The sequence below is a fragment of the Arvicanthis niloticus genome, chromosome 4 (genome assembly GCF_011762505.2).
Source record: "Arvicanthis niloticus isolate mArvNil1 chromosome 4, mArvNil1.pat.X, whole genome shotgun sequence".
NCBI classification, from domain to species: Eukaryota; Metazoa; Chordata; class Mammalia; order Rodentia; family Muridae; genus Arvicanthis; species Arvicanthis niloticus.
The window spans coordinates 103276426-103420604 of record NC_047661.1 but is presented as its reverse complement, the minus strand read 5'-3'; the positions used below and the strand labels follow the sequence as shown (position 1 = coordinate 103420604).

Below are 144179 nucleotides of genomic sequence, written 5' to 3'. Positions count from 1 at the left end.
ATGGGTTGATGTCCCCCTCCCTCCAGTGGAAATCCTGTCTGGCTATGGGAGGTAGCCACTTCAAACTTTGTTTTTGGAGACAGTTTCAATATGTAAGTCAGGCTGGTCTTGAACTCTTAAATTCTCTTGCTTCTGCTACCAAAGTACTAATGATTACAGATATGTGCCAGTTCAGAAAATTGAATAAACATTTTATAAAGATGGGGGGGGAAAGGAAAGAAAATTTCTTCCTGGTATCTGCAGATGGGCTCCATGCAGGGTAACTCAAGGTTGGAGAAACATTGTGTATAGTTCTACTTCAGTCTGACTTTACTGATGTTGCTAAGGGCAAAACTCTGCCATGACTACAAGCTTAACCCAGTCTTACTTCTCCTGTGCAGATGCATCTTAACCCCATTGTGTATGGCTGTCTTTTGTCTTAATTATCTTTTAAATTATATGTATAATGTTTGCATCTGAGCCTAGATTTGTGTATGCATGTTCAGTGACCACGGGGTCCAGAAAGACAGTGTTAGATACCCTAGAATTGGAATTATAGAGAGTTGTGAGAAAAGCTGCCCGATACAAGTGTTGAGAAGCTAAAGTAAGTCCTCTGTAGGGGTAGTTTGTGCGTTTAACCAATGAGCTATCTCTCTAGCCATGTGTCTGCAGCTTTCTAAATTTCCTTGTGCATATGAAGGATTTTCCATGCTCTAAATGCCTAACAGAACATGCTGCTCTGCTTTCTTCCCAGGTGATCAGTATATTATTCTGTTAATGTGATACTTTGCTCCATGCAGCAGGATATTTGCCTTGTTAACAGTTTCTATAAACGTCTTCTCAGAAGGCATTTTTCTATTTTGACAACTCTGAACTGTTTGCCAAGCACTATTGGTTAATTATGATGGTTTATCTGTAGGTTGTTTTGTTTTGTGTAGATTTGCTTGTTGTTGTTGTTTTGTTTTGTCTTCTGGTTTATTGTCATTTTGTTTTGTTTGGATTCTTTGGCAGGGGATGGGGCTTGCTGTTGTGGAGGGAAGAACTGTTATTGTTACGACTTTCACTTTATTTCGGGCTTGTTCTATTGAAACTGAGTGACCATGGGTTATGCTAGCTATCTTGGAGGAATGGCTTGATTCAAGTGCAGTCTACATTTCAGTGCACCAGTCAGGTGTGAAAACTGGAGGAAGTGAAACCAATGTGCCAGACATGGAGGAAATGTGTTGTTTTCATACTTAAAATAACTTACAACATGGACACAGCAGAAGTAAGCCTTGGGGCCATATGGAGCCCAGCCTACCACAGAGAGTGTGATGAAGATAGGGAGGGACATGGGAGACTGTTTCTTTACTGCAGTCTGTGGAGAGCATCCCTGAGGCTTTCTGAAGAGACTGTGGATTGGCTCATTCAAAGAAAACATTCAGAAAATGGGGACCATTTATCTGACTTTGGTATTGAGTGTTGGTGCACATCAGGGCCAGCAGCTACAAACTGTAATAAAGGTTACAGATGTGAGGGAAGGATCGTGGGAAGTGTTACTCAAGTGTTTGGGGAAGGTCAGATTCTTTTTTTTTTTTTTTTAAGATTTATTTTATTTATATGAGTACACTATCACTGTCTTCAAACACACCAGAAGAAGGCATCAGATTCCAATACAGATGGTTGTGAGCCACCATGTGGTTGCTGGGAATTGAACTCAGGACCTTTGGAAGAGCAGTCAGTGAGTCAGTGAGTGCTCTTAACTGCTGAGACATCTCTCCAGCCCGAAGGTCAGATTCTTAAAAAGCCAAGGTGTTAGAATCTGCCTGGGTTCAAATACTTTTGGCCAGGCTTAAAAATTTATGCTGAGGCTTCAACTGTGTTATATTCAAGACAAAGGACATCTCAGTTACCTACACAGTGTGGTGGATTATAGGTAAAACTTCTTTTTTAAAATGTTCAGGTTTTTGTGTATTTTAGACCCCATTTCAGCCATGGTTTGGGCCTTGTGGCCAAACCAAAGCCTGGCTCAAGTTTTGAGACCTATCTCAATCACTTTATTACTGAGGTGACTCAGCAAGACCTGTTTGGCCCTGCCTCTGCCCTGCCATTGTTAATGTAGAGCTCTGCAATTGCCCTTGTCAGTCACTACATACCTTCTGTCACACTTCCCTGCCTCCTATGTCATTTCACCCACCAAAATCCCCCTCCCTATGCTCTGAGTCTATGTAAGTGAGAGGCTGATGCAATAAAGTTGAATTCCCAATTCAACAAGATTCCCAGCCTGGTATCTCTCACCATCCCACTCAGCCCTGGAGAGACCACTCTCCTCTCTCCTAGACCTGCTGGCAAGGAGCCTACATGTGTGGACATAGGTTTCCACTCCTTTGTGAAGGTACCAAGTACTACAATTTTGAGATTACATAATTAGTGTGTATGTGTGTATGTGTGTGAAATAGGCACACTGACTCAAAAAGTAGATTTGCTATTCTGTAATCCCCAACCAGTGAACAGTAGTTCTTCTAATGTCACATCTTTCCCTGTGTTTAATGTTACTTTGGTTTTTGCTATTTTAATAAGCATGAAGAAGTACTTGTATGCTCACAGTAGTTTGAATTTATCAGCACTTTTGCCAAACTACACTACTATGAGTATTCAGAGTGTAGTAATTCTTGATTTTGCAGTGTCAATATTCTGACTACAAACTTGTTCTACTTCAAAATTTTATTGGCTATTTTGGTTCTTCTGCCTCTGCTGATGAACCTTAGAATAGATTAATTAATACCTACAAGACTATCTTGTACCTCAGTGGTACAAATAGGCATAATTATGCTCTAATTGTGCTTTAAGAGAAAAGTTTTATTTTAACAGGAAGGGTGATATGTAGGAGCAGCTAAGGGGGAAGGAGTACTGAGAGGAAGAGATGGAGTAAGGAGAGGAGAAGATGGAGAGGAGAAGCTAGGTGATGAGAGAGAGAAAGAGAGGAGGGGCATGAAGGCAGATGTTCACGTGTTTCCACCAGTCAAAGATAGTTTATATATCTAGGTTGGGTATTGGGTTATACTTCTGATTGAGCATTACAAAACTTATAAAGCCTTTGATTAACATTTAAAAAATTGTATAAAAGCAAAAAGGAAAAGGGGGCATGGGATGGGGGTTTTCTAGGGAGGGGAAATGGAGAAAGGGGATGGCATCTGAAATGTAAATAAAATATCCAATAAAAAATATTAATACCTACAAAATGACACTGAGAATGTTGCTTTGATTGTATGTAACCCATAGATGAAGTTGAAAAGAAGTTAGATTAAGACAGTAATCAATCTTTTGATCCATGAGGTGGGTAGGGTTTGCCTGGTGGAGTAGTTGGGCAGGTATTTCCAAAGTGAAGTAATGTCATACCAAAGCAGAGAGGCAGAGAGAACAACCAGAGTTATCAGATGTAGAAAGATGAGTTCAATATAGGTTTTGTTTTATCTTGCCTTCCTGTTGCCATACTAAACACCATGACCTAAAATGACTTAGGCAGGAAACAGGTTCTTTTACCTTACATCTTACAGTCAGTCCATCATCTGGCAAAGCCAGGGAAACAGCTCAGGGCTGAACCCCAGAGATGGAATCTGAAACAGAAGCTACAGAGGAATGCTGATTATTGGATTCTTTCCCCTTCCTGTTTCCTACTTTTCTTATTCAGCCCAGATCCACCTGTTAGGGGTGGTATTGCCAACATTGGGCCGAGCCTCATGACATCAAATAGCAATTAAGAAAATATCCCACAAATATGTTCCCAACCAAATCTGATAAAGGTAATTTCTAAATTGAGGATTCCTCTTTGCAGATGGCTCTAGTTTGTGTCAAGTTGACCAAAACTAACCACTACAGGCCCTTTGATGTATATTCACAATTTCTTTACTCTTCTAGAGTTATCAAGGTTAACATACTGTGGAAGGAGCATTAGCTCTTGCTCATGAAGTCTTTTTATCATGGACTAGACTCTCTCTCTCTCTCATGACAATAGGATTGTATTTCTTTATCTTCATTGGGAATGCATAGAATAAATAAGATAATGATATGTGACAGTTTCAATTTTCAATAAAATGAATAAACATCATATTTCTTTGGCAGAAAGAGGAGTTTGTAATGAGGTAAGGGTATAAGGACTGTTAATGTTGTCTTGAAAACATATTGATAAATTAACCCGTACATGTAAAGGCAAATACTGCATAATCCCACTCATGTGAGCTCTAAGAAAAATTGAACTTATAAACAACAACAACAAAAGATATCTAAGTGAGAGGGAGAGGGAAAGGGAGGACTAGACAGGTGTTGTTCAAAAGACTTAAAATTTCAATTATATACAAGGAATAAGTTCAAGAGATTTGTTCCTCAACATGGTGGCTATCAAAAATAAGTTCCACGGGCTTTAAATATTCTTATTACAAAACAGGATGTAAGGCGACTCATGTTAACAAGCTTTGCTGACCTACTTCCTGCATGTATAATTCATTGGTAGAGGAAAAGACTTTCTGAATAGGACTCTGGTTGCACAGACATTAAGACTGACAATAAATGGGACCTCATGACTAAAACGCTCTGTATAGCAAAGACACTATATTCCAGTGAAGAAGCAGCCCACAAATCGGAAAAATCTTTATCAGCCATAGAGCTGACAGACAGTATCTAAAATATATCAAGAACACACACACACACACACACACACACACACACACACACAGAGAGAGAGAGAGAGAGAGAGAGAGAGAGAGAGAGAGAGAGAAAGAGAGAGAGAGAGAGAGAGAAAGAGAGAGAGAGAGAACTATCCAATTATAAAATTATAAATTTATAAATTTTATAATTTATAATTATAAAATTGGGGCAGGGAACTAGTTTTCAAAGGATGAAAAAACACATTGTTGAGAAGCATTTTTTAAAGTCCAGCATCATTAGCCCTTAAAAAAAAAAGAGGGCAACTTTCTGATTGTTTTTAGTGTTGCTCATATGTATATCATTTTAGTCCTTTTAAAATCAAACATAACATTCAGTACTAGATAATCAATTAGGAGGCCCTATCTCAGGAAAGACTACTCAGAATCCTTTAGTTGCCTGTAATTCATTATCTACCAGGCTCAGTGAGTTCCCCCATCACGAATTAGCATGTCTCTTGATGTGTTGTTTAGATATCTCTGTTGCTGAGATCTCATGGGTGAAGCATCACCAGTATATGTTTTTGGCATCTTTGTCAGATCTCAGATAGCTACAGTTATGTGTACTCATGTGTTGGTCTCTTTCATTTTGTTCCATCAGTCAATAGGTCTATTTTTGTGTCAGCATCATATTGTGTTTGTTACATTGGCTGTGTAACATGTCTAAAACCCTGCAATGTTAAACTCTCAGGGTTGTTTTGTTTATCTAGGTTCTTTTGTGGTTCCAAATTAATTTTAGTTTATTTTTGTTTCTATTTCTATAAAGAATGAGATAAGAGATTTTGATTCTGTTGAATTGATTTTGTTAATAACTTATGATAGAATGGTCATCTTCACAACATTGAGTCTAGCAATCCTTAAGCATTTTCATTTTCTAGAGTCTCTCTAAGCACTTCTTTAGAAATACAATTTTTTATTATAGCGGTCTTTTTTCTCTTTCAATAGGTTCAGTCCTAGATAATTGTTTTTAGGCTGCCACAAACAAGACTGTGTCCATGAACTCTTTCTCTGTTTGGATTTTATTGGTGTGTAAAAAATTGTTGTACCAATATTTTATAAATCAATGTGGTATTGTGTTACTTTGCTGAAATTCTTGATCATTTTTAGACATTTTCTGGTGTAATTTTAAGGATATCATTGTATAAAATATCATTTGCAAATAAGAATGGTTTGACTACTTTGTCTATTTGTATACTTTTAATTTTCTTCTTTTGCCTATTGATCCAAATAGAATTTTTAGAACTTTAATGAAATGGAGTTGGGCTATGGACAGCTATGTCTCCAATCATATTATAATAGGATTTATTCAGGTTTTTCTCTTTTCAGAATGATGTTTGTTGTGGGCTTGTCATATATAGTCTTTATTGATGCTTTATATTTAGCTTTCATTAATACTTTTATGTTACCTTAATAAGACTTTATATGAAGCGTTGATTGATGGTTTATATGTAACATGTATTAATACCGAGGTAGGTTTCATCCATTCCTGTTCACTCAACCACTTTTTTTCCTTTTTTTTTTCCCAAAACACTTTATTTATCAGTATTTGTATATACATACATACTTATACATGTATACATACATATATGAACAATAATTAAATAAGATGTATTTGAACAGTATTAGGGTTAGAAAGAGTGGGAGGAAGGAGAGAAAGAAAAAATTATGTAAATACAGTGCTCATATATTAAATTCTCAAAGGAATCCATTTTTTAAAAAATGTTCAACAAATTAACTTGATTTTTACAATATGAAAATAAATATGACCTATAATTATGGTGAAGAACATTTTAACTCACTACAAACTTTGAAATTTAAAATGAAATCAATAAAAATTATTTTACCCAGCATACTAACAAAAAACACAATAACATTTTATAATTCAAAGTATTTCTGATAACAAGAAAATGGATTGTCAGAAGCTAAGTCAGCAGAGCCAGGGGGACACTGTGTGTCATTTCTTTTCTTTTCATTTCTTTTTTTCTTTTTTTTTTTTGTCTTTTTTATTATTATCAAATCATAATTTTTACTTTTTAACACAGGGGTTATAAACACGAAAATGCAGGATGTGGGGAAGGAGATGACACAGGAGCATAGATGTTCAGGGGGAGTACAGATATCTTTCAGAACAGGGTATCAGCTGGGTGAAGGTTCAGGGGTCAGGTCACTATGACTCTGCCTATGCGTCACCTGTCCTTATCTAAGTTGGTACTATCTGCCAAGGCTGCCTATTTACAAGGTCTATAACTACTCAAGCTGGTAGATTTCCACAAAAGCATCCTGTTTACAATAATTTATAGACATCTGTTTCAGTGTTTTTCCATTGAGCCACAAGACTTTGTATTAGCAGGCATGTATGTCAGGCCTATTGCTGATTTTAGGCTTATGGCTGATTTTAGGCCTTCAGTGTATAAGCAGGGCTGCCCCTGACATCTCCTCCCTTCTCTAATTATAGAAGGGCTATGGTGATTCTAATCTTGCCAAGGCGGGGATACAGGCCTGACCTCCAGTAATTAAAGGGGACCTTGTAATGACTCCAGTCCTCCTGTCGTTGTCCAGTGAGGCATGAGGTCTCGACCACTTTTATGAAAAACTTTTAGTAATGAGTTGTTTTCTCTTCATGAGTTGTGCAGTTAGTAGAGATTTGGTTTTTGTGAGTTTCAGGTTTTATTTCATTATGGTCAGATAGGATTCATAGAATTATTTCAGTAACTCAGGAATTCTTAAGAATTGTTTTGTGTCTCTGGATATGGCCTATTTAGAAAAGTGGGGAAGAAAATATGTATTCTTTGGTGTTTATGTGAAAGATTCTATAGATATTTTCTATTAAGTATATCTGATCTATGGTCTTATTCAATTTTGATATTTCTTTGTTCATATGATGTGTTTATTGGGAAATAAACTGACTTTTAAAATCTTTTAATATTAATAGGTTGATGTTTATCTGTTTTCTTCATACCGATAGGCTTTTTTTTTTTTTTTTTTTAATTTAAAAATTGGGTACAACAGAGTTTTGTGCATATATTTTTGTGTAATGTCTTGCTGTTGATATTTCCTCCTTATTATTAGAATGAATTGTCTCTTGCTCTTCTGACTAGTTTCAGTTGAAAGTCTGTATGTCAGATATTAGGATATTCACACATCCTTGCTTCCCCTTTGATTGGAATAATTTTTTTCTGTATCTTCATTCTAAAGTGTGTCTTAAATTTGAGAAAGTTTTCCTTTATTATCTTATTGAAGATATGGTCCATCCCATTGTCCCAGGATTTTATCCTTCATCTAAGGCTATAATGTGAAGGTTTTGTCTTTTTTGCTGTCCCACATTTCTTTCATGATCCTTTCTGTGATTTCAAAAGTTTTTATATTCTTATATTTATATGCTTTTTGGTCTAGTTCCTTTGCCTTATCTTTGAGTCCTTATAATGAACTTGATATACTTGTATACTTGTAAGTATTTCTTCTGAGTTTTCTAGCTGTGTTACTGAGTTTTTCAATTCAATCTTTTTTTTCAGTCTGAATATTTTTAAATATTTTTATTTGTTAAATTTAGTTCTCAAGCTCTGCATTTTTTTTTTTGTTCCATTCAGCAATGTATTTCTTGGACATCTCTCTGGCATTTATTCTCTTAGAATTCATCCTCTTTAAGCTATTCAGCTCTCCATGTGGGCATTCTGTCTTATCTTTTATTTTGTTTTTATGATGAAATTTGAGCATGAGGACTTCTTACATTAGTTATGTGTCTAAAGTGCACATAGCAGAGTTGTCTGATAAATAAGATATTCCACTTGGCTTGATCCTGAAGGTTAAGAATCGTGGAGATTTTGGCTACTAGCTTGGGTTGGGCCATGTTTTTAAGGGCAGGTGTAAGTGTGAGAATTGGGGAGAATGCATTTAGCATAAGGTCAGATGTGTATGGGAACTGGGAAAGATGCTGTTAGGGTTGGTCAGATGGACTCACAAGCTGGACCAGAGCACATGGTGTGTAGATCTAACTGGCCCTAAAGAATGGACCTGATACAAACAAGCTGTATTGAAAGCAACATTATATTATATGTGTCCTGCAACACGTGGTTGAGCTAGAGAGTCTAGGAAATATTCATGGTTTTTTTGTTTGCTTTGTTTTGTTTGGTTGACCACTTGTCACTGGACAATCAATTAAGGGCTTGTCCTTGAAAATGACAGATTCTTCCTCTTTGTATTTATAATTGTGGATTCCGGGGATTGAATGCAGAGTGTCAGGCTTGGATACCAGGTGCTTTTGTCTGCTGCATCAGCTCTTCATTCTAGAGCATGATTTTTTGTGTGAAGACATTACCATTGTTGCCCACTTGCAAATTTACTAATACAATCTCTTGGGTTTTTTCTTTCACATCTTTATTCAAAAGCCACAAAACAAGGATATCAAGTGTATCACACTAATACCTGTGTAAAGACTAACAAACCATTAACAGCCTTTTGACAGTGGTACTCAACAACCATTGAGAGGTATAACATTTAGAGGCCTAGTGGACTGGTGAATTCACCATGTAATATTCTAGCCATTTAAGACAAATTTCTTCCATTAATAGAAAAATTCCAGTTACGTACAGAAAGAAGTGAGCTGGTATGGACATGAGCCCAGGTCATCCACTTCTTCCTATTGGAGTGAATGAGGCACAGATGGTCAGGTATAGGTTTGGTGTGAATGTTTTTTTGACTAGGAAAAAACTTGGGAACGCACCAGGCCCTACTTCCTTTTTCTCTGGGATTTTAGGTATGTGCTTTCATACCTGGCTTATTTTTTAATCTTTATGTGTGTGTACACATGCACAATCAAGTTGGTATGGGTATTGTGGAGGCTAGAAGTGGGGCATCAAATCTCATGGAGCTGAAATTAAAGGCAGTGTTGAGCTGTCACCTATGGGTTTTGAGCTCTGAACTCTGGATTTCTATAAGAACAGCAAACGCTCTTAACTGCTGAGTCATCTTTTCAAGACTTGGAAATAGATTTAAATTCAGTCTTATATCTATTCATTAGTCATGTGATGCATATTAAATACTGATTCAAAATATGTAAGATACCTTTGTGACCATTATTTCTGTGTATAACTTGCTAAATATATACCAAAAAAAAAAAAAATAATAGTGCGTAGGCCATATATAGCACTCAGTAAATTCTAGCAAACAAGAGCTAGCAACCATAATAGTAGCAAAAGAACATTCCATTTATGTTTCTGTATCTATTTATATTAGGGAAGTCATTAATACCTTCACCAATACTAGTTTTACTCATTTGTATTACAGATCTTTATGGAAATTATTAACTTACTTATACTGACTTCTATAAAAAAATTATTCTTCAAACATTTATCAGCTCAGCCCCAAAATAACTTCAGACAATGAGTTTGAGACAGAAATGTTTGTCAAGGTGCATTTGCTGAGCATGTTGAAAGTGTTTAAATGTTGAAGTGTCTAAATGCAGCTCCACCAGCTAAATTCTAATGATAACTAGGTAAGAAAAGCGAAGAAAACCCAGAGGCATATAGAGACATTTATGTGGAAATTCACACTAACCCAGTGAAAATAAAAGCTAAATATTAACAGAAAATATGGGCAAGGATTATAGCTTTCAAATGTAGAGATTGCAAAAAGCTTTAACACATCCCATTTAAATATCCATCTCAATATGTAAAATGCTCCTTGTAAAACTACATCTGTTTTACTGATTGCTGCATAATATATCACAATAATAAGTCCCATCATACATCCGATAAGTCAACTACAATTACGTAGTCAAAAAACATTGTTGAATACAAAAGAAGCCTCATTGCACTGGTTAAGATTTCTACTTGTCTTATATGTTATGTAAAGAAATGTAAAGATAAAATGCCATGTGCTAAGCTAATCTGAATTTTTATCTTAATCAAGTTTTAAAACAATAAATATAAATTTATATCCTTTCCAGCAGGGCATTAAACAGGGGTCTGGGGAGGTCATCTGAAAGAGAGCGGGGGAAACAGGCAAAGAAGCAAAGAATGGCGATCTGTCTATAGTCTGATCAAATCATAATTTTTACTTTTTCACACAGGGGTTATATACACAAAAAGGCAGGATGTGGGGGAAGGGGATGACACAGGAACGTAAGTGTTCAGGGGGAGTACAGATATCTTCCAGAACAGAGTATCAGCTGGGTGAAGCTTCAGGGGACAAGTCACTATGACTCTGCCTATGATTTACTTGTTCTTATCTAAGTTGGTACTATCCATCAAGGTTACTTATTTACAAGGTCTATGACTAAGACTTGACAACTTTTCACCAAAGCTGCTTGTTAAAGTTACCTATCTACAAGGTCTATGATGACTTAGGCTGGCAAATTTCCACCAAAGCTGCTTGTTTACAATGTCTTATAGCTATCCATTTCAGTGTTTTTCCACAGAAACCAAGGCTTTGTGTTAGCAGGCTGACTTAGGCCTATGGCTGATTTCAGGCCTTCAGTGTTTAAGCAAAGCTGCCCCTGACAAATTTATATTTTGCAAACATTAGTAAAACTAATATGTCTATACCTTGTTCTAGATCTAATATCATTGATCTTTATGTATATATTTATGTAGCTCTCACATATATATGCATATATATTTTCTACATGTTAATAAGTAAAACATTAAGAGCACAATAAAATATTAAAGCACATATAGAAAAATATAATTGATAAATAAAAATAACTTTTACTCTTTCTTTCTTTCTTTCTTTCTTTCTTTCTTCTTTTCTTTATTTTTCTTGGTTTTTTGAGACAGGGTTTCTCTGTATAGCCTTGGCTGTCCTGGAACTCACTCTGTAGACCAGGCTAGCCTCAAACTCAGAAACCCGCCTGCCTCTGCCTCCCAAGTGCTGTGTTAAAGGCGTGAGCCACCACTGCCTGGCTTCCACTTTTCTAACAAAGATTTTTCTAACAAAGAATCTGAGAATAAGGTAGTGTCTGCTTATTAAAAATGACATAAGCTTCTATTATAAACATGGTAGCTTTGGAGATTACAAATTAATTAAGCTTTGTTCGATTTAAGTCCTGAGCCTTTCAATTATATGTGGTTCTTATATAAACAATTAGCCTTCCTCAGCCTATTTTTGCAAGCCTAGCCATGAAAATTTTCTTTCTAGGATTATGATAAGAAGTTCACAAGCTACGTTTTGTCTTTTCTTATTAGTAACTGCCAGTATTTGGCACATAACCAGCACTCACACATTATGCTTCTTAAATGAATAGTAAATGGATGTCATATTTATTGAATCTGAGTCCACTCAAAGACATTATATTAGAAGTTATCTTTCTGTAAACTAACCAATCTATACTCCTGTCAGTCCTCACCAAACAGCTGAGTCTCCTGATATTTCTAAATTCCCTATGGGGGCTCCACCTAGTATCCCTAACATATGTGAGGGAGACATGCTTAATACATTTCTCCTTGCCTCATGATTTATTTCTTCCTTGTGAGTGACCTTGGCCACATTTGTCTCTGTGAAGACTTTCCTATAAAATGAATGCCTATCTTGGTTTATTGCCACTTTCAAAGCCAAATTAAAACAGAGAAAGCATATTAAAAGTTACAGCATCTGCTTTGGTGAGTGTTTCTGAGTAAGAAACTTTGTTCAAGCATATGTTCATATACATAGGGTAAATTCCTAAGATGAGAGGTTAATGGATAAAGACAGTTCCTACCCAGCCTGTGGACCGGTGTCCAACCCCTGGGACCCACAGGCAAAAAGGAAAATTGACTCCTTCAAGTTGTCCTCTGATATTCACATATACGCCATGTATGGAATACATGAACATACAAAAGCATAAATAAACAACAAATAAGCCCTGGGACTGGTGGCGCATGCCTTTAATCCCAGCATTTGGGAGGCAGAGACAGGCAGATTTCTGAGTTCGATGCCAGCCTGGTCTACAGAGTGAGTTCCAGGACAGCCAGGACACAGAGAAACCCTGCCTCGAAAAACAAAAACAAAAAACAAAAACAAAAAACCAAAAACAAACAAAAAACAACAAATAAATGTAGTAAAATTATCTTAATTATAAATTTTTTTATAATTTTTTATAAGTATTTTGTTGCAGCAGCCTGACTGGAACCAGCCTGATTATAAATGTATCCAACAATCATGACAAATATAAGATTAGTAAGCAAAAACATATTTCACAAGGAGCAATCCATTTAATTTATTTAATATTGCAAAATAAAACATTGTTGAAAATGTATACCATAATTTCTGAACTGTTTTAATTTTGTATTAAAAAGGTTTCAAATTCAGCAATATCTCCTTTTAAAACTTTGACTTAAATTTTATACTAAATAGATAGTTCTTTATATAAAAGCATGTTCAATATAGAACTAAGTAGCACAGAGAAAAATTTAGGCAACATACACATACATCAGCTGAGAACTTACTAAGTACAGTTATATGCAACCACTTGAACTTTTTGTAGCAAATTTGAAAGATATGCAAGAATCGAATATATATATATATATATATATATATATATATATATATATATACACACACACATACACACATACACACAAACACACAATGTTTAGGTTTATTCTTATTTGTCCACTTTGCTAGAATTTTGGGCAGCTTATTACAAACCAGTTTTAGTTGTAAAATACAAAAAAAAAAGTAAAACCCAGATGTGGACGTAGCCAACCAATAAACATAAAATTATAAAATGTGAAATTGATTACCTCTTCACTGCCATACATACCACCTGCCCTCAAGGGTTAACAGCTTGAGAAGTTGGTAGGAATCACTGGAGTACAATATTACTCCAGGGTCATGTTTAAATACAGGACAGTTGACAGAGCTTTGCGTGCATGTACAGGCATATTAAAATGAACCAAACCTTTGGAATGACTTAGATTATGATGACTACCAAACTTTCTTCAATAAAAGTTACAATGGATCCATGAAAGATGCATAGTACACAAAGAAGAAATGGCCATGCAAATTTAGATTAAAGTTGATAAAGTAAATAAAATAATATCAAATAATTCAGAATGTCTTTATAATTGTTAAAAAAACTAAAATAAAATAAAACTTGCTAAACTTTTTGTTATTGTATTCTTTGACAAATTCATACATATATTCATATATGTGTAGTAACTGGTGATAAAAGAGTTAGTCTTATCTCTATAGAAAATTTATACTACTCCAGGTAATCCTCACATTTAAATTTTATAACTCAGCCTCTTCTTATCAGATATAAGGGTGTGATAAATCATTATTGATATGAATGTTAAGACAGGCACAAGAACATTGAATCACATAAACCTGCCCGGGTAATACAGTTTACATAGTATGATAAACTTATATGACACGAGGTCATCTTTTCTCTTGTATGGACTTGAATAATTTTAACTGAGATACAATGTTCCAAGAGAGGTAACATCTGGCTGTAGAAGATAGGGGAAGACAGATAAAATAAAACATCATCATCATCACCACCATCATCATCATCATTATCATTAGGGGTTTATCACTCAGAATGTCAGACAATGCACATAAAATTGGTATGTCAAGCCAACAAACACTATGAACCCAACTCTTAGAAACTTTGTTATGTGTCCTAGCATGTAAACTGTTGATCATCACATTTCACATTATTAGCCCACACGTTCATGCCAGCTATATTTATGAATAACAGTAGCAACTGAAGATATTAAGATACATGTTTGTTCACAGTGAGTGTAAGAAAAAGTTCCTTTTAATTCTTCTCACTCCACTGAGAGTACTTGGATCAAGACTCTGAATGTTCCCAATGCCTCTGTCTGATAAAAACACTAAAAGTTGTAGTGGGATTAGTATGAGAAGTCCTGGCCCTGCTTCTGGCACTTTCTATAGGGTACTTATGTAATATAGCTGAGATATCAGGGGAGAGAAGAGAATGGGCTTTGTTTAGTGAACACGCTTGTTACAATATCTTCAACATGAAAAGTTTATGCAGTAATGTCAATGGACACATGAGGGGAATAAAGAGTTCCGTCCAAAGGTCAATTTCTAGTTGTATAGTTTATTGTCAGAAGCTGTTTCCAGGGAGTACATGCTTTAAATAGCTTAAATCTCTGATCATAAATCAGGACTTCTAGGTGAAAACCTCAGAGGTACAGTGAGAACACTGTGAGCAGCTTTCTAATCTAAGCTACCTTTAGCCTCTTTCTGTGGTTCCTGAACACTTTCAGTGAGCAAAATTCTCCATCTGATCTGAACATGCTCAAACTTAAGTGATTAATGTAGGGGTTGGTCTGGTACTGTTATGTAATAACATGCTATATACTAGCCCCAAAGATCTAGTTGCCCCTGATGAGAAGATCCTTAGGAATGAGATACTCATGTATACCAGCTTTTGTTGTGTAAACCTACCCTACCTTAAGTTATCCACGATTGATTAATAAAAATGCTTACATTCTGGGATAAGCAGAAGAGATGGGGCAGAGTGAGGGTTCCTGGGCTTAGGGTCAGAAGGACTAGTCTAGACATGGCCTGCTTGCATCCCATCATGAGAATTCAGTCATGTGTTTACTAATGGCCTAAGCGGGTAAGAAAGAACACCCTGTGACCAAGTCACCCACTTTGGTTTTAAGTTTTTATTTCTGTGTAGAAAGGGCAGAACCCATTTCAAAGGACACTTCCAGACATCCTCCTTATAAACACTGACATTTCAAATTTAATTTTACAGATCTGTGTAATATATTCACTTACATGAATACGTAAGTTTGAGAAAAAATATTATAGATTCAACAATAAAGTATTGCTGAATTTACAACCAGTTTTTCTTTTTCTTTTCTTTTTTGTTTTGTTTTGTTTTTCCTGACAGGGTTTCTCTGTATAGCCTAAGCTGTCCTGGAACTCACTCTGTAGACCAGGCTGGCCTCGAACTCAGAAATTGGCCTGCCTCTGCCTCCCAAATGCTGGGATTAAAGGCATGCACCACCACTGCTCAGCGACAAACAGTTTTTCTTAGATGTGATAACACTCACATGGATAAGAGCTAAGAAAAGTTTGATGGCTACTGTTTATTTTCAACTTACAGAATTCCTAATCACTTAGGAACCAAACCTCTTGGCATGTCGGTGGTGGAGCTTCTAGATTGAGATCTTTGAAATTCTAGACTTGCCCAATATGCACATGACACTCTTGCATTGACTAGGGTCCCAGACTTCATACATAGAACTGATTTTGAAGTCATTTATGTTCCAGTCTGACAAAGAATCTGGTTGTATTCATGCCACCATCTAAAAAACGTGTATGATACTGATTATAAGTCACTTTAAAAGTAATTGACTTATTTGTTTGGTGGAAGTTTTCAGACAGGGTAGCATCTGGGCTGTGTCATATTTGACTATTGCTTTCTGGCTTTATCAGGAAACCTAGAGAGAAAAAAAGTAGAACAAAATAATTTTCAACATGCAAAGGAAAGAAGTTTAACTGTACATACATGTCATGTAATGATAAATAAGTTCTTTGTCAATGAAGTTAGCTTTGTTAAAGAGAAACCCCAATACCTACACTGGGACAATAGGAAAGGCTTTCTGAGAGCCAGATCCCTTTATCCTACCTTGTGAAAAATACTAATTCATTAGAAAGGAAATAAGTAAATTAAGAAATGGACTCTTGTTCTTTATTTTATGTTTTTCTTTTATTATCCATAACCATTTCTTTCATCTACATATCAAATGATATTCCACTTCCCAGTTACCTCCTCCATCAACCCTCCATCTCATGATACCCCACTTCCTGGTTATCCCTCCATCAACCCCATCCCACATCTGCCCCCCTTCTCCATTTTGCCTGTGTGAGGGTGCTCCCCACCCACCCACACTCTCACACCCCACCACTCCAGCATCTCCCTACTCTAGGGATCCTTGCTCTTATACAAAGATCCAGGGAAGTCTGCATGGGAACACAGAAGCCCAATACAATCGGTGTCTAATGAGTACATCTATATCTCAATCAGGCAGTAGTAATGTCCATATGATATAGATTTTATACACATGATTCGTGAAAGAATGAGGAGATGTAGTCAGGGAAGCTCCTGCTAGAGTTTTGGAAGGCCACTGTGGTCAACAAATATGTAGTAGAACCAGATTCAACACAAAGGCTTGGAGGAACCACTGGATTAAACTGCAAAGGGGAAAGAAATGTTTAAATGGATGCCCTACCCAGGATGTTGGAAATGCCAGAACCATAAGACATCTCACAATCAAAGCTGGAGGAAGAGTGGAATTGGCTGTGTGTGCTGTGGTTGGCAGAGCTGGAGGCATAGACTTAATTAACTCTAGACCTTTGACGCCATATGATTCCATCATGAGCCCCAGATGACTGACATAGAGCTATAAGATTTAATGTTTCACCTGCTGAGCTACAGTCTTGCATTGCTTCATTCCTCCTATGCTTTGCTGCCACTCCTCCCTTAGAACTGGAAATGTTTACTCTGTACCATGGTAGGTGGAAGTTATGCAATCTTGTTTTGATATCACAGGACCTTATACTACAGAGATAACCTGAGTTTCAAAAGAGAATATGCATTTAGTTGAGCAGTATTAGATCTGTTAAAGTATTAGAATTAGAATAGTTAAAGACGATAGAAACTTTAAAGTTGGCTGAATACATTCTGAACTATGACCCTTCCATTATGACTTATGACACCATGACTATGACTTATGACTTAAAAGTGACATATTTGTTTGTGAATTTCAAAAGTAGTAGATTTGTGACAGTTAATATTGTTAACTTGGTTGGATTGGGACTTAACTAACAGACAGGTGCCTGGGGGCATTTGGGGGAATAATTAACTGAAGAAAGATCAACCTTTCCTAAGAGAGGGTGGCATCTACCTCTGGTAGCCCAGGTATAAAGAAGTTCAAGGAGAAAAGCAGACCTTCATATATTCTTTCACTTCTTTGTTGTGAGTGTACTTGTCTCCCCTGCTACTGCCACCTTTTTCACCAACATTGGTATCTAGCTTCTCTGGGTTTCAATGTGGATCAAAGACTACCAACTCTCCAGAAATGCTCCAGGACTCAGCAACATATTTAGAATAATGAAGCATCCAGTTTTGTTGACTAAGTAGTGTCTCCAACCTTCAAAAGATCATCAATTTTTAGAATACCCAGCCCCTATCAATTATAGGCCATACTGGTAAATATTTCATATCTATCTATCTATCTATCTATCTATCTATCTATCTATCTATCTATCTATCTATGTCTTTATCTATATATCACCTATTGGTTTTGTTATTCTTTTTTTAATAATTTTACTTATTTATGTTTCAAATGATATCCCTCTTCCTGGTTACCCCTCCACAACCACCTCATCCCATCCCCCTCCTACTCTCCTTTGCCTTTGTGAGGGTGTTTTTGTTATTGTTTAAAAACATTCCATTACTCTAGGCTAGGTCTACACAATGCTTGTTTGTGTCTCCAGTGTAACCAGTTGTACATGCAGTTTTTCTGATGTCCAGTGTGTATCACCTGAGTGGGACTTGTGGGCTCTCTGTGTGACTTTCTCAGCATACCCCAATGGTTTTATTAAACAATATTAATACTTCCAGTAAAGGGACATCTGGCAAAACCAAAACCACTCCATTATCACAGAAAAATTGTTATCTTGTACAAAAAAATATTGCAAAATGTCTATTATGTTTAAAAAAATGAACACACCCTACATGGTAAACCATCTAACTACTTAATTAATTAGCCACTATCATTCCCATCATGAGCCTGGATTCAGTCAGCCATGGTAACAGCTTCAAGGCAAATATTTCAGAAGCACAAACCATTTAAAATTTTCTGTTTCTCCCAACTTGGCTTATTTTGCAAAAACGTATTCCTCTCCTGTAATTTTATGTAGAAACTTATATTATTATATCTATGAAAAAACATCTTATTTAATCTGTAACTGAAAAGTAAAACTGGAGTAGTTTTCCCTCCACAAAAAGTTGGGGTGTGAAAAAAGATGAAATAATAAGGAAAGTATGGTTGAGTGGGAAATAGTGATGAAACTTTCCTCTTGGGTCACATTTGGTTGATGCCTGCAAATGGGAATGGCTGGAGGCAAATAGGATGTCAAAGCCAGTCAAAGAGAACTAAAGAACATAAATTTGGGTAAGTAGGGTGATGAGGGAGAACCTCACCTATGTGATAAAGCAGGGAGAAGCCAAGCCTCAATAGAAGCTTCGCCCCTACTAAGTAGCAGTCCTGGCACCAGAAAGCATTAGACACAACACCATAGAAGAAAATTAATCATTATTCTCACCCATCTGCAAACCCTGAATCTGCAACAGAGACCTGCCTGTAAGAAACAGAGTGCAATAGTGACACAGATATTAGGAGAATCACAAACCACTTTTTTAAACATTGGATTTATGGCCCATTCTGTGAGATGGAACCCCCATCTGGAACTGATAGTAAAACTAAGAACCTAAGACTAGATAGACCCTACTACTATTCTGATGAATGAACATAGCAAGAAAATACTTCCTAATGAAGTATTTCTATATCCATAAATTAATGCATCATTTAATCTTCATTGAAGATGCTTCTTACTTCAGCATACAGAAATTAACAAAAAGACCCACAACTGGGCAGCATACAGATAGTGAAAAATCTTAGAGCACTCAATCATAAATAGAATGTCTGTGTTGAAGCCCAAGGCTCAGATATCTTATGTGGAAGAGGAGGGCATAAGGTAATGAGAGCTAGAGGTAACTAGCAACTCCAAGAAATGATGGGCAACTCCAAGAAAACTATATCTTTTAGACACAACAAGGTTGATGCACATTTAAACTCACAGAGACTGTGTCAACATACACAAGTCCTGAACAGGAAAGTGGATGCAGAGTACTACCTCTAACTGAGAAGTTATTTACAGCTGATAGCTGCTGGACGGCGAGCAGAAGAAGCTCTCAGTGAATTGTGCAATGACATGGGTATATCAACACCAAGGTCCCCATCATGACAGACCAGAGAGAAATATTACCTTTACCTTGAAGTAAAGCTCAGAGGGAAATGGGAAAGTCCTTATGGTATACATGTCAGTGTTGACAGTATGTGCAGAAAATGTCTACTACAACTCTCTTCCTCTAATAGTTATGTCTTGAATACCATGCCCCTATAGAATCTGATCCAACTGAAATTAGCTAAGCTTCCTTGAGTCTTCTCTATACCATATACCCTGTTTCATAATTTATCTATTACCCTGACTCCTTGCTCAGCTATATGTAACAACCTGTCTCTATTTAATTCTCTATAATAAACATGCTGAGCTTCTGAGGAGCAAGAGTTTTTCTAGTTTCTCCATTCAAGAGTCCAGACCATCTAATTCAAAATATCTGTTAGTTTTTCATTCTCTCACCACCCCTAAGTAGGTTCATCTCCAGAGCCATACAGGAGTAAGTGGACATGACGGAGGGGGAAATAAATCAGTTTTATGTAATGGAGTGACTGGGTATATTAGCAATACTACAGGCAGGCCTCTTGTTTGGGAGTAATTAGGAAATAGAAAATTGACCCTATTGTGTCTGTGTGTGTGTGCTTTTCTTTGGTTTTCTTTGGTATAGTTTGCTTATTTTGTTTTTATTTGTTGGTTTCTTTTGTTTTTTTTTTCTGTTAGAGAGAAAGAGAGAGAGAGAGAGAGAGAGAGAGAGAGAGAGAGAGAGAGAGAGAGGTTGAACATGAAGTAGGTGGGTAGGAATGTGGTGAGGAATCTGGGAGAACTTGGGGTAAGAAAAATATTATAAAATATATTGTATTAAATAAGGCTTAAGGGAGGGAGAAGAAAGACTTAAGAGTCAGACCAGTGAGTTTGTTGTGAGATTGTGTCTCATAGTAATGTCAGAAGATACACCCATGGAATCTCATATTTCATTGCCTAATCATAAACTGAGCAAGGAAAACATGCCAAAATGGACAGGGACAAGCCCATGAGAGTTCAACCCTACACAAAGAACTACCTGCAACTAAGGTAGGATGACAAGTGGGAGGAGTAGTCTTCCCCAATGTACATACCAACTTGTTATTCAATACCAAATAGCTCTAAAAATATACATATTATTACATATCTGTAACATTATACAGGCTGAGACAGTTATATTTGGATATATATGTATATATGTGTATACATATATGCATGTATTAACAATTAGTGACAAAAGAGATTTTAAATTTGAAAAAGAGAAAAGACAGTGATGAGAAGGTTTGGTGGAAAGAAAGGGGATGGAGAAATATAACCATAATATAACTTAAAAAGTAAAAATAATTAAAAATTTTAAAACAAGCAGGAAACAAAACAAAACAAACAAATCAGCTTCCTTTGGGGAATCTGTTTCTGTCATGGCTGCTTATTTCTCTTTTTTAAGTGTGTGTAGGTCAAAGGATAAGTTCCAGGAATTGTATCTTTCCTTCCACTGTGACAACTGAAGATCAAACCACAGGTCAATAGGGTTCACAGGTATTACTTGTATCCACTGAATAATCTCTCCTGTCCCTTGCTGTTCTCTTTGTAGTATGCCTAGGAAATTTGTTTCCTTTTTCAAAATTGCCTTATTACATTTATTTATTTATTTATTTATTTATTTATTTATTTATTTATTTATTTATTTATTTATTTTTTACTTACTTATGATTTATTTACTGTATGTGTAGAGTTAGGAGGACAACTTAGAAAGTCAGTTCTCTAGTCCTACCATGTAGTTCCCAGATACTGAACTCAGATCACCAAGTTTGGAAGCAACATTTGCATTCACTGAGCCATCACACTGGCCCAAAATTTATTCTCCTTAAAAACTAGTTAATAGTCTACTCGTCTAGAGTAAAATAATTTAACAATGTTCTTGAGTTTCTTTTTTATGCTAAATCCTTAAGGAAAGAAAAATACATTCACACATTGAATCTTTCTATTACAAGTACCATATACACAGTGATTGGTAGACATATTTCATGTTAGTAACAACCCTCCTTTGCTTGATTTTACTGTTTGTGAGCTCAGGTGGCTTTCTCAGAACTAAACAATCTCCTTTCACTGAATCATGTCTTGCTGTGAGTGATTGTCTTCTTAGCCAAGCAATCACTAGCTATGCCCTCTTGCAAAAGGATCATTCCAGGTAGATTTTTTTTTAACTTTTTCCATCCCCTCATGGAGGGAAGAGGAGAGCCATAAGAACCTCACTTGAGTGTACAGGCACTCCCTATCACTAAGAGTACACAATTTTGCCTTAATTGTATGTGGTCTGGAGGATGGGTATATTATATAGGCCAGGGAAGTAGTGGAGGGGGCTTCCACCTATGTGGCTACATGAGAACCCTCACCCTACTAGGCAAAGAGTTTCCAAGTTTAGTCCATAAATGAAGTTAATTCATAGTACATAGCCCCCCCCCCCACCTATGTTCTAAACTTTTCGTTCTTGTGAGTAACCTTTAAACAGAATTATACCTCAGTTTGTCATGGACACCTTAGAAGGATGGTTAGACATTGCTTATATCTTCTCCTGGAAAGAAATTTTAGCAATGCATGATTATTGCCTAGCTAATTTAAATGATATTTTTTAAGTCTTTGAGAATATCACACAATATCTTAATCATATTCACCCTGTGTCTCCCAGCTCCTTCCATATCTGTTCTCTACTCTTCCCTCTCCTCTCACCCAACGTTGTCTTTCTATATACCCTCCACCTCAATCCATATGGTTTGTGTTGACTAACTAGTCTTGGGTATGGAGCCTGACCTGGAGTGGGCTCAATCTACCAGATGGTCAGATCATTAAAGAACATTGATTCTTCTTCTTACTGCAGTTATCAAGTGCCAATAGATTGTCAGCTGGTACTGCTGTTCTATCTTATCTTCAGCCTTCAGTGCTGGGGCATTTTCTGTCTTGAGCTTGGACTTTTATATGTTGTCACAATTGCTTTCAGTATCTCTGTGTAACAGGCCTTTCCTGTTGTGTCTGGAAAACATCTTTTCCTCAATGTTCCCAAGCATGTTCTGGATCTTATAATTTTTCTGCTTCCTCTTTCACAAACATAGTCTGAGCCTTGGGAGAAAGTGTGCGATGTGGCAAAATCTCTTCTCTTCAAGGGTCTCTGTTAATTTAAATCTGCTGGAGAAGCTTCACTGATGAGAGTTGGAACACACAGTGATGAACCCAAAGCATTCCTTTAAATTTTTTTCTTTCAAATAGTATAAAATATTTTTTCATTATTTAAATCATGTTCTAGCTCTCTTTGGACAGCTTACATTCCTGTGAACATCGGGGCCAGATTTTGCCTCATCTGAATGACTTCTGAAAATTCAGAATATTTGTGATTGGAAATGTGTATTATATGTACAAGAACGTGCACATAGACAGATTTCAAGTTCAGCAGGATGTTTTGAATGTTTGTCCAGATACTCCACAAACCTTGGGAAATATTCTAAGTAAAATTTCATGGAGAGAAGAGAATGATCTGGACATTTTTCAACCCCTCCTTTTCCTGTATACTTTTTATCACGTTGGTCTCATACTGAATTACCTGATAGAGGCTACACTGAACTATTATGATGAAAAAGGATTCCCAAACAAAAGATAGCTCATTTTAAAAGTTGCATCATTTGTTATTATGGGCTTTAAAGGCTTTAAAAGTCACAAATGAAGATTGATTGTTTAGTTCAAAATAACAATAGTTACAAGCACGATTTTAGACAGGCAGGGTTGGCTGGATTTACAAGTTAGGAAGGAAACATTTGAGTGGGTATTCCTTTCCTTATCCCTTAATTCTAGCCTCATAGACTAATGTTTCATTTAGAATTCTATTGGGCTTCTCTTCTGGGAGAGCCACCTGACTTCTTAAGGTGTGTCTGATTACCAGCACTCATTTTAAACAAGCCCCAAGAGAGTTGAACCCCACTAGTTCCCAAGATATCCCAAAGCTCTGGACAGAAAGAAGAGCCTGTTGCTGAAGAGTTCTTTCAGTAAGTCTATGGGAAGTCTGGCTCAGGGTCATATTGGAATATGAAGTTGAAAATATCAAGAAAGGGAACTCATTTATGAGTTTATAATTCAAGAAACTACATGGATCCATTTAGGGACCAGAATGGGCAGAGAAAAATTAGTTATTTGTGGAAAAACTATTTTCTTTTGACATTACAGGGAAGCTATTCACTGATTAAAATCAGAAATAACAGTTAAAGAAAAGATTTTTTAACATGTCTCTGTCCCTTTTAAATGCATATATTATATCACTAAATGGGGGTTTATATCAAACAAGATACATTAATTATTAAAACAGCTCATTTTTCAATGTTGGAGTCCTGAGAGGCAGAAAAGCCCATACATGAAATGAGTTATGTAGGCAGCTCTGCGAAAGGAAACAGAGTATCTGTTGAGTCTGTTCTCCAGAGGTCTAAGAAGTTGCCTCGAGCATGTGCATTGGCATCTTTAGCTGGGAGATCCTTGGATGGAGACCCATAAGCCTGCCATGTTTTTGTTTGTTTGTAGGTTTGTTTGTTTGTTTTTTAAATACTAGAGTCATAGTGCATTCTGGGTGAAAATGTTGAAGAACCACCCTGTTCTTGGTGGGAAGGGGACAGTAAGTAAGTTCATCCATTTCTCAGATTGTTGCATTTTTAGCACATGCTACAGTTATTCTTGAGATTTACAAATGGTAAACAGGAGGAAAGTCCATCAGTCAAAGGATACTCAGAGAGCTAACCTGAAGCTACTACTGTTTAAATTAAGATTTAGGTAGTTCAGAACTACTGGTAACTCCAGTTCCTGGGAATCTGATGCCCTATTCTGACTTCCATCAATATAGACACACATGAGTACATACATACACACAGACATTTACATATAAATAAAAGTAAATTAAATTTTAAAAGATTAAATTTGGGTGAGTTCAGAAGATGAGTATACAGCTGGTCATCAGGTTTAGACTAGAGCTCTCTGAAAGGGTCTGAAGTAGTATTCATTAACATCAAAGGATACAGGGCTCTTACTGTAGGACATAACGGGACAGATGAAAGGTGACTGCCGGAGAGCTGCATTTTGACAGAGAGCTGCATTTTTAAAGTCCCATGCAGATATCTGACAATTGGATGGATTAATAGAATTGTTATCATTGCTTCTATTTCTGTTTTTACTTTTCTTTGTCAAAATTTCAGAATGAATTATAACCTAATGTCTGCAAGTGAAAATGGGTAACTTCAAATTGTATACATATTATAAGTTATAATCTGGATCTTAGACTTCAGATCAGCATACTTAAGGACCTTTCTCTTGAGGGACATGGCTTCAGGAAGAGCACCTGTGTACCATGCATGTAATTTTGCTTTGCATTTACAGTACTGCAAACAAACAAGCAAACAACATATCTTCCCAGTTCTTAAGCCCTGTTAGTTTATGCATATGATTTATACAAAATTTTTCTATGATGTGATGCCATAACTATGGAATATTAATGAGTGTCTTTTTATGCATTTATTTTTCAGAGACCAATAGTGTATCTTAACCTAATGTCCTATTCAATATGGGGCTAACTTATTAATAATATGGGGCTAATTAATAAATACATTATACACTGAGCCAAGAATATGTTTAAAACTATGGCATATATGACACAAAATATCAAGTAGTCCTTTCCACACATTCCTTCCATTAAATATCACTCTCACTGTTTCAAGCTCGGTGCTCTGTTAGGGGTTGATGCCATATAAAGGATTAAAGATAAAATTTTCTAATGATGTAATTTAGATAGAAAAACAGAAATACTACAAAAAAATCCAAATTTTAAACAAAGTAGGAATATACATAAATACATGTTACAATAAAGGTTAGAATATGCCTTCTGAATAGGTGAATGGTTAGCTGGGAATTGAAAATGGTTATGGATCTACCAAAACAAGAAGAGGAAGAGAATTATAGGTAAAGAAACAGGTTGGAAAAAAAAAACATAAAATCAGGCAGAGGTGGTACATGTGACTATGCAAGTTGAGAATTGTCTAAATATTTCCATCATAGTCATTAGAGATTTTAGTATTCATAGGAACAATTTTAGAAAGACAGAAACTTATAATAGAATTTTTCATAATTTATGCATTATTACTGTCAGAGTGAGTGGGGATTCTGTTGAAAGTCTCTTGTCTTTTTTTTTTTTTAATGAGTGATGTAACGAATTGGTATTTTAAATGTGCTTTTTATGGTATTTTTTTCAGGAAGTAAGTTTCTAATAACTAGAGACTTTTCTTGAAATGTAAATGTTCCATCTTTTATCAAAACCAAACCAAATATAGCTTGTTAAAAAGCTCAGAAAGTATTGACCGGGTATGTGAGATGACCCGAGTGTCAGTCCATCCAGGGGGCCCACTTAGACAGTTCTGCAAATGACTGGAGAGCCTCTGTCAAGAAGACTGGAGGACACAGAGAAATACAGATTTGTCCGTATCAGCTTTTTACATTAAGTTACCAGTTCTACTGGGATGGGGATGAACATGGCTTAATACTTCATTAGATCACCATGGCCCTGCAGCATGGAAGCAGATGGAGACAACACTCCCATGCACGGTTGCTTTTAGTGCCAATGAAGAGGACTGGTGAATATTTCCTCTGGGAACAGGATTGTTTCAGACTTGAAACAAAATTTTTCCAAGATTTCCAAGATCTTCATTACAAAAACAATGAGTAAATCTCTTCCCATTCTTTCTTTCTGTCTTTCTGTCTTTCTGTCTCTGTGTGTATGTGTGTGAATGCGTGCGCACACGTGTGTGTGTGTGTGTGTGTGTGTGTGTGTGTGTGTGTGCATGGATGTGCCTATTAAAACACAGTTTTAGGGATATGACATAAGATAATGGATATGGAATTAAGCCTCATTTGAAACAAAGCTGCCTGGTTTAAATTTTGCTTCATTTGCTGTGGACAGGTTGTTTAATCCCAGTGGATATCAGTTTCCCTTTTAGTAAAATGTCAGGCATAGGTGGGAGACGAGATCCTTGGTCCCATGAAGGCTGAACACCGAGTGGGGGGGGGGAACTCGAGGGTGGGGAGGTGGGAGTTTGGGGGTAGGTGGGGGCACATAGTCTTATAAACAGGAGGAGGGTGGATGTGATAGGGGGTTCCTGGGTGGTGGAGCGAATGGGGTAAGGGGATAAAATCTGACATGTAAACATACTATCCAATAAAAAAAATTAAAAAAAAAATAGCCTTGTAATTAAAAAAAAACACCGATGAAAATAAATTGTACCTCATAGGGAGGTGATGAGGATAAAATGATTACTAAGTGAGTGCCTATCAGCAGAGTGATATTTACTGTTTATAACTGTTATTACATTTTTATAAAACCAACTATTGGTGTACATGTCTGTAACTAAACCCCCCAAATCTGGTGTGTTTGTAAAGCCTGAAAATTAGTGTCTGTTCTCTTCCATATTCCCTGGAGTTATTACAATCACAGATGTTAGACCTCAAACCCTATTCCAAAAGTCTTTTAGGATTCTGATTCCAATGTGACACTCTTCTGTGCTTGTCATTCAGTTTTTTTCTAAGTTTCTATTTTCTGTTTTTTCAGTTTTAAGCAGATTTGCAAAATGAATGAAGTTGGCAGATATTAAACCTTACTCTACCATTGCATACATGTTATCAGTTTTAAATGTCTCCTTTGCCTGTCTTAGTTCCTTACTGAACCATCTCATCAAGGATCTTCTGAGTGTATGCTGTGAGGTGCTTATTCTATTCTCTAAATTACTGCAAAAATTACCTGGTTAAATAGTTCTGAAAAACATGAAACTATATAGTTTAAAATTTGAATCATTTTATATAGAGATGAAATTCTGGAACCTCCAAAGATTTGGGACTCTTCCTGTACATCTATCAAGAATCTTCTAAGTAGTACTACTTTCAGATAAACTAAAGATTCTGTGGTTTTGTTAAAGTTTGTTTTTTTATTATATAATCTGTCTTATCTCTTTCTATTAATACATTCATAGAGAGCAGTCACTAGAAATATTTTCCTGGTTTTTGTAATAAGAGATAATATCTTTGTGTTATCTCTTCTGCTCTAGCAACAGAAGACTGCTCTGAATGAGAGGCAGAACTATTATCTCATCAAGAAAGTACTAACAAAGGATAATGATTTTTAAGTAACTTAGAGAGTGATTTAGGAATTTCTTGACAAATAGTTAAATTTAATGTTTAACAGATAAGCCAACAACACAAGTGGGAGAAAGATAAAAAGAGATAAATAGAGAGTAAATTCTATCCAGGGACAGCATGTATTTAAGTTCTGATGAAGTATGATCATGGATAGAGAATGCAATATGCCATAAAATGGTTTTAATACATTTAGTAAGATTAAAATTATATCAAGTGTCTTTCAATTACAGTGGTATACAATCAATAATAGAAGAAAATTTCACAAAATTGTCATCACACAGTACTTTGCCAACAACCAATGGGTCAAAGAAGAGTTATTTACAATCTAGAGACAAGGGTGATTCATAGCTAAGCAACACAAGACTTATTTCAAGCAATAGATATTCTACAGAAATACAAAAGGCAATATCTTAAACAACTAGAAGGTAAAGATATTAATCTCAAAATTAGAAGAAAAAAATGAAATAACTAAGACAAGAGCAGAATTAAATTAAAGAGAAACTAAAAATAATTTAAAATGTGTATTTAAACCTATACATAATTTCTTTGAGAAGGTGAAAAGCTGACAAACCTTTAGCTAAACCAAGGACAAAAGATGAAAATACAAATAAAATCAGAGACAAAAGTCCTGATAAAAAGAGATAATAAAATAGTTCTAAGTGGGACTGGAAAGATGGCTCAATAGTTAAAAAACACTGGCTTCTCTTCAAGAAATCTCTTGTTAGATTCTGAGGACCCATATGGAAGTTGGGAGCTGTTTGTAGATCTAGCTCCAAGCAATTCAGGATTCTGATTTCCTTGGCCAGTGCATACATATTGTGCAGGCAAAATACCATATATGCAAACTTTAAATGATTATTATGGCTAATGATACATCATCAAATTAGATAATCTAGAAGAAAAAGACAATTCATGAATGCCTAAGAGTCAACTGACATCCATAAGAAATAGAACATCTAACAAACTGACCATGGAGAAGACTCATAAATTTCCCATTAGAAAAGAAAATTTAATTAAAAAACAAAGGACTGATGATTTTAGTAGCAAATTTTAAGTAACTCATATTCAAACAATAGTTGCTAATCCTCTCTGAACATTAAAAAGAAGTAAACATTTCCAAATTCATTTTGCAATCTCAGAAGCACTTTGATGCCAGTATCAAAGAGGCCACTAACAAAAACTAATCAAAGGTAAAATTTCTAATAAAACACATATGTGAATAAATCCAACATAATATCAGGAAACCAAATATAGCATCAGATAAAGGATCATAGATCTTAATCATGTAATATTTGTTTCTGATATATGAAAATTGTTCAACGTAAACACAAGGTAAGTAACTATATAAACAGGAAGGCAGAAGGGAAAGAGTGAGACAACTCCTGAAAGTTGCCCTCTGACTTACTTATGTGTTCTGTGATGTGAGGACCACACATTTATCACATGTATGTTATACAGACACACACACACACACACATACACATGCATGCACACATACTCATATGCATACACACATAATCGCATTAATATTAATAATAAATAATTACATTTAAAAATGTGCAAAGGCTCTGAATATATACCTTATAAAGGAAATATGCCAATGACCAACAACTTTATAAATAGTATTGCATACCACTAAACACAAAGAGAATATAAATAAAAATACCAGTAAGATATCAACTTAGACCTGTAAGGATAGCTGTGATAAATATGTAAACTATAATAACAACTTCTGTTTGGGATATAGAGAATAATGAGCCCTTGTATACTATTGATAAGAATGCAAATTTTTATCACAAGCATAGCAAACAACCTATGTTTTACTATATTTTGGGATGGTGAAAGATACTAAAACCTGGGTATTTATTCTAAGAAAATAAAATCTCTACTTTGGAAATCCTGGCTACTTGGGTACCTGAGGCAGGAGAATTACTGCAAGCTGGAGACCAACAAGATCTCATGACAGGAGTAGAGGGTGGGTGAAATAAGAAGCTATTGTCCACAAACTTGAAATTATGATAGGGATGAATTCTGAACACCTATTTTACAGCACAGTGACTATAACTAATAGCCTGTTCTTGAGATACGCTAAGATGACACATTGGTTACTTTACTTATGCTGTGGCAAGATGCCTAACAAGATGCCTTAAGGAAGTACAGGTTTATTTCGGCCTATAATTTAAAAGGACATAGTTTATCACAGTGGGAAGTTTTGGGAGTAGAGACATGAGGAAACTGGTCTCATTGCACCTGTAATCAGGAAGCAGGGATAAATACATGCTGATGTTTAATGTGTCCTATATTTTTCATTCTGTTTGCGTCCCTAGCACATGGGGTGGTGCTGCCCATTTTCAGGGTGGAACTTCCTCAGGTAAATCTTTCTAAAAATGCCCTCACAGACAGGCCCAGAACTTTGTGTCTAAGGCGATTCTACTTAATTATCAAGATTGAATATCATAGAAAATAACTTCAAATCTTCTCATCTCATCCATAAAGGGCAACCGCTTATTTCAATCAGAATATAACTTATACCTCACTAAACCCAAAACAAAATTCACATAACAATCATGTAAGATAAAAGAATTTGCAACATACTATAGGAATTCAAACAGGGAAGATTTAATTTAGACTCTGGTGCCTAAGGTATTTTTTTTTTCCAGAATAGGTGACCTTTGTAGATCTCTAAATTGGGATCTTTGGAGTCTCAGTGAAGAAGAGTTGGAATTAGTTAGGCAGAAAAAGCTGGATCTTAGTCTGGAAACAAGAAATTAGAATCTTGGTAAATAACTGCATTGTTCATGAATTGAAGCAGAAATAGGCCCAGTGGTTCCAGCATCCCATCACACAGTGCAGTGTGGTTTACAGATGTGTAACATGAGATAATGAAGAGAAGAGACTCATTGGTTGTCCATCAATCTCCCGATTGGCCATGTACTACTACTAAAAAAAAAAAAAGATATCACTAGAGCTGTGGCCCTTTTCTCAGTGCCTCATCAGTTCCTTCTCCCAGTATGTTATTTCCTTACGTCCTGTTACAGAGACTTCAGATCCACAGTGCTCTGTACACATAACACCCTTGGCAATGTTTCTCTTCAGCATTCTTGGTGAACCAGAGACAAATTATAGAGTTTTTATGTTGATTTAATTTTCTGTGCTACATGGATGCTTTATATACTCATGGTCCTTTCTTGCCAGGTTGGACATATGAGTTCATTAAATACATGTTCATTATGTATCCAACCTTATGTTGGTTCTCCCCAAATGTTAAATATTAATGAAAGAAGATGATGTGGCCAAAGAACAAGATGACAGTTGTAAGGCTGGACCTCAACGGATTTAGCTGCATTGCAAATATCAGCTAAAGGACATGGATACTTGTCATCAAAATATAACACTAAAATGTTTCTAGGTGGGAAGGAGATGTTAAAAAGCAACAGAGCATTTTCAATCTAAATTATTTAAGAATACACAAGAAAGTAGCTTTCATGTGGCCTTTACCCTCCCACTGAGAATGTAATTTGGATTTCCATCAGTGTTTTGATTATATTAAACTGAAGTTTTGTTATATTAGTGGAAATATTTGTTTCAACAGGTAATGAATAGCACATGGAGATTATATATATATATATATATATATATATATATATATATATATATATTCATTCTTGATTTTAGCTTTTCTGAAGCCCCATTGTTCATTTCACTGATTCCTTAACTAAACGCCTCTGTTTGCATTCCACTTCACACAAAGGCATGTTTTAGGGACGTACCCCTCACAAAGAAGTATTGATGGGCAAGGAATCAGACTTTGGACAAATGAACATTTTATGATAACACAGCCTAATTGTTAAAGGCTTTCTTTCTGAAAGGAATAAAAATGTCATTAGTCATCACTGTAGCTCAGCTCAAAGTCCCCCTCCACTTCCTTACAATGCACAGAAAGAACCAGAAAGAATGGCAGTTTTAAAGTTCAGCACAGAAATTTTAGAGGCTGCGGTTCTTTCTTCTGGTCTATGTGCACCTGAATATGTTTTAGTAACAACAGCACCTTGACTGTAATTATCATCTTAAATATAATTTAAACGATTGTAGTGCTTTAACAGTTTTAGATACATACGTGCAACTCATCTTAGAAGCAGCCTGGAGATCCAGTTGATGAAGGTTCTTGACCTTAGCTTTCTTCTTTGAAAAGTTAAGAGATTTATAGTTCCAACTCAGGTTATAAAAATTTAAAGAAATATAATTTTCATTGGTAACAATTATTGCCATAGACATTTTGATTTTAATGTTTTTCTGCATGTAACAAAGCTATATACTGATCACTTGATTAAATGAAAAAAAGTGAAGGGGAGAATCTTACAGGCTCCACCTACAGACAAAAAACTGCCAATCAAGCAATGACTCCTGGGAGAATAGATGAGCCTCATAATTTATTTTTCAAAATCAAGTAGTCAGCTTTGAAATTATATATACATGCAACCCTGAATGAATACAACTCAACACACACACACACACACACACACACACACACACACAAAACGATAACAAAGAACGAGGCGCCATGAATTTGAGAGGAAGTGAGGCTGGGAATAAATAAAAGGAGTTGGAGGGAGGAAAAGAAAGAAAGGAAACGATATAGTTATATTTTGATTTAAAAAAGGAAATGTGTTTAAAGAAAACAATAGAGAAAAGATACAGCAAGTGACTAATCAAGATGAAAAGTCTTGATGTTAATTAGGTAAAGATGTTAAATCCATTGTGAAACTGAATTGCATAAACTACTGCGTCCCATTAGTAAACTGATGAAGAAAGAATAGATAAGGCTGGTGAACACATGCCAACCTTCAGCATTGCATTTAGGCAGGCATGCTAATTGATCCAAGAATTATGTGAAAGAGACAGCACACAACTCCAGGTTCCAGATGGCTCTTAGGCCCATTTAACAGGATAACCTTTTAAGCTTTGTCTTCCAACAACAAGAAGCTTAAGCTGTTTTCACTGATTCTAGATAAATCTCCTAATCAAAATTATCTAGCTCACCATCTTATTCTGGAAAACAGCACACTGTCAGTTCTAAATAGTGTTTGTTTCCCAAGTCCTTTGCAAATTTAGCCTCCTCCATTGACTTGATCCACAGTCTGTTCCTCAACCACAAGCATGCCACTGTCTCTTACTCTTGCAATTATGAACCCCTCTACTTAGGATGCTGTGCTCTAGAATTCTATATGCTCACTCTGTTTTGGATGATTACATATTGATGACCTACAAAGCAGTTGACAAGCCATGAGCAAATCTGGACCCATTGCACGGTACTGCATAATTCCCATGCAAAAATAGTGTTTATGATTTTAACTGAAAAAAAGAAAAATCCAAGGGAGAATCACATTCTGGGACACATGAAACTCAAGCTTCAGTATTCATAAATAGAATTTTATTGGAACATATCTGTATGTATTTTCCTTGATTTTTTTCTAGCATTAAGATAAACCTTAGCTTGGATAATTTATAAGCAATATAAATCTATTTCTTATAGCTCTGGAGGCTGGAAAACATGCCTCACAGATGATGACTTGTTACTGCAATTAAACCTGGGAGAAAAGGTGAAAGGATCATGAAGCTTCTACTATAAAGACAGAAACATCTCTAAGGATGGAACCATTATGATCCAACCACCACGGTTCTACCTCTACATGTGTGCCATCACTTTGAAGTTTTGGGTAAACATCTTAGTTTTGGCACAGAGGATACTTACATCCCAACTATATCACCATTTTTTTTTTTTTTTGGAAGAACAGAATCCTGGGCTGGGCTGGGAAGAACTAGCACAAGTAAACTCAAAAGGGATCAGACGTGGCTAGCTCAAGGAGCAGCACTTTATAGTTGGAGAAATGGGAAGAGAAGGTGGCTACGAAATCATCGAAACATTTAAATTATAAATTAAATTTCTAGCTCCTTAGTGAAATAAAGCTCCAACTAATATTATCCTTTCAAAATTAAAGAGCTTAATGTCCCAAAAATTTGCAGCTATCTAGTCTACTTACTTATATAATTCATTTATTTACTCACTCAATAGATATTTGGGATCAATTTAAAGAGTCAATCACTCAAGAAATCCAGCCCTTATAATCGTGTGCTTTATAGGGTCTACTGCAAGCAGGGAAAGCTCTTATCTGTCGGAATAAGCACAAAGGAACTTCTGTGGTGGGATAGACAGTAGAGCTAAGGAATGTAGATGGGATTTACATACATACAGTGAAATGATATTGAGGGAATTCAACAGACACTCCAAGAATCAGCATGAGTATAATCCTTCAGACAATATGTGCTCTTTGTAATTCTCATCTTTAGGTTAAAGAGATCATTCCCAAAGCTAAGTTCTGCTTTCTCACACCATGTGGATTTTCATTTCCTTGGAAGAAATTCTAGTAGAATTATACAAGATACATCGTAGACCTTGCCCATGCCCTGAGAAGGAAGGAATATGGTTTGCATGAGGCTTACCGTGCAGCTGAGTCTTCTTCTTGGGGAGTAGAATGTGGTAGAGGAGGAGTAACAGTACTGGGATGGGAGCATCTCCAGAACTCCAAGGGTTCTAAGAGATGTTAGGGATATGGGTATTGCCGTGGCTTGGTACCCACATAGACTTAGTAAAGCAAGAAGTAATGCAAAAGCAATGAAAACAGGCTGGTTTGTATTAATTTGTTTAAATGGATGTCAGTGGGTAACATAATTTGCATCAGATGGCCTACTTGTGACACACCTGGATTCAAAAATAAAATCACTTGAATTATGAACTTCACCTATTTCCTTTTACATAATTGACTTCACCTGCTGATTCATTTTTGACAGATCACACTTAAATTTTTCTTTAATGTTTTTTTAAGATACTGTCTCAGTACATAGGCCTAGCTGGCCTGAAACTCATTACTTGAGATCTGCTTGCCTTTGTCTCAAGAATGTTAGGGTTAAGGAGGTATATCACCATGTCTAGAGTGGTTCATAAGTCTTAACTCTAGTCTCCATAAAGCCTCCTACTTAGAAGTATTTTGCAAAGTGGGGTCCTTTATGATTATGACAGGTTTGTTTTAGAGTTATTGTACTCTTCAGATTTATGAATTCCCTCAGACCAAGGAAATTATAAGGACATAAAGCTTGGGTCCTTCATGTGTGAGTGGGACTGAGATGTCTACCACTGGATGCCAATACCAGATACCTACTGCCTCATATTGTCAATCACTTTGCGAGTCTGACTCAGAAGAGATGCATGGGTTTTCAGGCTAGCCATAATTAACCAAATGATTAACGCATACTGGACTGAGACATGAATACTGTTCAATAAGAAAGAGATTTTAAGGTTTAAGCCTCTGGTTCTGTCTCTGGTAGCAGCATTTTTTTTCTTTATTGGTCAAGGACTGATGACTGTTGGTCTGCTCTGTTACATCAGCTGTGCTGGAAGTCAGGGAGAAAGAAGAGTCCTGTATCTCTGAACCATAGAAAAGTAACCAAGAACTACAATGACAAGGACATTGCATGGGCTGAAAAATACCAAGCCCAGATTTTGGGTATCAGAGATGGGCTTCCTAGAAGAAATGCTACATACCCTGAGCCACAAATATGCTTGTATGAGCTGATAGACAAAGATAAGATGCGTAGGCATGAAAATATAGATATTTTTAGGAATACCATACTCCAATAATGAGAGTGGTGATCCAGCCAAAATAATCTTTCAGAATATCTTCTACCCTTTCTATCTAGCACTTAAGATAACATGAGGCTCTGTATATGCTTCTACATGTGGTATTTAAAATGTTTCACCTTACCTACTTCCTCCTATATTCACACCATTTGACATAAAATAAACCTTTAGTGTTTGTTAAATTGAGGGAAAAATAAATGGCAGGAAGGTGAGGCAGAAAGTAGAAAAAAGGAGACTCCATTAGCCAGAAGACAACTAGATGAAGTGTTCTTGGCCATAGGAAGGTGTTTCTAACTTCATCAGACAAGATTCAGGCAGCAGAGAGATTACAGTTTGCATCTTGGAAAGAGCATACATAATGCATTATGAAGACTAGGTTTGGAAAGCCTAGAGTTAAGCTGGGAGCTTACCACCGGGTGTATTCTTGTGGTAGATAGGAAAAGAAATGTGTAAGAACTAGTCATCAGTTACATAAGGAGACAGAGAAAGTTGAAGCCCTGAAGGATGATCAGCAGATCTCTTTGCACTGGGCAGCTAGATCATATATATATATATATATATATATATATATATATATATATATATATATAACCAATCTCTTTGTTTCTGGCAAGGCAAGAAGAAATGGCAGGTTTGATTTCAAGAATATTAAATTTATAATGGCTATAGGCCATGACGGGTACATTTCTGAGAAAATTCTCATTAAGAGATAAAGGTCTGTGATTCATTAGAATACACCTACGGAAAGTATACCTACAAAGCCAGCTTACACCAAGTCTCAAAGGCTTCTCTTGTAAGCCAGTTCTAATCAGCTTATAAACTGAGAAAATCATTGAGGGATAAGTTAAAGCTCTGAAGAATTATATTTTCTTCAAAGATTGTTAACGACAAAAGGATGGGGAAAGGACCTAATAAGAAGACAACTCTACAGGCCTCTACATCCTGAGTTCATTTTCAGCTAATTGCTAAAATAGGAAAAACTTTGTGTTGCTTGGTTTTTTTTTTTTTTTTTTTTTGAGTCTTTTAGAGTAAGAACCACACATAGCAGATAACATGATGTAAAAAGACTGAATTCATCGTGTCATAAGGTTTTACATAGACAATTGCCTTCCCCTTTCAATTTAAGTTGGTTCACTGTAATAACAGATCCTTCTTTCCTTGTGAAAGATCCTAACATGTCCAAATAATCACCCAGTGACCTATAGACAGAGCAGCTCCTGTTCCAATAATCACCCAGTGACCTATAGACAGAGCAGCTCCTGCTCCTTGGGTGTATTTTCTTTGGCTACATTAATATTCAAACAATGTTTTAAAAAGAAGTTTAATGACAAGTGCTTCTTTGAGTTACAGTATAACCTTTGGCATGAATTGCCTTTCATTGTATCTATTTCTGGCATTTTTGTTAAAGTGCAGAGCCTTTCTGCAAGTATTTGGTAAGTTGCTTTTACTCTCTAGTGTTACGATTAACACACACTGGGTAGAGAAGGAGAAAACTGGAAAAATAAAAGAACTTTTTACAAAACACTTTAAACATTAGAAGGATGAATATTTTTCTCAACTTTTGAAAAATGATTTGATAATAGAAAATCAATTCCCTATTTTGCCAGGTGACAGAGAGAACTACATGATCAAATGAAAAATATGAATAAGTTAAACAGTTTTAGGAATGTATGGTAGTATTGGACTAACAACATTTTCCAGGAAGAGTGGAAAGCTTCCATGTGCTGTGGTAAGGGTTTTTACATATCTGAGACAGCAGGGATTCGAAGGAATGATACCACAGAAAAATATCTCAACATTCAGAATGTCTTGGTCACAGTAACATCGTACAATTGAAATAAACTAGGTCAAAAATAAAAATTATGTCATTTTGATGTCAGCAATATTTTACCCCCATTCAGAACCTGCAATGCCATTGAAACCTTCAGTTATTGTACTTTTGAACAATGCTCCCCGATTCTGCGAATCTCTTAGTACGTGCAACCCTCACTCTTTGTAGCAGCCTTCTTGCTCAGTCTTTTTTTTTTTTTTTTTTTTTTTTTTGTCTAAGGTAATCCTTTGACAACAGATCCAAACCAGCAAAATAGTCAACTCCAACAAAAATGCAACTGACGAAACAATATATTACCATGTAGTTTTTTTACTTAGTTATCATCCTGTTGTTACTTACTGCATCTACTATAAATCCTTTCTTCCTCCTAAAGTAAGAGGTATCAGCTCAGGACCCCCAAGACCAAGTTCTCAGCACAAAGAAGATTTATTTGCCCAGAAGGACAGAGGGCAGGGAATAAGAGACAAAGACAGGAGATAGAGGATAAGGGAGAAGAAGAAGGAAACAAGGGAGAGGGGAAGGGACATTTGTCACAGGGTACTTCCTCTAGACAAAGAGGAGACAGACATGGGCCCACAGGAAAATGGTGGTTTATAAGGGACAAAAGGATACCTGTGCTAGGATGAAGTGTTTCTTTTTAATTGAGCATGTTAACTGGATGAGCCAAACGCAGCTTCTGATTGTTAGACTTCAATACTTTCATAGCTGGCCCTTGGTGGTCAGCCTCAGAAGGAGGAATTGGTTAAATAAGGGAGTAGACCTTGGGACTCAGCTTCAGGAATGTAATATAATGGTTTTTAACAAGGCAAGGGAATAGGGTAGAAGAACAAGGCATGCCAGAGCCATGTTCACCATGTTCAGGCTGACTTAATTCCATTCACCTCCAACATATTGTCTTATGTGGGGATGAAACACTCCTGTGAAGAAATATGGACTGAAACTGGGCAGTGGGCTTAGACTGCTGTTCAAATAGTATAGAATGGATAAAAATTGTCTTGGATAACAAAGGATACATATTATTTGGAAGTTTTCTGGCTTAGATGAAAGAGTAACAGTCCAAGGATCATAAACCATCTTTATGAAGTTTCAACATCACTAGGGCAGGGCCAGAAATAAGACAAGCAGATAATAATAATAAAATATATGTTAAATGAATGGAAATTTCCTTTATAGTTAAAGAACATTCATGCTTTCATTTTTGAGACTTGAGTCATGTACTGGCTAGCTTTATGTCAACTTGACACAAGGAGAGTCATCAGAGAGAAGGGAGACACAGTTGAGAAAAATGCCTCCATAAGGCATTTTGTTAGTTAGTGATCAATGTGGGAGGGAATAGCCCATTGTGAATAATATTATCTCTGGGCTGGTGGTTCTGCATTCTTTAAGAAAGAAGCCTGAAGAAGCCACAAGGAGCAAGCCAGTAAACAGCACTCCTTCAGGCCTCTTCATCAACTTTTGCCTCTAGGTTCTAGCCCGACATGAGTTTCTGTCCTCACTGCTTCTGATAATGAACTGCTATATGGAACTGTGAATAAAATAAATCCTTCCTCTATAAGCTGCTTCTGGTCATGGTGTTCATGCCAACACTAATAACCCTAACACAGGCTTCAGTCTTACTCTCAAAAGCCAAAGACTGGACAGATGGAAAACTCATTCAAGGAGCACAATGCAAAGACATTTACTCTTCAGACAAACAGCAAAACTTCATCTCCTAGGTAGTATTGTATGTGAATTTACACACATCTCAGGAGTCATTTCCCCAAAGGTGAATACATAGAGGCATTAAATTGTTCCAAATTGCTTGAGCCTCCAGTTTTTAATAGCAACTAGACTAAATGTGATTTAGGAAAATGACACGAAGAGAAAGGGAATATAGTCAGTGGGGTAAAATTCAGAAGGTATCAAAACTAGCCCTTACCTAGTTAAGTGACTTAACTTAGATCAGTGATGTGTCCTGTGAGCAGTTTCCTCCTCTCTCAAAAGCAGCACCTGAATCACCTCAAAAAAGCACCTCAGTTAGGAGATAAAGGGATTTGCAATAACAATATCAACCAACCTGACCCCTCAGAACTCCCAGGGACTAAACCACTAACCAAAGAGTACACATGGTGGGACCCATGGCTCCAGCTACTTAGATAGCAGAAGATTAAAGGGATTTGCAATAACAATATCAACCAACCTGACCCCTCAGAACTCCCAGGGACTAAACCACTAACCAAAGAGTACACATGGTGGGACCCATGGCTCCAGCTACTTAGATAGCAGAAGATTACACATATGGATATATATATATATATATATATATATATATATATATATATATATATATATGACAACTAGGTAATGAAATTACATATTTTTTACTAATTCATCATTTTATTATATTTCATGTCCCTACTAATACAAAGTATCCATGCTCTTTATTGGCCTAGAGGTTAGCATCCAGTGTTCTCATACAGAACATACAATTTAGATGAAGATATAGACAACACAAAATTCTAATAAAGTAGTATGTAAGGGCTATCAGAGGGGAAGCCTAGAATCGTAATAGAAATGGCTTGTCTCAGCAATGGCTTTTACATTTTTTTTTTTATTTTCACAAAAGAGAACCTTAAGATCATAATAGGTACTCATGTAAAAATTTCGGTGAAGAGAGACAAACATTATCCTATGTGTGCATATGTGTACAAATATGTCTATGGTATATGGGCACAACTGTTTGTGTGAATGTGCCCATACACGTCTGTGAAGAGCCCAGCAGAAACTACTTTGTGTCCTGTTCTGTCGCATACTTATTTGTTTGACACAAGATCTCCCACTTAACCTGAAGCCAGGCTGGCAGCCACATGCTCCACCTATCCTCCTGTTGTGGTTTTCCCTTGCACTGGGGTTAGAAGCTTCTAAGTATCTATGCCAGGATTTCTTCATGGATACTGAGGATTTTAAATTTAAGACCTCATGTTTGCTAATGCTCTTGTCCACTGAGCCATGTCCTCAGGTTTCCATAGACTTTTAAAAACTTAAAACTAAAAGATTTATAGGTTAGGTGATATCAGTGACCATGGAAAAGCCACAGGGTTCGGTGGTAAGATTTAGTCACATGCTTCCTTTCCAGCTTTGCAGGGAACTGAATGGGGTGCTGAGTTAAAGCAAAGTACAAATTTGTTGGAGAGTGCCTTTCTGAGATTTTTCATCATCATGGTACAGGGTATGTCTGTGTAATGTACAGTATAGGAATAAATTGTCGTGTGTTGTTTGCGCTCATTAAGACACTGGCACTGAAAGTCGGATGGCCCTGGGCCCCTTCTGATCCAGGCATGTTTGTGTCAAGAGTCCCTGAGACATTTTGACTCAGGATGGACTGTTTGTTCATCCTAATTGTGAGACAGGGAAGAAAAAGAAGTGCAAAACAATCCAAGAATAAAACATTGAGCCCCTGAAAATGGCTAAACTGTTTCCAGTAGTGCTTATCTTAGGATATAAAAATGTCTACCACGGGAAACAGAAGTAGGAAGTTCTCCCATAGCAAACTCATCCATGGACAGAAAGCTGAACTTCAGCTGACTGCCTCAACTTCCCCAGTTGGTTTCTGTTGAATGTTGGTGAGGCCATGATTTGAAAATGTTACCTTTATGTTGTTATTTGTTTTTGTTCTCTCTCTCTCTCTCTCTCTCTCTCTCTCTCTCTCTCTCTCTCTCTCTCTCTCTCTCTCTCTGAAGCTTCACCTAATGCTGTTCTGCTTGTGCAGAACTCTAATGACTGGAAACTTCACCCGACAGCTTCAATTGCTCATGTATAACATACTATGGTGTGCTTTCAGAATTCTGCAATCTGTCACATATACGCATGCCATGTGCATTATTTATAGCAGATTAGTTAACAGCTGTACGTTACTACATCAGTAGCAGCGGGATAAGGCTTCAAACCAGGCTGTACCCAATTTTACCCCTTTTGATTTTTAGCTATAATTATTCATCTTATGTGGCAAAGATGAAAGAACTATTGATATGAATATCTCTGCAGAGAAACACTTCAATATTAGATAGCTCAAGCATTTTGCTTTTGTTTTTGCTTCTTTCTCAATTGAAGTAACTTAATTTTGTGTTTTACTTTACATACAATATCACATATATTATAAGCTATTTCATATCACTGGCAGGGGACCTAGCATCTTTGCTCAATTCCAATCCCACACTTATCTCTTATTTTGAGCCATTAAACCATGCCGTGACCTAAACCATCACTATTGTTTCTTAGTAAAATACATGTATTATTTGACACCACGCTACCTTCAGAGATCCTGAAAATTAGTGCGATATTGTTTTCAAAGCTGTCTAGGTTTCATTGAGGACTAGTTTATTAAATACGAGACTATCTCCATATAAAATGATAGTTAATGACAATGGTTTTTTTATACCTTGAGCACTCTTAAACTCTCACAAGAAAGCATAGACATAGTTTATATTATTTTCGGTGAAGAGGGAAATATATCAATATATAAATGTAGATGCACATATGTGTTGAGTCACCTGCTGAGCAGAAAACAGTGTGGAACAGATAACGTTAAAACAGAGATTAAGCATCTCTTAAATTTAGTAAAGACTTTATAAAACTGCAAAAAATAACTAATCATGATAGTCTCAGAATACACATAATTTATTTAGTAATTAAATAAATACTCAGAAAGCTGAGGCCATTCTTTTCCAAATTCACTTAATTAGACAGATGGCAGAAAGACGCTCATCTCCTAGCCGAGAAAAACCAAAAAATACTCAGCATGTGTCAAACATTCTTTTTATGAATGTAGTGCATGTTCTAGTTCCTTGAGAATGTATAATTTAGTATAGTTTCCAACTTTTCATAGTTTTCCACTGTATTATGTGTCCTTGTAACTAAGTTACACCATTCTGAGATAGCCAGACTGATGTGTTATAGAAAGATTATAGTATGCCCTAATATAAACAGAAAAGCTAAAATAACGATGTGGGATACTAATTAATAATACAATGTAAAGTAAAAGAAGGAACAGCTAATAAATGAGAAGAACTTTTAAAGATGTATTATAGAAAAATGTTGTGTTAGAATAGAAAACCATCACATTAGCATAAGTAATGCATCCAAATACTGCATCCTTAGACTTGGTTCCAAAATATCAGATTCCCTTTAACTATTTTACATTTGTCTTATAAATTAGTTAAAGATAGGAATAGCTTCACATTCTAGGAGGGATACTCAAAGATAGTACTGTTCCTGTCTTTGTAACTGAGTCTACTTTCTAATAGATGTAGCTACAATTAAATAGGACAAGGTTCTTAGATACAGAACACTCACTGTTCCCTGGTAAGTAAACATATCTGGTGAGACTTGCAAGTGGACACTTAAACTTTTAAGTAGTCATGGACTTCTAATCACTTACTACAGTAATTATAACATCTACAGTTCAGAGCGATGGATGAATGTTCTTAACTACTGAGGTCTCTGCTGAGTAAGGCTGTGATTAAATATTCTATGACCTGTTCACTGTTATACTACTTCTGCATGCCAGCTTCATGAACATAAATGTAATTAGGGATATCAATGACCTACATTGCTTATAAAAACTCATGAATCTTCCCACAGAGAAATGAGACTTGGAAAATTACAGCAGCATGCGATATAACATAGGTTTATTGTAAGTAGACAATATTTCCTTGGCTGAGTTTCCAAATACCCTTGTTAGTAAGAAGAGTTCATCTTCTGTCAAAAGATACACATTTCTACTTCCAAATAAATACTCTTTAATCTATTGTTTGTTTGAGATTGATCATATCATGTAATTACTCAGCAGCCTTTCTCAACCACATATTATGTCTCAAACATTTACAATAAATGTCTTTAATAAAAATGTATCTCTCTTCAAGTTTCTATTTAAAAATACAAGTTTTCTGTTTTGTACAAAGCTTATATATAGCAGTAAAAAGAGGTTCTGTTTGAATACATATATGGTTTTATATTTTTAAGATTAATTATTATTATTATTACTTATGTGTCTCTCTGTGTGATATATGTTACATATGTAGAGGAGCCTGTGGGTGAAAAAAATGTGCTGGATCTTCTGGAGTTGTGGTTTCAGGTAGTTGTGAAGCACCTGACATGTATGCTGGGAACAGAACTTGGGTCCCCTGGTAGAGGAACATACACGTTGATCTGCTGAGACAACTCTGGAGGCTTGGAAGGTCCCATTTAGGACACTTTCTAAAACATACCAGTACACAGCTTATGCTAGGGCATAAGATCTTCCCAGTAGTCATTACATTTTGGCAAAATTACAGACTTATTCAGTATAATAATATAATGTAAATATATTTATTGAGGCTCTTTAAAAAATTGCTCATAATGGCATCAATTGCTAATAACCAATTTCACAGACAGAAAGCAGACTTCTTAGAACAGAGAAATATAAGAATCACACCACAGGCTCTGATGGACAAGCTTCTCCAAGATTAGATTTGATTTTTCTATTTAATGTTAAATATTAAAATAATTAAGTATTTTCGGGCACTTTCACTAATTAATGAAATCAAGTCCAACAAATACCTACTGTCTTTATTACAATTATTATAGACACTCTTATTTTTATCACTTCAAGGACTTCTGTCCAAGTTATTTATTTTTCAACATTCTCAACAGAATCTTGATTCTGTTTACTGTGAAATGTCCAGTCTATGGATAGATTTCAACTGATAAAAGCACATAGCGACAGTAGCTTTCCTCAACTTCACTGACTGATTTCTTGAGCTCATTTGGCCACTGAAAAATAAAAAGAAATCTACTGGGAAACTTCTAATACAGGTATTTCTGTATTAGAACGAATAAAAAAAATAAAATGTTGGTTTACATCTGCCTCTTGTATTCTTATTGTTACTATGTATGCAGGGAAGGCAAACATACTGAAACCATGAAAGCAGAAGACATAAATCCCACAATACAGATGGCTTCTGTGAGTCCATGCACAAAGCTACAAACCTCCAGGTGTCTTTTTATAAGAGATAAAATTCCTATTGATTCTGTTATTATTTAATGGTAATACAATAACTGTAGATGAAAAAATCCTTACTGCTATAAGAGACAGGTCATATGTTTCATCTTTCAGGAGATCATAATATGTATTTTGATAATCTTCAATGATACTGACTTCATAGTTATCAAAAGTAGATTTACTACATTTGACTAAACATACTTCTCCTGGTGTCAGAGATTGTTGTTAATATTGTGTTATGACTTACCTAACTAAATTTTAGTATTCGTTGTGTATTTTTCTAGTTTGCTTTAAACATTTTACATTGTTATAAAGAGTCAAATATTCATAATATTGTATGCATTATACACTACTTTGGAAATGTTAAAAATTCTGCTTTTCATCTAAGAGATTATACTATTAATTCACCATCCTCTTAATAGAATCTTATGTCCTCCTGTATATGTATGCAAGGATAAGAGATGCTGTTATTGGTGTTCACGAGGAATTCATATTCAAATTACAAGTAATTAATTTAGAAGAAATATCTAGTCAAAGAGTTATCAGTACATGAAGAAAGAAAGGGTGCTACAGGAAGGCCATCAAAACAGCAAACATTTCAATGACAGAATTTTAAAAATGGAAACAAAAGTACATTTTAAAGTTTTATTTTATTTCTATCATCCAGCACATGGTCAAGCTTAGACACTCATCTGGGCTGCACAGAACAGTGAACCTTGGGAGACAGTCAGTTCTGGAGAAAACTTGGGGAAATTTAACCAAACCCTAATGAGCTTTTATTTTGTTCTTTGTCTTTCTGTCTAACTGATAGGGAAAAATGATAGTGAATGAATTTTACCCTCACTGCAAGGCCTGCAAACACATTTGTGGGGGATTTGGTGGCAGGAGTGGGTCTACTTGCCTTTTCCTCAGTTTTGGTGGTCACTACTATATGGTACCTGTTCTTATCATCATATACTTTTTATTCCTTACAATTTGTCATGGACACCATGGAGCATGCAAATGTCTAAGGTTGAAAACAACCTTCTTCATCCCCCTAACTCTGGCTGCACTTGAAGTCATGTGAGGTTTGTCCTGTGTCAGGAAGATGTTACTCTCTAGGAAGTAAATAGGCCAGATGCATTTCAGTTTTTCATCCATTTCTTCCATGTTTTAACAGACTATGAACCAGATGGTGTTCTAGGCACTAAAGGTATAACAACAAACAGGACCAAATAATTTGTGGATACACTGCCATCTTTTCTTTAAAGGGAGTTTATAAGAGAGTGAATGCAGAGAGTATTTTTTACTGAATTAATTTGTAAAATCTAGAGGCCCTTGACGCTACAAAAGTGTAGTACTGTATAAATCTCCAAGGATACAAACCAAACGAGACTCTATAGCATGTCACAGACATATGATAGCAGATTTTTAATTAATATTACATGTTATCAAGCTCTTGAAATAGAATTGTAGGGAGATGTAGCAAAAGGTTCCAAATGTTTTAGAAGGCACACTCAGTACCTGGAGAATTTTAACAACTTACATGTTCATAATTCTAACAGAAAATAACAGCAATCTTTTCTGATTATATTGCATCATACTGTTTTATTTTTTTTTAATTGAGCTTGGAGTCAAAGTATATGCGATGTACATCAAGGTAGTAGTTTTCTGAGAATGGAATTAAAATTGAGTTAGAGAAGAAATAGCAGTCCACTTTCACTCATAAATATATTGAGGCAGAATAACATCTATGTTCAAAATAACTTCCCCAATGACTCCAGGTTAAGTATATCCAAAGTTATATACCATATATGGATCTAGACATCACAATTCCTGCTTTTTCTTTCATGTGTTTTGTTAGTGGGCCTGTCTGTGTTATTTCTACTTGAAAACTGGAAAAGAGTGATTTTCTCAGAGAATACAAAGGAATCAGTGGGACACTATGTGTAATAATGGATGGGCTTAATTAAGGAGAAAATCTAGAAGAGTGATTCTAGTGAAAATTGTCCTCTATGTTTGACCTAGATGTCTCAGTAGTTTAAGAGCACCAACTGCTCTTCCAAAGGTCCTGGTTTCAATACTCAACACCCACATGGCAGGCCATAACTCCCTGTTGCTCCAATTCTAATCTGTCCTTTAATCTGTAAAAATCCTCAGGACACAGAGAAGCCCCATCTTAAAACCCCATCACCAAACTATCTTTGAAATAAAAACTGCTGGAGAGGTGGCACAGCAGTTAAGAATGTGTCTTCATCATGTACAACAGCCCAACTAACTGGCAAGTGCTTGCAAAATCTTCCTGGACATTTCCCCCCAATTCTAGCCTTTTTTTTTTTTTTTTTTTTTTTTTTTTTTAAACAGAAGATTGTACTATATTTACATTTGAGTAGGAATTCAGGCTCTGCACCTATGGACATTCATTTGTTCATTAGGACCAAAAGGGAAAAAGTACATTGGAAAAAAGAAATAGGTTTCAATTTTGAGATATACAAGTTAACATTTTATTTTTAGTTCTAAGTACTTTAAGATAGGAGATTTAAAGCAGTAGATTATTCTGCTATTCCAACAAAGTTCTCTTCAGTTCTTGACAAACTCTCTGTTCTTGCCTTGAGAAAGAATCTCTTCCAAGATTGCTTATAACAAATCTAGCTCATGCTAATATCGTTCCCCTTTCTTTGTTTTTGTGATTCGCCTCATACTTAATTACACTTAGATAATCTATGCCTATACAATCAAGTATTTTCTTAAGTTTTTGTAAGCTCTTTATCCCTCTAAATAAGAGCAGGATCCAGGAAACACCTTGCCATAGTTTAAGAAGCTAAATTGTGTACAGTTCTTAACAAACTTTACATAAGTTCGTCTATTAACCAATACTAGATAAATAAAACAAATCTAAAGATTGGCTTCAAGACATGCTTGGGTGTGGGCTAAAGGAAGACTTAGCTTAAGAGTAACTCAGACTTATTTTAAAGAACCTAAAAGCACATAGTCTGCTCTAGTGTTCTGTTTCCAGGACTTGAAAAAAATTTTTTTAAATTTGATCTATAGGCTGGTGTTGTAGCTCAATGGTAGAACACTTACCTAGCATGTGTGAGGTCCTAGATGCAATCTCCAGTACTATTAAGGTAAAAGGATGTCCTACAAAGGTGATTAATGCTCCAACTGTTGAAATTATAGAGAGATAGCACCAGATTAATATTTACTAAATGCCCAGGGCTAGGAGCTCTGTTCTGTCTTGTTCATGGTTTATTTTTGGTACTTCTCACAATTACTTTATGAAGTTGTTATTGCCACACTCATTTTTATATTACGTTTCGGAGGGGTTGGGGCAAGTGCACATAAGAACAAGTCCTCATGGAGCTCTGAGAGATCAGATCTCCCTAAAGCTGGCAATCAAACTTAGGTCCTCTTAAGAGCAGGACACACTCTGAACTTCTGAGCCCTCTCTCCAGCCCAATGTCAGAGCCATTTTATGGGTAGAGAAATCAAGGCACACAGTAGTTGGCAAATACTGCTAACAAACAGTGAAACTCAGTTCTGTTCTAGGTAGTTGTGTTAAAAAGTTAATAGTTAATGATTACCAGCTAAGATAATATTTCTCACAAGCATTGATATTTTCCATAGAAATAATGTGATTCCAACTCTAGAATTATAACAAGCCCTTGAAATTAATAGTTGAATGAGCTGACTAATGTACTATGTGCTAGGCTAGAACCCCTGCTCATCCCATACACAAGCCAGAAAACCCTTCCTTCCCCCAACACTGCCCCCACATAGAACCTTCCTCTCTTTTCTCCTGTAGACTTGGAGATTACACCAGTCTAACTTGTCATCATCCCTCTTCTTGTTTCTGGCAACCAAGACTTCCTGCCCAAGGACTCAGTTTTTGACCACATATGGACACAACCCCAACTACTAGCTGGCATGACATCACTCCTCTCCTAAACTCTATAAAACCCCCTTGCTTTAGTCTGGATATGACTTAACCAGTGAGATGGGTGAAGCCACCTGAGAGCCACCTTCTAGCAAACCTGCCTTTACCTACTTTTAATCTGGTCTAATTTGGTTTATATTTGAGTCACTGAAGGAGAGAACATGCCTATCAGTATGCAGTAGTAACAAGGCAATTTTAATTTACTCTGGCTGAAACTTCCTTCACAAACATATTTTCCAGTGTAACATTTTGTAACCTGAACTGTATGGACGCTTCTTGTTAATCAGAATGGGAATTTAAAGGATGGATTGAACACAAAAACAATGCTTTCTCTGAAAAGAAATATCAAACATCATTCATTTTATCTAACCATCCTGTTGACAATATTAAGTGCCAATTGGTAGAGTATTTAAAAATAAAGTGAGATTTACTCATAATTTCTTTGTTTCAATAGCCAAAAGCATAATTCAATTTTAATTTATGAAAAGGCATACTAAACTTAAGTTGCAGAATGCCCTCTCAGCACTGAGCTGTGATAAATAAGGTAACTAATAGCCATATCATAGATACAAAAAATATGATCATAACTACATAAAATATTCTTGAATGGATTTTTTAATATCTGCACATTTTGTGAAAATTTTACAGTATGATCAGTTCATATGATTTTATTAGGCACATGGTTGTGAAACAAATTATAGAAAAATCAAAATTAGTTATTCATTAAATTTCTAATCTCAATTTTTATCAATAAGTTATATACACTTTATTAGAACAATTATTTGAAACTGGAGCATATTTTAGAAAATAAAGTTTTAAAGAAAAAGCTTATATTCTCTATTGATTATCAGTTATGTTTGATACTTTTTTCCACTTTTTCTAGTGCAGTTTAAACAAATAAACTATATTATTCTCCTTAGTTCATCTAAGGAGATTTCTAATTTACAAAGGAAGAGAAGTGCACTATCTCCTTTAAAATAGGTATGACCTTTGGGTACTGTAATTGTTAAATAGACTTAATAAGGACAACAATAAGGAGTATATTTTTTCCTTTATCATTACAGAAATTTCCAGTTTTTGAGGGCCAAGTCCCAAACCAGACTCTCAAGTTGAAGCAAGGAAATAACATTAACGGCACACTGTTTTCATCTCTGAACATTTACACACAAAATTTGCACCATGCCTTTTAGGCTTGACCTGAATGGTGCTTTTCAGAAAGTTAGACCATATTCTGCTCAGTTCATGTATGTACATGTATATATGTACATTTATGTATATTGTGTGTGTGTGTGTGTGTGTGTGTGTGTGTGTGTGTGTAGAAAAGATTGCCTAACATGTCCCGAATTAAAGCAAAGGAACTCTTCCTGTTTTCTGAAGCTGTAACCCTACAGTTGACACTTACAGGGACTGGCCTTCCATGTCTGGAATACCAGAGGCCTCTTTGGGCAAAGTTGTTTCTTGACCTGGACACCAACTTGAGTAGTAAGTAAGTAAGTGCTGAGTAAGTAAGTAAGTAAGTAAGAAGCTAGGACCCAAGCCGACAAAACCTTAAAAGGCCCATTCATAAGAAGCTCTGGCTGGCTTTTCCTGGTGCCCTTGGGCAACGTTTCCTGAGCTCTCCACGTGTGCACAAGCGTGCGCACAGTCCAGCCACTCTCCTCACGGAGCGGCTCTCTCCGGCCAACAGACAGGAAGTGGAAGAGAGGAAACCTGGCGCTCCACAGGCCCTACACCTTTCCAGCGCCTGAGTGGGGGAAAAAATTTAAAAAAAAAAAAAGCGGCAGCATCCGAGGAGGAGACTGGGCGCAGGCGCGTCTGGAGCGGCAGACCTTGTCCGCAGGTGCAGCCTCGCAGCATCTCCGCTCGCCGTCGAGGCGCGTGCGCATCGGGGTCCCGGCCGAGGCAGCGCGCGGCCGGCAGGTTTGAGTGACGTCTGGGAAGGGAGAGCCGGGGGCGCGCGTGGGCCTGGGCGCGCTCCCGCTCAGTAGCGGCGCGCTGAGGGGGAGAGGGGGCGGGGCGCACGGGCCCCCGCGGAGGAGCAGGCGCGCTGCGGCCCCGAGGGAGGGCACCGTGGAGCATCGCCTGCCCTAGAGCGCCCGTCTTAAGCCGGCAGGCGCGCCGCAGCTTCCCTCACGCCCAGCCTCCGAGGGCGACGACGCGCGCTCCACAGACTCCGTCCCGCGGCCAAGGCGCTCTCCAACTCCCGCGCGGCAGCCGCAGGACCGCGGTAAGCGGCGGGGGGGTCGGCAGGGACACGGGGACAGAGGGCTCGGGACACGGAGTTGTTCCCCGCCCGAGGTTTGGGGAGCGCCCGCGTTCTCTGAGGCGGCCGGCCTGGGGGGTGGGGGGGGGGCTGTGGAGAGTTCCGTCTTGTCACCCTGCAGGGTGGCCCGGGCGGCGGGAGCGAATCAAGGGGACGCGCCCGCCAATCGGGACTCGGGACCTTGCACTTGACTGAGGCCGGGATGGCCGGCCGCGTTCCGGCTGCAGGTGCCTGAGGGGTGTGCGCTGGGGAAAGGGACGGTCCCCGGCCGCGCGCGCACGCGGGACCTTTCGGTGACCGCAGTAGTGGACAGAAGACAGCGCGGTGGCTCGTGGCGGACGGGAGTGCGGGGCCGGGTGAGAAGGGGACAGGTTGCGGGCCGGCGGGCCGTGGGGGTGGGGGAGGCGCCGCGTGTGCGGGACGCTCGCCGGCTGCTGAGGAGCCGAGCGGCCCCCGGGATGAGCGCTGCGGGGCTGCGGGCGGAGAGCGCGGCGCAGAGCGCTCCGAGGGTGCAGTGCGTCCGGGCAAAAGGACGCTCCGAGGTGTCTCCTGGTCAGCATCTGACCTGTGCGCTCCGGGGCACTGGCTTTGAGGGCTTCCAAAGTTGGGTACCGAGAACGTGCCACTCCGCAGCACTTAGCGAGAGGATCCCTGCTTCACCTGAACCAAGATGCTGTCTGTACAAGAGTTCTGAAGGGCACGAGAGGACGGAGAGCTCTGAGTCTCAGAAACTCAAGAGAAGGTGGAAAGTCCTCTGTTGCAGGGAGGACTTATCACAGGCGTGACTTTCTCAATCCTGACCTGTGTCGAGCCTCCACTGTTGTGACAGTGTTAGGACAGGGCACAGGCTTCTATTTCATAAGGCTGCCCTATTAAAAATTTCCAAGTAAAACACTGTTTTTTTGGGAGGGGGTGGGAGGAGGCAAGGGGAGTGGTCCTCTTAGGCTGTCTAGTTGTATAGCTTTAAATTAATGACAGGAATGTGTTGCAGTTTGCCTAGGTGCCAAATATGCCCTTGTTTCAGTCTTTAATGCCACATTCCCCCCACCCCAAACAAATACCCAACTGAATGCAGGCTTCCTAAGCCATGAGCCTAGATAAAAAAGATGTTTGTTAGAGAAAGTCTAGAAAGTCTTCCTTAACCAGCATTCTGATAACATTAAGGGTCATCATACCTTGTCCCTAGACTTTTTTTAATTAATTAAAAAACTCAGAACTTGTGTTAATCAAATTAACTGTGAGTCTGTAGTTTAATTTTTCCTGAAGAAACGGTTTCTTGTGAGCTTGAGGTCCTGTGACCTTGTCTTCTCAGCAACTCTTAACTCTCCTAGATGGTGAATAGATCAGTATTGTGTGATTTACCTGTCACTGGCAAGGTTAAATGCAAGTCTAATGTTGTCTGATCCATCGCTATAGGAACATTTTTAAACTGTAGGGAAACAGTGTTTGAAATTTAGAACCATGGCTCAGCTTTGTTTGGCTCATCTAAACAACTGCACACACACACCACTGGCTGTTTTCTCCTGTAGATGAATGAACTCTTTGAGTCCAAACGTTACAGTTTTGTGTTTATACTGATACTTAGAATACCTATTATAGTAAATAAATTTAGTAAATATATTTTAAGAGAAGATTTTGTAAGAGCTGATCTTGATAAGAGTTGTTTTATAAGTAAGATTTCTAGTTATTTAAATTGGGACATTTCAAGCTACCCATGAGTAGCCCTGAGGTTAGTTATCATTTAAATATTACTGTGAATCTTACCATCAATTCTCAGATGCCATTTCAAAAATAATTTATAGACCTGCATATCAAATAATGCAAGTTTATTGATTAAATAATTCACAATTTCCAGAGCACACCTGAAAATTGCTAAGACACATAGCAGTGGGTACTATTGTTTGCTTATGCAATATATATATTGTTTTGACAATATATGAGTTAGTGCTTATTTTCATACAAAAATTTTCTGAGTTACCTTACAATATTAATAACCAGAACTTCAAAACAGCCAGCAACTGAAATAAATAATAACTAAAATAAGCATTTTGCAAACCTTGCTCTGACTTCAGAAGTTATTGGATACTTTATTTATTTATTTATTTATTTATTTATTATGTGGTGGCTGGGTGTCTTTCTAAGTGTGAATCCATAGAGGAGCCAACAATACCATTTGTTGATGTATACAGAACTATTTTGTTTGCTGTTCCTGGTCTTTGCCTGCTGTTCTGAAGTACTAGAATGGAGATAGAGGTACCATTCTTCTTTATATGCTTTGTCTGGGTCCCCTTTCTGTTATCAGCTATCACTTTCTGCTGCTGCCAGGCTGGGAGTGAGTCCTGATGCTGTATTATCCATTGCCTTTTTTTTTTTTTTTTTTTTTTTTTTTTTTTTTTTTTTTTTTTTTTTTGTCCTCTTGAAATGGTGTATCTATTGCCAAGTACAAAGCCCACAGATTCTGTGACAGATAATTTTTGTTCATGTGCTCTTTGCTGTACTATGGGCTGAGTGATTGATATTCTCAGAAAAGTGACCTGTGTATGAAAGATTTTAATGTGTTTATATACAGAAAATTTTGTACAAGAGATCTTTGGAAGAAGAGTATCTTCACTCTAGACAATTTGTCTGGTTTTGTTTTACATTGAGTCAGAACTTTAAATTCTTTTTTTGTTTTACTTATTTTAAAATGTGGGCTTGGGTTATTTTTCTTTTATGTACTTCTTTCTGCCATTAAAACTCATTAACTTGGTTTAGTGTTAATAGTTCCCTATCTTGGAACCTAAGTAAAAGTGTAATTTGATAATCTTGCTAACCATACTGGATGCTTGTTAAATTATTTAAATGTTACTTTGCATATCTGCCTACATAACCAAAGCAGTTTGAAAAGAAAAGTCTATTAGTCTTGAAAACAGTGGTAGTCATATGTTTTTATTGTGAAGCATTTTGTGAACATATATTCTTTCCTCCGTCAAGTATTTATTAATAGTATTACAATCTGTGCACTGAGATTATTCAGATTACTCAAACTGAAGTAGTTACTGGTCTAAGGGGGAATCTAGTGGTACATGACAAAAGGCTATAGGAACTTTTTTTTTTTTTATTTTTTTTAGTTATGGGGAAGTACAGTGTCTTGACTTTGAACAACAGTTTAATTCACTATAACATGTTTTACACATCTGAGACAAAGTAGGAAACTAATATTAATAAAATTGAAGAGTACTGTCATTTAAGTGCTGTGGTAGAAGTGTGATCAGAGTGCCTGAGTAGGGATTTGGGAATGGCTAGTTACCAATTCAGGAAGACTTGAAAGGATTCCTGGAAGGGGACATGAAGTCTAGAGTAGCACAGATAAGATCCTGTATATTTGTTTGATGCCCTGAGGGGTTTGTTCTCTCTATGAAGAATTGCTTTTAAGCCGGGCAGTGGTGGCACACGCCTTTAATCCCAGCATTTGGGAGGCAGAGGCAGGAGGATTTCTGAGTTCGAGGTCAGCCTGGTCTACAGAGTGAGTTCCAGGACAGCAGGGGCTACACAGAGAATCCCTGTCTCCAAAAACTAAAAAAAAAAAAAAAAAAAAAAAAAAAAAAAAAGAATTGCTTTTAAAAGATGATGTTATGAGAGGTGAACTTTATAGTACTCTAGAGTGATGGATCTCAGACATCTGAGACAGGAACAGCTGTTAAGTATTGGGATGACCTTGATTAGAGGACCTAACTTTGGAAGTATTACTTGAATGAAGAAGAGAGAGTACCAGTACCAAGGTAATTACATGCTAGACTCTAGAAGAGTCGGTGGTGGATGTGATGTTGGAATATGGAAGAAGGCTGGGATAAGAAACAGATTTGAGAAGCAAAGGTGTCAGGTTCAGCTTGGGCCATGTGGAGTCTGAAGTGCTTTATGTCCATTATAGATGTACACTCAGTGAGTTATGTAACAAAGTTTTGAGAAGACAGTTTCTAGGTTAGATAGTAAGTAGGTAGGTTAATGAATGGATACATGAATAACAGATGTAGTATAATTGTAAACATTGGTAGACATACCAGTTGGTAGACATACCAGGGAAGGTACCAAGATTTTAGAGGAAAATAGACAACTAGGGAGAACCTAAAGTTTGACAACTGCTTTAAGAAACCAGTTTATAAGGTGATCAATTTGTAGTATTTTACTTGAGAAGCCAATGGATTAGCCAACATTGAAAAATTTGAAGGGAACAAAGAAGTGAGATCATCTAGATCCAAGAAGAGGGGTTAGGAGTTGGTTCCAGAGTTCTAGGGGTCTGCTAAGTTTCCAGAAAAGCTTCTGTTCCAGCTGTACTGTGTTTAAACACCAACTGTCTCCCAAACCAAGGTTCTTGGTATTTGACATATACCTTGGATGATTTCACAATGTATTGGTTGTTCATTTTAATAAGCCTATAAGCAGAAACCAAAATGAACATAGATAGAAAAAGTTAACAAACAGTAATGTTGTATCAAATGATTCAGAAGGTATTTTCCAGTTATCCAGGGCTTTAAACTCAACATTGTGAACAAGTAATGATTAACCTGTATGACCATGGAAGGATGACCATTGAGTTTGTTTTTTTTCCCCTCTTCCCCTGAAATTTATTATAGTAATATATAAATACACTTGTTTTCTATCTTAGTTTTTTCTGTACTTGGATGAAGTAGTTATGTTTTCATATCCATGATAAACACATAAAATTAAATTTACATTATATATACATAATATCTCGCTTTGTAACTAGTGAACATTTTAGGAGTAAAATGTTTACATATATGAATTTGTTTGCTGAACGCAATACATGTTGTTTATACATTAATTGGAAGGCATAATAATGATTATTTGTTATATGTAATTATATTTAGCTCAAATTAGTAAATCTTAGTCCATTCTATCTATGGTTAATTCACATTTTTTGTGTAGCACTCTCAGTAGTATGTGGCTTTAGAACAAATACAAATTTAATGAAATTTAATATTTATTGTTGTAAAGGTAAAATGCAATTAGTTATGCTGATGGCTTGGCTCTACTGCTTTGGAGGTCTGTAGCCATATTTTCTGCTATCAATACCTTTTTTTTTTTTTTTTGGCAGAGTTGACATCCTATGACTTTTTTCCCCCACTCTGCTTACCATACAGTACACAGTCCTATTAATTGCAAATAGTAGAGAACTGTGGGATTTCAGTTTAAGATTTTTTTTTCTATTCCATAGTTTTCACACATCTATTTTTTCTCACTTCATACTTATGGTCTTTCTTATTACTCCCTTAGAGAGACAACAAATTCAAGTTGAAGTTTGCTTAGGGACAAGTGTTACATGCAGGTAGGCATTAAGCCAAGTTGAAATTTGCTTAGAGAGGAGTGTTAAATATAGATAGGCTTTAATTATTGTATAGTAGACAGAACAAAAATGCTAATTTTGAATTGATGAGTTGTATGGTATCTAGGATAGCATATGTTAGTGGCTGGTTTTAGGCTTGGCAGTTGCCTAAGTTTTAAAATATTTTAGTAGTTGGGAAGACTGTAGTCTTAGCAGTAGGGACATTTTGGAGATCTTTGCTATGGACTTAGACTATTTATGTGAATTTTTAATGCATAAAATATTTTAAAGATTCTATCATATTTTAACTATTACATTGAGTATGACATGTTTTAATGAGGGGAAACTATGGGACTAATATTTCTCTAAGTGAAAAAAATTCAAGTCTGTGCCCAAGTATTAAAGAGTAAAATTATGTATACAAATTTGCTACACCTTCTGTAAGATTTTCTTTATTGAAAAAATTGAATTACATGGATTTTAAAAGACCTGAAGGATATAGGGCAAATATTTAACATTTGTAAAAATACATTTAAGGGCTAGGGAGATAGTTCAGTAGGGTAAGCATTTAATCACAAGCTTCAGCTTAAATTCAGCTTGAGTTCATATCTTTAAAATGCACCTATACCCAGAAATGAGAGAGTAATTCCTGTGGTGAGATGGGAAGGAGAGACAAGAGAACCCCTGGATACTCACAGGCTACCAAGCCTGATATACACAGTTAAAAATAACAAAACCCAAATCAAAAGACCTTATCTCAGAAAAGGTGGAAAGAGAGGGTTGAAATCTAAGGTTGTCTTCTGACCTCTACACATGTGCCAGGAAAACAGGCACACATACACTATACTACATATATACACAATGCACAGATTTTTAAAATAATATAGTTGATATTTTTTCTATATTAGTTACACACCTTTTGAATCATATAAATACTGTTTTCAGGAAAAAATGTAGCTGATGATTTAAAAGCACCTCATATTTTAAATAAATAAACTAAAGGACATTGCTATTCAAAGCAGCAACAACAAAGAATATCCAAGGGAAGAATCCTCTCTGAATAACCTATTTGAAATTCAAAGCTTTTTATTCTGCTTAAGTACACACATAAGAACAAAAACACTTGGGCACACCTCTATAATTGATTGTAATTCAACCATCAGATTTTTTTTACAGTCTTTTTGTATAGCACACAAATATCAGATTTGTAGTCCTCTAGTCTCAGCTTCTAGAATACTGTGTGTCCTCACACTTAGCTCCATTATAAAATTTAAACACCATTTCAAATATTCTTACTGTTATTCTACACCATTGCCATAACAATATGATAATGTAGAAGAATAGCAAGAGGACTTTTTTTTTCTTCTGGCAATGACATAAATGGGTATGTGCTGAGGTCTTAGTATTCTGAAAGACCTGCTCAACACTGCAGGTTTTGTGAACCTTTCCCTGAGAAAAATGGCCTGTGTGCTTTCCATAGCTTTATCTATTGTCCACTTGGTCTTTCTACTGAGTAGGGCTTAAGAGCAAACTAGTCAAACAGGTTTGCCTGTTTATTTGACAGGGATGGAGGAAGCAGGGAAAGGATATGCTTTTATGGATAAGGGCAACGCTGAAGCTGTTTTAAGGAAATTAATGCTAATCACTAACTCTGTTTTCTCCTGACTTTGAAAATATTTAAGAATATGTCTTAGAGACAGACGTGAATAGGGTAAGGGGATCTAGAAGGAGAAATAAGAAGCAGTGAATAAGATCTAAGTGAGAATGACAGAGAAAGTGAAACTGTATTGAACAAGAAAACATTCAAAGAGAAGCAGTTAAACTCTCTGTTATGCTTTCTTTGAGCTAGCTGTGCCACACAAAGAAACCAGAGTATTGATCTGGGGATGAATGCAATTAAAGCGAAGGCTTGCCTGTGGTATTGTCATCCTATGTGGGCATCTGTCATCCCAGGTCAAGCTATACTAGGGATATTTGTGAATGGGATGTAGATCTGACTCTAGCTTTATCTTTGATATGATAATTATAGTTTAGAAAATAATAAAATACTATATTGTACAGACTTTTGCTTTGTTTTTGAAACAAGGTTTCATGTAGCCCAGGCTGTTTGAAACTCACTAAATAGTAGAGGATGACCTTGAACTGCTACTGATCTCCAATCTCCATTTCCCAGAGAGCTAGGATTGAAGGAATATGTGTAACTATCCAAACTACCGTATTTGTCTTTCTGTAGTTTATTAAACTGTTACATGTATGTTCTATCATTGTGTTCTTGACCTGCTTCAGGTATCTTGCCAAGAGGTAGTAGAATTTTACTGTATGCATGATGTGAGGGCTCAGAGTTTTTAAATTACTTTTAGAGAGTAACCAGTAAAGTCTTTTGCTGAGAGCTATGTCCTGGAGCTATGCCAAACACCTTGTTTTCCAAAATCCTTTCATAGTACTGTGGAAATTACATAATAAAGTATCCTTTAGGCCCCACCATCATGTCTATTCTTTTCTCTCTTGCTGAAGGCTCCCACCCCTACTCTGTGACAATGTTCTTCATCTGTTTTTCAGGGTATTCCTCTGTATTTTCTGGGCATTTTTCAGACCTTAAAAAAAAAATTCTCAAACCTTAATTGGCAAGGGTTATTCATGCTTAGAGACTAACTTTCTCTTTATGAATACATGATCTGGAATTCCAGCTATGACATCTTTTCATCTCCTATCTGAAAAACTTAAGTGTTCAAACTCAATTTGCAAACTATGACTGGCATGGCTGTCTGCATTGCATTAGCCAAGTGACAGATTTTGGAGTTACCTCTTCATTGTCTCACTTGTTTAGTTTGACTCACTATTCTATTTTATCTTCTTTATAAAGCCCTGCCTTGACATTGCTGAAACTTTCATTCAACTTGTGCTGTCTTCATGTAGTCTCCTCGCTTCTCGGCTGTAACACAGCATTGTCTTTCTCCCACCTTTCCCTTGATTCCCATGTCATCACTATCTGCTTACTTGCTGCATAAACCTTTACTTTCTTTCAGGGCCATATGACTATGGCCCTTATTTTCCTCTGAAAACACCAAGTCTTTAGTCAACATTCACGCCTACACATTGTTTAGCTGTACTCTGAATACCCTTATGAGACTTACAGCATCTGTCCTTTCAGGGATTTGCTTTGGGATATTTCAGTTCTAAAGTGCCCTAGCTTTCTATGGAAAGGTAGGTTATAAGGAGAAGAATGAAGTGAGAACTGGGAAGTAAAGAGTAGGAGAGAGACAGAGAGAGAGATTTTGGGACTATAAACTTTGTGCCAGACACATTTTACCACTGAACTATATCCCCAGTCTTTCCTCTATAATTTCAATATTCATCTAACAAGCTTTTGACCTTCAAGTCACACTTCAGATTATTGGCTCATTGTATCTTTAAACTTATTTTTTTAAACTTTACTCTGCATATGTTGATGAGAATTTAACATTTACTTCTGTCTACCTTCTCCCTCTTAAGATAACACAGGTCCATATACCACCTTGGATAAACAGTTCTCACCAAAGATACAATATTCGTACATCATTGAATGTTAAATTAGCTCCAAACAAGGTACTGAAGGAAGAGAGTTGTCCTAGTTTCCTGTGTATATGTTGATCCTTTTGCTGTTTTCTCCCAGACTAGATCATTCAGACTTGAAATGTTTCTTTCTTTGGATTTGAGGACTTTCTGTGAAGAACTCTTAAGTATTTTGAAGACCTCTGTTCTACATAGTCAGTCACAGTGGGAAGGTCTTATCCATAGAAAATCATGTCACAGAAGTCTTTATAAAGTTCACAGTCATGTATGGGTATTTTTCTTTGAATTTATGTGGTACTTCTTGTAGATCAGTGTGTATTTCCAAATAATTCTGAGTGATGCTAGTAACAAGAAATAATTAGCAGTAGTTAAACTGACTTGGTTTTTGTTTCATATTTATGTTTGAGAGTAATTGTGCCCAGTGTCATAAAATAGTAGTTGGGGGTATATTACATAGATCAGAAAGAAGACTTGGAAGCCTTCTGATTCCCTCACTTGGACTTTTATAATTGCTACCGATGTTGAAAAGGTTATCCAGCTGGGGTGTTTTGTTTTTTTACCCTCTTTCTTTTTTCTAAGTTTCTTCCTTGGTAATTATCAAAATTCTTGATTAAAATAACTCCTCTTCCATCTCTTTCTGGGCAGGGCAGTAGGAGAAGGGATAAGATTAAAGATATAGTTTAAGATTAAGATAAAATTTTAATATATTTTAGTCTAGAATAAAAAGGAATCAAAAGAAAGAAAAATACATGAAATAAGAAGACTATTAATATGTTTACACAAGTTACCTGTCTATGAATCAGGAAAGTCCCATAGGACCTGAAAACAATCTAGGTTATTGGTACTGCTCTTAGTTGCCTACTATAGATAGACGACAGAGCACTATCGCTAAAGATAGCACAGAGTTTGATTGTGGGACATAGAGAAATCAAGCTGGAAGTAACTAGGGAATTCTTTCCCTCCAGACTAGCTTCTATAATTCTAGAAGTTAGTACTCAGGTTATTAAGAGAGAGAAGACATCAGTGGTTCCATACTGCTCCCTGTGCACTGATACAGTAGTGAGAGTCCTGTAACTGGACTAACCAAGAGCTTTCTTAACTGAATTTGAGGTCAGTTCCACAGGAGGCAATTCATACTTGTTACTGTAAACATACTCAAAACCTATGGTTAGTGAGGTTATAGGCTTCAGAAGGAATCTACTATTGCAGTTTTGATCAATGGTTATTTTTGTCATACTGCTTTCTAAATACTTTAGGCCCAGAAATTTGTGCTACTCTCAACCTTGGTCAGAGAAGCTTCTTACTGAAGTGGGAAATGGTTAATGCAGAGATTAAAAGCTATCCAAAGTACTGAGAATAATGACTGCAAATTCTCAGGCATAGTTGGGGCATCTATATGAATTCCTTATCCCTAGGGCTCAGGGAGCAGGGTAGAAGAGGTAACAGAGGTAGAGAATGAGAAATATTGCTATGTCTTTGATCATGATATGGCTGTAGCTTATGTGAACTTATCTGTTTACCTGTCTAAGATCTGCTCAAGATAAAGCTAGACAAAATTCCAAAATGAATGGAGGAGGGCCTGCCAAGACCCCGGCTGTAGCTCAGGAGCTCTTTGAAGTTGATGGCTATTGGATGGAGAGTAACTTTTCTTTGGGGAAAGGGAGTAGCCATTGGTAGGTTGTTCATGCCCCAGTGGATTGTACATATAGCCAATACTATTTGGACTAAATGATTTTAAACAATAACAAAAGCAAAGAGTGTTACATGTCATTACGATCATCCTTAAAGGCCCGAGGGGTATGTATTTAAGACATTTCCAGTGTTTTAAACTGTGCACGATACATACAAACAAGCTCTTCTGGATATCAGTGCTTTGGTCCTTTTTAAAAATCTGTGTATTATCCTTTTGGAGATAAAGGTCTTCTCTTTCTTAGGGAGTCCTTATGCCAGATCCTTCTGATGAGTTTACAGCTGGATGGTAGGGCCAAGAACATGGCCTGATACCTGTTGTTGGATCCTTTGTAGTAGTTATGCAGCCTTTATGGACCCTGAACACTTTATGCTTCCTAAATACATACATACATATAGTGAATACACACACATGTAATATATGTATTATATATATGTAAGTACTTTTTAGAGACATTGCTCTTTTTTGTATGAAGGCCAGAATCTGGACTCATTCATATTTAGTACTTAAATTGGAACTCCATTTGATTTTTATATGAAAATACTTTTAAATGGAATTCTAATCACTTTACAGAAAATATTTTAATTACTGGGCTTAAGAATGTTTACATTAGTTTTGCAAAACCAGTAGTCACAGCAGTGGTATACAAAAGACTGCTCAGCAAATGTTCATGGTGGATATATTTGTATTATCTTGGATGCATAAAAGACACAAAAACTGTACATGTATCCCTGGTTTGTAAAGGAGCATCAGAGAAGTGCATGTGTCTTTTGAATAACCTGCCCAAGTCTTAGACCCCTGGGGAATCATAACAAATTTGCCATTTTTCAATCAATTTAAGAAGTGTATAAGGAATTTCTCACACTGCCTGAGTTGGGATTTTATGAAAATAAGCAAGTTTGTTATTCGTTTACTAATAAGACTTTCATGGAATAAAATACAGAAATACCTAGAATTCAGGTTTTAGGCTAATAAAAACCTATTTAGTAATATTAAATAAAGGATATTTTTGAGAAGTAGAAGAAAAGGTTCCATGCATTCCAATACATTTCTCTAACATTAAGAATTTCCAAGTAATTGCTAATTGGAAAGACTTTACATGTGTAGAGCTGCATTGTGGAAGATTAAAGTTTGACATAGATTTTCTTCATATTTACCTGCTGTAGACCACTAAAAATAAATAAATAAATAAATAAACAAACAAACAAACAGAGAGGTACTAATATATAGAATTCCAGATAGACTGGGCTAATATGTGAAAACTTGTCTCAAAACAAAAATTATTGTGGGCTATTAGATTGAAAAAGAGCAAAGTTATATTAATCCCCAGTGTGCAAGGACTTGAATAGGTTCTTCAGAAGACCCAATGCATTTCTCTGATTTTCATTTATTTACAGGGAATAATTTTGTGACTTTTATGCATCTGATTATATCAACAAAATCCTAATTACAGAACTGTAAAATGTTACATCACAGCATTTTAAAACATAAAGTATGCTTTTAAAAATTATAAATACTTGTTAGAAGTTTAAACCTAAGTCTCAGTTAAGTTGGGACTTTGCTATTTGCTTAAAAATGGAGTCAGACTCAAAATAAAGAATTTCTGTGTTTGCTGAATGTTGATCACATGCAGAGGCATGGAGATAATTAACACAAAGCTGGTCCGGTCTTAGAAATTTGTTGTAAAAAAACCTAAGTCTTTAGGATATGTGTGTGGGGGTGGGGAGTGAGTTATAACTAGGACATGATAAGCATTCAAAGTGATTTAATTACATCCTTTTAAAAAAAAAAAAACAAAGAAACATTACTTTGCACTGTGTTTTTATCATTACCACTGATTGTCAGAAAATGGTTCTTGAGTCAGTACCTTCAGCATCTCCTGTGAACTTGCTAAAAACAGAATCTGTGGCTCATCCCAATCTATGAAGTTATACCTTGTGAGGGCAAACCTGGCATCTGTTTTTGCATAAGCCTTCCTGTTTCTTTTGATGCTGGCTACTTTTGAGGCTCACTAATACCAGATGCCTAGTTGATTCATATTGTCAAGTGGTGAAAATTGGTGTTCATTTTGAGATGAACTGCTTGGCTCAGGTTTTAAGACTGTATTGATCAACAGTTCCCTGTTTATTTTTATAACTTAAACTTATGATATAATACTTTCACGTATTAATTGGTTGTGTAGTTTTAGTTCAGTTAATACATGCATACTTATTATTTTGTCTAAAACCTGAGATTTGTTGTCATTTTGTAGACTTTGCTCTTGTAGTTACCCAGTAGAGCTAGTTATTCTCAATTTCATCACAGGAGAACAGGAGCAGAACAAAATGTTAAATCCTGGACCTCAGATGGGTATGATGGCCCCTGTCTTTAATCTCAGGACTTGGGAGGCAGAGGCAGGAATATCTTTGTGTGTTCATAGCCAGCCTGATCTACAAAACTATTCCAGGACAGCCAGGGATCCCTATCAAGGAAAAACAAATAAACAAAACTTAACAAAATAGTAACAAACTCTAGGGGGGACCTGGTCTCCAGAATTTCTGTGAACTTGATTGTGGCAACAGTCAAGTTTTTAGCTATCTTTAGCTTTTAAAAGCGTCCCAGTGTACACTTAGAGCTGAACTGTAGCCACATGCTTAAAGATCAGGTATTTATCAAGCCAGTTAAAACATTACATATTAAGACCATTAGATACTTACATTATTTTAAGCAAATTGTCCTCTGTATTTGTAATTGAAAATAATCTGCTTCCTTGTAGGTTTGCATTGCTGACTGCTTGACTATGATCTTGCCTTGACTGTTTCAGTACTGTTAACATGTTAAGTAGATCCTAGCCTATGTCGACAGTATATTTACTTTATATATAAGTTATCAGCAGTCCCATGTCCCTAGAGAGCTTATTTCAGAACTACATAGATTGGGACTCCCACTCCTGATCTGTTAAAAGCATAATTTGTCTTTTAACATGTCTTATAAAGTGTGTGTTCATACTGAAGCGTCTAACTTAAATTTGAAGTCAACTTGAATTCATTTCTCATTTGTAAATGTAATATTCCATTGATTTGATATTAACTGTTTTATGAACCAAATGATAGCATATCAATTTTGTTAAACTTACACTTTTTCCTTTCTTTCCTTTTTTTTAATACCCCCTGAAACCTAATGCATGTAAGTTATTTTCCTATATCTTTCTAAATTTACTCATAAGTCCAGGTTTGGGCAAGTTTTATAATAGTAAAGTATGTTCTAGATCTTCCAATTTGATAGTGTCACTTGTTTGGATAGATAATTAGGCTCAAAGAAATAAAATACTTAGTTTAGTTTAAAAGATTGCTAATGGCAGGATTTATAGGTACATGATATCTTTATTTTTTTATTTTATAATAAATGATTAGAAAACTATTTCTATACTTCAAATATGAACTAACTAAAAAGGAATCTTGGGTTCTAGAATATTCTTCCATACCAAAATCTGTAGTCATTTACAACTATTTTAATTACATTTCTAAATGGGTATTGATGTATTTTATTAAGAAATTTCATTTTAGTACTGCACTAACAACATTAGTTAATATGAATGAATTAGATGAGATCGAGTAAAACTCAGTCTAAAAGAATGACAATGACAGGATGGCCAACTGTTGTAGCAGTACTAAAAACATTATTCATGTATCCTTGGAGACTTCAAGAAGAAACTCGTAAATGTTTTGTGATTGGTCAACTGCTTATTCTGTATTCGTTAAGATCCAAGATGTACATTGTGCTTTTCTGAATTCCTCAAGAGCTATGCTTTAACTCAGGCCTTGCTAGTTTACACCTACAGTTTCTTCAGTTGTGTCACTTGCATAACTGCACTGCAGCGTTAGGAGCTAGATTCTTACCAGTCAGTCTGATAGAGAATGGCAATGAAGTCTTCAGCTGCTTATTTAAAATAGGCCACAGCTTATCTGCTGAAGAGACCTTGGAATCTGTGTTTTTAGTTAGCCCTTGAGGTGGGTCTTTTGAGCCCTAAAATTTGCGGATAATTTCACCTAGGTAATTCAAATTTGATTTTTAAGTAGCTAAATTTACTATGATCTGTCATAAGTGGATATGAGGTCTCAAGTACAGTGTTTGTTGATATTCATATTGTTTTGTCTTCCTGTTCTCTCCATAGCCTTGCTTTTATTTTTCTTTCTACCTGTTGGTTGAGGAAAAACTGTCCATGTGAACAGGAGCCAGCTATTACTGATAAAGGAAAAGGGTTGAGTTTCTCATTACAGCTTTGCCACCTGTACTGTAGATGTTAGGAAAGAGATAGCTGTGGGTAGTTATAGTGAGGAGTGGTGAGTAGATCTAGCTTGGGTTGTTACAAAGGCAATAGTAATACTGCATTCCTTACAACCTTTTAAAAAGGTACTAATAATGTTTAATATTTTTTTTGTTTTTGGTATTTCATTTTGTATAAAACAAGATGCCAGTTTGTAGTACTTCCAAACAGCTATGTCATTCTGACTTTCTATAATTTAATGTTAGCATAAAGAATAATACAATATGAATATAATATTTTCATTATGATCTTCAAATTAGTTCTTAATCACATATAAGTATTTTTAAGTGACTGTGTTAGAAATTTTGACCAGAAACTTCTGTCAGGGAACCTCAAAATTATTTATTTTTTACATTTGTGAAATACACTACATTCTTTCTTTTTATCCAGAGTTTTTGTCTCATATCTGTAGGTAAACTGTGCATACATACAAATTATATGCACACAAGCATACAAATGTTCTGTTGTTGTTTTGTTTTCTGAGTAAATAAAAACAAAAAACTTAGAAAAGCGGTACATTTTGAAAATCTAGTTATCTAGTTACCTACTGATGGTCAACCTGAGTTTTGTCAGTATATGACTATTGCCCAGATTGCAGTTCAGTTATTTCAGAGTTTCCAGCATACATTTTTTATTTTAATTTAATTTTTATATGTGTGGGTGCTTTGCTTTCATGTTTGTCTAAAATCTATATTACATTCATGGTGCTATAGAAATGTAGAAGAGGTTGTCAGATCTCCTGGGACTGGAGTTACAGACAGTTGTGAGCTGCCACATGGATGCTGGGAATCAGACTTGGGTCCTTTGGAAGTACAAGCCGTGCTACTAACCGCTGAGCAATCTTTCCAGATCTCCCTCCCCACCTCTTTTCTTTAAGGTGGGAGCTAACTATAGTACAGACAATACCTTTCTAAATGGTGTGTTCTCTTCCACCCCAAGCTCAGAAGCTGCTATTCTGTGACAGGATATTTACTTCCAGTGGCTTATTTGCAGACAGCTACCCATAATTTACCTTAGAACACCAGGTATTATTTTCATGTGAAAGTAATAACCATAGAAATACAGCTGGGTGTTATGCACTATGTGAGTAGTGTGTGTGTGTGTGTGTGTGTGTGTGTGTGTGTGTGTGTGTCTGTGAGTGTATGAATTGGATGCATTTATGCATGTGTGTGAGCCTTTATCCTCTCTTTATGTAGCAGGATAAAGTGGATTCATTTACTAGGTGTTAGCCTTTGTCAGGTTCTTACCTTCTCAGACTTATTTCATAAAACCAGAGCAACTGTCTTAGTGTAAGTAAAGTAATGCACATATATATGAACTACAAGGTCAGAGCTATGAGGTGAGCCGCTTGCTTGATTTGCTCTGAAATATCCATCCCTTGGGGACTCCCTTAATTCTGGGAAAACCTTGATGATTCATCACCCTGGTGCTATAGACAGAGACAGAACAGTGGCTTGAAGAGGGCAGTTTAGTTCCTCATAGACAGTAACCTGGCATAACCAGAAAGGAATGGCATTTTTGGCCCTAAGCATCATTGTAGTTACACTTTCCCAGGTTTACTCTTTGGAGTGCATTTGTCTGGAGTGTTAATAATTACCACAATCTAATTCAACATAGGAATTAGAGTGATAACTATTAAGGCAAAAATTGGAAATAGCACACAGTATTTATTCTCCTATAACCATAGCTTTTAGGGAAGAAACCTGGATGCTAAAAGCCCCAACATGCTGGACTCAGCCAATGGTCTTTATTCACTAGTGACAGACACAGAAATTTAAAGCAGAGATATGCTCGATGTAGTTATGTTGAGAAGAGAAACTAGTAAGAGGGTACAGTGACCATCTTTTTTGAAGAAACTCACAGGAGCATTAGATTTAGAGAACAAGGTTCCTGCCCAGCATTATCTCTGATCAGGTCTTGAAAGGTGATCTCAGAAAGAAGCCCTATTACCAGAGAGGCTGAAGGGATTCAGGTAATAATTACTTCCATTTTGGGCTGAGGCTGTCAGTCCTAGACCATTGCTCCCACTTTTTGGGGGAACGGGCCTTTATTTTATACAGGAATAAAGTGACCAAAAGATAGCACTTTAAGCCAAAATAAGAGAAACAGACAAAACAATGGCAATAATATTAGTTTTTCATCTGGTTTCACTACTTGTGGGCTCCAGTGAGGAGTCAATGATTTTTAGCAAAAGAGGTTCTATACCCTTGCTTCACTATATCTCCTGTAGGAAAACTTATTTATATGACTGAAACTAGATGCTGAGAAATACTTGCTTTCATTTTTGTGTTCATGAGCCAAGTGTTCATAAGAAAAGTAGAGCCTCCAAACTCAAGGAAAAGCTCTTAATTGTCAACAACAATGCTACAACCACAGCTCTATACTGCTTTGCTGGAGTAGTCTTAGGGGTTGTCTTCAGAAATATTTAGTTGGGTGAAGCTCCAGCTGTTTGACTTTGCCACAGAAAATAAATTTAAGACCAGTCAATATGAAGTAGGATTGGAGTTTATTAGAAGGAGATTTTAATATGACTTAAGCACAAGATTTAATAGGTGCCAGAGAAAGGGTAAGACAAACCCAAGTATGGGTATGGGCTTTTGGGGGGATGTTTAAATGCCTTTACAATAACCATATATATGATTTGAGTGGCTTCTTAAGTAATCGATTCTGCTTTACAGCTCCATTCAAACATGGTCTGGTATAATTGTTTGCTTGCTGTTTTGCCTTGTGTAAAACGAATCACTATTCTTTTCAATATAAAATGTCAAGGGCTGTCATGTGTCATACATTAGATTTGTTGTATCATAGTTAATCTATATCCATGGTAATTCTAAAATCCTCTAACAATGATCTGGAATCATCAATTCTAATGCATGAATCAACCAATATGTAACTCAAGGTGTTTTGAGAAACATGAAATTTGTAAACACCTATAGATAAGGGATTTAGTACCACATCATGTTTTGTAAATAAAACTCCCACCTATAAAGTTTTATTAAAAATGAACTTTAAATTATTATTATTTATTCCTGTCTCTTATATCTGAGATGGGGCCGTGGTAGATGAAGGGAATGGGAGGGGGGTAATTGGTTTCCCTCACTAAGGCACTGAGTGGGAAAGGCACAAGTAGAGAGAGTAGAGGCCATATTGTCCCCACTCTCTGGGACTAAGCCTCAGAGTTCTTCAACCCTGAGGTCCCCTATCACCTGAAGTCCCTAAGATGAGGCCTAGGGCACCTTACCTTCCTCCTAATATATTATATCATCACTTTTAAAATAGATATAGGGTCTTGTCCTGCCATCCCTTCTTGTTTGGCCCTTCCCGACACTGTTGAAAGTACCTGGGCAGTTGTGCAAATGGTCATTGGAGGTGCATGGGGTGAGGAGAGCACTGGGCCCCTGAACCTGCCTGTTTTAAGGAAGAGGAGGAGTCCAGGCCAAGAGGGGAAAGTAGTGCAAGGCAGAGCCCAAGCTGTACTGGGGGTTTAACACCCAGCAAGGAAGGAGTGAGAGGTAAAGATTCTTCCCCACCTCAGGAGTGACTGTGTACATAATGGGGGTGGATTCAGTCCTAGGCAAGGTTGGAGGCAACTCCTTTTCCCCAGCGGTGAGTTGCCTAGCCAGGTTACCATGATGGCTGAGCACACATAATGAGCACATTATTTCTCACTAATGTGGAGTAAGACTTTGTACTTGCCCTGTTAACCAGAAAGGGTAGGAGAAATGTCTGCCTTAAAGTGTACATCCATCTGACTTGAGGTTGACACTCTGGTTGAAGATGGCACATACACAGTATGGTCTGGGACATACTCACTCACCAAACCCTTCTTCAGTGTGCCTTGGACTTTTCTTTTGAGAGCCATTCATTTGGATGATGCCCTGAATTAACACAATGCATAACAAATAAGATGTTATGTAAATACAGACCATCAGACTATTTAGTGTACTTAGAAATAAAAAAGAAAAAAAAATACCGAAGGTCATTTTACCTGTGAGGTAAAATTCTACAGAATTTTTGAACTACTACTTAATATTTTTTGAAGTGTGACCTCTATGGAAGCCTTTAATCACAATTGGGAATATTACCATTAAATTAAAATTATTTAAGTAACAATTGTGTACTGATACACTTGAAAGTTAAAAACTGCCACTCTTCCTGGAATTATCATGACATTTATTAATAATAAGAATTTATTAGTAGTATTTTATAGGTAGTATTCAGAGAAGTAATATCAGGTGTCTTTAGGCTTTCCAGAGTTATTGTCTGAGTAAAAATTTTTACTTTACCGATAAAGTTATGTATTTTCAGATTGGTCTTAATATGTATTATGTTTCAATTTCTTCCAATTCTGTACATAATAATATTGTTATTTTAAGTGAAGGCTTCTTTGAAACACACATTAGGCTAATTTTTGAAAAGAATTAGATCATTAGATATTTTGGAAACTAAAGTATTTGTGATTGTTTTGAATGGCAAGCCTCTATATGATGTTTTAAGTCATTTTCTGGTTGTCTTTGCAGCTATGAAGTCTTACACACCATATTTCATGCTCCTGTGGAGTGCTGTTGGAATAGCAAGGGCTGCTAAAATCATCATTGTGCCGCCAATTATGTTTGAAAGTCATTTGTACATTTTCAAGACGCTAGCATCAGCCTTGCACGAGAGAGGCCATCACACTGTGTTCCTCCTCTCAGAAGGCAGAGACATTGCCCCATCTAATCACTACAGCCTCCAGCGATACCCAGGGATCTTCAACAGTACCACCTCAGATGCTTTCTTGCAGTCTAAAATGCGGAATATTTTCTCTGGGAGATTGACAGCAGTTGAACTGGTTGACATACTGGATCACTATACTAAGAATTGTGACATGATGGTTGGCAACCAAGTCCTAATCCAGGGTTTGAAAAAAGAAAAGTTTGACCTACTACTGGTTGACCCCAATGATATGTGTGGATTTGTGATCGCTCATCTTTTAGGCGTTAAGTATGCTGTATTTTCTACTGGCCTTTGGTATCCTGCTGAAGTAGGAGCACCTGCTCCTTTAGCTTATGTCCCAGAATTTAACTCACTTCTCACAGACCGCATGAACTTCCTGGAAAGGATGAAAAATACTGGCGTTTACCTCATATCCAGAATGGGGGTCAGCTTTCTGGTTCTTCCAAAATATGAGAGAATAATGCAGAAGTACAACCTGCTGCCTGCAAAGTCCATGTATGACTTGGTTCATGGATCCAGCCTATGGATGTTGTGTACTGACATAGCACTGGAGTTTCCAAGACCCACCCTGCCTAACGTTGTATACGTTGGAGGAATCTTAACAAAGCCGGCCAGCCCATTGCCAGAAGTAAGGTTTGCTGAACTCCTTGGTAATTTTTTTTTTAACTACAGGGGTCAATTTTTATTCTGATAGAAAAGTATTGGCTAGTATCACATTAAGAGCCCATAGCCGATCAGCTCTCTTTATCTGTGGATCCTTCACTCTCTAGAATTCATATGCTTTGGGTGAGTGTATCTGTAATATCAAGAGACTCTCTGTCCTGTGGAGTCAACATATTGAATAGAACTAGATTTTTAAGTAATAACTATAGTCGATGAGTTGAATATACTTAGCTGTGTAGTTTTAACAAGCATAATTTATTTTGCTTTTAATTAAACACTCTGTTCTTCCCAGATAGTATGCTGAACTCTGTGTCTACTAAAGTCAGGAAAAATTGAAAGAATAAAGGTACTTCTCTGGCATTCAGAATTACTGATTATTGTACAGCTTTAAAGAGAGCAATAAAACATATTTATAATATTTTTTTACCTTTCATCTAGATGGTAGTTAGTAAAAGTTTTCATTGTAGTTTTTAAGATAAACAAGTCAGAGCAAGCTAAAATATATTTTCTCTGAAAAGCACATATTGGGAATGTATGACTAGAACATTTCCATCCTATAATAGACTATTAATTTCAAAGTAGGAAAACAACTAATTTAAATTAATAACAAATGTAACATGCCCTAATGCAGTTTAATTTTAAAGACAAAATTAATGGTACTTTAAAAGCATCCATCTGCTCAGGCCTGCATTCTTTTTGCTAGTCAAACCCTCAACAAATTAATTGTTTAGAATTTTTTTCCATCCTACTTTGTTTTAATTAGCTACTTAAACTAGCAGAGGTCACTGACATATGAATTAAAAACTTTTCTAACTTCAGGGTAGCTCAGTGATTGCTACCAATTATAACAGAATTAGAGATTATATAAGTTTTTGCTCTCATACCTGAAAATAGACACCTGCACAAATAGTTTCCACTTTAGACTATAATACCAAAGTCTGTCAGGCCCTCAATGAAGAGAAAGTCCAGATTATCTCCTGTAGGTATTACATAAAAATGATCCCTAGGCAGTATTTTCTTACAGTGTAATCAAGTAACTGGAATGTAGATGTGAGATTTTCTGATAGAACCATTTGAGTGATACTTAAGAGATAACGTGGTTCTAGTGCATGTGACATGGAAGCTCAGAAATACTGGCTTCCTGTACAGTAGAGTGTTAGCAGCTTGAATTACTGAAGCCACTGGAATGTCAAGGGCACAGCTGCACACTTTAACAACTATAGAGGATGAGAATTAACCTTAGCTTATCTCAGCCATTCATGAATTTGTTTGACTCTGATTTCAGTCCTTAAACCTTCCCCTGCCAGAGTCACCTTGTGACATATCACTCTTCTTCCTAAAGACAGTTAAAGTCAGGTCTTAGAAGCAGCTTCTTGATGAATTAGTGAGCAAATCTGTCTTTACCTTAAGATGGTCATTTATAATGTCACAGACATTGCTTTGCTCTTTCCACAGCTTCATCATTTCCCAGTGAGAACAGCCCATCACTTTTGGTCTGAGCACTTTCTCTCTTTGTCTCCTCACTCTCTTGATTAGAAAAAGATCTGTTGATTGTTCTTGCCCCTCTTTCAATTTCTGTGCATATTTCTGGGGTTGCATCAACTTGAAAAACCAATTATAGGTATACAAGACTATTTTATGCTGCATATTTTGTGTGCATTCTGTATTTATTAAAATATGTAGAATGTGTGCATTTTTCAATAGTCTTATTGTTACTACCTTGGTTCCCTCAGTTCATTCATATCTTACTAGCTTGAATATTGCAATTCTTTTTAAATTTAAAATAAAATTACTTATTTTATGTGTATGGATGTTTTGGCTGCATATATGCATATATTAATGCATATAGTACATATATGTACTATATATACATATATACATATAATGCATATATATGTACACACATATATGTACTATATGCATTAATTACAGATGGTGTTGGGAATCGAACTATGGTACTTTAGGAGAGCAGTCAGAGCTTTTAACCACTGTCTCTAGGTCATCTAGTTTCTTTTAAAAACCAATTTTACTGGATTTTTTTGAAACTTACCTAATGTATTAGTGAAAATGTTTTTAGACTTAACTTGTTAACACTGACAGATCTACTTTATGAGCTTGTCACTCTTTTTTACTTCACTGGGTTTCCAGCAATGATTATAGTGAAATTGTGCTTCTATTGAGCAGCAGTTTCTTGTATCTATTGGTGTGGTCACACAGACAGTGGGACATACATGGTGTACATTATATACTGTTACATGATTAGTAGCACGGAAGGTTTAGATTCTAAATGCTGGATTGGTTTTTCAGTGTACCATCTATAGTATGAATATATTTTAGTGAACGAAAATAGGTATACTAATGAATTTGATTGATAACACCCAACTGGTGAACTAAAATGCTTCTCTGCTCATTTGGGATACACTCAGAAAGAGGGTTGGTAATGAAATAGACCTGTTCTTCCTGTCTGGAAGGCTGACTTTAGCTGGTATGCTGCTCTTTAGGTACACCTCAGCATTATTTTATTTCCAGTTAAAGAATATTACTGTCCTCTTCATTTTTACCAGTTCTGTGGGCATTTTTAAGTTATAGAAATACAATCATGGAGAGGGCTACAGGAAAGAGATGAGAACGGAATGTCAAAGACAGGATCATGACACTCCCCTTATTGTTGTCTGGTCATTTATTATGGAGAAAGAGACTTGAGTAACACATTTAATAGATTAGCCTCCCGAGTAGTTTGAAAGGCTATCTTGTTATGAGCAGAATGAAAGAAAGCATTGGTTTTTCATAAACAGTATTCAGTTTCCATTGACTCAGAATCTTTATGATTCCATATGGTAATGAAGTAAGGATTTAGGCTGTGATATTGCTACTGCTGGCCCTTGGGTAAATGGCTTGATCAAGTTGCAGGTAGCTGTCTCAGCCCGAGCAAAATGTTGAGGCCCGGGCTGCCCCGCGTTTGGTGGCCACTGTATCCCGGCCCAAGCTGCCGCTCCAGTCCACGGGTCGGGGTTCAGCAAGAGAGAGAGTGAGGATGCACTCGAAGAATGGAGACCAGATAGAGTGTGATTCAATCCCGTTTATTCTTCAGTCTCTCTTCCTGGTCCAAGTCCCAAGTCTAGCTGTATTCTCTAAGGAGTCTCCCTAAAGAGTATATCTAAAGAGTCTGATTCTCCCTAAAGAGTATATCTAAAGAGTCTGCCTCTGCCTTTTATATGTCTCACTTCTAAGCCATGCCTTTTGGTCACACCTTTAATCATGCCCTTAGGTCTTGTCTCTAAATCTGATCTCTATACTTCTAAGTCACACTCTTAAGTTACACACCTTTAATCTCACACACCTTTAATCTCACACACCCAAGGTATCTAAACCAAGATTATCGGAGTGTGCTCAGCTGTTGTAGGCTATTGTAATCCAAGTCTCATGTCAGGGTATATGGCTCAAGATGGCTGCAAAGCTGATAGCCGCTTTCTGCTAAAAGTCAGCCCCCAACAGGTAGCTGTTAAAATTGAGGCTGTTTTAATAATATGCTATATTACGATCTGACCCTATGTTATTGTTTTAAAGATGGAGATGGGATTATAGCCATTACATACCACATTGGTTGAAATGCCAGGTTTTGTTAGTGTCAATTAGTCAAGATGTAAAATCTCTGTCACTAGGTTCCTAATATGGATTCCATCAGTTTTAAAAGATGTCTTCATATAGTCATGTTGATATTTGGAAAACAGAAAGTTAGGGACCATAGTGTTTTATCAGACTGGAGTTAAATTCCATTTGTTCTCAGATGTTTTCCACAAAATGAGAGTTAGAAAGAAAATTGTAGATTTTTTTTGTAGTGTTTTGAGTTGATCATAACATTTTGACATTTATTTTGTAGTAATACACCAGAAGAAGTTTTCGATAATGCAAATCTATCAAGAAAGTAATTCAGGAATAGTGGGAGCCAAAGGTAACTTATCATTCAGTTCACTGGTACAGACATTTTCTGAACAGTCTTATAACATTAAATAAGCTATCTATTGCTCCTCTAAGCATTATAAACTAAAGGTATTTATTAACATCACACGAGATCCAATTATATAACCATATTCTACTGTTTGCTATTAATATCACAAGATTCAGCATAACCTTTAAGTCTCCTTTCTCATTGTCAATCCTTAAATCATTATTGTACACTTGAGAATTGCTCAATTAGACATTGATCAAACATAGGTAGTGTTAAGGGAAATATTTTAACTGATATTTCTACCAGTGAAAGTAAAAAAAAATGCTATTGGCACCATGTGCTTGCTCTATTTTTCACATATCCTCATACCAAGCCAAACATTTCTAATTTTAAATTAAACTTGTTACTGTCAGTGAGTTTGGTACATTTATTTCTTAGTGTATGTTCTTAAATGAAAATAATACTTTATTTTTTACTTTACATATTAAATAACATAATAGAATATTGAAATAGAGTTTGAAACACAAGATAATGGTATTTTTTTTTAATTTAGTTACAAAAGCACAAAGCAAGTATTTCCTACATTTTCTTAAATGGGTCAGTGTGACAAATGTACTTAGTATCCAGTCTTGTCTAATTTCTATTGTACTTATAGTCGATGCAATTAAAAGAAAGCCCAAACTTACAATGACTGCCTCACAGAAATGACACATAGTTGATTATTTTAGAATGCAAAATGTTTTTCTGCTACTTCAATACTCAGAAAGTTGAATTCACATACCCTCCGAAGAAAGGAAGGAAGGAAATTTTTTTTTTTTTTTCAAGACAGGGTTTCTCTCTCCTGGAACTCACTCTGTAGACCAGGCTGGCCTGGAACTCAGAAATCTGCCTGCCTCTGCCTCCCAAGTGCTGGGATTAAGGGCATGTGCCACCACTGCCCAGCTTGTTGGAATTCTTTTTATTGGGAGATTTAAGTATTCTGATTTAGCTAGAGGTTAGTTAATTACTTGGTTAACAGAGTATACATTACAGAAAGTGCTATGAGAAGTGAATGTTGAGATCAGAATAAGACAAATAAGCATGTCCTTTTTGTGAGAGAGGCCATTGGCTTAAATGTAGTGTCTCTTAAGGCTTGGTTTTGATAGAGACTTTAGGAGAATTATTATGTTTAGTTACAAGAGGGAAACCAACTGTCCTTCATAGATACCACTTTTCCTTTATTTCCTTCTCATTTTTTCACTTAACTACTTGGATCCATAATATAGTAAAATAAACTTACTGATATTGACCTGATTTTATAGTTCAATGAATATAGCAACTGCTAAATAAATACCTCTGGAATGGAATAGCTTTGTATACAATTAGAGAAAGGTCCATTTTATAATAGTTAAAGATTTCGTTTATATCACCTTTTAAGAAAACACTAGGATCTTTTTTTTTTTTTTTTTTTTTTGTAATTTTCCGGAAAGAATGAATAATGGATAATAAAAATCTGTTTACAATTGTGGACTGAATTATTTTATCTCATTTATTTATATATATATACATATATATATATATATATGTGTGTGTGTGTGTGTGTGTGTGTGTGTGTGTGTGTATGTATATGTATGTGTTCTTATGTGGGCATGTATACACATGCTATGCATACATGTATGTGTGAAGGTGATAGGACAACTTGTAAGAGTTGTTCTTCCCTTACATTGGGTGTATGTAGCCCAGTGATTAAGCTCTGATTACTAGGGTAGGCAGCAGATGAGTTACCTACTGAGTTGTGTCACCCAGGCCTGATTTAATCATCATCAAATTGTAAATGAGTCAGCAGTGAGGCTTGAATTATTGTTTTGTCTGTTTTTCTTAGTTTATGATTTGTACAAAACAGTGACTTTTTATAACACCTCCATATGTCATATATATAAGAACTCCCCAGTCTTAGCCCATTGTTACCCACCCCGACTCATCCCTTGTCTTCTTTTTCTAATTCCTATTTCTTGTCTATATTTTTGAAGCTTTTTCTACTTTAAATAAGATGTAAAAAAAAGAACGTTTTGAGCACCTTCCATACATTTTTATTTCTGGTAGTATATTGTTGGCAAGGCAAAATTATGAATACCTTCAATAATTTTAGTCATAAAAGAGCTTGGAAGTGATAAAGAGAATGGAAAATCACTGTTTTATAATTTGTATATTAATGAATTGCATATATATACATATGTTAGAAATATCATTGATTTGTTAAAAACTAATAATCATTTATTAATTGATCGACATCTAGGCTATTTTGATATCTAGCTATTATGAATAGAGCAGCAATGAACATATATGAGCAAGTATCTCTGTAGTAAGATATAGAGTTCTTTGGGTATTTACCCATGAGCAGTATAGGTGAATCTTGTGGTCAGTTCAGCATATGGTATAATTTGTTTTATTGATCTAGGCCATCCTGAGTAGGGTAAGATGAAATCTCCAAGTGTTTTTTATTTATATTTTCCTGGTGACTAAAAATGTTGAGCAGTTCTTTATGTGCTATCTCGGCCATTTGTGTTTCGGCTTTTGACAAGACTCTCTTGGTTTATTACTTCAGTACATCATTTTTACATTGGATTGTTTGTTTCCTTGATGTTCAGATTTTTGTTTGTTTTTTTGTTTGTTTTTTGTTTTTTGTTTTTTGTTTTTTTTGTTTTTTGAGACAGGGTTTCTCTGTATAGCCTTGGCTGTCCTGGAACTCACTCTGTAGACCAGGTTGGCCTCGAACTCAGAAATCCACATGCCTCTGCCTCCCAAGTGCTGGGACTAAAGGCGTGCGCCACCACTGCCCGGTAATTTTTGGTTTTTACTTCATATACTAACCCTCTGCCACATGTAAATTATAAAGATTGCCCCTGCTTTCTCTATGCTATTTTTCTGATCAAATTATGGTGTCCTTTGCTATGGCAAAGCTTTTGAGCTTCATGGGATCCAGTTTATTAACTGTTGATCTTAATGTCTGTGCTACTGGGGCCTTGTTCACAATGATCATTTCTTTGCCAACGAATTCAAGCCTATATACCCTACAGTTTCTTCTGTCAGATTCAGGATAAACTCAGAACATGATAGTGCACACAATCTGCACAGGCTCCAACTAGAAAAAAGTCCTATTATTGAGAAGGAGGAGTAGACACCAAGTCTCACCCACAACCAAGATCTTACTTGCAACTGATACCTGCAAGTAAAGGGAGAATCCATTTTCTCCAGAGGGTATACCTAAATCACACTCCAGGGCAGGCCCCATGTCCAGGAGTAGTTGGCTAGCTTAAAATAGTCTCCATGGTTATTGTATGCTTTTGTTTGTTTGTTTGTTTAACTTACTTTTTGTATGGTTTATTTTTCCCTTTGGTCTTTTTGTCTTTCTTTGAGAAAAGGAAAAAAAAACATGAAATTGGATGGTTAAGGAGGATGGAAGAGTTGGGAGAGGGGAAGAATATGATCAAAATATATTGTATAAAATTTATAAATAGAAAATAAAGTAATTTTAAAACCCTCTAATTACAAGTTGAAACCACTAAATTAACTAAGAAGATATTACATTTAGGAAAACAGGTATGCACCAAACTCTAGAAAACAATTTCATAATAAGTGTACTTACTACTGGACTGAAGACAGAGAGTAATCTAATTCAGTAAGTGATTTCTTCAGTACCCCACCTTCCCCCCATAAACAATAATAAATGGAGAAACAGAATTAAAGAACATAATATATCAAATGGACCTAACGGGTACCTATTGAATATTAATCCTTAAGCTAAAGAGTATATATGTTACTAGAGCCCATAGAAGTTCTTCTAAAACAGACAATATATTACAACATAAAACAAATCTCAACAAATTTAGAGAATTTGAAATAACTGACTGTATTTTTGTGACCACTAGCAAATTAAAGAAAATCAACAGCAAAAGAATCCCTAGTACACTGGTTCTCAACCTATAGGTATCCTACATATCAGATATATACATTACGATCCTTAACAATGCCCAGATTACATTTATGAAGTAGCAACAAAATATTGGTTGGGGTCACCAGAACAGGAGGAACTGTATTAAAAGGTTGCAGCATTAGGAAGGTTGAGAACTAATACTTTGTAGTTTCACAAACTCAGAGAGATCCAAAACAAAGTACAGAATGATGAATGTGATAAAGCGATAATCAAGAAAGGAATAATTTTATTTTTTTACAACACAAAGGAGTGTTTATGAGTTTTTTCCTGAAATGAGATCTTATACAAAATTTTAGAGGAGCTGGAGAGATAGCTCAGTGGTTAAGAATAAGTACTACTCTCAGAGAGAACCCAGGTGATTTCCAGCACCCACTTAGTAAAACATCCCATAACTTCAGCTTCAGAGTATCCAGTGGCCTCTTCTGGTCTCCAAGGGCACCTGTACACACATTCTGTATACTCACAAAGACACACAGATATACAAATAAATAAAAATAAAGATCATTCTTCTTAAAAGAGAATTTTAAAACATGAAAACACATGAAATTTAATTTTTCTTTAAAAATTATATCTCATCTTTGTATAATAGAGGTTATTTAAAATAAGATTTTGTAAAATAGTCCCATTTTTCTTTTTGAAGCCAAATTTCAGAATATAGGGAAATGCTTCAAACTTTTTTTAAAATTTAATTTTATTTTGGTAAATTTTAGATGCATATATTATTTTTCTTGTAGTTATTTACATTTACTTTTCAGTAAAAAGCTTGTCTATGAGATTATTTTATTTTTAGAATAGTAATTAATGTGATGTGTAGTTTGAAACTACTTGCTACTGTAAAGATGCTATTTTTAGCAGCTGAGATGTGGTAGCCATTACAAAGAAAGGTAAAGATAAAAGAACTCACTTCTGTACTAGCACATGTATGGCTTTTTTTCCTTTCAGTTGAATGCCCCAAGCTCCTACTCTTATTTTTCAAAGTAATAATGATGTTTTACTAGAAATGATATAGTTCATCACACTAGATTTGCTTAGGAATAAATTTAAGAAACACTTTAAAATTATGATCTAATGGGATTCATACTGTGGTTTTGCCTATTTGCAATTTCAACAGAGTAAGTTTTTAAGCAGGAGTTATATTCATTCTATTTACCCCACAGAAGTTTTTAACTGAGGTGAAAAGTACCACATTAGCCTTATTCACACATTGTATATATAATCTGTACTTACATTCATAACCCCAGGTCTGCCAGCTGAATGGGGCCTTAAAGCTTGTACATCCAGATTTGACTATATTGTTATTCCTTTAAGACAGCAGTATTAGGCACTACTGGTTACTACCAGTTGAGGCTTCACACAGCTGTGTACTTAGCATTTAATCATGCAAAGAATTGCTAATGAGAAAATCAGACTGGACAAAGCACACCCAGTGAATCTGATACAATACCATTTTTGTTTGAGAATCATAAATAAATAATCTTCACACATTAGGGGTTTCATTAGTAAGTATTTGTGCCTGGTGTGTAAAATAGACAAATGTTAACAATTTATTTTAACTTGCTATTAATAATTTATCACTATAATCCTTTCATAGAAATCCATGTTCTCTTTTAAAAAAAACTAACCTTAGCCATATTTCTGTCTATATTTGACTTTTACCTTCAATATTCTAATTTTCCTTTCAATAGTGTGCTCCTTTCAATGCATGTAAAGTATCTACTGATCTTCTCCGCTCCTTTCTGTCACTCCTACAGAGAGCTGTGATCCAGTAATCCCAGAGTAGCAACCCCACTCTAGCAACTTTACTGTGTCTCAAGCAGCCAGCTGCTGCCCCTTCCTTTCATTAAAAGCACCACATCTCTACCCTTGAATGCAGTAAGTTATAGCAAAACGAATGGCAATTAAATTCATGTATTGCAATATGGTAAGGGCTGAAAACAACCTAATGTATTACCTTTCTAGAAGTAGTAAATATTTTATGCTGAAATTTGAGTTTGAATGACAGTGAGGTGTTGAGTCAGAACAATCAATACCAGCGTCATAATTAGGCTGAAAGGTAAATGGTAGGCAATGGTGGTTCAGGATGATTAGGTAGAATTCTTAATGTGTCCTCGATGCCAGTATTTCTGGCTGATTACAGGTGAGATTATCCCTGCAATAATTGTAATTTTTTGGAGGAAGTAAATTCTCAGTTTAAGCAGTTTGCACTTGAGTCATTGTACATAGATACAGTGCATTTGACCAGTGGGTCTAACTTTCCATTTAAGACTTGAGAAGAAAATAAGCCAAATACATGAGAAGGTAATGTATGCAGAAAAGACTGTCATTAGGGTTTTTCTGGAACTTGGTCTTTGTAGACTAGTGGAGCTTCATTCATTGATACTGCCTGACCTGTGTTCTGTAAACAAGAGTGGGATTAGCTTGGGATGCAGGAGTTTAAGTATCAGGTCTGCTACCAAGAACTACTTTCATTTTCTTGAAAAGTTTCTAGACCAAGTGGTCTTCATAATTTAAAAAAAAAAAAAAGCTGATTTTATCAATATTTAAAGCATTAGTTGTAAATCAGTTGACATGTTTGTACTTAGAAGTTTTATAATATTGTTATAAGAATAAAGGAGTACCATAGTGCTCTAATGGCAATCAACATTATTATTTAAATAAATATATAGCGTATGCTCAATGCAGATAAGCTGCATTTTAAACGACATTTAGTGGAAAATAATCTAGAATTTAAGTACGTTTCTTCTATTAAGTCCAGTAACAAACCTGTTTTAGGACTTTTATTTGTATTACAACTAAGAGTTAAAAAATTATGTATCAAGAGTATTGGAAAGGCTGGAATAAATGTTACAATATTCAGGAACTAGAATTGATATCCTTGACTCACAATAACCACATTAAGCCTTTTCACAGAATTAGTTTGCCTTAATTGTATATCTTCTAAAGATCTGAGCTATTTTATTCTGAAACTCAGGAAAGATTAAGACAGCAACGATAAAAGGTGATGTATGAAGGCAGAAAAGGGGAAAACTTCTATTCAGTTTAACTGTCAGAGAAGGAGAGAAGCTCCCCTAGGAAAACAAAGAAAAAATATACACGATTCGAAGGGGAAAAGGCTCTTGGGCCATTTGGTATCATTCAGTGCCATAGACCCAGAGCAAAGCATTAACCACAGGTTATATCCTTAACCTTGGAACTCTGGGCAATCAAGGAAGGGAGCACAACACACATTCTTCAGGGATTCCTTCAGTAATAGGTTGTAGTAGTTACTTTTTTGGGTTAATGTGGCAAAATAATCTGACAAAAACGTCTCGAAGGAAACGTTTGTTTTAACTCATATTTTGGAAGTAGAGACCATTGTGGTGGCAATTGGCTTTGTGGTACCAGTTTGAAGCAGCTGACCACATGGATTCTATTGTTAGGAGAGAAGAGGTGAATGCTTGTACTCAGCCTAATTTCTCCATTTTCATACAGTCTGGAGCCTCAGCCCATGCAGTGACACCACTCCCCATTTAGACTGGATATTCCCAGGTCTATAACAAAATATAGAAACCCCAACACAGACCGTACCAAGGGGCTTGTTTCCACTTTATTATTCTAATTCTCATCAGATCAATAAGCAAGATTACTTATCACACAGGCTTCATGGAAACTGAAGGATGCAGATTGTAGCAATCCATAGAGGCTTCATACTTAGATGAAGAAATCCAGACTCACTCATCAAAATAGGTCCAGAGTATTCATCTGTAAACTGAAGCTAGCCTTTAGAATGTTTCAAACCCCTTTATATGTATGGGCATTTTGCCTACTTGTATGTCTGTGCAGTATATTTATGCAATGCTCTGGAGACCAGACATGGGCAAGGGATCCCTGGAACCAGAGTTACAGATGATTGTGAGCTGCCAAGTGGGTGTGGGAACCAAACATGGGTCCTTAGCAAGTGCTTTCAACTACTGAGCCATTTCTCAGCTCCCTCAACAAATTATTTTAATGCCAACTTTATCTGGCAAAATATTTTAATACCTATGGAAGTAAATATTTTATGAATTTTTCAAATATTCCCCTATTAATAAGCAAAGCAAATGGTAAAGGATGATAACTGTTTAATTATTTGTTTATTATGGTTGTTCTTTCTTAGGAAAAAACATATGCTAATAGATTAGAGGGCAGTTTAAGGTTTAAGACATTATCTGGAATAAATTCTTGGTGGAGGACTATTACAATTGCAAGTATAATTTTTAAGTATCATCTTTATATTTTTTCATACATTGTAAGGAATTAAAATAATTTTTAAAAAGAATAATAGGTTAAATTATAGGCTTGTACATTCTTTGTACAAGATTAATATATAGTTTAAGCCTCTAACATTTTTCCTGAGATCATCTGTGTCACTGATGCACATATGCATTTGCATAAAATGATACATAATTCTTGCTTTAAATAGTAAAAAACAGCCTCCAGGTATGCTTTTGATTATGGTAACTAAGCCATACAATAACACTTAGAAGATCTGAAATAATTTGTTTATTCAATACACAAGCTCTATTGAAACGAATTAGTTTTGTTCTGAAGAATCTTAAGTCTGATGGACAGAACAAACAGTGGACTACTAACATTAACTGAAGTTTGGACGCCATGTGCCATGTTAATCATGAGCAACTGAGAATAAGCAGGGATTATGATGTTTCTTGTGAGAGCCAGGATGTTCTCAGTAGTGCTTGTGTCCTTGGCTTCTGGATCTGGATGGTAAACAAGCATACTAGGCTAGACAACCTCATCACAAGATCCCAAGTAGAATAGTAAGGTCTTTGAAGGGACTTGTAAGAAAAATAATCCAGCCTAAACAGGTTTTAGGGATGTTGCTATATCCTAACTCATTCTTTCTTTTTCTCATTCTATCTTCTCTATAGTAATTCATTGAAGTCACCATGTACAACATTAAGCCATTTAAAAATTCTGTCCCATGACAAAAGAGCTAGGGATTTTTCCTGCTACTCTCATGGCTGACATCTTAATCCATTCTAAACTTTTTCATGCTGAATAGTTTCTATTTTTTTAGAAAGTGCACCTTTCTCAGTAGCTGATGTTTTTGGATTTTAATGCTGTTATTTGGGAGTTCTTAGTTGGTTTCAGCTTCAATATTTCCCATCTTTCTCTGGTCTAGTGTTTTCCTCATGTATCTCTTACTGTAAAATTTCTAGCTTCCAATCCATGGTCACTGAGGAGTTCCAAGCTCCATGTTGAACGTGATCTTCCTGAGGCTTCTACATATACAAGAAAATAACCAGTCCTTCATATATACATCCTTGCAATAGTCTGTCTCTTAAAAAAACAAAACAAAGTTTGCTGAAGTCTTCCATATGAAAGAAAGACTGCTAGATATTGAGAATACAGAATAAGATGCCTTAGTGCCTGAAGTTTCCAAAGAACTGTTCAGAATGTGATCTAAACAGTTTCTAACACTCTAGGATTCAAATGCTGGTCTACTTTGTAAAGAGATACAAGAGGAAATAAAAGGTAGCTCTGGCTCTTCTACCTTCTTTACTAGACTCTACTCATTTCAACCATCCATTAGCGATCAACAGATGCTTACTCATTGTCAACCTATAGTCCAGATGCCTTGGCTGAGTGAGGAATTTCCTACAATCCTCAGAAAGGTCTGGGGAGAACCTACTGTCTCCAAGCCTGGCTTTACAGACATTCTAATGCCCATGGCTCTCTTGCTTAACACAATACCACTTACTAAACCTGAAAAAAGGTAGCTTCTGGGATTTTATTAATTTTCAATGAGTTTGTGTCATGAACTTTCCCCTGTTTTGTTTGCTTTGTATCCCTGCTCTTTTAATGTCTCTTATTGCCCCCACCCAGCCCTCAGCATCTGATTTATTGTTAGACTTTCTATGAACAGAGACTGCTTGGTGCCAGAATGAGCATAGACTGACACAGATCACCATGAGCTTTAATGGTAATCTCACTGTTATTAGTTGTAATCATTGCAAGGTTATTTTATTGTCTTGGTCTACAATTCGTTTATCACTAAAGTCAGAAAAAACAATTCTGTTGTAAAAATAGAGAACATGAGTTCTGTTGAGTGACTGGCACAGTGAGTGTTCTTTCTATGACTGACAAACAGCTTCTTTCCAAAACAGGGCAGGACAGTCACATAGAAGAAGGGAGCTGGCCTAGGACCGTGTTCTACTGGGTTTATTCATGCACGTCATACTAGCGAACTTTCCATGTCACTGTTAAGACATCATAGATTGATATTTCTTAGAGGAGAATTCCTCATGGTCCTAATTCCAAAACAGTTTTGGGAGGGTATACATTTATAGTAACTGACCTAGTAACATCAAAAATAAAAAAATTAAGTGTTAAAAACATAACTTTACTCCAGGTTATATATTGACAAAATTTCTTTAAGTCGAAAATATATCTTAGAAAATATCAAAAAATAGGCTATACACATTTTGACAGCAAAGCCCTGATTGTTGTGACAGTTTATTCATTGATTTCACTATTAGAGTAATTTTTTTCCAAGAGTTCTGATAAATGTTAGAATATTGTTTGAAGAACCTGGCAAGCAAAATATTATATTTAATAGATGGTAGTACTTGAGGTAAATTAATTTGTAATACTTTTGTCAGTTGATAATCATGGTATAACCTCCACCGACTACCCACTTTTGGGCAGTATAGCTTTATAAATAATGTTACTTCATAATACAATGTGGTCCCTCTTGTCTCAGTCCAGATCCATACCTTAATTTATATTGTATAAATCATAGATTCCAATTTGTTGGGTAAGGAGAAAGTTATTTTATAATTCAAAATATTAGAGTTGGAAAGTTATACTATTTTAAACACAGAAAAACAGTCTCTAATACCTTCACATCTCAATATATGTCAGATTCAAGTTTATTCTTACAACAATTTGTATTCTATATTTCTATAACTTATCTGCCCCCTTAAGAGTATGAAAACAATATATGCCTTTTGAAATAAAATAAATATTTTCTTTATCATACACCAACAAAAGTCAAGCAGTAACTTTAATCCAGTTGCTTACAAGCTAAATAGTTGTGACAGAATGGACAAGTAAATTGAAGTTCAACTTACTGAAATGATCAGTGCTGAGTTTACTCAGCTGTCGATGCTGGGTAGGTGATTCAACAGCATGCAGCTGTTCAGTCAAGTGAAAGTAGAGGAAGCAAAATATTTACAGCTCAAGGTGATATAATGATAGAATTAGTAGAATAGCCTTATACTGAAGAGAAAACATCAGTAAACTTTCACACTCTAAATTATAATCATGCTATTATGATACTAATATGTATTGGCCATGCCATTACGTATTGTGGTTATAACTTACTCTATTTTGTTATGTAAACTGCAAAGCATTATGGTAAAGTAAACTTTAACTTTCAAGGATGGGAATAGAACACCTTTTTTGTGCTTGTTATTTTAGTGCTATTTTATTTTGTGTGTTTAGTCACCATCTGAGGTTAGAACTGCCACGAAATTGCTAAGAATAATATTTTTTCTGGTTTGTTTATATAAACTAATAAAATGATGTTTGGATACAAAATTATGATGATGGCTTTGTATACCATTAGGCCTTCATATTCAAAAGGACCAAAATCAATAGTTAAAATATATTTTGGAATCTAATAATTATTAAGTAGTAGCCAGTGATACAACCCATGAATCACTTGACTTTTATTTGGAATAGGCAAGAGTATCATTGACAAACAGCACTAAACTCTGCAATAGCAACAGGTTGTAATGTCTCTGCCTTCCATGTGGTTCTAATAAACAGGAAGCATATGAAACTTAGAGAAACATGTTATACCATATGTGAAGTTAATAATCTTGAAGGGCTTTTAGGTAACATTATTTTAGAGTATGGTTCTCTATTCCCATATGTATGTCTGAACTCTGTTTCATACATACCATGTACTCATTAAATCCTATTAGCAAGTGAATGCATTTATAATTTTTTGTCAGTTTGTCAGATAGAGAAACATTGCAAGAGTTTATTAATTTCTTCCTGTGAGCTAGAGCTTTACAGGGTTTGAGGAACAGAAGAAAGAATAGTACATTTCCTCCAAAGAACTCTTTAGGGGAGAATTGGGTGTAAACACACATGAATGCAAAGAAATGTTATTTGTCATATTTAATATGAATAATAAGGAGAAATATCTCAGGAGATTCACAGTGTGTCTCTAAAAGAGAGTTACCTTAGAGATGCCTTTGGTAGATGCACTTGCATTTTACTGTTTGGCAAAATATATAGGTAAGGTCCTAGAGTGTCATTCATGTGGCTCATTGTTCCCATGCAGTGTATTCTAATCATTCTTACTGCTATGCTTTAAGGTTTCCTTGCTACTTTTGAAGAAACAAACATGTAATGTGATCCTTAAAAAGAGCTTTTCACTACCCAGTTTCAGTGACACATACCTATAATCCAGGCACTCAGAAAGCTGAGGCAGTAAGGCTGTGAATCTAAGGCTAGTATGGTTAACAAGGTAAGTTAAGATATTGTATAATAAATTAAAAGTAAAATTAAGTAGAGATTCCCATGAAGTTTATTAGTGACTTAAAACAAATGTGCCATTTAGTGTGAAAACGTCCATTTATTTTTTTTTACTAGTAATAAAAGTTGATAAAGGCTATTAGCTATGTGAAATTTACTAGGAAAATGGTAACTTCTCATTTAATTGCACTGAATGCGTGCATACACTATTTGTGTTGTACAGAGCACCTCAGCTCCACTTGACTGTGAGATAAAAAGTGCAGAGCACAGCAGAACTGCTGTCCTCCACAGCAACAGCACACAAAACACCATTGCTGCTTTAATGAGCAAAGTAGTTTCTCAGCAATAGTATTTATCACTTAGAGTTTCATGGGGGAGGGGGAGAGAGGGAGGGAGGGAGAAGAAGAAGGGAGAAGGAGACAGGTCCTAAGTACATAAATATAATCTGCTCAGTCTTTATAATATTACTTATATGTATGTTTTCAGGTCTGACCATGTGGCATTAGATAGCCACTTGGTGTGCTATTATTACCTGGAGAAAACTATTTCTCCAGTGTCTACTTCTTTTTTTGTTTTTGTATGTTAATTCTCAGATGGTAGAAAACATTTTATGGTTCTTAATAAATTAGCTTGAGTATAACAGTGGATTTTCTTTTGTTTAACTTTTAAATTTTATCTTATGCCTACATATTTTGCCTGTGTGTATTTATGCACACTAGATGCATGTCTGGTGTTTGTGAAGGTCAGAAGAGGGAATCATATATCCTGGAGCAGGAGACAAGATGTACAAGATGCAAAAGAAACTTGGGTATTGTGTAAGAGCAACAAGTAATCTTTACTGCTGAAGCATCTCAGAGGACATTCTTAATAGAATAGCTAGTAGATACCAGTCTTGTTTGCCTTTTTTCATTCTGGGAAGATACACATCTTCTGATGGTCCCCTTTTAGTTTCTGACTTGCATTGATCAGATGGAAAAGAGTAATGGATGGATGAGCCAGACACCATGGCTGGGAGAAGAGTCTGTAGCCAATTTAATGGTGCCTTTCTTTTGAGGTCTTTTCCTGACTAGTCTGAGATTTTCCTTGTTCGAGTCCCTCTATTCTTCATTATGTAGGATGGAATGCCATTGCTACATATTTGAATCCACTTTGAACAGATCAAAATGACACATCTGTGTGCAAGGAAGATGAGATTTTTTTATTCATATTTTGTGTAGCAGTTTAAGGGAAAGACATTAGTTTTTAAATCTTGCCATTATGGCACAAAAGTGAGATTTACCTTTATAAAAATTACTTCAGCATTTCATGTATCTTTAAAAAATACTTAAAAGAAACAAATTTTTAAACTCCAGTAGCAGTGTAGAAAGTAAAATAATATACATGGATTAAAGCAGGATGAAAACACAACAAAACAGTCAACTAACAACAACAAAAAAAAGCAACCAACCACCACCACCAAAAATACAGAAACCAGTAAGTAGAAAAAGAATATAAATTCATCATAGGAAACTGTGGTTAATCACTGAAGAATTGGCTGAGAGTCCCTCCTGTACAGCATTGTTCTTTCTTCATTATTGTCAGTAGAGAACTTTATTCTGATGATAATTTTTAAATGGTCTTTAGATTGTCTCATAGAGTATATGCTCACATCAGCATTTTATAATAAAGGCCATTGGTCAAGAATTTAAGAGATACACATCTTCTGATGGTTTCCTTTTAGTTTCCTACTTGCATTGATCAGATGGAAAAGAGTAATGGATGGATGAGCCAGACACCATGGCTGGGAGAATCTTGCATCTCTGACTGACTAGCAACCAGGATGTTTCTTTATTTATACAGATTCTACAAAAGAGACCAACTTCATTTCAAATGAAATACAGATCATATCATTTTGTTGCTAGACAGGTGTTACAAGTACAAAGAGAATAGGTATTATCAATCTCAAATTATTTTATACTATGTGAGCATTTATGACATGACATTCTATTCTTCAGGAAAGATAACCATTAAATGGATAGAAAAATATCTAAATCCATCTAGATGAGTTTCCAAGCCTTGAACAATGCACAGTGGTTGAAGTACAACTTTTGAGAGCCTGGCTTAAGAGTTTGAAAGCTCTCCCAGGCCACATGCTGACTTGTTCTAGTCATTTGTTTTCTCTTTGGTTTTAGTTAAAAGACCTCACTGGAGCTTACTAGTGTTCGTATGATTGGCAAATTTTTATGTTTTATATTAATTTTATATCATGTATATGTTACCAAATGTTGTTTTAGGCAAACTAACTTGTTATTAAGTTTTTATTTTCTGGGGACAATATCCTATGGACTACATGGAGGAGGAAACCTGTAATCTGATCTGTTGCAAAATCTCTTGTTTCTGAGTTTGCTTAGAGGCAGATGTGCCAAAAATTTTGGGATATTCAGTTGTTTTGTGTGTGTGCTTTTCACAGTGTCAATGGCAAGGGAGGCTCCCGGGTAGAGCCAGATAACATTACTTTTCTGAGAGCAGAAATAATTGTCTGAGGAAAAAACATAAATGAATCATAAGGTAAAATGTTCCCCACAAATGCAACTTGTAGAGATCAGAAACCCAAAGTTAAAGACAGCACAGTGGCAAAATCAGCATTGGGCTCAGCTTTGCTGGGCTGTGTCAACAGCTGTGCTGGTTTCACATTCTCGCTGTGTTGTACTAGTCATGGCTACACGAAAATATGCTGTTTTTCCTCCACTTGGAGAACTGTTTTATATACAGTTATTTAAATTCAATGAGCGGTGATTTATGCAGTGGGTGATGGTTCAAAATTGTGAACTACTCATTTAATGCAGTGGTGTTTTGGACCAGTGGGTTTTTAAACCACACTTGATTGGTATGCAGAGATTTTCCCAAGATGAGTTCACAGCAGAGATTATACCCAGAGGAATTAGGCATTAGGATCATTGATTCCCTCTGCCCAGGGGGCCAAAAGGTTTGTAATGATTAGCTGGGTGGTTACACTTACTGCCTTTGGAATTGTGTTATACCAAAGTGGACTATTATATCACCGGCATGGTGTCCTCTGGGACCATTGCAGTTCAACATCCAAACCCTTATTTTGTATGATAGATATTTTAAAAACATACATTCTTTGAAACATTCTCATTGTTGCTACCTATTACAAATATATAAAGTCGTTTTTACATTAAAATATATGCTCTTAACTTTTAATGAAAAGCATACCTAATACTATGATTGGATTTTTTTTTTTTTAGTTCTATAACAGTTGTTGTCCTGTTGTGGTACTTTCTACTTCTGTTAGTAGAGTTTTAAATCTATTTTGAGGATTACTCAGTTTTCAGAAAGTATTTGTCAAGTAAGGGGGTCCAGAATGAACTCATTTAATAAATTCAGGGATTTTTTTAACTTTAAATTCTCTATAAACTGCTTTTTAACTAGTCATGCTTATTTCTTTCTTTGGTATATTAAAACAGTTTTCATGGATATGTGCATTTTCTTTCTGTTCTACAACTCTTCCTACAGTTGTACATTGTACATACTTTTCTTCTCTGAATAGTTTTTTTTTTTTTAAAAAAAATCTTCTACCACCACTTCTATTCTAGTGGCATAAATTTCCCTGCTTAAAATGAACCTCTCTGAAACTTGTAAATTTGTTTATCCTGAGAGCTATTCCTCTGTCAGAACTTGACAAGACTTTTAGATCTTTACTCACTTATATTTTTATCATAGATATTAATTAAGAAGAGAATGATGCTTATTCTTTTTCTTCTAATTTTACATTCTAGTGGATGCTCTTCTGAAATAAGATATATCAGGAAATTTTATGAACATTTAGAGCTATAGAGATTTTCAAGTTTTGATTGATTTAAACCTGTCTTAAATGAGAATATTTAAAATGTTCTAGAAATGTTGCTAAAGCTGTTTTTCTCTAGTCACATTTCTTAGGTACCAATGATGCCAATTCATTTCTTGGGAAATGTGACACAATTTCAAGATCAGAAACAATTAAAGATAAATGCATAGGTACATAGATATAAAATGTCTGTTCTCCCATTGTAATGCTCCAATTGGGAGTAAGCATGCCTCAGCTCAGCAGTTACCCTCAGATGCTCACTGCTAAAGAAGGAATTTGTCTAGCGATGCAGAGAATGCATTTGTCACTGGTGCCTTGAAATGTGGTAGAGAGAACATGATTTGGTGTCTAAATATTCACCTCTCGTGTCCTTTGAATTACCAGTTAACTTCCAATAGTACCTAAAATGCTAGAGCATAATTTAAATTATCTTAAATTACCAGATATAGCAGTATTATATGGGGAAAGTGCATTTTGATTTCTGGGGGCGGGGGGAGGGAAGCTACAAGTAGAACTTTAGAATGAATTCCTTAATTAGTTGGTAATATATATCCTTCTACAAAAATAGATGTTCTATATATGAGTTAAGAAAATATAAGACAAAAGACACATTTTGGATGAAATTTATTCTTGATGCCTTGAGTTCAAGGAAAATATAGTCTCCGAAAGGATATGATGTATGTAAATACTATATAAGCAGTTCATGACTGAATAGTGTCATAGATATATGTAGCAAAGAGGGTAACTGAAGAATACATGATTAATCTTGGCAAAATCAGGTCAGGACCAATGCAGTATGTAGCATGAGAGCTAACCTTGAATGATTTGTTGAATCTGGATAGATGAAAGTCCTCTCATGTGCAGAGAAGCTGTGAGCAGAGCACCCAAGTGAGCAAAACCAGAATAAGCTAAGAGAGTGTATGGTATGTAGAATAAGGAGTGCAGATTGCGACACTTGGATGGACTGTCAGAGTTTTAAGTGTTCTTAAGAAGTAAAAAGAAGTATTGAGAACTTCAGCATCAGGTGGGGATTAAAGACTGAGTAAAACTTGAATACAGTGTTTTAGATTGGGAAGTGAACTTTCATGAGAAGGCCCAGGAATAAGTTAAGGAAATAGGTGACCCCACCCATCATTATCATCTACTCAAAGATTTCTCACATATACTTCTCTGTCTTCCCTATGGTATGCACAGAATGATTTGGTCATGGAATATAAGAGACCAGTTCGCATTTTAGTGCTATAGAATTGGCAGTGTAGTGCATACTGCTTGGTTGTTCTTTCCAGCCATTTACCTAAGGCATCTAGCATTGCTGGTTGGGGTTACAGTAATGTTAGATAACTGAAGTTCATTCTTCATTTATATAGCCATGACTGAATGCAGATAGAATTAGTTTCTTCACCTGATCATCCTATTATTTTTCCAATAGAGTGAGATTTACTATTTTCTGTACATAAGGTTATACATGGAAGAATATACAGTCTTAGCAGGCTGTTACTGTGGTTCAGCATGTTTCTACCCAAGGCACACATGCTTTTCCTGAGATGACCAGCTAATATTTCTGAGATCAATGTACCATTACTTCTGGGTCATTAACTTTATTGTATAAGATAGTTTACTTCCTGTATAATTGGAGAAAGCTATTATCTACGTGAGGAGTAAGAGGGAGAAGGGCATATATTACTTTGTCACTCGTGCCAAAAAGGGAACCAAAGCTTTCTCGAGCTTTCTTCAGTTTATTCAATGTTCAGCTGATTAGACAGAAACACTGGGGATAGTGGAAATGTCCATGAAGCCTCTGTATAGCAGAAGATGGACTATTTCATAAAGCATTTGAGAGCAACTGGCTTAAGTGTTACTGCCAACCTGGAAAGATCTGTTTGAGTAACTTACCTTGGTAATTTTGTGTTAGACTCGTTTTAAACAAGTTCTCACTTTTCTGTTTTCCTCTCTACTGGCTTATAATTTAGAAACAGTAAATACCAATGCCATAATACTAGAAAAAGAATTTCCAATATTTATGATGAAGCTGTTATGCTTCCGGTGTGTTTTTACTATTTTATTTAATTTAATTCGAAATGTGTTTCTAATGGCTTCTAGAAAGATTTAGCCTACAACCTGAAATAGATTGTCATCAAATTATTTCTCTGGCAGTACAACTCTGAAATCAGTAGAAAACTAAGATACACCCCCAGGTGTTTAACGTAAATGAGCTTTCTACAATTAAAATTTGTTATTTCCAAGGAATCCACTTGGGTCAGCACAGGGAGTAATACAGCAAAGGCAGTGTTAATTCCCAGTGGTGAAGGCCAGGAATCTGGGTTGGACTTTGAACTCCCAGGCAGGAAACTATATCTTGCTCTTTTATATTCCTGGCGTATAGTCTTACACACATAAAATGTGGCTAGTACAAGTTTGTTTAACAGTGATTGCATCATTGATGAAATGAATATGCCTGGAGAGCAAATAAAGGCACTGTATCCTTTCCCTTTAGACTATAAATGATACACATGTCCGTGGTTTTACAGCGTAATTTTGCTGTTTAGCGTGACAGATTAAGGAATGTGTTTTGGGCTTCAGAGCTGTACTCTGCACTCATTTAGGAAGAAAGGTACCTCCTATGCATCTTAGACTTCTCTCTTGTGCACATGCTCATTTCAAATCTGTTTCCAGATCACTAGCCTTCTTACATCTCTGGATTCCTCGTTTACTCCTGTAACACAAGAAAGATTTACATACCATTTTGAGAGACTTTCTTTTCTAGTCTGTTTCTTTTGTTTGCTTGGTATCTGTTCTTTTGTTTACCCAGCGTACTTTCCACAGCATCTCAGCACCTTGCTGTGCTCATATCCTTGGGATGTCAGAAATGCTTGTCTGCAGTTTGTTGAAGGTCTAAAGAACCTTGAAAAACTAGCTTTCCTCAAAAGGTTTCAAATTTTGCTTACTTCTAATTGTAACTGTGCTGGTAAAAATTAAAAGCCTACTGGAAAGGAAAAAAGATACTTCAGTATCTTGGTGGGAATGAATGAGTCTTTCAGGGGTTTTCATTCTCCCGAATGTTCAGTGTTAGGAAGACTTAGCCATCGCCTTGACATTGATCTCTCTAATACATCTTTAAGTTAGTTGTTGCTTAAATTCCTGGAGAAACCTGGAAAGCATTTGAATTTTTTAGAAAACTTAACAACTTTATACTGTATAAAAAACATTGTACTATTTTTCCTTTATGTGTTTATTATAACTATTTCTATTCTGAGGAATATATTAAGAGGACTGTCTTTTTTATCTTTTCTTTCCTTGAGATGCATGTCTTTTTATTCCCTTAATTTTTACATCAGTAGACATCTCAGCTAGGAAAAAATTAAGCTTGTTTTTAGCTGACAGAGTACTTTAAAAATATGTGATCCCATTTGATCTCCATGTCCTGTGATGTGTTACCTTTATTTATGGAGGTGAAGAAGTCAGGCTTCTAGTGACTTAACTGATATCCCATAGCGAGTGGTGGAAATGGGCTTTGAGGAAAATTTGGTCCCAAGCTTCTCTATGTTGTATGTACTTAACAGTGCTGGTATATGGAGATCAGAGATTGACATCCGGTGCCTTTTATTTTATAATACATGGTCTCTTAGAGATACAGAGCTAAGAGATCACCATCTTGGCAAGGCTCACTGCCATGATTTGCCTGCCTCCTTCCCCTAGCTCTGGCTTCAATGCCAGGTCCAGACATGTCTGACTTTTGCATGGGTGCAGAGACTCTAAACTCAGTTCCTCATGCAGCAAACACTTTATCTCACACTCTCTACCTAGCCCTAACTTTTATTTTTTATTGATAATTTTTATTTAGTAAATTTTGTTAAGCTGTTTTGGTAATATTCAAAAATTGTATGATGCCTGAAGCTCTTTTTAAAAAGATTTTGTATCAAAATATTTGCTGTTATTCTAGTTGCTGAATTTTACAAAATAAATATTTCAATTATTTACAGCCCACCTGTTTTAAGCAGAACATTCTTTATATCAAACATGGTAAAAAGAGAGGAAAAAAGCCCTATTGATGTTGGTGTTGGTAACAACAAAAGTGCCCTCGGCTCCCTCCCTCTTTTCTTCTATTGCCATCTTTGTGTAGGACTCTCTCACAGTCTAGGCATTCTTTCCCTCAGAATGCATGGGGCTGACAAAGGATGCCTTGTTAAAGTTTTCCTGCCTGTGCTAACCCTCTCTCCAGGCTCCCAGTTTTGGGTGGAGAAAGAGGTATAGGCTTGGATCAATGGGTTCCAGCAGGACTTACCTAGAGCTACCTACTACAACCCAGTTTGTTCCCAGTTATCAGACATGAATATCCTTTCTAAGTTTGGAAGATTGTGATACCATCAGAATGAAGCCTTGGGGAAGATGGAGGCAGAACTGCACCATCCAATCTTCAGTTAGTCTTCTGGTTCAGGAACAGTTATCTGGGAGGTTATTTTTTTTAATTTTATTTATTTATTTATTTATTTTATATATTTGATAAGTATACTGTAGCTGTCTTCAGACACACCAGAAGAGGATGTTGGATCCCATTACAGATGGTTGTGAGCCACCATGTGCTTGCTGGGAATTGAACTCAGGACCTCTATAAGAGTAGTCAGTGCTCTTAACCACTGAGCCATCTCTCCAGACCCCAATCTGGGGATTTAAATGATCTAAAATTAATAGAAGTCTTCTGTTTGCTTTTGGATAGAGAGTAAACATTAATTATTCAGTAATGGTCTCTGAAAAGTTATAGAACTAGCTAGAATTTTATACTGTCCATTATTTCTCAACATCCATCATGTAGAAGTACTACCGAAAAATACTGAAATTGTTATACTTTTAGATCACTACTCTGTTATATTCTTTAATTCCCATTATACCTAGTCTCCTGTCACAGAGTCCAGGTACTGTACTCCTCCATGCTAAACAGCACTACATAGAGTGTGTGGACTAGTAAGAGGACAGCATAAACAACTACCTGCTTTCTGTTTCCTATGGCCAAGTCACGTCATTAGGTATATAATTGATCCAGAAAACGGAATCTGGCAGATAGAAAAGAAATCACTACCTAGTTATATTGTAGCTGTTAAGGAAGGAAGATACTTTAACATACAGAAATGATTACTATAAATGTCAAACATAAATACTTTCCTTATGTTTCCTTTATTGTATAAGATTGAAGGAAACTTACTTAATGCTGCAAGAAGACAATATGATTACTTTTATTTTGAGGTTTTCTTTCCAAAATGTTCATATACAGAGGGAGAAAAGAGAGGGAGAGAAGGGGTAGCACAGATATGGCAATTAAATTGTGTAAACATGAAAGTATTTATCCACATATACCGGGGTAACATCTAATATCTGTGTTACTGTGCTTATGTAGAATATTTGATGCATTGTTTTGATCACTGGCTTTAATTTCTATTTAGATGATTGGAAAGCTATTCCCCTGGGAGGTTGATTCCCAGAACCCTTAGGTATGCATATCAGTCTTGGACATGGTGATGTTTGAAGCCAAGCAGCTCTGTTCTATGCCTGCCATGCCACCTGGTGGTATAAAGTAGAGTGCTGTACTGACAGCTGAATATAAAGGAATTGTTAGGATTTCTAAATTTACATTTTGTGTGAAATGGAATACTTATTCTATGCATATGTGGGTAAATATCCATAATGCATACAAGTAACATTGTTTGGAGTTTTAAAAGTAATTAAAATATATCAAATGTTTAAAAAGTAACCTAATTGCAAAATAAATGCAATGAGAAAATTCGAACCATGCAAACATTAAAGTAGATTATAAAATAACAATAAATTTCAGAATTTGCAGGGATGACAGATAAGTGGAACAGTAGAATTTAGAAAGCAACTAAGGTGATGACCATTTGAATCCCTGAGGAGGTAGTGACCGTTTGAATCATTGAGGAGATGAAATATTCAATACATTGTACTAAGCAAGCAGACTAGCTGGATGATTAAAAATAATGGTGAAGGCAGGCATGATGGTGCACTTGGGAGGCACATCTCCCCGGCCTCTTATTTTGTTTTCTGAAGTTTTAACATTCTTTTAATATTTCATAAATTCTCTCTGAAAATGTACTGATACAAAAATTTAATTTTTTATAAAAATTGGCATCACTTTAACATTAATATTTACTACTCAGGCATATTATTACTCTTTTTAGTCACATATTTTTGTCCCTTATTAAAGTTTTCATGTTTTTTTTCTTCAAGCGTTTTTTAAACATTTCAGTTTAGTTTCTTCTTATATATTATTGATATTGTACTACAAATAGATGAACTATTAGTAAATTTTTGTTGATTTGGTATTTTCTTAGAAGGAGGAAGGAAGTTTTTAAGTACTTTCAGATTTTAAAATAATAAATTTTGCACTCATTTGTTTTTATATTACACATGTTATTCTGACATTAATTTTCTTAAAAGAATCTTCACAGAATCATTGAATTGTATCATTGATGAATTCTTATGTTCTGGAGTATATTGTCAATGTATACATAGAAGAGGTTTTAGCTAGAGCTTCCCAACCCATTGGAGATAAAGACACCTTTTTTCTTCATGAAATCCCAGTTTATGTCTTTGCTGTGGGCTTAGCAGCCTTAACCCCTCTGTCACTTCTAACTCAAATGTGTTTCCTGCATGTCTTTCTAGCCAGATCCAAGTTTCAGTCCCTTCAGTGTCCCCATTGTGCATCTGTCAAGTCAATATTCTTTGCACTTGTGAGGATCAGAAACCATGGGGAAAGGAGGGTTCCGTCAAGTAGAAGACAGGTGTCTACTCATTCCTCATCTGTACTCAGGACATTCTTTTGTGTGTGTTTCATTTCACTTCATGCCAAATAAAAACTGGAGAAGTGTTTTTAAACACTTAATTAAACTAAAGTTTACTAAAACTCTGGGATGTTTCACATCTTTGTGAAAGAAATGACATCATTTCTGTGAAGCTTCCTGCATCTGAATAAACTTTTTCCAAATAGTATTGATCCTAAAGTTGAATGGTTGTTGGTAACTTACATGAAGGCAAGATAGGGAAAAAGATGCCATGTTTCCTGCATTCTCTATGAAGCATTTGTACATGTCTCAGATACGTCTGCCTCAGAACTGTGCATAAAATTTAAATTATAAATAGATTTGCTTCTCATTCTTACTTAGAATCTAGAGATATCATGCTTAAGTTTTCATCATGTGAAATAAGGCTTGGTAAATGTAATAAAATGATAGTTTTAATTTAAAATTGATGTAGGCTCTGTTTCTTTTATACAATTATAAATCAAGATTCCTAGAAAATAATGCTAAGCTAGGTTTCTATCCAACAATCAAAATGGGCTTACTTCACTGGCTACAGAGCTCTACCATCTTACCATTCACTTTTCCTCTTACAGTGTTTTAGTTCCCTAATTCATTTGGGATATAAACTGTGGTACTTCCCTTCCTTCTCTAGGAATGAAATGTCATAAAGCACCTTTATACAAGTATCATTAAATAAAGAAAACATATGTCACATGTTTATATAGGCAAGATGAACTGTAGTGCCAGTGTGACATGATTCTTACCGTGTAGTACTCCTTGGCTGTGGCTCAGCGTGTTCTAAAAAGTGGTATGAAACTGTAAAACCACAGCAACATAGGACAGCAATCCACTGATACTGAACAGAAAGCCAGGGTCTTTGTAATGGCATTGGCAGCAGGCTCTGCACCACAAATACTACTACAAAACTCAGTCACATGCTGTTTGATGACTTCCAGAGGTGTACCATTCATTAGACATCAGGGTTGTCCTTAAGGGAGTTTTGTTTCCTCAAATGTTGCTGGACCCATTACTGTTCAAAAGTAAACAACTTCTACATCTTTGAGCAAGATTCATTTCACCTGGAAGACCTGGCATTAACCTAGAACTTGTGCTTACAGAATGCAACTGATAAGAGTGGTACCCATGTAGAAGTCTGCTTTCATTTTTGTGCATATCATCCACTCCAAAGTTTAAAAGACTCACTGAGGAGTATAGCTGAAGTGGTTGGCACATAGTCAGTCTGAATCCGTTGCTCATATTCCCACATTTCTAAACAGGGATGGATCAACTATTAGAATGTTCTGACTTTTGAGATCTGATACTCTCTCTCTTAGCTATTGTTTTTTTGAATTGATACCCAGTGAAGAAGGACAGAGAGAGAGAGGGAGAAAGGAAGAGAGAGAGAGAGAAAGAGAGAGAGACACAGAGAGAGAGAGAGAGAGGAAGAAAGAGAAACAGAGAGACGCAGAGAGAGAAACACACAGAGAGAAACAGAGAGAGAGAGAGAGAGAGAGAGAACAAAAACATATGCCACCCTAGTTCAATGAGTATTTTTTGAAGAAAGACTTTTTAAATTTTTATTCATTTTATGTCTATGAGTGTTTTTCTTACATGTATGTATACACAGTGTGCACATACATGTTATGGGCATAGATCAGAAAGGATTGCCATGTTCCTAGAAACTATAGTTACAGACAGTTGTATGTGTGTATTGGAAACTGAACCCAAGTTCTCTGAAAGAGTGTTAAGTGTCATTAATAACTGAAAAAATTTTCTGTCCCCTGACATAAACCTTTTAATGCAGTTTGTAGTTGTAGAGGAAAATCCCATGTGCTGTTATTACTTTTTTGTTGTTTGTTTAAGGAAATTATATGAAGACTTTTCAAAGTGCTTTTTTGATGGGACTCACTTGTATTGGTCTTCATAAAGTTGTTTTCCATGTTTCTGTTACAGGATCTGCAGAGGTGGGTAAATGGTGCTCAGGAACATGGCTTTGTCCTAGTGTCTTTTGGAGCTGGTGTCAAGTATCTGTCAGAAGATATTGCTAACAAACTGGCAGGAGCTCTGGGGAGATTGCCTCAAAAAGTGATTTGGAGGTAAGGTCATGATAATTCAGATTGTTTTTTAACTGTTGAAACCCTGTAGCTCCTTATTTAATTTTCACGTCCTTGTAAAGCATGGCACATTGATTCACTAGCTAGATGACCTTGGGGCTTTATTTTGTTTCTACTGCATTGAAATCCAAAACTTATTCATAAAGGTCTATAATTGGTAAAGCAACTGCATAGAATGTATTCAGAATATATTGTAGAATGAGATATTCTATGTTGGACTCAGTTTTATGTTTTCTCCAGCTTAACTCTCCCCCTTATTTTTCCTTAATTTTAAAATTTAGTTGTAATTACATTCCTGTCTATATATTTTTTTTCAAATTAGTTTGGAATAAGGTAGTTAATGATGAGTCAGTAAACAACATGAATGCTTCATTAATCCAGGTACTTTGTACTCTCCCATTAGTTTTTTCTAGACTCTTAATTTAAGAGACTGAGCTTCTAAAACTCATAGTCCCTTACCAGCTAATTAATATTGGTTAAGATAAACTCTGAGCTATATTCCAGTTTCCACTGAAGGCCCTGCAGCATGGAATCAAGCCTGTATACGCCATTGAGCATGCATTTATTTTCAGTCTCGGAGGTCAGGGGATATATTAGTGAATACAACTCCACAGAAAGGAAAAAGTGTCTCCTAAGACATTATATATACTTTGAATTGTCTAGGTTTTATAACACTGCATAAGGCTGGGCTAGGAAATGTGCACTGACTTTATTCTGAGCAGAACCTCCCCCTTCTTACTTTAGTTCCATTGGGATTTCTCTATCAGGCTTGATAATTAATTCAGGGCATCCTTGTACCTTATTGAGGACTCTTATCCTCCTCATAACTGGGAAGCACATTTGAGGTTCACCGCATAGGAAACAGCCTAACTATGTGCTTTGCTCTGCCAGTCTCTCTGGACCAAAGGGAATGAAGCATATTTTCTGCTGCCTTTCAGTGTTGGCGTTGGTTTGCAAGGATGAAAGTTAGTGACAGCTTAGTGGGGGTTGTTTCTCTTCTTTTTGGGTACTTGTATAGAATTAAATTTAGCAAATATTCATTTGGATCCCCACATCTCTTATATATGTATTTAGAATTATTAGAAGAGTAGACTTTATTTTAAAAATTATAGCTTATCTGTCTGTATGTGGAATATTTCTATTGATACTAAACCAAACTTTACTCAGAAGAATATCAGTAATTTATCACATAATATATCACTCATAAGTCTACAAAATTAATGCGTGTTATAAAGCTTCATTTCTGAAAGACTCATTGTCTGGTATCTATTTTAGATTTTCTGGAACCAAACCAAAGAACCTAGGAAACAACACTAAGCTTATAGAATGGTTGCCTCAAAACGACCTGCTTGGTAAGTCAGTAACTGCACTTACTTGACTGATACATGAACATGATGTTAGTACAGGAGTGATTTGGAAAGTGTGTATGGTGTCATTCTTACCTACTACTTCAATTCTCAAAAATCAGACCACTTGATCATTTGCCTTAATTATTCCTAAATTACTACATAGTTTTGATACAAAAACATTCATTTTAAATTTTTATTTTATTGTGATTTTGGTCTTTTACACAAATTTAAAATAATATTGATTACATGCTTATCTTTTAAGTATGCCTAAGTATAAATTACCTTACTTTGTTTAATGAGTACAGACAGTAAAAATGAAAATTTGTATTAAATTTATTCATTAAATGCCATGTCAGCCCTTACTGTGTAATAAAAAAATGATAAGAAAGATGTTGATCTGAACAGTATTGACTCACACTTATGCATAATTAATACTGAATATCAAATAAAGTAACTTATTTTAAAATTATCTTAAAATGCTATTAACAACCTTAAAAATACTTTAAACTATTTTGAAATATACTTCCTAGATGCTACAATGGTCTTAAGAGCAAGATACTTTTAAATTTATTATTATTATTATTATTATTATTATTATTATTATTATTATTATTTTAAAAACAGTTTAGTACTTGTACTCAACTATATAGCTTTGAAGTCTTGCCTCTAGCTCCCAAGTACTAGAATTATAGTTGTATACCACCAAATAAATAATTGGAGTGTGTGTGTTCAGTCACTGAGGATTGAATATAAGACCTCACATGATTAGCAAGGACTCTACCACGTCTCCACTTACAAGTCCAGATATTTCAATTTTTCACTGTAAAATGGTGAAAAACTTTTTTTGTTTTGTTTTGTTTTTTCGAGACAAGGTTTCTCTGTGTAACCCTGGCTGTCCTGGAACTCACTCTGTAGACCAGGCTGGCCTTGAACTCAGAAATCCACCTGCCTCTGCCTCCCAAGTGCTGGGATTAAAGGCGTGCGCCACCACTGCCTGGCGGTGAGAAACTTTTATATATACTTCCTTTCTATCGAACTCATTCTAAACCTAATAAATGAAACTGAGCAAAAATGAACACAAGTTTCTTTTCCCAATACTTTCATTCTTTCCCTTCTCTTTTCTATGTCTTTGTTATTGTGACTTTAGAATCTATATAATGTAGGAAGAAGCAAGTAAAAAAAAGATCCATAGCAAAGCTAGCATCAGCTAGCTCGGGGCAAGAGTGTGATGCTTTTACCTAGGAACATCTGACCTTTCCATGTGGAACCAACAGCAAACCACAGCTGTTTAATTCCTGTGAGAAAGACCTCCTCAAAGTTCCCCAGCTTCTCCTTGTCTCAGAGTTGACTTTTCCAAGAATAGTCCTTTCATAATACTCTGAGCAACACCTCTGCAGGTGCTGTGATGAATCTGTAGTCAAAGATTCATTCAGGACTAGAAGTAGGCACTAAACTGCTGTCTTCTCCCTTCACCCTTAGTCCCCCTTTTATTTATGAGCCAGCTCTGCTTGTTGTTTGGTAGTACAGGGTTTCTTCAAATAGGAATCCTGCTACTAAAACTACTTTCAAATCTAATCCTTCATCTGAGGTAAGAGTTAGGTACTTTCTATAGAGCACTAAGAGAGACAAATGCACTGAAAGCCTATTAGTATGACAGCTTGTACACAGTTTTGTACCTGGTAAGTGTATTTAATAGATTTGAATTTCTGCACCCTATAATTATTTACTGGCCAACAACACATTTCCTGAGCACACATTTTTCTTCTCTTATTATGCAAATTTTTCATCTCTGTAATGAAATACAGCCCACTTACTAGAAGGAATACCTCATTAAAATTTTGACCAGCTAACTTTTCCATTCCTATGACACCTAAATACTACAATACTACATCTCTTATAGTTGATGTCCTCGCTTTCTGTTCATTTTTAGCAATTAGAGTGTGTGTTGCTAGTCATGTGAAATCTGGGCTTGAGAGAATGTCTTATATTTCATAATTAATGTTATGTGTTTAAATTACCTAAAATGGCTTTCAGGTGATATATGTAAGAATCATTTTAATTGGTATAAAGAATGGATCAATGAAATTGCACTTGTAACTTACTATTGTGTTGTTCTTGTAAGAAGTTGTGGATAAATCTGGAGTAATAATATAAGTTGTTTCCTTTTTATCTTTCAGGTCATTCAAACATCAGAGCCTTCTTAAGCCATGGTGGTTTGAACAGTATATTTGAAACTATGTATCATGGTGTGCCTGTAGTGGGAATCCCACTTTTTGGAGACCATTATGATACTATGACTAGAGTACAGGCGAAAGGCATGGGGATTTTGTTAGAATGGAATACAGTTACTGAAGGAGAGCTGTATGATGCACTGGTGAAAGTTATCAATAATCCCAGGTAAGGTTTAAGCTCATATAAGGCAGATAGATAATAGTATGTGTATATACATTATCACATTTATCCACATACATGCATATATTTAATTATACAGTATATTGGCAGTAAGATTTCTGTAATTCCAGCATGGACAGTGATATGTCTTATATCATTGTTATTTCTTATGTTTGTTTTCCTAAAATTTGAAGTTGCATGTAACAGTCATTTAGCCATCCATGATGTGACCCTGAGGTTTTTGTCACCAACATTTGTCAGACAGAGAAACAAAGGTGGGAACAATCATTTGGATCTCTCTGGTGTGTCAGACTTTGTATCTGTTATTTACCTTCAATACCCATTGCACTGGTTACATCTGTCATAGCTGTGACCAAGTCCTTGACAGGATGTGACATGGAAGAGGAAGGATTGATTTTAGCCCTTGATTATAACCTGCTGGCAGTGAGGAAGGCCTGACTGCAGGAGTGCCTACAGCTGTGGTCATGGGAGCTTCCTCACGTCTTGATAGGAAAGCAGCTTGAGAATAGTGCCACCATTCTGACTTTTTGCTTTTTCCTTAGCCCAAGTCCCCAGCCATAGAACAGTGCTATCATATTAATAGTTTGCCTCCTCAGTTGCCTCCTGGAACTGTTCTCACACACATACACAGAAGTATATTTTTCCGGGAATGTAAATCTACACAAGCTGACAGTGCTGATCAGCCATCACTGGCTGCTGCCTTGTGTCAGAGGTTTTGCTATCACTAGAAATGAGGCAGTTGAAACTCAAAGAACATCAGTAATTTGCCCATGGTCACACAGCTATTCAAACACGAACAGAAGACAGACCTATCTACTTCTTACTCAGAACTCTCCACCCTGCCTGGCTTTCCCAGAACTAGCTGTTGCTGAGATGTATTTGCTCATGTGAGTGATGAATTAGAATCTTTATTTTGCCTTTTAAATTCTTGATGTGTCCTCAGTTAACCCACTTCACAAGTGAGTCTCAGTGGGCAGCTGGCCTGGGTACTTTTAAACAAAGCAGTGATTTTCTTCATTTAAAGGCATGATGTTTGGTTTATCATGTTCTTCAAATGGCATTAAATAACTGAAGAGCTCAATCTAATTTCTGTTTATACCTAGGTTATGTGGCTGAACACTGTGCTGAGAGTCATTGCTATATTATATTATGTTATATTATATTATAAGAAATGTCAATGGAAAAGTGGCTGCTTAAAAAAATAGTGAAGCTTACATAGAAAATTATTGATTCATCCCAAGTTCATTATGCTGCCTTTTGTAGGCTTAGAGATGGCCCTCATCTATTAGCTAGTGTCTTGGGCACAAATATGGCACACAGAACAGTATGTTCTGTGCCTCAGGCACCTGCATGCTACCCCTTCTATAATATTTAATTTCTCTTGTTAGATCCCATGCATTTTGAGGCATGAATGTTCTTAGGAAAATATTTTTACATAGACCTTCAGAAACTAAAGGAATGATTCAGGATGGTAAAATTAGAGAGCTATTAACTTTGGGTCATTATAGAAGAACAATTACAAAAAATTGTTTAGCAAGGTAATTTGTTTTGATTGTGGAACTAGAGATTGAGCCCAGGGCCATGCACATGGCAGGCAAGCACTCTTCAGTGAGCTCTGGTCCCAGCTTAGTTTGTTAGCAGTGTTTTCTGAGGTGTGAGCCAGCATGGATTAGAGAAGGATCAGGCTGAACTCATTACATTACACTGAAATCCTACCCACAGTCCTGAAGTACACATAGATACGTTATTTTGCCATTCCCTAAAAGTCATTATATAAACTCAAGAAATTTACCTAAAGTACATGACAAATGCTCCACTTCTGATGTGAAATCATTTTAAAGGCTAAATTTGCCACATGAACATTATATTCACGATACTCTAGTTTAAGCCAAGTAATCAATGTTGCTAAACAAAGGTTTTTTGTTGTTGTTGTTGCTGTTGGCTGGTTGGTTGGTTGGTTTTACCTTTTTAAACGTAAAACCTACATGCTCTTATTATAGTCCTACTTCCTTTACTAGAGCCTTGGTTTGGCTTAATGAAAACCCATTGCCTTCTTATAAGGAAACCAGTAAACGAAGGGTAACTTATCCTTATAGCACTACTTACCTAACTCATGGTCAGCTTTTACTATGGAAGGGTTTTTTTTTTTTCATAAATTTATAAAAGATAATGTGGTTTAATTATAATCAAGAAGGAAAATGTGTAAAATATTCTACTTCATATTTCTGTTTTAAGGAAAATCATTTATCTATATATCTTTTATTTTTTTAAATAAAATAGAGTAAGAAGAAGTCTTTCACTTTCTTTTGCCATCATCCAGAAAATGTGATATAATGTAATACAAGATGTGGGTGGGCTCATAAAATTTGGGTGAAAATTTTAAGTTATTTTCATCAGGATTTGTTATATTTATAGCAGAGTAAATGTGCCTTTAAAAGCTCATAGCATGGATATAGAAAAAGCCTACAAGGGATTATCATGGCTAGCTACTGACCCCAGACCTAATTTCCTTCCATTCATTTCCCTAACTTGTTATCATGTGTATTACAGGCCAATTATTTAAAGCTACAGCTACATCATAAAAGGAACATTGCATCAATTCATATAGCACTGTACACTGTAGAAGTGCAATCATAGCATAGCTTGTCCTGTGCTCTGGATTCTCCTTTCATCACACCCCATGCTGTTACATTATGGCTAGTGTTCTGCACCTCGGGATACTTTCTGTTCACTAGATCTGCCATAGTCCTGCAGCTTGCTAGCATTGTAATTGCTTCTGACTTCCCTTTACTTACTTTCTCATTTAATCAAGCATCTTAACCAACTCATACCAACTCTTTCACTCTAACTTCGCCTTGCCTAATCGGATTGGCCTGACTCTCATCTCTACTGCTCCTATGGTCTTTGTCATGCACCTCTTACCATCAAGATCTTCTCTGGTAAACTAGCCATTCCTATGATAATGACCATTTGGTTCTATGATTTAAGCTCATAATTTGTTGTTCAGTATAACCTTGAATGATTTGACCAGACACTCGTGTACTACACACTGCTTGTGAATGAGTTTACCCTTGGAGTGCAGCTCCTCTCCTACCTTTCCAGTTCTTTGCACACTTCCTTTAGCATGCCAGGGCTTCACATATGCCTAAGTTTTTCTTCCATGGTAAGACTCCATGTAAGACTCATGTCTTCTGTGATATTTTTATTTTCTTGAAGTAGAACTTAATTCTTTTTTCTAAGAGTAGACCATAGACATCCGTCAGATTGTCTCACAAATGTTCAGTTCAATTATGCAGTTTAAAAAAAATTCTCCAACATAGCATTTTAAATTAATTATTTAGAAATTTCATGCATTTTTAAATTAAAATTAAAGTTTTACATTTTATGTATCACTTTACCACTTTACCTGTCTTTTGTTTTGGTTTGGTTTGGTTTGGTTTTTTTTTTTGGTTTTTTGAGACAGAGTTTTTCTGTGGAGCTCTGGCTGTCCTGGAACTCATTCTGTAGACCAGGCTGGCCTTGAACTCAGAAATCCACCTACCTCTGCCTCCCAAGTGCTGGGATTAAAGGCGTGCGCCACCACTGCCCAGCCACCTGTCTTTCTTTTTAATCAGCCACTTATGAAACGGCTTATAATCATGTACATCCTTGCCAACATTCATCTGTACTACATACATCATATTGTCTTGCACCTCAACCCCTTTTCTTCTGTATAAAATAACATTCCCACACAATTATTATGGTTTTAAGTTAATGAACTGAATGACACTACTTTTTGTTTTTAAGAACTGGTAGGAAAAGTGTTCCTGCTTTTCTCTATCCTTTTTGTAGAATTTTAAAGTGTCTCTTCTGAAGAGATACTTTACTTAACAGCTTTTAGATGCATCTGCTGGGGAGAGTGTATAATGTGGTGTGGGAACGGTGTGGGTTAGAACATATAAATCTGCCTCTCATCTGTGGAATGATTTCATGTTACTAGGTTTGCTTGTTCTCACCAGCTTGAAATATATGAGATGTTGTAAGTATTTAAAGCATTTGACCCAGTACCTGGAGCACACTTACATGCTTAGACCGGAGTATCAGTCATTTTCCACATTTCTAAATTGAGATATCTATCAGTACAGAACCTGTGTATACATGATCATATGTTTGTCCCCACCACAGTTATCGACAGAGGGCTCAGAAGTTATCAGAAATCCATAAGGATCAACCCGGCCACCCTGTCAATCGGACGACCTATTGGATAGACTACATTCTTCGCCATGATGGAGCCCATCACCTCCGTTCGGCTGTCCATCAGATCTCTTTCTGTCAGTACTTTCTATTGGATATTGCCTTTGTGCTTCTGCTTGGTGCTGCCTTGCTCTACTTCATATTGTCCTATGTGACAAAGTTTATCTATAGAAAAGTCAAAAGTCTATGGTCTGGAAATAAGCATAGCACAGTTAATGGACATTACCAAAATGGAATCCCCAATGGCAAATACAAAGGAAACTGTCATATTAAACATGAAAAGAAGGTAAAATGAGCCAACAGCCCAGGTGATGGGATCAAGTTTGTAGTGCTATTCTTTAGTCTAACAGCTACTAAAAGTAAATGTCAGCAAACAATCCTAACACGCCCTCATCAGATCTTATTAATGAAATTTCATGGATAAAATGTCTGTAAAGAGCACAACCCTAAATGCAGAAATGTATTTTATTCTAATACTGATGCAGAAAGTTGGCAATGAACAACCATTTAGAAGCCTTAATTATTTAAATCAATTAAGTGATTGCATCAGACCTTAGTTTTAAATGTTATGTATGGATTACAGGTGAGGGATGGTGTTTTCTCTTGATAAGATGTGTGTATGTTTCCTGTGTCATTGAGTTTTAGATTCTATTTGTATTTAGGTTGTAACAGTATTTCAAAGACTGTTTCCTAAACTCAGTGTAAAGAGGCAAGTGAAAAGATGGCTGGCACAATTTTTGTATTTTTGTTTATTATAGATATTTTTATTTGTTTCTTTTGTATATGCTTTTTTCTTAACAACTGTGGATACTTGTGAAGAAAAACATGTAATGAAGTAAATGAGTGAAAAGGTTTCAGATTTTGCTAATATTTTTCTCCTATCAATATTTTTTCTCTGGAAGAATTTTCTAATTAGGACAGAGCAACAAAGCTCTTACTTTTGTTAAAAGTACTGAAGTGCTCAAAAAGCACTTGGAAGCAGAGCCATGTGTAATTGCTTATGTGACTTGGATCTTCCATAATTTGAATTTTGAACATTCAGGTATCACTTCTAAAATTTTAACTTTAAAATAATCACCTTTCATTCATTTTATTAACTGGGTCACAATATAGTACATAGGTGCCAACATATAATTCTTTTAAACAAAACATTTGTGATTCTCCTCCTTGGTACCTGCTTTGGCTGCAGGAGTTTGAGGTTTGTCAGCAAATAAGACTTTACATGCTACACAGAAGTGACAGAAATTGTACCACCCATTTGTGCAGTGAGTTTCCATTCCCTTCTCACTACATCAGCCCAACTCAGTAGCTTTTTTGGTCATTGTTCTTGAGATGGGACAATGCCAGTATCTATTTGGAACAGACAGACAAGTCACAACTTTCGTAATTCAGGACCTCCCTGTTGAACCACTTACTAAATGGTGACTGTAAGCTTATTCTATGTCACTCTGTTTACTGAGCATTTGCACTACACATGCAGAGTGTGTGCTTTATTTATTTGTGGTTGGAAATCCCATATTTGACTTTTGAGAGTAGAGAAATGAAATATTTACTTAATGTCACTCACTAACATGTCAGAGTTGTGAAAAATCTAGAATGCTGTAAATCCTTGTCATACACTGTGACATACAACTTTGTGACACTCCCACCAGGAGCCAGTCTCATATACCTAGATTTAATATCAATAGTTTTTTAATGCACAATGCGTACAGCATACTGCTTTCTGAATACTTGAAATGGTATCTATACAAACCTGTTAGTTACACCTTTTCACAATCTTATCACAGTGTTGCCGTTCAAAGAAGAAAATAAGGCAATGAATGGTGGGGTGGTAGCAGAGCATAGAGTGTATGAACCAGTTGATTTTACTTTTGGCATTTGATAAAGTTGACATAGGCACTAACTGGATGATTAAGCATAAGTTAATTTCCACTGTGATTTCGAAAAAAGAAACTTAAAACAATAAACAAAGTTGAAAATAGAGAAATGTTGTTGGAATAAAATTTTTATTCAGATTTTATTTCACAGTATTATATAAAGGTATATTTAAAGTATAAACATGTTTCTAAGGCCTCCCAACTTTTGTACATATATATGAATGTGAAAACAATGTATTAAATGTGAGAACATATTTAATAAAAATTAAATGCAGGGATTTATCCTTTTAAGTACATCAACATGGATCTTTAAATTCTATCCCAGAATTAAGAATGTTAAGTACAACTCTTATCATTGTTTCTTTGTTTTATTTTGTTTAGCATTTTGTTGTTTTTCTCTACCCATCCCCTGCCCTGGACTCCCAGGAAGCTTATTAACCAGCTGTGGTAAATAGGATGATTTAAACTTTTCCATACTTAGGCTTAATTCTCAAATGAAGTAAAGTTTTCAAGAAGGAATTTATTTATTTACTTTTCAGAAAGAGTCTCTGCAGCAGCAGGTGCTTCCATAGCTGATTTATCAAATGAAAACTGGGATTTTTTCCTTCTCAGTTGGTAATATGTAATATCTCATTAACAGCAAAAGGCACAAATTATTATAAGCCAGATTGAAATGAGCTTGTATTAGTGGGAAGTGGTACTATATTATTGAACTTAAAGGAAAGTAGACATTTCCCTCAAATCTCAGACTTTCACGAAATCCTAAATTACTACTGTTCATACTGAGACCTTCGGTTGATCCTCAGAATATCTCATCTCCCAATGTCTCCTCAAAGAAGAACCAAGGTAAGTTGCAAAATACCCTTAAGAAATAATTTAGTGATCTGCTGTACTGAAAGTATAATCAATTCATTTCTCTGCTGCAGTAAGTAAACAAGTTTGTAGATGTCACATTTGACAGTGTTCATCATTATCAATAGTAATATGAAGGTGAAAACTTTCAAAATCTTGTAAGTTGAAATGGGGAATTATAAAAAAAAAAAAAATCTGTTTTTAAAAACTCCTCAATATATACCTTAAAGAATTTCTTGTTCCGCTTGCAAGAAGACCACTTAACCCAGCTTTTAAAGAAGTATACTTGCTATCTGTAGATAGTCTCTTTGCATTTTTGGCAGAATTAGATATTTTTCCTGACATATTTTAGTAAGAAGTTCTTGAAATTCTCACAGGTAAACCATCCACATGGTTGTCTAGCGGAAAACTCTCCAAACTCTGGTACATTTCCAGCTACTTGGGTGTTTGTCGGATGGACTTAGGGAATGTTAGCAGTAGGAGATAGCATAAATCAGTAGGTATGGAAACTAAAAGCCACATGAGAGTGTTTTTGCATCTTTTCATTGAGGTCATTCAGATAGATTTTAAAGAAAGAATTCACATTGTTGTCTGCAAACTTTCTGATAATATAGTCTATAAAACAGGAGTTCTTTTTTCTTTTATTCTTAGATATTTTCTTTATTTCAAATGTTAACATCTGAAGTTTTAGTATTTCAAATGTTATCCCTTTCAAATGTTAACATTTCAAATGTTATCCCTTTTTCCAGTTCCCCTCCCCTGAAGCCCCTTTTCCTGTCCCCCCTCCCCTGCTTCTGGGAGGCTGTTCCCTCAACCAACCAACCAACCACCCACTGCTGCCTCCCCACCTTCAAATTCCCCTACACTGAGGCATCAAGCCTTCACAGGACCAAGGGCCTCTCCTCCCATTGATGACAAGGCCATCCTCAGCTACATATGCAGCAGGAGCCATGGAGCCCTCTGTTTACCCCTTGGTTGGTGGTTTAGTCCCTGGGAGCTCTGGGGTGTCTGGTTGGTTGATATTATTGTTCTTCCTATGGGGTTGCAAACCCCTTTCAGCTCCTCAGTCCTTTTTCTAACTCCTCCATTGGGGATGCTATCAAGGATCCCATAATCACTCCAGTGGTTGACTGCAAGCATCCCCTCTGTATTTGTCAGGCTCTGGCAGAGCCTCTCAGAAGACAAATATATCAGGCTTCTGTCAGCATGCATTTCTTGGTATCCACAATAATGTCTGGGTTTGGTGACTGTATATGGGATGGATCCCCATGTGGGACAGTCTTTGGATGACCTTTCCTTCAGTCTCTGCTCCACACTTTTTCTACATACATATTTGATCCTTTGAGTATTTTGTTTCCCTTTTTAAGAAATACGGAAATACCTGCATTTTGTCTTCCTTCTTCCTGAGCTTCATGTGGTCTGTGAATTGTATCTTGGGTATTCCAAGATTTTGGGCTAATATCTACTTATCAATGAGTGCATACCATGTGTGTTCTTTTGTGATTGGATTACCTCACTCAGGATGATATTTTCTAATTCCATCTGTTTGCCTAAGAATTTCATGAATTCAATGTTTTTAATAGCTGAGTAGTATTCCATTGTGTAAATGTACCACATTTTCTGTCTCCATTCCTCTGTTGAAGGACATCTGGGTTCTTTCCAGCTTCTGGCTATTATGAATAAGGCTGCTATGAATATAGTGGAGCATATGTCCTTCTTATATGTTGGAGCATCTCTTGGGTATATGCCTAGGAGTGGTATAGTTGGGGCCTCAGATAATACTATGTCCAATTTTCTGAGGAACCACCAGACTGATTTCCAGAGCGGTTTTATTAGCTTGCAATCCCACCAACAGTGGAGGAGTGTTTCTCTTTCTCCACATCCTTGCCAGAATCTGCTGTCACCTGAATTTTTGATCTTAGCCATTCTGACTGGTGTGAGGTGGAATATAAGGTTTTTTATTTCCCATGATGACTAAGGATGTTGAACATTTCTTTAGGTGCTTCTTGGCCATTTGGTATTCCTCAGTTGAGAAGTCTTTGTTTAGCTCTGTACCCCATTTTTAATAGGGTTATTTGATTCTCTGGAGTCTTAACTTCTTGAGTTCTTTGTATGTATGGGATATTAGTCCTCTTATGGAGGTAGGATTGGTAACAACCTTGTCCCAATCTGTTGGCTGCCGTTTTGTCTTATTGACAGTGTTCTTTGCCTTACAGAAGCTTTTCAATTTTATGAGATCCCATTTGTCTATTTTTTATCTTAGAGCATAAGCCATTGGTGTTCTGTTTTCCCCTGTGCCCATGTGTTCCAGGCTCTTCCCCACTTTTTCTTCTATTAGTTTCAGTGTATCTGGTTTTATGTGGAGGTTACTGATCCACTTGGACTTGAGCTTTGTACAAGGAGATAAGAATGGGTCAATTTGCATTTTTCTACATGCTGACTGCCAGATGAACCAGCACCATTTGTTGAAAATGCTGTTTTTTTTTCCCCCCACTGGATGATTTTAGCTCCTTTGTCCAAGTGGCCATAGGTGTGTGGGTTCATTTCTGGGTCTTCAGTTCTATTCCATTGATCTACCTGTCTGTCTCTGTACCAATAACATGCAGCTTTTTTTTTTTTTCTTATCACGATTGCTCTGTAATACAGCTTTAGGTCAGGGACATAATCCAAGCTTGGACTGATGAATCAACCACATGCAAAATTATACTATGATTTTAAATTAGAGTAAGTTAATGAAAATAAATCCAATACTAACATAAGTCTCGTGGAATTACAATACTTTTGATATTACAGAGGAATTTCATGTATGAAAATTGTTTCATTTATGAACTAATATAGAATTTTCCACTGACATAGGGAATTAGTAGTATTATATTCCTACTTAGCTTCTAATATCACTATTACTTTTCCATATCCTATTTTGTGTAAGTGATAATTCTCAATTTTTATGAGCAGAACTGACTTAGATTTCATTGAACCAGTATTAATTGCCCAGTTTGAAATGAGAGCTTCTGTGGAACCATTCCTTGGTTTCAATATTGGGATTTTATTTCTGTTTAAGGCAAAGGTAAATTTTAAAAATCTGTGCAATAAAGAATAGTTTTGTTATTGAAATCCTTTATGCAAATAGTAACTCTTTAGTTTCTGGACCTACTATAATGTTGTGAAGCATAGAATGTAGAGTTGGTACAGTAAAGTGTCAAACCTACTGCAAACATGCATTCTATATTAGCATAAAAGTTGTACTTCAGTTTTTCTCAGAATTTTGTCTAAAATTACACATTATTCTATGCTTTTATAGAAAATGGGAACAATTGGACTTAAAGGCATTGGTAAATTGCAAGTAGCATTCAACTCAGCAGTGGTTTGTGCTGAGGTACCTCTGAATGGCAATCCCCAATAGCATGTTAGAAATCATCAGTTGTAGTTGTAATCTTGATTTTGTCTTCTAGTTCAATCAGAAGATTTAACTTACAAGTGCCAGGGCAATGAGAACAGTCTGAACAAATAGAGAAAGGCTTATGGGACTCAGGAAGACAAAACATGCAAGGATTAGAAAGTTCATGAAAATTACAAGGTTCATAAGATGCTCCTCAATGTATATAAGCAACATCAATTTCTGGGATTAAGAGATTAGTCCACCAAGCTGTCTGTAGACTATACAGGGAATGTAGATTGTGGGCTGTTAGCCTATTAGGGTGAGCTTTGAATGATGCCTTTGGGTCAACACGCTGTTGTTAGTAACCCCAACAAACTCACTGATTGACTAAATCATACATTAGTGCCCTACCTGAGATGAATTGACATCTAATTACATCTCTCCAGAAAAAGTTACACAATATATATCCAAAGAAGAAGTAAAATACTTATATAAATTTATTGTTGGTTGGTGCTGGAGTCCAGCCCTGTCGCAGTTGAAAACCCAAAGAAGTGTGTGTGGAATCAGCAAAAGAAGATTTGAACCAAGAAGTGCATTTCACGTGTGCTAGCACCGAGACAACACAGGCTGTCTCAGTGCCAACATTTATACATCTATTTTTTATATTATTATACATCTATTTTTTCACAGCTGAAAAGATTTTACATTAGTTTTCTCATTTTCTCATGTATAGTCTCTTTTAAGAATTTCCTACATTTAACAATAATGTAGACTCTCTGTTTTTCCTTCCTTCTCCTCAATCCCTGTGTTTTTCTGCTAACACATGAACTATATCAAGAAAGAAGAAACATAGCTTCAGCTAGCAGTTAATATCTAACAGCACATTGGTGCATAACCAATTGACAGTTTTTGGCAACAATTGCTGTTACAGTATAGAGAGGCAGTAAACTACATACCCAGAAAATTAGGCTGTAAACCATTTGTAGATTCTAGATATTTGTAACATTTTCTGTAACTGAATTTAAATGATAATGAGATCTAGTCCACTGGCTGTTTTGCAGAAAATTAAGAGAAGGGAATTACTTATTTGGATGCCTTGGCAAATGTCATAAATGTAAGGGGATGAAAATGGCAGTGTGTGCTGCTTTAGAAGGCGGTGTGGAGGCTTTCACAGGCATTGGGTGATCTAGCTCAGATCCTGTACCGTTGGTTGACAGTGTCTAGTCTTCCCATTCTGTTTGCTCTCATTTTTCTGTTTCCAGATTTTTTGTTTTCTTCCTTAGCTCTTTTCTTCATTATCTGTTTACTTGTGCAAGTTAAAAGTTTTGTAACTCACTGGCAATCCTAAGTGTAGGATGCATAGATTGTGTGTGTGTGTGTGTGTGTGTGTGTGTGTGTGTGTGTGTGTGTGCTCATGCGCACACACTTGCGTGCATGCGCATCTAAAAACAATGCTTTGAAAACAATGTCTTAAGACAACTAGAAATTAAAACATTCAAAAAGTCAGAGCAAATGTCCATGTATTTAAAAAATGTACAATCTAAACATCTAAACTAAACATTCCATAATATGATGGGGAGAGTAGTGCTCATATGGTCATTGGGAGGAAGGTGACCAGCGTGTGAACGCTTCTTTCCTTTGGATCTTCATGATACCCTCTGTGGTACTGTGCCAATTCTGTAGGGGCCTAGCTCCATGATTTCTAAGCAGTCAAGAACTATGCACAGCCCATTTTTGCCTTCCACTTGATCAGTTATTATTCTGACATCGCCATCCTGGTTTTCCTTCTCCAGTGAGGATACCATCCAATGTTAATTATGTTTTTATAAAAGAATCTTGTACTATGAAACGTGTTCAGTTCTGAGTGTGTAACTGTCATCCGGCTTCACCCATATCTCTAGTGTGTACTGACAATGCTAGAAGTGTATCCAGCTGTCTGGAGAGCCCCAGGAAATCCTAGATAAGACGCAGGCAGTCAAAGCTTACTCAAACTTTGTAGTTCACGAGGATAAACTTGTGTGTAAAGATGAATAGAAAGATCTAGGTAGGAAAGACCTTGGAAAAGAAGTAATGTTAGAAAGATTTCAGTTCTAATCCCTCTCGGCACACCTCACATTTCTTTTTATGCGCGAGAATGAAAATGGGAAATTGGGCAAATCAAGTAGAGGTTTAAAGGTGAATATGGGATCCAGGAAGCTACAGGGGTTTATCAAATGAAGGCATCTATATGGGCCCTGTTACATAGTGGGTGTCATTGAAATGATGTTCACAAGGTTTGATGATGCAATCCATGAGAAATGCATTAACATAACTCTAAGAGAGACATGTAGAAGCCCTTCATGTATTTGTGTATGTTATAATGGAATAAAGTATGAATTATGGCTGCAAGTGACTTCAGACTGAGGGAAACACTAATTTAATGAATTTAATTTTAAATTAAATTAAGCATTTGCTTATTTTATGCCACATGTATTCTATTACTCTGCCAGCATTCTGATTCAAGCCCAGTATATCCATTATTCCTCCCTCATGTCACTAACTCTAAAAGGAGAGTTGTAGCCAGCGGTCCTACTCAGCTATAATGTCTGTGAACCACATTAGCTACCAGCGTGGCACAATAACCTTCCGGGTGCAGTAGTGGTATGCATACCTTGCCAGTAACAATGGATGTTCAACAAGAGGGAAAACACGGCTGGGAATAAAAACCTAGCTAACTAATCACTACTACTGAAGGCATGGTTTTTTGAAGGAAAATCTACAACCACTAATTTACTAAGCCAGCATAACCTCACAACAATGCAATATCTATTTGCATTTGTCCTTAAACCCACAGATAAGTGTAGTCTTCATCCATGACTTCTACTTTTGTTCCTGCTCTAGAATTCCAGTACCAGCCAATCTAATTGCTTGCATGAGTTCACAGTAGAATTCTTCTGCATGTGATTGGTATGGAATACCTCTTGTTCTTGGTCTGGTATCTCCTAGAAAAATCTTAGATTTAATTGTGTGTTAAATGCCACTTACATAGGTGTCAGCACATAGAAAAACATTTAAAGATCTACGGCAGTGGAAATCTTTGTATATTTCAACTCAAGTTGGAACATCAACCTGAATGTTTACAAATTCTAGAATAGCATTTGCCCTCATTAAGTGGACCTTTATATTTCTAAGACATGCCAAGGTCACTTACCACACTGCCTTTGCTATCCATTCCTCTTGACATGAGTTGAAATCTTCTTTTTATCCTTGTCTGCCTGATTATTCACATCAGTGGTGTTCTCGTGGTGATTTAATATCAAACCACAGTGTTTTATTGTTTCCCTGTTTTCTTATGGGTAGGGAAATAAATGTTCCTTATTAATATGAACATTTTAACAAAACATTATCCATTCACATTGCAAATATGACATGCTCATCAGCTCTTCTTAAACAGAAAAGTTGCCAAGAGCTAGTTTTTCATGTCCTTTCTGTTCAAGCCTTTGACTTACCACCATTCATTTTCTACCACTCATCTTTGTAAATGCCTTTTAATTGTATATTACAAGGACTATTTAGGAAAAAGGGAATTCTCTGATGTGAAAGGAGAAATGAATTCGAGAAAGTAATGGGGGGGGATGAAATATGTGGTATGCAAGTACAACACACACAGAGAAATAATGCCTACTCATTTTGCTATCGATTTTAAACATATTAACGTGGCTTATGCTCTTATGTCGGATGCCATTTGTACTATTTATGTTAGGTCACAGATAATCAAATCTTATTTCTTAATTTATAAAACCACCAAATAATATTCCTTTGTCAGAATTGTTGATCCATTTGGCCTGCTGTAAGTACAGCCTTTATTAAAACACAAACAAACATTGTTTTCTGTTTCTAAAGTGCCAGGCACTGTATGTGATACTAGAGATGTGAGGATGAGGTAGCCATAGTCCCTGCCTTCATGAGGACAATCCCAGTTTCAATAAGCAATGGAATATTTGTTGTAATATGGGTATAGATGGTGGGCTCTTGAAACAAAGAAAGTGAAGGAAGTTTCCACATGGGAATTGTTTCAAGCAAATCATGGAGAAATCCTGGAAATTCACAAAGCTGAAAATGGGTGGAGGGGATCTTAGAATAGCATGTCCTGCAGTCAAAGGCACTGAGTTATGGAAGAGTGTTACACATTGTAACCTGCAGGTTGTTTGGTCTGACTGGAGAGTGCATGATGATCAGGAAGTGACCATTGCACCAGAACAAAAGCCAGTTTTCTCGTGGACTTCAACTTGCCTTTTGTCTTTTATTTTTTGTTTTTGGGGGGTTTTTGGGTTTTTTTTTTTTTTTTTTTTTTTGGTGTTTTTTTTTGGTGTTTTTTTTCACTGTCTAGTCTTGCACAAGCTGTTTGGTAACTTTCCCCAAGAGGCCCAGTTTTGGTGTCTATGTCCCATGCATACTCATATGTCATAGAATGTTCAAAGACTGTTGGTACCAACATTCTTGAATTGCAGAATGAGATCACATAAATGCCTTTTACTCAGTCTACACTGGATTAACAAAAGAATAACACTGTTTTTGTTTTGTTTTGTTTTGTTTTGTTTTGTTTTGTTTTGTTTTGTTTTGTCTTGTCTGGTTTCATTTGAAAACATGGAAGGGTAAGTTTCGGTAATGCAAGCATTCTACAAAAGCAATTTGTTTAAGGTCTCATGTATCCCTGGCTGGTCTCAAACATGTTGGGTAACTGATAAGGACCTTGAACCCTCATGCCTCTCCCTCCACCTCCTGAGTCCCATGATTACAGGCATGCAACAGTACTGCGAATATTATATGATGTTGCAGACCAAAAAGGGTCTCCTGCATGCTAGGTGAATACTCTACCAACTGAATTACATTCCTAGATGGAAAACCCAATTTATGAAACCTCTTTTTCTCCCACTTAAAATGTATAATAAAATACCTGGGAATATTGACTGACACCAGATTCAAGAATAATAGTGACATAAAGAGAGCATGATGGCTCATGCCTGGTACCTGCCAGCTCAGCACTTGGAAAACTGATACCTGAAAATCAAGCCAAAGCCAGCCTTGGCTGAATAAAGAAAGCCTGCCTCAAAAATCAAAACAAGGCCACTGAGATGGTTTACTTGGTAAAGGCACTTGTTTACAAGCCTTTTGATAACTTGAATTCAATCCTTGGAAACCCCATACAGATAAAAATAGAGAACTAACTCCACTATAGTCTTCTAAATTCTATACACATGTATATGGCACAGATACCTCCACACTCATGTCATGCCTACAAACTGTGTGTATGTGTGTGTTAAAGTTTTAAGACAGGGTTTCTCTGTGTAGCCCTGGCTATCCTAGAACTCTTTCTTTCTACCAGGTTGGCCTCCAACTTACAGAGATCCATCTTCCTCAGCCTCCTGAATGCTGAGATTAAAGATGTGTGCCACAACACACACACACACACACACACACACACACACACACACACACACACGTGTGTGTATGTAAATGTAAATGTAAAGTAGTAGTCAAAATGAAAAATTACACAGCTTCCAGGAAGTAAGTGGTAAAACATTAACCTTTACATAATATGTTTGGGGTGAAGACAAATTACCATAGTAATGACTTCCTATACAGAAGATTGGACATAGAACAATACTTAACTATTTTAAAGCCTAATCCCACACATTATCCAATTGGCATTTGTTTCTTCTTATAAGGTTTGGGTTGTTTTTCACAGTTATTGGTCTGTTTTGTTTTGTTTTGTTTTGTTTTGTTTTGTTTTGTTTTTAAGCAAAGGACATATCCAAACATCAAACCCAAGTCCTAAGTCACAGGTACCTTCAGATGCTTTACAAAAGAGTGGAGGAGAAGGACAGGCAGAGTACCCTCAGCACTGCTGGGGAAGCCCAGTGCAAAGCAAAGTGTAAGTTAGGCAAGTCTGCCTGGCATAGGACTGATCAAGACGTGGCTCTCAGATTCAGGAGTTTATTGATGGATGGAGAACACAGGCTGGGATATAAAGCTAAGAAAGTTTTAGGTTCAAATGCCTACTAAGTAGTTCCCTTTGCAAGGGTTGGATTCAGTTGTCTGTAACTCATTGACCCTGTTGCATCCTCAGAGCCAATGATAACCGACACTTTTTCCTTTGGAATGAAAGGGTTTTTTTTTGTTTTTTTTTTTAGGTTTTGTGTGTGTGTGTGTGTGTGTGTGTGTGTGTGTGTTGTTTTGTTTCTCTAGATTCTTACACATTTTGGAGAGGAAATGAAAGAGGCTTTTATACTAGAAGTTGATGCTAGGATAACAGATGGAGCAGCCATTGCAATTCCCAGTTGTAGATCTTGATATTTGTAAATTATGTCTCATCTCATAATAAACTCCAAACAACATTAACATGAGGGTTATAGCAGTTTTTTGGTGTGGAGCTAGAAAGCTAGGGTAATGGAGTGACCCCAGGTAACATAGATAAAACCACAAGCTTTATGCTAAGCAATGAGAAGTGACTTAAAGGGTTGTCCTGAAGACAGTGTTCTTTATATGCTTTATTCTTCCTCTAAGAAGTTCAGACACCTGTGTTTATCTAAGAGAAAATCAAAGTATCCTCTGTTTGTCAACTCCTTTTTCATCATCTGGAATAAAAGTTTAAAAAAAATTACAACTAACCATTGCCTAAATATAAAACACCACTGACTTTTTTCAGGCCTGCTCTATAGAATTTGCAGTAAGTTGTTCGATTCTAGGTGAGTGATTCTATTATGATGACAGCTCTTTGGCCAAGATTTATCACGATTGAGTTTGGATTAGGGCCTTTAAAGATCTTCTAAACAGTTTGTGCAGACCTTGCTCAAATTAGTGTTTCGTTTCCTTGGAGCTGTCAAGGCAATTGAGCTTTCCTCCATTCTTTCTTGATCATGACCTTTGTGTCAAATCTGCTACTCCTTATAGGTCAGAATCTTCATTTCTGAAAAGCTCTATGCTCTATCTCAGTCTCTCTGTCAGCTTCCTAACTTTCCAGCACCCATTGCCTCTACTGATTGATGCCCACTCCTATAACCTTTGTTTAGCTCAGTTGAAAAGACCTGCTGTTGTTTGGTAATCAGGGCTCTTGTTCCTTAAACAATTCTGTTGTTTATACCCATAAACCTTGCCTTCACTCTCTTGCCATACTCATATGTCAAAAGACAGATACTAGATCGACCCAGCTACCTCTGAGATCAAGCTAATATCCAGATTCATAAGCAACTTTTGTAAGAATATAAAACCCAATGCAAGGCTCTATCTAAAAGCAAGTTCTGAAACAGAGAGTAGCTTTCAGATAAACACTTGACTGGTGTGACTGAGTCTCTGGGTGCATTCATTCCTCAGGACTAATACAAACCAAACAAAATAGGAATCAAGGCCCTTTTCTTTGTTGCCTGGTGCTAGTCATACATTTTATCTGTGCCACTGAAGCTTTTTTTTTCTTATTTTCCAGAACGTTTTCAAATCGTCACCAGTTTCCGTCAGTTTTTATTTTTATGTGTCCCTGTTATTGATTCCTGCTGATGATCTATTATTTACAGAGAATGATAATGCCAATGTGCATGTATTCCTTCTGCTACTTCTAACACACTTCTGTCCACATATATCTTTCTTCTTTACTAGAGTACCTGTGAAAATGTAATCTAAAAACAACAAAATAACAAGATGTGCATTAGTTTCCAGTACCCAAGTCTCTCAGTATTGAGATTCCACTTTGCAATTCTTTAGTATTGTGGAATCATCAAGCCATCCAAGAGGAAAGATCCAGAAGGGATTGTGGAATCAAGACCTTTGGGGTTGACGTCGATTATTGGATAGAGTTTCAGATAAAGAATTTAACCAGTGGTAGAAAACAAACGCCTGGTAATAAGTACTCCACAATAACTGCATACACTGTACAATGCCAGGAAACAATCCTCAATGCTGGTAAACACCTTTCACTTTGGTTCAGCTGACCTTTCTTTCTCTGCATCTGCATTTTTAAAATAAGGGTGGTGTGTGTGTGTGTGTGTGTGTGTGTGTGTGTGTGTGTGTGTGTGTACACGTGCGCGCGCACGTGTGCATGCGCAGCTGCACTTCTGCCCAAATACATATGGATGTGAATGTCATAGACTAACTGAATGTCCTTGCCTTCTTTGTTTTGGACTACTGATGCTTCAGTGGCCACTCTTGTGTGATGAAAAAAAAATACTACTCTCATTGTTCACCTTTCACTTGCCCTCTGCTCCCCACCCCCTCTTGAAGGGAAATTGACTGTCTTGCCTGAAATCTGTTTTCCTTGTACTCACAGACTGGTTTAGCTAAACACAATTAATTGATCATGCTATCTCTTCTTCATTCTTTCCGCAGCTCCTTAACAGGCATGCAAGCCTTCATTCTGCACGGCTTGGCAGCATCCTCAAACCCCTTCTTTTCTCTTATGGCACCACCTCATCAACTAGATGGAACTATTTGCATCTTCTCATTCACATTGTACTCTTTGGTGATGACAAGAGAAAGCTTTAGGGTTTCACCCTTCTGATAATCTCACCGCACTGGACTCTTTCTTCACTCCTCTCATGTATTTCCTTTGTCTTTTCCTAAGCTGTAGCTTCTCACCTCAGACTCAGAGCGCTAAACATCACCTTTCAGAGAAAGATTTCTCAGTCTTTTATGTCTACCACTGTGTTCATGGCTATTTACCAAGCTTCTCTGTATATTCACTTCTCAGCTAATTACCTGTGTTTTTCATCTGTATCATTAGTACTCAGCACAATCATGAGACAAAAAAATAAACACATAAAATCATCATCTGAAAGAATAAAAAAAGCATTCTATTTCTTTTAATGTATTATTGCTCCCGTGTTAGGACATGTTGAGAAATGGGATGATAACTTGGTGTGTAAATAAGCCCAAATTTGTATGTGATAAAACAAAATACATTTGTGTCATACTTTAACCACCTCAGCTCAAGGAAGACCCACTCACTAGCTTTCTCTGGCTCAGTGATTGTGTGCTCTCCTGTCTCCTCTGATGGGCTTTGAGTCACTGCCATATGGAATGTGTTGGTCCGGTTCACTGATGTGCAGTCAGTGTCTGGCACAAAATAGGCTTTCAGTAGAAGCTGAGGGATTTATTACCCAATTAACCAGTTTCCTCTCAAAGAGGTTTAGGGGAAGAGTGGGTGAGCCTCTGCTTCTTTCCTGTCATCATGGCAATCTTGATCCTTTAAGGATAATCTTGTTTCTGAGGCCCTTCAATCCTGTTCTCTTTCTTCCTGGCTTCTCAATAAATAGTATTTGGATGTTACTCATTAAAACCTGAATACACTGTTTTTCTATACTCATTTTCACACAACATTCTAAATACTGTACACACAGTGATATTAATACCTACCTATTTGTGTGTACATATGGTTGTCAAATGTAGGTCTCTGAAGATGTTATTTATAAAACATAAATCTGTGTAAACTCATAACTTTACCCTGATTGAAAATTTAAAATAATCCCAACCTAGATCCCTGTGAAATTCAGCTAATTAATGTCTCTTAATCAATGTTTCCATGTTTGAAGGCTTCTTATGTTTGATGTGTTAATTCTGACATGTTATACATGAGTTTCTAAATGTTTAAGATTCACCAGGAATTTATAAACAGGCAATTTTCCCTCTTATCCTCAATTAACTTTGATTTTCATGCCTCTAGAACTAAAGGTTATGTGGTTGTTGTTTTCTCTTTACAGAATAAGTGGTACAAATTAGAAGAACTGCAGAATATCTCTTCCAGGTGTGCCCACTGTTTCTGGGTTGTAGTTCATTCCAGATGTAATCAAGTTGACAACCAAGAGTAGTCATCACACTATTGATTGCACAACACCCCAGTTTTACTAGGGAACCCATGTTGACAGGCCTTTGGTCATGCTTAAGGACTTCTACCTTATTGGCCTCTCAATGTGACTTAATTTTCTAACCTTCTTAGTAGAATTATTATTTTCTGCATTCTTTTTATAACTCTCTCTACAGTCCCTCCTTTCCTTTGGATTCAGATGATGACTATACACTATACTTCTTTAAGAAGACAGAAACCAGGGAGACTGGCAAGATGCCTCAGGTGGCAATGTGCTTTGCACACTTAAGAGGACAAGCATCAGAGCATATCTGTAGCCCGATTTGTGCTGAGGAAGTGTCAGAGACTAGTGGTCCCTGAACTCACTGGCCAGAATTTGTGAGCTCCACTCCAATGAGAGACCTTGTCTCAAAAAATTAAGACAGAGAACAACCAAAGAGAAAAGACGGTGATTTCTGGCCTCCATCTGCACAAGCATGTTCATTTATGCCTGTGAGAACACACACACACACACACACACACACACACACACACACACACACACACACACATCTGGCTTTGGTCTTTAACAGATTCTCACTATTGAGTCTCCAAATCCTTTCAGGCTTATGAGCGCCTTTCTATGTATGTGTGTCCACACTTACCAGTCCATTTTCCTACACTTATAAGCTTTGCTACAGAAACCACTCATCATCTTCCACATGCACTAATTCATCTTTATATAGGAGAGTTTTCAACAGAATAGAAACATTCTTGGTAACTTTTATATTAAGAAAAATTTAATGTCAGTTTTTCTTATGACATTTATTTTTTTCTTTTATGACAAAATTTTCCAACAACATACCTCTATTTTTTTTTTTACACAGATTATATATAGGACTTTCACCCTCATCGGTTCCATTGAAACTGTTTTCGCAATGACCAGGGCCAGCTAAATATTCATTTTGGTATATTTGACATTCTTCTATCTTTCTTAAAACATTCCCATTTCTTAATTTCTGTCTTAGTCTCTTCTCTATGAAAAGAGTTTAGTAGTTCCCATGTCCATCTACCTAATATGGACTTTAAGAGGATTAAAAGTTATCCTGACATATCCAGAAGCTGGAAACCACCCAGATGTCCCTCAACAGAAGAATAGGTATAGAAAATGTGGTACATTTACACAGTAGAGTACTACTCAGTGATTAAAAATGATGGGAATTTACTGGCAAATGGATTGAATTAGAAAATATCATCCTGAGTGAGGTAACCCAGACACAAAAGAACACACATGATATGTACTCACTGATAAGCGGATATTAGCCCAAAAGCTCACAATGCCCATGATACAACCCACAGACTATACAGAGCATAGAAGGAAAACCAGGGTGTGGCTGCTTCAGTCCTGCGTTGAGGGGGGAACAGGATGATCGTGAGAGTTGGAGACAGAGGGGGACTTGGAGGGAGAAAGGAAGGGGAGAAAATAAGAGGGGCAGTATTGGGAACTGGAGAAGATTTGAAAGAGGTACAGAGGGCCAGGATAGCTAACAAAAATATGTAGCAGGGGTGATGGGGAAATCGGAAGAGCCACTGGAGGGTCCCAGACACCAGGGAAACATGAGGCTTCCAAGACCCAGTGGGGATGACTTTAGCTGAAATGTACAGAGAAAGGGAAGATAGCACCTGTGAAGACCACCTCTCATAGTAAGGCATAGCCCTGATCGAGGGATGGGACCACCCACCCATCTCAAAGTTTTTACCTCAGAAATATTCCTTCCAAAGGAAGAACAGGGACAAAAAAAATGGAACAGAGACTGAAGGTAAGGCCAACCAGGGACCGTCCCACCTGGGGAACCATCCTGTCTGCAGATACCAAACTTGACACTGTTGCTGTTGCCAAGAGGTGCTTGCTGACAAGAACCTGGCAGTTCCTTGGGAGGTCTGGCCAGCAGCTGACCAAAGTAGATGGGGATGCTTGGTGCCAACCATCAGGCTAAGCTCAGTGAACCTGGTCGGGGAGCTGTTCGAAGGACTGGAGGAGGAGAGGGGGATTGCAACCCCATTGGAAGAACAACATAGACTGGCCTGACCATCCACTTCTCCCAGACACTAGACCACCAACCAAGGAGTGTACCTGGAGGGATCCATGGCTCCAGATACATATGTAGCAGAGGATGGCCTTTCCTGACAGCAATGGGAGGGGAGTCCCTTGTTCCTGGGGAGGTTTGATGCCCCAGCATAGGGGGATGCTGGAGCTGTGGGACCAGAAAGGATGGGTTGTGGGGGAGCACCCTCATACAGGCAAAGGGGAGTGCAGATGTGGGTTGGGGGATTGGTGGAGGAGTAACCGGGAAGTGGGATATTATTTGAGATGTAAACAAATGGAATGATTAATTTAAAACAAAGTTATTCTAACACCTACCTGGTTTTAATAAGTTTCGAGAAGAAAATAGTTCTAAAATAGAAAGCTAATATTGCTCAGGTGCATTTTTCTATTTTTCTCATGTTTCAGTGACCACCCATAATTTTGACTTTTGTTATAGATCTACTTCTCCACCTGTATAGACTGCTGTGTCCTAGGTCTCCAGCCTCAGCCCTCTTTCCCATCCTTTTCCTCCTTCTCTTTGTTCCTACAGTTCGATGTTTTGCTACATTCATATACGTATATTGACCTCCCAATTTATATTTTCATTTTTTTCCTGCCCTTTGATGCTCAACTTACCTTACTACTTGGCACCTGCATTTTTAGTCTAACCAACATCTTAAGTTTGCAATCAATAAAGAGCATTGTAACTCACCCAACATCTTTTACATGTTATAAATGGTATTGATGCACATCGGTTGATATATATATATATATATATATATATATATATATATATATATATATATATATATGCTGTCCATATCTAATCAGTCAATATATTGTTCTTTTTCAGTGAACATAACTCATTCACCCACCTCTGGTCTCCATCATGATGATCTTCTTCCTGGCCCAGCGTATAAAGCTCCTAAAACACATTCCCCCTTCCATCTTGGCTTTCTAAGATTGGGGTTGTATGTGTCTACAGAGACCTCTTTATAAATGTGATTTATGACCCCCTTTCCTGCCAGCACTGCCTGGCTTCCTGAACGTCTATTTCTGGATGCCTGTTAACATACTTGGCTTGCTAGCCTATTGTTTTTCTCTTGGTTCAGTAAGCTTCAGCCCAACTAGATATTTTTAATTAACTAGTTGGTTCATTGGCAATCTCAGCCATCTAAAGACTATGTATTATTTACTTTCTATCCCCATTCTCTCTTGCTCTCTTCCACCTTATTATTAATCCCTCTCCTTCCTACCTGTCCTTCCACCAGATTCAGGACTTTTTAGTTTTATTTAGTGACTTACATACACAGGGCCACCTGTGTGACCATGAGATTGGGATTGCCCACTGGAGTCTGATGGAGTCAACAGTGGGTCCAATATTAAAGGCAATGGCTCCCCTTCTCCCTGAATCTATCAGTAGAAAATAGTTCATCGGAGATGGGTCAGACTTTAGTCTCTACTAGCTTATATCTAACTAGTTGTTCGTGGGCTCAACCTTGTGTCATTCTTAGCTTTAGCCAGGGAATTTTCTCCAGTGCACTACAGTGGCTATACAAGGTTCTGAGATAGTTAAGTGCTCATATCTAATTAAAACATGTACTCTCCCCTTCTAAAGCTCAGGCAACTTATAGAAGAAGTGATAGAATGCAAGACCTGAAATAGGTAAAAGGTCTGTACAGTGCTATTCTTACAAAGAACTAATATAGTCATTTACTCTTACTGGACCTCTCCTCCCTCCATCTCTTCTTCCCTCCCTCCCTACACTCCCCTCTTTCCCTCCCCCCTCTTGTTTCACTGATGCAATAAGTTATCTCCATAGTAGGAACCTTGGCACTACTCTTCCCTCCAAGTGAAGTAACTTTCAAATCTCGTGAATCTCCTTAAATCTTCAGCACAGAGTAGTGATTCCTGCCCAATGAGATCATTATAGATCACTCAATTTTAACCAGCCTGTTTTCACAGGTCATCCAATTGATCTTTCTTAATTTCTTCTTACCCCTAATGGCTAGCCCTCAAGCATTCTTGTTGTGCATTTCCTTTTCATTTGTTTCCTACCCCCTTTCTCCTGTGAGAACACAAGAACTTGAGAGCAGAACACTGGAATGTTGAGTTACCTGTTACCAGGCCCATGAATGACATGTACTCCTTACTAAAAAAATGTACTGTTGAAGCAACAAATGTTTGGAATGGAACATTCCCAATAGAGGATGAGAATGAATGTTAATTCCTTGTTCCGTTTGTTGAGAACACCTGATCTAAGTAAATGATACTTTCCTTAATGCTAACAACCTTCAAACCTTGTATCTGGCCACCAGGGACCTGAGAACTACAAAACCCTGGGATTTAAGGAATAAGAAGTATTATGCTAAGGTTTCAGAGAAGGGTTTCTTTTTATACTAAACTGGTCTCTCTGTGTCTTTACATTAGGCTACTATGACAATTTCTACAATTACCCAAATTTCCCATATATTGATTGTTGATAATAATTTCTGCCTACTTGTAGGCATTTTGTTATATGTAAGAAAAATATTATATGCTGTTTAGCCTTTTTTGAACTGGCACCAGCTAAGATCGTCTGGGAGTTGATCTCAATTGAGAAAATGCCTCCATCAAGATGACCTGTATGTGGAAGGGCCTTATCCATGGTCTGTGGTGTCACCCCTGGGCAGTTAACTCTGGGTTGTTTGTAAAAACAAACTGAGCATGCTCTTAGGGCCTAAGCTAGTAAACAGCATGCTTCCATGAACATTGCTTCAGTTTCTGCCTCCAGGTCTCTACCTTGAGTTGCTTCCCTGAATTCCCTTCATGATGGAGTGTAATCTGCAACATGAAATAAATTCGTTTTCGTCCCAACTTGATTTTGGTCTTTTTTAAAAAAGACATTTATTTTATGTATTTATTTAATGTACACTGCTGCTGTCTCCAGACACACAGAAGATGGCATCATATCCCATTACAGATGGTTGTGAGCCACCATGTGGTTGCTGGAAATTGAACTCAGGACCTCTGCCAGAGCAGTCAGTGCTCTAAACCTCTGAGCCATTGCCATCTCTCCAGCCCCTTGGTCATGGTTTTATCACAGCAAAAGAAGACGAAATGCCAACATATTATTGTTGTGAATATTATATGTGGCTTCTAAATTTATCAGGCTGAGGTTTAGCATGGAAATACCCATTAGATAATGACCATGTATCATTTATACATGTATCATTGTCTTCAACAAATACATGCAAGCCACACCTTCATGTCTGAAACTATGCCTGAAAACGTGTAATGACTAAATGTGCTATGCTATTCCTCTTTGATTAATGGCACTAAAGAATTATTACTATAGCCAAGGTCATCATACCAGAAATATCATAATTTTAAGTAGACATTATATATGGCAAGCTGGAAGTATGCAACTTCTTTTCTTTTACTTGAAAGTGTTGAGTTTGTGATTGAATGTATGGATTAATGTATCCTATCTAGACATAGAAAATATACTGGCCAAATCCAAAACCTTACTTTTAAGTTGGGAAAGCTATCAGGACAAATAATTCTGGCCCCAGAGATTAAATTATGATCAGTGAGTATTTAGAGAAGACCAAACATATCCAGAATAGGAAAAAAAAAAAAGCCTTGAGAACAGACACTATATAGCACACTACAGGAAAATATTCAACTGAAATATGAGACAGTACATTATGACGATTAAAATCTACACCGAGGAGAACATATTCATTATTTTAATTTTTATCATAAATGACCCTTCTCTGATCTTCTTCAGTTGAAAGTCTGTCCATTCAGGTGAATTCCCTCATAATCATACTAATCAAAGACAGAGACTCACTGAATGTTTCAAATAAAACTATCCATGCATGTTGCATGGAATTTCCTCTTAAAGGGAATTCCACCTTCTCTCTCCACATAGTCATGACTGGCCTCTGGCCTCTACTCCTCTACTTCTCTTCTCTTCTCTTCTCTTCTCTTCTCTTCTCTTCTCTTCTCTTCTCTTCTCTTCTCTTCTCTTCTCTTCTCCTCTCCTCTCCTCTCCTCTCCTCTCCTCTCCTCTCCTCTCCTCTCCTCTCCTCTCCTCTCCTCTCTCTCTCTCTCTCTCTCTCTCTCTCTCTCTCTGCCTCTACTACCCTCCTGGCTCCCCTCCTCATGCCCTGAATAAACACTATTCTATGCAAAAAAAAAAGGGGGGGGAATTCTACCATAGAACTTTATGCTGAAAATTATACCATTATTATTTTATGGAAATAAATATAATTGAACTATGCCTTCATAATTTAAATCAAGTAAATGTAAAATTAGACTTCTGCTTCTTGTAACTCATAGTGATACTCATTACAACGTGAACAGGTCCAGCTGTAAATAGTGTTATAATTACCTACATCAGTGAACTGTCCTGTGGGTGAAAGAAGTTACAGCATGTATATGCTGTAAGTATACATTCATTATAAAATAATCCTGAAGGCTATAACTTTTGTCACCTATAGCTCAAGAATTCTAAAGTGATGACGTCTCTGTAGTATTTGAATTATTTTGTATTATTTAAAGACTGTTTCACATAAAAACATCCTAGTGAGACACCAGGGAGTCAGACATTATTAATAATATTTTACTAAGATTGTCATTTCTCAATTACATTAAAAAATAGAGCAAATGGTTTTTCTGACAGAAGCCTCTGGCCTGTTTTGGTGAACAAACCTTTGGTGACATCTAGTGGTAAAGCGCAGATTTAGTTACACACATTTTCCAAAGCTTTGAGAATTAAATTTCCTTGTAAAGGAAATTTAATAAACTTATGTTCTTCATCAAAAATACCTTCCAAATGGTTAAGAATGAAGTGAAAATAAAAAAGAGCAAAAGTAACATTTACAAAGCGTGTTGACAATGTATCATAAAAAAATTGGAACGATACAGAGAAGATTAGAACAAATTTTAAATAACTTGTTCCTTAAAAATCTTTCTATCCTGATGCTTAGGACTGTGCTTCAATGTACAGAAATGGCAGGTCGGTGAGGTGGGAGTGGGTGGGTGGGAAAGCATCCTCATAGAAGCAGATGGAGGGGGACAGGATAGGGGGTTGTGGGGGGGAAACTAGGAAAAGGGAAACATTTGAAATGTAAGTAAAATATTCAATAAATAAAGAATCTAGGAATATACGTTGTTCTGCTGCTTTCAAGAAAACTTGATTTTATTGAATCATTCTGAGTAATATTTCCCATCTTATACAAATGTGCCAGTATCCACATTCTCTTATTTGAAATTACCAACAAACCATTTCCATACAAGTAATGGCAGGAAATTATCTTGGTTTCATTTCCCCATTTAAGGTATGTCTAACATAAAACCACCTGACCAAAAAATAAAATGAAATAAAAATCTTTGAATATTAGCATCTCACAAAAAAACCAAAATTATCTGTATTTTTAGCAAATGTATTCATTTAGTCCTATGAACACATTTCAGTCCAGAAAGACTATGCTGGAGACTGCCAGAGCCTGTCTTCAAAGGTGAATATGGTAACAGATATCAGGAGTGGTTGTCAAACATTGTTTAATCTCAAAATTATTTTCAGAAAGCAGTTCTGATTGCACAAAGGCCAATCTATTTTATTTTTCTATGACCCTCCTATTTACTCTTTGGAATAAAATTCTAGCAAGTAGCTGGCAGGGGATGAGGGAGGTCACAGCTGTGTGTAAAAGTTATATGGACATTATAAGTTGAACTGGATTTTTAATAATTATTCAGTTAATTTAATCACTTTAGGTGTTTAAGTACAAACATGACATTTGATAGTGTCATTTGCCTACACGAATGTGGCTGTGTTGATTAAATTAAATATTTAATTTCCACTTTGGTATGTTGGATTTATCCTGCACACTGACAGACAACCAAGAGTATGTGATGATGTAAAATGCTGGACTCTCTTAGGATAAAACTATTTTCTTTGTCCTGGATAAACTTCCCCTGCAGTAATCATATTTTAGTAAGGATCTATGATTTGTGAAGAATGATACCCTAGACTCAAATAGTATTCAAGAGCAAAGTGTGTTTATTCTGCAGAGAACCTGGGTTCATCATAAATCAGAATGGAAAACAGAGGAGTGGACTTTACAGGGTCAGCTAAAGCCTGTTAGGGTAGGATTGAGTGACTTTTACCTTTCTTTCCCTTGACTGGTTGGTCCTATCTCTAGGGAGTATGGATACCTTTATGATTGGTTAAGGCTCTGAGAGATTTGGAGGACCTTTGCTGATTAACTATACTTGGCCCAGGCTAGGTGGTGGGACAGCTTCTACAGCCCCTGGTTGACTGCCCTTGAGGACAGACTAGAATTGACTTGTTTGGGACTTTTCCAGTTTTAGGAAACTAAAACTTAAGCCTAGTCTCCCAAACTGCCAGTTTGCAACTGGTCATGGAGTCAGCCTGGCTCTAGCTGACTTGGTCTTTTTACTTTGTGAGGGGACAAAAATTTGAAATGCAAGATCAAAATTTTAAGATAAATTACATTTATTCCAAAGTGTTTACTAAGCTCCTATGTATGCCAATTTCAGTTTTATTATAAATAATTATTGCAGAACTCTTAATTTATGTAATGACAACTTTCACTCTTACGTGGTTACTTTCTTTGTCTTACAGACGCTTTCTGTTTAAGACCAACATGTATGTCTCTTGTTCAGAATTTACTTCCAAGATATTCACAGGTTTTGAATATTGATGACACTTATTAATAGCATGAGTGACTATATAACTTTGTTGACATTTTGGTTGTCCAATACACTAGTCGACACTTAGATCTTCTAACATCAAATCTAATGCCTGCCTTTTACATTTTTCCCTTTCAAAGCTTTTATTACAATTACCTTCTAAACATGTTAATCTTGCAGAAACTTCTGAAAACCTGGCCTCACCTTTTCAAGATGGTGATTATTCTATGAAGAGTTAAGTTCGTGCATTTTTGTTGTTGGCATTGTTTGTTTGTATGTTTGGCTTTGTATTGTTTCTGTATTGAATGCTTCAGCATTCCATTAATTTAGCAGAAAGACTCTGGCTCAGGAGCAAAACCAAAAGTAACTCAGTTTGTAAATCTGGGAGAGATTTTTTCTTCTTCTACCTAGTCTGCCCATCCTTCTTACTGTAATAGAGCCAAGACCATTTCAGAGATGCTCTTCCACAGGATAACTCTGTGCTGTGTGTGGACACACACTCTTCAACCATTAAGAGAAACAACTGCTCTTGCCCTGAAATAGCAGAACAATTCAAGGACAAGCAAACTTGGTACCCAGTATGTTATGTTGAATGTATATTTTGCATTCACAGTCTTAACATGAGGTACACATTTGAAAAGAAAAACAGAAAAGACATGAATATAAACTCAGTTATAAATACAGTCTGTGTCATTAAACATGGTCTGTTTGAAAACATTCACAGAATATAGGTAGTGATTTATTTGTTTTTGTTAGTGGGCGTGGAGATTCCTCTTCACTAAACAATCTCATTCGAAGTCTTTATGTTCAGTAAAGTCTAAACACTGGGGGAAACATTTTTCTTCCTATAACTCAATGTGGTTTGCATTAGTCCTTAATAAATATATTATGACATCCTACATAGCTCCATTTGCTGCTTTACAAATCATTGTGTAGCTTCCTGCCAACCACAGCCAAAATCAACACAGAGGTTGTTGCACACGAAGTGAGTAAATGTATGTCTTTTAAAATTAAATTATTATCCTTTTAAAAATTAATCATCCTCACTTGTTCACTGAACCAGACATGGATGGTACTGACCTCCCTGTAAGCAGTTTTGAAGGGTATTCAAAGAATTGTGTCCTTTTCAAATCACTTAAAATACATCTATTTTGAACCAACTGGATTCTGCACTGCTCAAATGGGAGCATCACAAAGATATTCAAGCCAGGATAAGACATGGTATTACTACTTGGTTATAGGTACCTGAGAAAGTATTGCATTTTCTTGGTAAAATACCAAGCTATTTTTCTTGCAAGGTAGGGATGCCAATTAAGCCTTATTTGTTCTCTTCAAAAAAACACACAAACACATCAGAGTATTCCCAAGAAATCTTCTAATGTTGCATATTATGTCTGTTTTAATAATTTAAAGGGAGATCAATAAATACTGTTGTGGTAAATAAGAACATATGCAAATGAATATTTTTTTCTTAAGATCTGAATGCCCAGGACAATCAAAACAGAAGTCAATAATTTTTCTATGCAATGTTGATTTTGTCCAGCAGGGCTGAGAGGATTCTTTTTAAAACATAGTTTTAACAACAGTTCAAGAATCATATTGAAAGGGGAACTGTGTGTGTGTGTGTGTGTGTGTGTGTGTGTGTGTGTGTGTGTGTGTGTGTGTGTGTTGTACTTGCAGGGGGAGGATTGTGTGTGACGCATATGCGAATATACCCATGGAGGCCAATTGGATATCCTGGTCTACCAGCTCTCTGCTTATTCCCTTGAGACAAGGTTTCTCACTGACTCTATAGTTAGGTTGGTAGCCAGCCACCTACAAAATCCTCTTATCTCCAGGTTATGGCCGCTTGTGTACTCACACTCAACTTTTTATGTGGGTGCTGAACTAAATTCCTAATGAAAAGCAAGTGCTCTCTCTCAGTAAGCCCCACTGCTCCTTGTCCATTTGGTGAAAGATTTTAACTGCAGAGCACAGTCCTAACTCATGTTGTTTTTCTATGAAGACTGTGCCTACCAATGCCAGATTATTCTATGTTCAAAGACAATCGAGAGAGAGAGAGAGAGAGAGAGAGAGAGAGAGAGAGAGAGAGAGAGGAAAATATTAAACTGAGAACAAAATTGAAGAATAAAACTCTAATACCTCTAGCTATACTCTTTAACTTTTTGTACAGAAATATGTTCAAAAATTATTCTTTTCTGTTTATTCTGCTTTTTCTCTTTCAAATGATGCTTTAGTTTTGTGAAATTCAAGATTTTTTTAACTCAGGAACCATGAGTTCTATTGAGTATATTTAAACAATAATGTGAAAACTTTAAGAAAATGCATATTTTGTAAAAAAAAAAAAATGAAAAATAAGAATTTCTGACAGTGGAGGGTAAAAGATAGGCTTGTATACATTGGGTGTGGTTAAAGGATTAACTGCATTTCTTCAATGACTTATTTAAGTGTGCATTGATCAACCCATAGTTTTTGAATCATGACTGTGAACTAGATAGTTATCAGGTACATCGTACATAAACTTGGAAAACAAAAATCAGAACTCTGGGTTTCTAAAGATAAGAACAGATGGAGGACGATGAATGGTTTCAAAGATGACTTGAAGCTGTATATTTTTGTTCACTGCCCTGGGGCTCAGTATACAGATCTGAACTGAACAATTGAAGGTCCATGCATCTCAAACCCTAAGAGAAAAAGTTGGTCTCCAACAATATTTGAGAGGAGCTATAATTTAAATTTTCTGTAGGAGCTTGAAGATCTGTCTCCCTTGACTTCTATAGGAAGTCAATAACCTAAATTCTCCTTGAAATATATTTTATATAAGATCCATTTTTTACACTCAAATATATGGGTCATATATTTTAGAAACCATAGAAATAAATTAAAATTCATTATAACAGTGTGATTACTGTGATAGTTCAGGACTATACCAAGATTTTGTGGTTCATATTAATCAACACATTTATAATTATAAGTGTAATGTTGTAGAAAATTGGTTATTTCTGATCTTCACAAGACCAGGTACTCAAGAAATTTATAACTAGACTAGAAAGCTAATAAAAAATACAAATTGAAAGCAATCCCTTAATGTCTAATCACTGGAAAATTATGAATGTTTGCAATTTTGCTACAAAAGTGTCCTCAAATTTGATAGTGATTCTTGAAAAGAAATGTCGACACAAAGGCATGCCATTCAGTAAACTGCTACAGCTCACATCTGGGGTTTTAAATTTTTTGATATAATGTACCAGTATATCCAGATTCCTAGTACTCTTTTGATAGACTCCGAGAAGCTGAGTTAGAATAATCAGGCTGAGTTGAGCAGCATGCCATTAACTGGGAGTTAGACATACTGTGATTTCTTTCTGCATGGCTATTTAAGACTTTTCATAACTGATTTGCCACAAACAGTATTTTGCTATACAGCTAACTCTGAATGTAGCCTGTCCCATTAAAGAAACTCTTTACATTGTTCCATCATATGTGTGCCTACACATGTGTCTCAGAACACACATGTGGAATCAATTCACTTCCTCTTATCATGTGAATTCAGTGACAGGCTCAGTGGCTTGTGCCCATACCTGCTAAGCCATCTTGCAATTACAGTTTTATGGAAGGAAATCGGTTCAACCAAAATCATCCATTAATATTTTATATTACAATGTGCTATTTTCTCATTTGGTATGATGATCTGTTACGCCACACAGATAATTTTTAGGAAAGGATTCAGAATCATGCACTTTTGTTCCAGAACTGGCCACAGTTTTATTTAGTACTACTTTAGTGCTAGACAGTCCACAGTAATCAAAGCCTGATTCTTTGATTCATTGATATCTTCTCAGGCTTTAAATCCATAGCCAGAGATTATTAAGGATTACATCACACTGGGTATAATTGATTGGTTGGCAATATCCAAAGATTTATAGTGTAATATGAATAGGATGATCAAAGCCAGTAGGAATGGGCTATTAATGTACGAGCTAATGTCTTCCAAAGGAAGGAAGGCTAGAATGTATTCTGGTCACTCTCTTTTCTCATTTCAACTCATTCCATAAATATTTTATATCTCAAGATGAATATTCATTCCTCTACTAGTAACAATTGAAAGGTAACATCTTCTTATAGAAAAATAAATTACATTTATCACCAGGATTTAATAAGGAACTTAATATAAAATAGTCACAACTATATAATTTCTGGCAGAAGAATGGGATGCAAATAAAGTATTCTAAAATGAAAGCTACTATATCAAGCAAGCTTTTATTTTATCAGTGATACTTGGCACATAGGAAGTAGAATGTGCAGGCTCATCTTAGGTCATGTAGAACTCATTTTCCTATAGCTAAGTTGCAGACACTCTTCATAAGGAAGGACTGTAGGGCTTGGTTGCCCAGTTGTTACCATACAAGAGTACACTGGGATTTGATAATTGATGATAATGTGAGTCTTACCTATGACTCACTGAAAAACAAAAATGGGCAGCTCTCTAGTTAGGTTCACATCTTTATCAGAATCTTAACTTTTATAAAAGGATGCTAGCCTGTTCTGCATAAGCCTGCCTACTGAAGGCAACTTTCACAGTAAAAGCAGGGTTTTTGATTAATATATGGATCTAACCTTAGTGTCTTAGATCTTCTACAAAGTTGGCCAAGATGGATAATAGTTGTAGAGTACTACATACAGATTATATCAGTCATGAACTCAACCAGATCTCTGTTTTTAAGAGTCTTATACTAGCAAATCCCTTTTATCTGTTGAGTTCCTGTAAATATTTCAGGACATAAAAAGTATTCACAAAGGAATCTAGCCTCAGGATTTAACTAAGATGAGGATCTGGTGTCTTCAAAGAAACCTAGAATGGTGTAATGAAGGAGTCTGAAAATAGCCAAGGTGATGTAATTAAGGGTATCTGTTGATGTCTTCAGAGCATTGCTCAGATAAATGTAATAAGTCTGAGTCACATTTGTAGGTCTGTATTTGTCTCTACTGATGTTAAGCACATGCACACTTCAAAACTGTGCTGCATAAGTGTAATTGATTTGAAAAATTCTCTACTATCAAATCAAAGCACATGCAGCTTTGTGTCTCTAGTTTGGTTACACTTCTGTATTAGTATTTTTAAATCTGTCTTTTACTTGTGTCATGGAAGTATATCATATATATAATTTGTTTAAGTTTAATTGGCAGATTGTGATGCACTTCTTTCTAAAGAAGAGCATCCCTCATATGTTAAGATGTCTAGTGAGTCTCAATCTACTAAAGATAACTTTGTATCTGGATATCTAAAATACACCTCCTTATACTAGCCAGGATTTACTAAACATAATATATATCAAATATGGCACTAAAATTAAGGATTCTATTAAAATTGGAAACTTATCATGACAAAATATTAAAACCATATTTTAAGTGAAGTCAACATGAAAAGGCTATATACTATGTGGTCCAAATTATTTCACATTTTTGTAAAGACAAAACTTTGGAGATAGTAAAGCAATCAATGTTTGGCACTTGGTTGAAAGAGAAGATGAGCAAGCTGAACATGATGTAGTTTCAGGTCAATGAAACAACTACAAGTCATTCATTTCTGAAACTCACTGAATCTATAACTCTAAATGAATCCTATAGGAATACAAGAACCTTGCATGACAGTATGTCAGTATTGCTTCACTGTGACAGATTTCTACTGTGGCACTGGAGTTTTATTGTAGGAGAGAGTTCTGCATGAAGGAATCGGGCCTTACACAAAGGTGTACTCAAACGATAGATACATGATGAAAAAAAAAATTGAGTGTTTCTGATTCAAAGAATTTTTTCTTTTTTCTCTGTGTCAGATAGAGCTAATAGAAACCATCCCGTGAATGTGGTCTTAGAACAGTTTTACTCTACAGCTTAGAAAATATTCAAACAGCTGTGACTTCTGTAACTGGTGTATTTTGTTTCTTTGTGGGGTGACTAATAAAACTACTTTCAAATTTGTTTCTTTTTAAATACTTTTAAGTGTTCTCCAGTTTAAGACCTTGAATTACCCGTGGAATGGAGATGGATCTACGTTAGTTATCAGTGGCTAAATTTTCCTTATTGATCTCCATTATTTTAATTTTCATTTATATACACTTTTTGCTTCTCTGTGCCTTTTGAACACCCATTTTGAGTACTGGCCTATCACAAGTAAAAACTAAATATATTGTTTATTTTTCCTGAAATCCTTTAACAGTTTTAAATTAGCAAATAATTTTATCATATAATTAAGTGATCTAATACAGATGAGATACTTAGCAGAGTGCCTGGACCATAATCATCACCCAGTTATTTAGCAGTGACTATTTTATTACTAGAATAATATATGCCAATATAGGAGTTTATTAAAAAGATGAATTCTGTTCTGAGAACTGACAGCTTTATATTTTATTTTATTACTTCTTTTTTATTTGCTGAACTATTGTGAAATAAATTACCAACATCAGTACATCTCACTTCATAGTACTTATCATATGCAGCTTCACAGGAATGAGAACACATACCCTGAAAATAACATTACTACATTTAAAAACTATCATCCCCTTTTGTCAGTAACTACTCAGACAATTCTCAAACTTTGACAATTGTCCCTAAAATGGCTTGTATAACTTGTTTGTACAAAACAAACAAACAAAAACCTTTAAATGTGAAACCATTAGTTAATTGCTTTCAGTATGATATAATGTAAATATCATTTGGTAATTTCTAAGCAATAAATTTTATGCAAGTTGGCTAGCGGAAGATGACAAATGTTAGGCAAATGGAAAAGGCAAGAGAAAGACTAGCCCAGGCAGGCTGTTGCATATGAATAGAGAACAAAGCATGCTGTTTTCAGTAATTGGTATTTTTGCAGTTGGACTACACTGCCACGGAACAGGGAGCCAAGCTTTTGGAATTTCAAAGTAGAAGGCAGCAAATATAAGTACAAACCTGGAGAACAAAGAATTAATGGCTCCATAGGAAGAAAGTGGTATGAGAAAGTATTAAAGTGACTTTATAAGCAGATGATTTTCCCTTTCATGCTATGAAGTTCCAGTGTGTGCACAAATTCATTTTATGCATACATCCAAACAGCTAGGGTATTTCCTGTGGGGAGGAAAACAAAGGACCACTGAAATCAAGTATTTCATACTTCAAGTTAGTTTACTAATATTTTGCAAGAAATAGTGAATCGCAATTAAACTAAATGCACTGAGCCTTTGGATATTGATAAGAAGGATCGAGGAGCTGGCAATATTGATAAGAAGGACTGAGGAGCTAGTTGACAGCAGTGAGAAGGCAGGTTATGGCCATATCCGAGCATTAGTATACCGGGGAAACACCAGTTGCTATGAGAGGGTTAGCCAGATTCCAAACATATCTTGAAAGCAGAATCAATTGGATGTAACCATTAGAGACAGAGAGGAGTAAAAATTGCCATAAAAGTTTTTGGCTTGAGAGTGAAACTACTGCTGAGATAATAACTGTTTGGTTAATAAGGAACAGTGTGTATGTTCAATCCAACTGGAGAGGTGGGTGGGGTGGCTCAATGGTGATAACTGTCCATGACTCTGTTGCCTGCCTGTAGATCCTGTTCTAACTGGGCTGCTTTGTCTGGTCTCAGCAGGAGAGGATGTACCTAGTTCTGTGTAGGTCCCTTGTTCCGGAGGGTGTCCCACTATGATCTACCGGCTGGGGACAGGGTGAGAGCAGGGAGGGCTCGCTACTATCTCCGAGATGCCTCCGACCTGCGTCTCCACTGTCTGTAGGTCTCTGGCCTGGTCTGTTGCAGGAGGTCGAGGCCAAAGGACACAGAATGCGAGCAGGAGGGGAGATTGCCTGCCCCCAAATGCTGCCTCTGCTAGCTCACTGCTGCTGTTGCCAGCCTGTCTCTCCCAGGTGCTGCACCTGTCTCTCCGCTGAACCAGACCGGGGGCTGGGCTGATAAGAAGCCGGCTAGCTGGCAAGGAGGCAGCTTGGTGTCCCAGGCAGGTTCCGTGATAGCAGACCTCCCCCCAACTGTTACAGCTCTTGTGACAGAAACTCTTGGACACCAGGATGATTCTTGAGCACTTTACTTCCCCTAAATAGAGCCCTTATATACAGTTTCAGGGTGGATTAGGGTCTGGCAGCAGATAATGCCTATTGGCTTGGTCTGAGAGCTTGGAGATTCCTCATCTACATGTGAGAGAGCCTGAGGGACTGTTCCTCCTGACAGATGGTCATAAACCTCTTTGTGGGAGGGGTTGTTGGAGGACTGAAGCTAAATGAAAAGAACCTCCTGCCATCTGATAAAGGTTCCAGGGTTCCAAGCCCATATTCGACCAAGCACCCAGCTGCTTCTCACAGCCCCACGGTTCTGCAGTGACTTGATGTGCCAAGCTGGGTTGGTACCCAGGGTGGGAGTCCCTCCTCCCTAGAAGGGGGTAGGAGGAGGGGTTTTGTGAGTGGAAGACTGGGAGGAGATGAGTGGGGTGGATACAATTGGGATGTAATGTGAATGAATGAATAAATTAATGGGGAAAAAGATATACTAGGCTTTTGTGTTTTGTTGTTGTTTCTCCACCCAAGGGGGTTGTTTTGTTTTGTTTGCTTTTGTCTCTTGTGTTTTTGTTTGAAAAGAAGAGAACATAAAGTTCGGTGGGCAAGGAAGCAAGGATATGGGAGGAGTTGGGGAGGGAAAGCAGATAAATATAGTGTGCTAGTGTTTTAAAATCAGAAAGATAAAAAAGATGAAAACTCAAAAAAATTAGAAAGGAAATCTACTAGAGTTTGGATCATAAGTCTCCCATGCATTACAGCCTTGGTCCTCATGAAACTGCCAATGCAAGGTTGCAGAACATCCCAGAAGTGAGGGCTGATGAGGGGATCTCTAGGTCAGTGGCGAATGACCCAGAATAAGGGGGCTTGTATTCTGGCTCTTTTGTATTTCTACCATAGAAAGTTACTGGTTTATACAAATGAAAAGTCTAATTTATTATCTTCTGTATCATTAGCATGAAATGTATCTCACTGGACTAAAATCCAGGTTATGGTATGACTGAACTTCTTCTGGAAACTCTTGAGTAAAATCTACTTTTTGTTCTGTGTGTGTGTGTGTGTGTGTGTGTGTGTGTGTGTGTGTGTGTGTGTATTAGTGTATACATGTTCATGTGTGTACCAGCATCTATATTTTGGCATGCATATGTACATATGAGCCCATAAACTGATGTCGGGTGTTTTCCTCAGCTTCTTTCTTTTTCTTTCTTTCTTTCTTTCTTTCTTTCTCTCTCTCTCTTTCTCTCTCTCTCTCTCTCTCTTTCTCTCTCTCTTTCTCTCTCTCTTTCTTTCTTTCTTTCTTTCTTTCTTTCTTTCTTTCTTTCTTTCTTTCTTTCTTTCGTTCTTTCTGTTTTTTGTTTTTTTAAGACAGGATTTCTCTGTGTAGTCCTGGCCTGGAACTCACTCTGTAGACCAGGCTGGCCTGTAACTCAGAAATCCGCCTGCCTCTGCCTCCCAAGTGCTGTGATTAAAGGCGTGTGCCACCGCCGCCACCACCACCCCCCGGCTTTTTCTCAGTTTCTTACTACCTTATATTTTTATAAAGGTCTCTTAGTAAAACTGAGTATCATTGATTTGGCTTGACTAGACGGCCATCAAGTCCGAGGGCTCAGTCTACACTTCCACAGTGTTGGGATTAGTTGTCTTTTTTGCTAGAGACCAAACTCAAATCCTCATGTTTGGACAGCAAGCACTTCACTGAGTGAGCGTTCTCCCCAGTCTTTTATTTTTTCCCATGTTCCATCTTTGAGAGGCCACCCTTATTCATTAGTTAATGGGCTCCTCTCCTCTTTGAAATAAGAAATATTCATCTGCATTTTGATCAAGACATTGTCTCTCTTTTTCTGACTCTTCTGCTCCTTTCTTTCCCAGTTAGACATGATTGCATCCACTCAGATAAGCCAGGACATTACATTAATTTCATGTTTATTTTAATTTATCTTCTTTTTGACATCCTGGGTTAGAGTTCGAAGCCACATGCATGATAGGTGTGTTCTATACCTGAAACCCAACTCTACTTCAATTAAAATATTTTTGAGATCAACTGATTAGTAATTTAATTACATTTATACCTTCAGTTCCTGTTGTCATGTGACATACCAAGAATTAAAATGCAGACATCTTTGGGGCACTTTATTTTGCACATGCCAGATCATTGAAAGTAGTAATAGGAATAATGAAAAGAAATTGAGGAAAATGTATAAGCTGATCGGTCATCAAAGAATGTGAAGCTTGAAACTGCTATTTTTTTTGTCAAAATGTCTACAGGTTAGTCACAGGAATGAAGCATTAACTGCCTGAACAACTGGACATTCAGAATGCTGAAATGATCATTTAAAGGATTATTTCATTACCCTTTATACATGACAAAAATCAACCTAGAAGTGTGGTTTAGAGAGCCATGAGGTTAAGTATTTATAAAGAGTAGTGTGTTAGTCGGGGTTTTCTAGAGGAACAGAACTTATAGAATGAATCTACATCTCTATGTATGGAAGGGGAATTTACTAGAATGACTTACAGGCTGTGGTTCAACTAGTGCAAAAATGGCTATCTACAATAAGGAGATACAAGAATTCAGTTGTTCAGTCCATGAAGATGGATGTCTCATCCTGAAGAAGTAGGCTCTAAGGCTAGTGAAGTACACTTGCTAGTGAGGGAAAGAACAAGCAGTATAAGAACAAACTTGTTAATGAAACAAAAAAAAAGGGGGGGGGGACGGGTGGAGAGCCTTTGGAGCTGCTTGGCAAGAATCTGACACGGGCCAAGGACAAGGAAATGTGCTGCTTGGCAGGAATATGACATTGACCAAGGACAAGGAAGTGGCTTCAGGCAGGAATCTGACATTAGGCTAGAACAAAGAAGTAATCTCAGGCAGAAACCTAAATATTAGATAAATATTAGACTAGAACAAAAAAATTTCAGACAAGAATCTAAATTTTAGGCTAGAACAAGGAAGTGGGCTTCAGATATAAAAATGACCTTGGGCTAGGACAGGGAAGTATACTCATACTTTGATCATCCTGATAAACCCTTAGAAACAGTGATCACGGGAGTGTTCATGTAATTGAGTTTAATGCCTTGCTTTTTCTTTGACTATTTGTGTTTATTGTATTGCTTATTCCTTGACTATTTGCATCTAATGTATTGCTAGACCCTCAACCCAGAACTGACCTTAATACATGCATGTAATCAAAATGGTACAAAAGCATAAAGGAGGAGGGGGGATGGGATAGATGATTCCAGGGAGGGGAAATGGGGAAAGGGAATGGCATCTATATTGTAAATAAATAAAACATTCAAAAAAAAAAAAAAAACAAACTTTCTTCTTCCATGTTCTTTATAGACACTTCTCAGAGAAGGTATGGTACTGATTAAAGGTGGGTCTTCCCACCTCAAATTATCTGGATTAAAAGTCAGTCTTCCCACTTCAAATGATT

At 36.5% G+C, this 144179-nt stretch overlaps 1 protein-coding gene across 3 annotated transcripts; it reads left to right on the top strand.

Annotated features, from left to right (window-relative positions):
- Positions 1-23554: 23554 nt before the first annotated feature.
- Ugt8 (UDP glycosyltransferase 8) lies at positions 23555-110227 on the top strand. 3 transcript variants are annotated; one of them, XM_076933218.1, is made up of 6 exons: positions 23555-23635; positions 69925-70748; positions 99844-99986; positions 101280-101356; positions 103531-103750; positions 107930-110227. In XM_076933218.1, exons 2-6 carry the CDS (start codon positions 69927-69929, stop codon positions 108291-108293), a joined length of 1626 nt encoding a protein of 541 aa, XP_076789333.1. In that variant the 5' UTR covers positions 23555-23635; positions 69925-69926; the 3' UTR covers positions 108294-110227. The 3 variants fall into 3 exon arrangements, with proteins under 3 accessions (XP_076789333.1, XP_034357166.1, XP_076789334.1); XM_034501275.2 differs by lacking the exon at positions 23555-23635 and adding an exon at positions 50306-50497; XM_076933219.1 differs by lacking the exon at positions 23555-23635 and adding an exon at positions 50666-50889.
- The last annotated feature ends 33952 nt before the right edge of the window (positions 110228-144179 follow it).

Bases quoted from the DNA above. Each gene is read 5' to 3' on its own strand.
- Ugt8 (XM_076933218.1), top strand. From the start codon at position 69,927: ATGAAGTCTTACACACCATATTTCATGCTCCTGTGGAGTGCTGTTGGA. The intron at 101,357-103,530 runs GTAAGTCAGTAA...TTTATCTTTCAG, and splicing joins GCCTCAAAACGACCTGCTTG to GTCATTCAAACATCAGAGCC. The intron at 103,751-107,929 runs GTAAGGTTTAAG...TCCCCACCACAG, and splicing joins AAAGTTATCAATAATCCCAG to TTATCGACAGAGGGCTCAGA.